The sequence below is a fragment of the Rana temporaria genome, chromosome 4 (genome assembly GCF_905171775.1).
Source record: "Rana temporaria chromosome 4, aRanTem1.1, whole genome shotgun sequence".
In the NCBI taxonomy this organism is placed as follows: domain Eukaryota; kingdom Metazoa; phylum Chordata; class Amphibia; order Anura; family Ranidae; genus Rana; species Rana temporaria.
This window is the reverse complement of record NC_053492.1, coordinates 468097933-468219828: the sequence shown is the minus strand read 5'-3', so window position 1 is coordinate 468219828 and position 121896 is coordinate 468097933. Positions and strand designations below refer to the sequence as shown.

At 46.8% G+C, this 121896-nt stretch overlaps 3 protein-coding genes across 7 annotated transcripts in view; 1 reads left to right on the top strand and 2 right to left on the bottom strand.

The window, feature by feature from the left end:
* Positions 1–2207: 2207 nt before the first annotated feature.
* XPO5 (exportin 5) lies at positions 2208–66333 on the bottom strand. 2 transcript variants are annotated; one of them, XM_040351754.1, is made up of 32 exons: positions 66130–66333; positions 63336–63457; positions 59403–59475; positions 54329–54466; positions 54028–54210; positions 53892–53918; positions 51980–52165; positions 51468–51544; positions 46392–46494; positions 46217–46300; positions 46000–46125; positions 44435–44525; positions 42504–42632; positions 42248–42363; positions 38486–38641; positions 38255–38290; positions 35118–35207; positions 34667–34863; positions 34483–34582; positions 31572–31753; positions 28344–28444; positions 28167–28263; positions 27953–28089; positions 26588–26685; positions 25434–25459; positions 23169–23263; positions 20817–20909; positions 12217–12296; positions 11766–11873; positions 10300–10437; positions 8434–8595; positions 2208–3026 (listed from the first exon to the last, which is right to left on the bottom strand). In XM_040351754.1, the coding sequence occupies exons 1-32, from the start codon at positions 66304–66306 to the stop codon at positions 2886–2888; spliced, it is 3669 nt and encodes a 1222-aa protein (XP_040207688.1). In that variant the 5' UTR covers positions 66307–66333; the 3' UTR covers positions 2208–2885. The 2 variants fall into 2 exon arrangements, with proteins under 2 accessions (XP_040207688.1, XP_040207687.1); XM_040351753.1 differs by having other exon boundaries at positions 12217–12299; positions 66130–66332.
* A 74-nt stretch (positions 66334–66407) lies between these two features.
* POLH (DNA polymerase eta) lies at positions 66408–101878 on the top strand. Of its 2 annotated transcripts, none has more exons than XM_040351756.1 (11): positions 66408–66482; positions 73859–74054; positions 80257–80391; positions 80472–80689; positions 82438–82607; positions 86498–86601; positions 88271–88390; positions 91916–92039; positions 93705–93770; positions 97883–98055; positions 100311–101878. In XM_040351756.1, exons 2-11 carry the CDS (start codon positions 73918–73920, stop codon positions 101068–101070), a joined length of 2007 nt encoding a protein of 668 aa, XP_040207690.1. In that variant the 5' UTR covers positions 66408–66482; positions 73859–73917; the 3' UTR covers positions 101071–101878. The 2 variants fall into 2 exon arrangements, with proteins under 2 accessions (XP_040207690.1, XP_040207689.1); XM_040351755.1 differs by having other exon boundaries at positions 66416–66565.
* Positions 101879–106605: 4727 nt separating this feature from the next.
* LOC120938070 (chordin-like) overlaps positions 106606–121896 on the bottom strand; it is a 15649-nt gene continuing 358 nt past the window's right edge. Inside the window, exons 2-5 of one of the 3 annotated variants that reach the window (XM_040351752.1) lie at positions 121889–121896; positions 116422–116576; positions 108651–108750; positions 106606–108578 (exon numbers count right to left, since the gene is read on the bottom strand). The exon at positions 121889–121896 is cut by the window's right edge and continues 95 nt beyond it. In XM_040351752.1, coding sequence (XP_040207686.1) covers positions 108523–108578; positions 108651–108750; positions 116422–116576; positions 121889–121896 — 319 coding nt within the window. In that variant the 3' untranslated portion in view covers positions 106606–108522. Of the gene's footprint in view, positions 108579–108650; positions 109009–116421; positions 116621–121888 lie in introns of those variants that run through there. The other 2 variants (XM_040351751.1, XM_040351750.1) reach the window with 2 other exon arrangements.

Here is a 121896-nt window from a genome sequence, read left to right as displayed (position 1 = left end):
TCTATTTGTGTAAAAAAAAAAAAATAGTTTGGATACAACGTTGCATGACCTCGCAATTGTCAGTCAAAGCGTGACAGCGCTGAAACCTGAAAATTGCCCTGGGCAGGAAGGGAGGTGAAAGTGTCCGGTATTGAAGTGGTTAAGTAATCCTGTCCCTTGAACTCTGTGCGAGATGCACTCCTGACCCCTGCACTCTGTGTTACTTCTGATGTCTGCACCCCTCCCACCGTTTCGCAATTTAGTTAACCCGTCATTCATTATGCCTCTCCCTGTTCAGAAGGTATCATGATTCGTGTGTCAGGAGGAGGCCACAAACGTACATTTGCATATTAAGAGGTTTGCGGTCTGGATGTAAAGTGTCAATTTGGCCATCAAGTGGCGCATTTGCGATGTATGAGGAGTTACATCGGTAGACATAGCGATGTTCTCCAAAGTAGAACGCACTGCGTGCCCCTGACGCATGGCTGCACTTGGAGGCTTTACAGCCAGATGGTGGTCCCTCCTGGTTTGGGCACCGAGGGGATTACCTGCCATCTTTCCATCACAAGGAAAGCTTTCACCATCGGTTTTCCTTGTATAAAACACACCTGTTACCCCCCTTTCAGACTGGGGCGGGGGTGGCGGTAAAGCGATGCTATCTTTACCACCAATTTCGCAGCACTATTCGGTATCTAGCGGAGCGGTTTTACCCCCGCTAGCGGCTGAGAAAGGGTTAAAAAAAAACACTGCAGAGGGGCATTGCCAGCGGTACAGCCGTGGTGTCCCATTGACTTAAATGGGCAGGAGCGGTATTACACACACTGCTCCTTCACAGCTCCAAAGATGCGGCTAGCAGGACTTTTTTTTACCACCCTGCTAGCGCACCGCTCCATATGAAAGTACTTGGGGCTTTCACACTGGAGACACAGCAGCGGCTGTTTAGGGTCAGTTTGTAGGCACTATTTTTAGCGCCAGTGTGAAAGGGGTCTTAAGGAGAGGGGGATTTCCTTTGCCCGATTTTGATCTGGTGTCCCTTACGAATGGCTGATATCTTGGACGGTGGAGGCAGGTGATCTCCTTTTTTTTAACCACTTGACCTCCGGCAAATGTTCCCCACCCCTTACATGAACTAGGCCATTTTTTGCTTTTCAGCACTGCGCTATTTTAACTGGTAATTGTGCGGTCGAGCAACGCTGTTACCTAAATTACATTTATATAATTTTTCCCCACACAAAAAGTTTTTTTTTGGTGATATTAAATCACCACTGGGATTTTTTTTTTGTTTTGAAATATTACGAAAAAAAGCCTGAATATTTATAAAAAAAAAAAAAAAAGATACTTTGCTATAAAACATAATTTATTTTTTTTACCAAATTTCTTCATAAATGTAGACCAAAATGTACTACTTTGTAGGGCTGCAACTAGTGATTATTTTCATAATCGATTAGTTGGCCAATTATTGTTTCGATTAATCGGATAATGGCCTTAAAAAAAAAAATGTGCTTTTTTTTTGGGCCAATATGTTGTTGGGCAGATTACAAAACACAACTTGCCAAAAAAAACAAAAAACATTCCATGCTTTTCAGCAGCTTCTCCATTGAAGTATATTGAACCAATAAAAAACAAAATAGCACTGTTTTGTGATAACTCCTTGCCCTTTCCAAATACGCAGCAGCTGAAAAAAAATCATGGATGTGAACGTGTCCCATATGAAAACATGTAAATGAACTGTAGTGTGTTTCTGCAAAAAGCACCAAAAAGCACAGAGGTGTGACCCCGGCCTGAGATGTTTAGTAACATAATGGAGTTAAAAAAACAAAAAAAAGTACAAAAAGAGCAAATAATCGCTACATTTTTTTTTTTACTGTGGGACAGTGAAAGTAATATTTACAGTAGCGATTTGCTTTTTTGTACTATAAAGGGCTAATTTTAGTTTTTTAACCCCATTATGTTACTGGCCGATTAAACGATTATGAAAATTGTAATCGATGAAATTAATCGATTAGTTGTCGATTAATCGATTAGTTGTTTCGGCCCTACTACTTTGGTCCGACTTTGTGTAAACTCGAGGTCTATGGACTTCAACTCGCATCAAGCATTCCCTGAAATCGCAGCCGTAAAAATTGCGCGACTTTCAAGACGTGGCAATGTGAAAGGGGGTCTTAGTGCGGTGGGCGGTCCTGAAGTGGTTATACCAGATACAGAATACAAAAGAAAAACGAACACCGTGTACCAAACAGCCATTTATTTTCATCCAAATATAAGAGGGTGGTTTCGGGGCTTCTGCTCATAATTACTTTAAAAAGATGAACTATCCACAAGAAAATAAATAGAACGGTCATGATTGGGGATGCCGGAGTGACTCCACGAGAATTAAAAAACTTCAAATGCTAAAGTCTGCCTGCTGCCCAAGTGATGCCAGGTCAACAAAAAAGGATCATGGAAACCATAATTAGCAATGGTAGAAATGTCAGCTCCTGTAAATGAATAATAAAAAAAAAAGTTTGGTCGTGAAATAAATAGCTCTTCCCATCGTAGGACGCTGAACCCCAGAGGTGTTTTGGTTGGTAGTAGCAGAGATATTGTCTTCATTAACACTCGTCGTTTCTAAAAACACAAACACAAGACGCTGCTGGCATCACATAGTCTCAGCCCCGACGGGTTCTCCCACATCGGTCTGTCCTCGCTGGATGTCTCAGATGAGGGGGAACGGACTAGCAGCGGGCAGGGAATGTCTATAACAGTTCATTATACATCAGACCCCCATAGGGGGAGAAGAGATGACGAAGCTGCAGGCGGGTCAGGAGGACCAGCGTGCTCTTCTCTGTAGTGACCCCGTGTCCATAGACGCAGGAATGTGGTCGGAAGAATCCCTCCAGCAGGTCCAAAAGGAGAGCCAGAGATCATCATTGTTGAAATAGTGCCGGCAGAGCTTCTGGACAGCCTCCGAGAATGGAGTCTTCCAAGACCTGGCGAGGTTTCTTCTGGAATAAGGAGGGAAGGTTCCGGATGTGAACTTCTTTCCGAAATTGCTCGCCAAGAGGTTTCTAAAATGAGAAGAGGAACGCTACAATTACACAAAGGGACAGGGGAACCGCGGGGGTGGAGACATCTATTCAATCAGTAGCACAATGAGTGGAGATATCAATTAACAGAAGCTTATTAAGGTAGAAATCCAGCCTAAACTTCTGCCACAGGTGAGTCAGACCACGTGACCGGACCCAACTAAAATTTGGTATATAGATAGATAGATAGATAGATAGATAGATAGATAGATAGATAGATAGATAGATATAGATATAGATATATATATCTATATCTCATTTATTTATTTCACACAGTGCCTTGCGAAAGTATTCGGCCCCCTTGAACTTTGCAACCTTTTGCCACATTTCAGGCTTCAAACATAAAGATATAAAACTGTAATTTTTTTTTGAAGAACTAACAACAAGTGGGACACAATCATGAAGTGGAACGAAATTTATTGGATATTTCAAACTTTAACAAATAAAAAACTGAAAAATTGGGCGTGCAAAATTATTCAGCCCCCTTAAGTTAATACTTTGTAGCGCCACCTTTTGCTGCGATTACAGCTGTAAGTCGCTTGGGCTATGTCTCTATCAGTTTTGCACATCGAGAGAAATTTTTGCCCATTCCTCCTTGCAAAACAGCTCGAGCTCAGTGAGGTTGGATGGAGAGCGTTTGTGAACAGCAGTTTTCAGTTCTTTCCACAGATTCTCGATTGGATTCAGGTCTGGACTTTGACTTGGCCATTCTAACACCTGGATATGTTTATTTGTGAACCATTCCATTGTAGATTTTGCTTTATGTTTTGGGTCATTGTCTTGTTGGAAGACAAATCTCCGTCCCAGTCTCAGGTCTTTTGCAGACTCCATCAGGTTTTCTTCCAGCATGGTCCTGTATTTGGCTCCATCCATCTTCCCATCAATTTTAACCATCTTCCCTGTCCCTGCTGAAGAAAAGCAGGCCCAAACCATGATGCTGCCACCACCATGTTTCACAGTGGGGATGGTGTGTTCAGGGTGATGAGCTGTGTTGCTTTTACGCCAAACATAACGTTTTGCATTGTTGCCAAAAAGTTCGATTTTGGTTTCATCTGACCAGAGCACCTTCTTCCACATGTTTGGTGCGTCTCCCAGGTGGCTTGTGGCAAACTTTACACAACACTTTTTATAGATATCTTTAAGAAATGGCTTTCTTCTTGCCACTCTTCCATAAAGGCCAGATGTGTGCAGTATACAGGGACTGATTGTTGTCCTATGGACAGAGTCTCCCACCTCAGCTGTAGATCTCTGCAGTTCATCCAGAGTGATCATGGGCCTCTTGGCTGCATCTCTGATCAGTCTTCTCCTTGTATGAGCTGAAAGTTTAGAGGGACGGCCAGGTCTTCGTAGATTTGCACTGGTCTGATACTCCTTCCATTTCAATATGATCGCTTGCACAGCTCCTTGGGATGTTTAAAGCTTGGGAAATCTTTTTGTATCCAAATCCGGCTTTAAACTTCTCCACAACAGTATCTCGGACCTTCCTGGTGTGTTCCTTGTTCTTCATGATGCTCTCTGCGCTTTAAACGGACCTCTGAGACTATCACAGTGCAGGTGCATTTATACGGAGACTTGATTACACACAGGTGGATTCTATTTATCATCATTGGTCATTTAGATCAACATTGGATCATTCAGAGATCCTCACTGAACTTCTGGAGAGAGTTTGCTGCACTGAAAGTAAAGGGGCTGAATCATTTTGCACGCCCAATTTTTCAGTTTTTTATTTGTTAAAAAAGTTTGAAATATCCAATAAATTTCGTTCCACTTCATGATTGTGTCCCACTTGTTGTTGATTCTTCAAAAAAAATGTTTTATATCTTTATGTTTGAAGCCTGAAATGTGGCAAAAGGTCGCAAAGTTGAACTGTGTGGATGGAAGAATCTCCCAGTGGCCCAAGCTTCCATATCTTGCTAGTGGGCCCCGCTGGCTCTCAACCTAAACAATGCCTGCACCCAATCAGAATGATCAGGTATTGTGAGAGCCAGCGGGGCCGACTAGCAAGATATGGAAGCTTGGGCCAGTGGGAGATTCTTCCATCCACACAGTTCAGTGTAGATGGAGGAATCTGTTCCACTTTTTCCATCTAACTATAGAAAATCTGCAGATAATCTATAGGTGTATGGTCAGCATTAGTCTTAAAATTGTTCCATCCTAACACTTATGCTAGCCAACCTATGTAAGAAAGATGTATTGTATATGTGTATTATATTTTTGCAAATAAACCAGCCTATACAAATGACTATGTGGTTGCCATCATCCCTTGTAAATTTATAATGCGAAAACCTCCAGGGTTGGGATTATGTAGGCAACGAAAAAAATATATATCCAAAAAGTATAAAAAATATATTTTAATACATATATGTAGAGGAGGTACAAAATTACATTACAATACAAAATATAGTGCAAAAAGCATTTAATGTTTAATTTATATTTTTTATACTTTTTGAATATATATTTTTTTCGTTTCCTACATAATCCCAGAGGTTTTCGCATTATTGTGCATTATATTTTTTATATATATATATATATATATATATATATATATATATATATATATATATATATATATATACACACACACACACATACATACATATATATATACATACACACACACACACACATACATACATACACACATACACACACAGTCCCGTGATGGACTCACCTGTGGCAGCCAGTGGCAGCAGCAGGGGATAGGAGGGGGCACCAATAGCTAGACATGGGAACATATGGGTGACTACACCGTTCCTGGAATTATTAGCCATAATTGGGCACGCCGTTCTCTCCCCTGCAGCTTTCCCAGGGGATCACGTGACCGGACTGGAGCAGGCTGAAAATCGTTTAGTATATACACATCACAGCAACCTGCCTCAGATATATGAAAGAACACACGCTCGGTTATCCCTTTAGACTTGTGCAATTAGTTCAGTTCCAAATTCATTTAACCAATTTAAACAAAAATGTGTTCATTCGGAAATATTCAAAATTTCGGAAATTCGAAAATCCAAAAAAGAATGAAAAAAGAAAATTCAAAAACACAAAATTCGAAATTCTTAAAAAACCAACCATTAAATTCTAGGTATTGCAATTTCCTTTCAAATTTGGCTGTTTGTGCACGCAACCAATACGAATTTATCAAAGTATCCATAACAAATGGAACGGAAAAAGAATATTAAAAAAATACGTATTTATTATTATGTTACGTTCCATTCATTTAGATACGGCATTCGTTATTACGGCCAATTCATATCTAAACTAATGGAACGTAACAAAATAATAAACATATTTTTATTAAATATTTAAATTTTGTTCCCTGTGTTTAGATGCGGCATTCGTTATTTCGGATAATTCGTAACTTCAGATACATTTGTATTTGTTACGTTCATCAACAGCCAAATTTGAAAGGAAATTACAATAACTAAAATTCAATAGTTTTTTTTTTTAAATTAAAAAAATTCTAAATCACAACAAAAAAAAACAAACAAATGAAACAAAACACATTTCTTGCCAGTGGACATGTCTAGTGTGCCACCCTGCTAGCCACTGGGTCCTGCAGATGCACATAATGCTAAAGAACAGTACAGTGACTGGCATAGTGTTAGTTCACTTTCTGTAAAAGAAAGGTTAACTAACCCTCCCTTTCTCGGCGAGATTGACCACCTACGAGCCCCATCGCGGGAGCCAGCGACGAGCTGGCTTGCCGCGATGGAGACAAAGCCGTCATAGAAGCGACGGGGATCCGACTTGGATTCTCGCCAATTCTAGCTGCGGCATTTGGTATGAATCCTGAGAGGGAACTCCACGCCAAATTTTAAATAAAAAACTGGCATGGCCCCCCCCCCCCCCAGGGGCATACCAGGCCCTTAGGTGTGGTATGGGTTGTAAGGAGACCCCCCCTACGCCGAAAAACCGGCGTGGGGGTCCCCCCACAATCCATACCAGACCCGTATCCAAAGAACGCTGCCCGGCCGGTCAGGAAAGGAGTGGGGACGAGCGAGCGCCCCCCCTCCTGAGCCATACCAGGCCACATGCCCTCAACATAGGGGAGTTGGGTGCTCTGGGGCAGGGGGGCGCCCTGTGGCCCCCCCTCCCCATAGCACCCTGTCCCCATGTTGATAAGGACAGGGCCTCTTCCGACAACCCTGGCCGTTGGTTGTTGGGGTCTGCGGGCGGCTTATCAGAATCTGGGAGCCCCCTTTAATACGGGGGTCCCAAATACCGGCCCCGCACCCTAAATGAATGAATATGGGGTAAAAGAAAATAAAACACACGACACAGGGTTTTTAAAGTAATTTATTAGTCAGCACCGGGGGCCCCCCCTCTCTTCTTTAGCTCTTTTACCAGGGGGGCCTTCTTCTTTGGCAGGGGGGGGGGGGGGGGCGATCTTCACCGCCGCCTGGTTCTCTTCCGCTCTCCGGGGGTCTTCTCCGCTGTTGTCTCTGCGCTCCCCGGTTTTTCTCCCGCTCGCTCTCCGGTGCCTTCTCCTTCAGGGCTGGCCGCCACCATCTTCATGTTAGCTCAATTACTAGCGGCGGCCAGCCCGCTCTTCTTCTGATGTTGACACAACGCTTCTTCCCGCTGTAATGCCTGGTGCGCGGTTCGCACCGATTTATATAGGCCTCTTATGTCACAGTCCCATCATGCTCCAGTACCTACCCACGTGGTACCTACCCATGTGGGTAGGTACCGGGAGCATGATGGGACTGTGACATCATAAGAGGCCTATATAAAATCGGTGCGAACCACGCACCCGGCATTAAAGCGGGAAGAAGCTTCATGTCAACATCGGAAGAAGAGAAGAAGGCAGAAGAAGAGCGGGCTGGCCGCCACTAGTAATTGAGCCAACACGAAGATAGCGGCAGCCAGCCCTGAAGAAGGCACTTAGAGAGAGCGGGAGAAGAACCGGGGAGCGCCAAGATGACAGCGGAGAAGATGGGAGAAGACCCCCGGAGAGTGGAGAAGACCCCCGGAGAGTGGAGAAGACCCCCGGAGAGTGGAGAAGACCCCCGGAGAGCAGAAGAGAACCAGACGGCGGTGAAGACCGACACACCCCCAACCATTTTCATATCAGCTGTTCAGTCGCTTGACCTTTCTTAGCAGCAACGGGAGGGGATGTCTCCCCTCCCGCCGCCCTCCAGTGCTTCTCCGGGCTCTCCCGTGCGATCGGGGATCCTGAGAATAAATCGCCTGGCACCGAAAAAGAGGCATAGAGATTTCCGAGGGACAGATGGGCCCAAGCAATCTCTATGATCCTCAGAGGCCCAGGCGCGATGAATGGTGTAGAGGGCATAAAATGTTAGTTCACCTTTACCAATCTTTGATGCTTACTTATACCAAAGGTATCCCATATTCCCACCCCAGAAGATTCCTCATCTCTGCTTACCCCTATACACCCAGAGATGAGTCGGCGGAATTGATCCTTCCTCTTCTTCTCTGAAGCTTTCTGTCCCGAGGACAGAAGTTTGGTATCAAACTGATGCAAGGAGTCCAGTTGAACCTCTGGGACTTGTTCCATCACCAGCCGCAGCTCCGCAAACCGTGGGCGCTAGTAAAAAAAAAAAAAAAAAAGTCTTGGTAAGTAATTACATATGACATGTAATAATTATATCTATACAGTGGTACCTTAGATTACGAGAATAATTCGTTCCAGAAGAATGCTTGTAATCCAAAGCACTCGCATATCAAAGCGTGTTTCCCATAGGAATCAATGGAAACTCAGATCATTTCTTCCAGTGTCACTTCTAGTGTATGCAGTACCGTATATGAGGCCAGAGGTTTGGGGGGGCGCTGGAGACAATCAGGAACCGAGCGTCTCCGGCGCCCCCCACCTCTGGCCACATGCGGTACTGCACACCCCAGAGGCTTGAATCCCGCTCGTCTTGCGAAACAACGCTCACAAATCGAGTCAGATTTATTTATTTATTTTTAAACAGCTCGTATTGCGAGGTTTTGCTGTATTTATAACACCCATCTCCCCACCCTAACCCTCTCCCCCTTACACCCCCTTTCCCCCCCCCCCCTTTTTTTCCCCTCTCTCTCTCTTTTCTCTCCCCCCCCTTCCCCCCCCCCCTCCCTCGCCTGCCCCCCCTCTTATCATGATAGATGGGAGAGTAAACTAAGATGTACATGTTGGGTAGATGAATACTTTATCTCTAGGAGGTTTGTCAATAACAAGATAGGTTGAATAGGAAACAAAAGGTGCTTAGATTTAATATACCGTATTTTTCGCTGTATAAGACGCACTTCTTCTTCCCCAAAACTGGGGGGGAAAAGTTGGTGCGTCTTATACGGCGAATACGCGGTTTCGCCTGACCGCGCACCGCCGCCGCGGCCTTAGGAAAGACTGCGGCTTTGGCCTAGCTCCGGAGCGGTCGGCCATCTTAGTACACCCGGCACGCTGACGTCATCACTGCTCTGCTCGTGAATCTGTTTATTCCTACCAGAGCGCGCGCCGTGATTTTGCCATGCATCTGCAACAACAGTGAGTTGTGGGGGCAATGTTACTGGCTATTATTACTATGTGGGGGCAATGTTACTGGCTGATATTACAAATGTGGGGGCAATGTTACTGGCTGCTATTACTAATGTGGGGGCAATGTTACTGGCTGTTATTACTATGTAGGGGCAATGTTACTGGCTGTTATTACTATGTGGGGGCAATGTTACTGGCTATTATTACTATGTGGGGGCAATGTTACTGGCTATTATTACTATGTGGGGGCAATGTTACTGGCTATTACTAATGTGGGGGCAATGTTACTGGCTATTACTAATGTGGGGGTGGTGTGATGGTGATGACAAGTGGGGGGCAAATATTTTACTACAGTATTTGGTTCAGAATCTTTTTTTTCTAGATTTTCCTCCTTTAAAATTGGGTGCGTCTTATATGCCGGAGCGTCTTATACGGCGAAAAATACGGTAAGCCCCATATAAAAAATAAAAATCTAGGACTATAAAGATGGATCTAACTGTGTACCCACACAAATATTTTATGTATGTATTATGTTGTATGTATATGTTAAAGTATATGTTTTTATGTATGAAGAATCTATGAATTATATATGAGATGTTGATTTCTTTTAAAAAAAGTTTATAAAGATTTTTCCTATGAGAAAAGAATAAAAACAATTTAAATATAACACCCATCTCCATGATTAGAATTTACAATTTCAATATTATGCCAGCATATTACACGACTTCCTTGGCGGTTCCTGGCAGTCGGATGCGGAGGAGCCGGTGCGATTCTTACCAAAGCTTCATACACCTGGAACGCCAGGTTCACCAGGGAGGCATTACAGCCTTCGTGCTGACCGTGGGTCTGAAGACCGCGTAGAATATTCGTAAAGAAACAAAGAGCAGCTTCCGAGGACAGAGAACCGGAAATCACCTACAGGAGACAGTGATCAACATCAGCAACACATACCGTACTATGCAGCTAAGAGGAGCAAGAAGATAGATCTAGAGAAGAGGAAGAAAAGCACAATAAAGAGAGAGACTAAAGAGAGAGGAAGAAGAAAAAGGATGAGAGATGGAGACCGCAATATCTTTATAATGAGCAAGATACAAAGGAAGAACCCCAAGGACCGTACAAACTTGTGGGGGGGGGGGGGGGGCCGCCGAGTCACATTTTCACCGCCCTCTGCCCCTCCCCCCAGTGTAAGCTGTAAAAAAAAAAAAAAAATATCAGCCAGAGGTGGTGTTGATGCTCCGTTTCGTGGACATGGCAGGAATTATAACCCATGTCACATTTGGTCAGTACCACAGTGGGCTGAATACCACCCATGCAAGTAAATAGAGCTACATTGCCCCATAACCGTGCCATTCTGCCAACGTAAATGTACAGGAACCAGTCGGCAAGCGGTTAAATGCAGGATGTTTTTATCTTGATGTATTCTATGCATGAGGATAAAAAGCATTCTGTGTGCAGCAGTTGCCACCCCCCCCCCCCCCAATCCTTACGTGAGCCCCATCTAGATCCAGCGATGTTGCAAGAGTCTCTCAGCTGCCTGGGCACCCCAATGGCGCCACGCTGCTGTCAAAGTCAGTCAGCCAGCCAATGAGGAGAGAAAAGGGGGCGGGCGGGCCGGGACCAGGGTGAAGCCGCGAGTTTTAAAAAACGGACGCCCGCAGTGCAGTCTGTCAAGAATTTTAGGTACGCTGTAATGGCCACAGCGAGGCGTGCAATGGGCCACAGCGAGGCGTGCAAGGGGCCACACAGTGGGGCCACAGCGAGGCGTGCAAGGGGTCACACAGTGGGGCCACAGCGAGGCGTGCAAGGGGTCACACAGTGGGGCCACAGCGAGGCGTGCAGTGGGCCACAGCGAGGCGTGCAAATGGGCCACAGCGAGGCGTGCAGTGGGCCACAGCGAGGCGTGCAGTGGGCCACAGCGAGGCGTGCAGTGGGCCACAGCGAGGCGTGCAGTGGGCCACAGCGAGGCGTGCAAATGGGCATTGTTGACCCTCTTTTCCCACTTACAATGGCTGCTGCATTCTCACCCTAGGCTTATACTCGAGTCATTAAGTTCTCCCATTTTTTTGTGGTAAAATTAGGTGCCTAGGCTTATACTCGAGTATATACGGTATAACAGTTTTTTTAATTAAAAATAAGAGAAAAAAAACAATGACTTCAGTATCAGGAAGAGAGGAGTGTCAGAATCCAGTAAATAAGCCGCAACTTGGGAACAAGTCTCAAGGATCCTGGGGGGCTCTCCATACCTGTTTTAGCAGGGGCCAGCACAGCTGATTAGCGGCTTTCTGACAGGCGGGTGTGTCCATCCAAACAAGCGGACTGAAGGCACTGATCAGTAAAGAGGACGACACCTCCTGGAAAAAAATAAATAAAATTCAACACAATTCATGAATGACATTTTGCTCCAGTTCCTAGACCCAACCTTACATTTTACATCCTACTCTCCTGCCAACTTGAACAACAATCTCCTCAATATTCATCATTACCACCACCCAAAAGCAAAGCACCTCTTCCAACGTCATCCAATCAGAGCACCCTCTGACATTGCCACACATCCAATCATCATCCGGTGACCCTGTACACCCATGTACGCTGACCTGTTGTCACCCGGAACTTTTGTCCTATTGGACTAACAGATTCAGCTCGGGGGGTACCCAGAAATTAAACTGCCATCTGCCCACCTGGATCAGCACTCACCTCACTGGACATCAGAAACTTCCCAAGTTCGGTCAACTCCAGAGACCCCGGTAATGGCGCTTCCACGCTCATCATCTCATCTGCTAGAGAGCATAGAATACAATATAAAAATTAAACACTGTATAAGGAAAATACAAGCTCAGGACATTGCTATAGTTTGCACCCCCCCCCCCTCAGGGCCACTTTTGTTGGATAGATTGGTTGACATGTGAAATAAGAAGCAGGGATTCTTATACTAAATCTATATACTGCAATTTACATCTACAGTACTTCAAGCGGAGTTCCAGCCACAATTTTACTTTTTAAATAAAAATACCCCTGTATGACTTCCTGGATTTCAGCCTTGCAGATCTTGCACATGCTCAGTGCTGCACAAGCAGTGTAATATCAGGTTTCAGCACCTGTACTGTCCAAGTCACACGATTCTTCGAGACTGGGAAGTGCACAGACTCCTGGAAAAGTTACACCCACTACATTCCCAGGAGTCTGTGCGGTGTAGGTTAGGAAGCTTAAAGCGGGGGTTCACCCGCACATGACACATTTTCCCCTTAGATGGATGCTCGTTTTGTCTAGGGGAATCGGCTAGTTGTTTTAAAATATGAGCTGTACTACCCGTTTACGAGATGCATCTTCTCCACCGCTTCCGGGTATGGGCTGCGGGAATGGGCGTTCCTATTTTGATTGACAGTCTTCCGAGAGGCTTCCGACGGTCGCATCCATCGCGTCACGATTTTCCGAAAGAAGCCGAACGTCGGTGCGCAGGCGCAGTATAGAGCCGCACCGACGTTCGGCTTCTTTCGGCTACTAGTGACGCGATGGATGCGACCGTCGGAAGCCTCTCGGAAGACTGTCAATCAAGAAGGAACGCCCGCTCCCGAAACCCATACCCGGAAGCGACGGAGAAGATGCATCTCGAAAACGGTAAGTACTGCTCGGATTTTAAAACAACTAGCCGATTCCCCTAGACAAAACGAGCATGAAGCTAAGGGGATTGTTTGAAAAAAAGAGATTTTTAATACAGCTTACCTGTAAAATCTTTTTCTTGAAGTACATCACGGGACACAGAGCGGCATTCATTACTATATGGGTTATATGGAGTACCTTCAGGTGATGGACACTGGCAATCTCAAACAGGAAGTGCCCCTCCCTATATAACCCCCTCCCATAGGAGTACCTCAGTTTTGTAGCAAGCAGTATGCCTCCCAAAATGGTCCTCAAAAGAGGGGTGGGAGCTCTGTGTCCCGTGATGTACTCCAAGAAAAAGATTTTACAGGTAAGCTGTATTAAAAATCTCTTTTTCTTTATAGTTACATCACGGGACACAGAGCGGCATTCATTACTATATGGGATGTCCCAAAGCAATGCTTACAATGAGGGGAGGGAGAACATCTCCAAGACAAAAGGATTTAATTTAGAGAATACTCAAATCATAATAAATCCAACTTAGTTGAGAAAAATAATCTTAAATTTTAAATTTAACTAAAAAAAAAAGAGGAGCCCCCGGAATCCGAGGGTCTCAAACTGCAGCCTGCAGCACTGCCTGCCCAAAGGCTGTATCAGAATTCCTTCTTACGTCCAACTGGTAGAATTTTGTAAACGTGTGGACAGAAGACCAGGTTGCCGCCTTGCAAACTTGAGCCATAGAGATCTGGTGGTGTGCTGCCCAGGAGGCGCCCATGGCCCTAGTAGAATGAGCCTTTAATGATACTGGAGGAGGCAACCCTTTCAAGCCGTAGGCCTGAGTGATTAATTGCTTAATCCACCTAGAAATGGTGGACTTTGCAGCTGCCTGCCCCTTCTTGGGCCCATCCGGTAAAATGAATAACACATCTGTTTTCCGGATCTTCTTTGTAGCTTTAAGATAGGCCTTCATGGCCCTGACGATATCCAAGGTATGCAGCAACCCTTCCTTTCTGGAAGTAGGTTTAGGGAAGAAGGATGGTAATACCAAATCCTGGTTCAAATGAAAACTGGATATAACCTTCGGTAGGAAGGAAGGATGAGGGCGGAGAACGACCCTGTCCTTATGAAAAATAAGATATGGTTCCTTACAGGATAAGGCCGCCAGTTCCGATACTCTTCTTGCGGAAACTATGGCGACCAAAAATACTAACTTCCTTGTCAGTAAAACCAAAGGAATTTCAGCCAACGGCTCAAACGGTTGTTTCTGTAAAGTTGACAGAACAAGGTTTAAATCCCACGGGCAAAGCGGGGATTTAACTGGAGGTTTAATACGTAAGACCCCTTGAAGGAAGGTCTTAACCAGCGAGTGGGTGGCCAGCGGCCGCTGAAACCACACTGACAGAGCAGAAATCTGTCCTTTGATTGTGCTTAATGCCAATCCTTTATCCACTCCTAGCTGGAGAAAACTTAAAACTCTATCAATGGTGAATTTGCGAGGAAGCCATAGCTTGGACTCACACCAGCCTACATAGGCCTTCCAGACCCTGTGATAAATCACCCTAGAGACCGGTTTCCTGGCTCTGATTAGGGTAGAGATTACTTTCTGAGACAGACCTCTACCCCTGAGAATCAGGGATTCAGCTTCCAGGCCGTCAAATTTAGATGCCGTAAGGCAGGGTGGAGGATCGGACCTTGCGATAGCAGGTCTGGCCGTAGAGGAAGAGTCCAAGGGTCTCCCACTACCATCCTTAAGATTAGTGAGTACCATGCCCTTCTGGGCCATGCTGGAGCTACCAGGATAACTGGTATGTGCTCCACCCTGATCCTGCGCAGCAGGCGGGGTAGTAACTGAAGCGGGGGAAACGCATAAAGAAGTTTGAACTGATGCCAAGGGCAAACCAGCGCATCGGTTCCGCAGGCCATCGGATCCCTTGAGCGGGACATGAACCTGTCTAGCTTCTTGTTGAGTCTCGATGCCATGACATCCACGTCCGGCACTCCCCATCTTTGGCAGAGTGCTTGAAAGATTTGTGGATGCAGAGACCATTCCCCCGGCCATAGAGTCTGGCGGCTTAAGAAGTCCGCCTGAAAGTTGTCCACTCCGGGAATGAATATTGCCGATATGCAGGGCACATGAGCCTCTGCCCATAGGAGAATCAAGCTTACCTCTCTCTGAGCGGCTTGACTCCTGGTTCCCCCTTGGTGATTTATGTATGCCACGGCCGTGGCATTGTCTGATTGAATTCTCACCGGGAACCCCTGCAATTTTGACGTCCAAGCCCTGAGGGCTAGTCGAGCAGCTCTGAGCTCCAAGATGTTGATGGGCAACTGCTCCTCTAGCTTTGCCCAAGTACCTTGGCGAGTGCAACCATCCAAAATTGCTCCCCAGCCTGTCAGGCTGGCGTCTGTGGTCACTATCTTCCAAGCCACTGGGCTGAAAGATCTCCCCTTCAGTAGGTTCTGAGGATCTAACCACCAACACAGACTTTGTCGGACTCTTGATGAGAGCGGCAACGGGATATCCAAGGCCTGTGGCCTTCTGCTCCATGCTGACAGGATGGCTGCCTGCAGGATGCGAGTGTGACTCTGGGCGTATGGTACCGCCTCGAATGTGGCCACCATCTTGCCTAGTAACCTCATACATAGGCGAATAGTCGGTTCCTTTTTGCTTAGAACCAGTAGGATTAATTCCTTGATGGCTTTGACCTTCCTCAGAGGTAGAAACACTCTTTGTTGTTCTGTGTCTAATCTCATGCCGAGATATTCCAACTGCCTTGTGGGCAGGAAAGCTGACTTTTCTCGATTTAGGACCCAGCCGAACTTCGAGGTATTGGCCCGTGAGGGCCACTGCTCGCTCCAAGCCGGGAGACGAGTGATCTATGACTAGGAGGTCGTCCAGGTATGCTAGGATCGTGACCCCTTGGATCCTTAGTTTGGCTAGGATTGGAGCTAGGACCTTCGTGAACACCCGGGGGGCCGTAGCCAACCCGAAGGGAAGCGCCACGAATTGGAAGTGACGCGAAGCCACCATGAAGCGTAGATATTTTTGATGTGGCTGATAAATTGGAACATGAAGGTAGGCATCCTTTATGTCTATGGACGCCATGAAGTCGTCCTTTTGGAGTGTGGCAGCTGCTGACCGCACGGATTCCATCCGAAATGAGCGGATCTTTAGGTATGCATTTACCATCTTTAGGTCCAAAATTGGCCTGACATCTCCATTGGACTTCGGGATGATGAATAGGTTGGAGTAGAAACCTAGTCCCTGTTCCAGGACTGGTACCTCTACTATTACTTCCTGGGAAAGTAGATGATTTAATGCCGACATTAATGCGGCTCCCTTCTCCGGATCGTTTGGAATCCTCGACTCCTGGAAATGAGGAGGAGGAAACTTTAGGAAATCTAATTTGTAGCCCGTGGCCACGGAAGACCGTACCCACTCGTCGGGAATGCTGGCTTCCCAAACCTCTGAAAAGAGTCGCAGCCTTCCCCCCACCTTCGTGGGTGGGGGCGCCCCTTCATAAGGGCTTGGGGGCTGGTTTTGCTGGTTTGCGAAACCACTGCTTTCTGCCTCTAGCAGCCTGTCCTTGAGACTTGCTGTTGAAGCCGAAGTTTGCTTTCGCAGGAGGCCGTCGATACTGTTTGGCATTAGAGGGCCCCTGCCCAGGGGAGTACTGTCGTTTAAAACGCAGGCCCCTGAAACTTCTTCTTAGTTGGCAAGAGAGTACTTTTGCCGTTTGAAATGGTCTGAATGTATTTATCTAGGTCTTCTCCGAAGAGTCGTTCTCCATAGAAGGGAAACCCTACCAGGAGCTTCTTGCATGGGGGCTCGGCCTCCCAGCTCTTTAACCATAAGAGTCTTCTCATATGGATAAGGGATAACGATAAACGTGACGCTTGCTGGATAGAATCCTTAATTGCGTCTACTGTAAAACATATGGCCCTAGGGACATCCGAAAATTCTTCTGCCTGCTGGGCAGGAATAAGTTTAAGCATCTGCTTAACTTGATCCGATAATGCTTGAGCAACCCCAATCGCAGCCACCGCTGGCTGTACTACTGCCCCTGCCGTAGTGAAGGAGTTCTTAAGTAGTGCTTCCAAGCGTTTATCAACTGGATCCTTGAATACCTGTATGTTTTCTACAGGGCATGTTAACGACTTGTTAACACATGAGATGGCTGCGTCCACTGCAGGAGTAGCCCATTTCTTGGAAAATGTATCTTCCATAGGATATAGGGCAGAGAATCTTTTAGGTGGTAAGAAGATTTTATCTGGCTTGTTCCAATCTTGGAACAAAACTCCCTCTAATAGAGGGTGGATCGGAAACACTGCATTGCTTTGAGGCGCCCTCAGTGAGCCCAAAGCTGAAACCGTCGATACCTGGAGATCTGGTACTGGCAAGTTGAATGCATTATGGACCAAGTCCGTTAAGGCTTGAATCCACCAGCCCTCCCCTTGGGAGACTGCTCCAGACTCCTCTGTATCCGGATCTTCGATCCCTGAACCTACTTGGTCCTTGTCCAAGAGATCGTCCAATTCCCCTGAGGAAAGGACCTCCTCTTCTCAGGGTCCGCGCTCGGGCGACGGAGATCTAATCCGTTTACTGCCCCGCATAGCTGTGGCTATCATTTTTCCCATTCTTTTCTCCATCTCTCTTAAAGAGGTGAGTAATACCTCGTCCGTGACCATCTTAGGGTTGGACTGACCCGCGCCAGCTCCAGCCCCAGATCCCGATGGCCCCAAGGCTCCCTCTGGGGAAAGCAGCGGCATAGCTTTGTCCGAGACCTCAGACTCTCTGGGGGAATCCCCACCTCTTGTACCCTCTGACCCGGATGCCATGGTACAATACCGAGGTACACCAGCTACCTATTGGTACTTGGAACTATAAAAGTTAATTGCCCAAACACCTGTTTGGGGGATAAAAAATGCTTCCTCTCCCCTAGATGACCTTTTTTTTTTTTTTTTTTTTTTGTTTTTTGTTTCAAATCCAGGAAAGAAAAATCATTCTGTCCCCCTGAGTAGTATTGCAAGAAAAACTATGAGATAGAAGAAACAGCCTATTTCTAGGCTTGAAAACAGTCTTCTGAAGACTGCAATATTCTTTTTGGCCACTGTGTGTCCTGGGCGCCCCGTGCTGCCGCTCCGGTCTTTCCTCCCCAGTTCCAATGTATCGAATGCTGTTTGGAACGAAAAGGAAGGGCCGCCCCTTCCTTAAACCACTGACCCGCCCTTCCCCCCTCAGCTAAACGGCGCGAATTGCGCCTATAACACGTGAACGCGCGCGCGCCCGCCGATAGGGGGGGGGGTTGGGGGGAAGGGAGCCTCTCTGCTCCAGCTGGAACCACGAGGAGGTCAGCGTTTTGCCTGCTTTGCAGGCTCTGAGGAGGAAGACTGATGGAGCATCGCCTGGAGGCTTGCAGGTAAGCATAGCTCTCTGACACACACATACACTTTATATCACACAGGCCCCACTCAATGCTTTTCCAACACTACAAGGGAGGTCACTTCTTATGGGGAATAATACACATAGAGCCATCCTATCATTAAGATATGTGACTAGTTTGCCAGATGCAGCGCATAACTTTAGGCATGTCCCCTGTGACCCCCCAGAAAAAACCTGCTAAGAACCAAGTTCCGCAAGTTTTCCCCTCACTTACCTGCTCCATGCCGCAGGACTTTGCCAAGCAAGAGGCCCAATCTTCCCCCATCTCCGTGGGGATGTCTAGACCTTCAGGCCCTGGGTTCCTATGAAGGATCCACTGTCCTGGGCCCATATAGCACTCTGGCAACAGAAACATTAGGCACCCAAAGGTTTCTAAGTTCTGGGCCCAGGGTCCAGCTCTCTAAAAAGAAAAGCATTATGGGCTATACCCCAAGGGTTTGGGGTCCGGTTACTGACCACTTTAGCGCTGAGGCCTTTGGACAGAACCGGTTAGCTCACCTAATCCCAAGGATGCGGAGGCAAGCTAAACCATGACCAACACCTAAGACACTGGCGTAAAAACTGAGGTACTCCTCCTATGGGAGGGGGTTATATAGGGAGGGGCATTTCCTGTTTGAGATTGCCAGTGTCCATCACCTGAAGGTACTCCATATAACCCATATAGTAATGAATGCCGCTCTGTGTACCGTGATGTAACGATAAAGAAAACAGTTTAATGGGTGAACTCCCGCTTTAAGCACCGAGGTGCAGGAAGTGGGAAGATTAACTATTCTGCCTAGCAACAACACTTTGAAGGCATCTAAAAAAATATTTTTTTTTCTTAAAGGACTAATGACATTTTTTTTTAAAACTACTGATGTAATGTTATATTTATGGGTGGAACTCCACTTTAAATCTACAATGGTATCATCTATTATTTTCAATAAAGGCAAACTATAAAAAAAAGGAGGAAGAAGGGAGGAAACAAGAAGAACAAGGAGGTATCAATCACTCTTATCCACTCGCCGACCGCCGCACGAACATTTACGTCGACAGAATGGCACGCAAATGGGCGTACAGGTACGTCCCTTTAAATATGCCACCGACGGTGCACGCGACCCTGGACTTAATGTCCCGCGATCGGGTCACGGAGCTGAAGAACGGGGAGATGTCAGTGTAAACACAGCATCTCCCTGTTCTTCCTAGTGACATGTCACTGATCGTCCGTTCCCTCTCATCGGGAGAAGCGATCAGTGACGTGTCACTTGTACCAGCCAGCAGCACCAGAACCTTTAGGCTACTTTCACGCCAAGGTGTTTTTCAGGCGCTCCCCTGCAGCCCCAGTGCGAGAGCTTTCACACTGGGCTGGTGCGCTTGCAGGATGGGAAAAAAAAAGTCCTGCAAGTAGCATGTTTGGGGTGTTGCGGGAGTGCTGTATACAGCACTCCTAAAAACGCTCCTGCCATTGAAATCAATGGCAAGCGCTGCCGAAGCACCTGCAAAGCACTTTACGGGGCACTTTACACCCTTTTTCGGCTACTTGCGGGGGTTAAAAGCGCAGCTAAAACGACAGTAAAGCGCCGCTAAAACTAGCGGCACTTTACAGCCGACGCTCCACCCTAGTGTGAAAGTGCCCTTAGAAGAATGTGAGCTGTGAACGCCACACCCCCCAAAGGCTGAAGGGTGCAAAATGAAGAGACATTTAATGGAACACAGAAAGAAAACGGTTTTGGGTAAAAAAAAAATTAAATTACTCTTCCTTTTTCACACGTCTGATTTAAAAAAAAAAAAAAAAAAAAAACATCTAATATATGACAAGAGACTCCCGAAGCACTACGGGTAAGCTCAGCGTTTCTCAACACCAGTCCTCAAGACGCCCCAACAGGTCAGGTTTTCAGGCTTTCCATTATTTTGCACAGGTGATTTGATCACTGCCTTGCGTTATTACCAGAGCTGTCTCCTCTGAGGTAAACCCTGAAAACATGACCTGACCTTGAGGACTCGAGTAGAGAAACACCGGTTTGGCCAACGCAGCGACACTGCAGACACAAATTGCTATGAGGCTCCATTTGTCCGATGAAAATGTTGGACTGAGCCGCCTGATAAGAACGGAGTCACTGCTGGCTGGACTCATTTAGCCCCCCTATCAGCACAACTCAAACAGAATCATGGTAATGACATGAGGTGGTCCAATCATCATCTGCTGGCTAGATAAAACACAGTCACTATACAATCTCTTCAGAAATAAACGATGGTAATAATTCTGTGTTCTTACCCTCTGCTTCAGCCTGATTCGCACCACGCAGTCCGTCCACCTCCGCTTTGATTGTGCTTTGCTCACTGGTCTTCTTGGCCACACACCATGTAGCTGGAACCATACAGAAAGCAGGGGAAGAGAAACTTAAACAGTGTCATACAGAGAGAACTGGAGGAGTGACACTTTAACCCCTTAACGCCCGCCGCACGACTATATACGTCCGCAAAATGGCACGGACAGGCAGATGGGCGTATATATATATATATATATATATATATATATATATATATATATATATATATATATATATATATATATATATATATATATATATATACACATACACACACACACACACACACACACACACATACACACACACATACACGTCCCTGCCTTCTAGCGGGTGGGGGGGTCCGATCGAGACCCCCCCCCCCACTGCGTGCGGGTTCCCTCGGGGAGCGATCCGGGACGACGGCGCGGCTATTCGTTTATAGCCGCTCCGTCGCGATCGCTCCCCGGAGCTGAAGAACGGGGAGAGCCGTATGTAAACACGGCTTCACTGTGGCAGCGTATCGATCGAGTGATCCTTTTTATAAGGGAGACTCGAACGATGACATCAGACCTACAGCCACAACCCCCTACAGTTGTAAACACACACTAGGTGAACCCTAACTCCTACAGCGCCCCCCTGTGGTTAACTCCCAAACTGCAACTGTCATTTTCACAATAAACAATGCAATTTAAATGCATTTTTTGCTGTGAAAATGACAATGGTCCCAAAAATGTTTCAAAATTGTCCGAAGTGTCCGCCATAATGTCGCAGTCACGAAAAAAAATCGCTGATCGCCGCCAATAGTAGTAAAAAAAAAATTTTTTTTATAAAAATGCAATAAAACTATCCCCTATTTTGTAAACGCTATAAATTTTGCGCAAACCAATCGATAAACGCTTATTGCGATTTTTTTTACCAAAAATAGGTAGAAGAATACGTATCGGCCTAAACTGAGGATTTTTTTTTTTTTTTTATATATATGTTTTTGGGGGATATTTATTATAGCAAAAAGTAAAAAAATATTGATTTTTTTTTCAAAATTGTCGCTCTATTTTTGTTTATAGCGCAAAAAATAAAAACCGCAGAGGTGATCAAATACCACCAAAAGAAAGCTCTATTTGTGGGGAAAAAAAGGACGACAATTTTGTTTGGGAGCCACGTCACACGACCGCGCAATTGTCTGTTAAAACAACGCATTGCCGAATCGCAAAACCTGGCCTGGGCATTTAGCTGCAAAATGGTCCGGGGCTGAAGTGGTTAACCACTTTCCCCGGGAGCGCGCAGTGCCGCGATCGGCAGTGCTGTGTGTCGCTCTGACACACTGCATCTCCGATCGTGGTAAACAGCCTAGGACTTAGGCTCTTAACCTCCGTAATCAGCTGTGACCAATCACAGCTGATCACAACGGTAATCAGGAAGTGCCGGTACAAGGCTTGCCTCAGTTCGCGCTGACAGGGAGAAGAACGGTGGCTCTCCTGACAGAGGGAATCGGCACATTGATCATCAGCGCAGCCCCTATAGGACCTCATGTACACTGCTGCTGGTAAACAGATGTTTAGGAGCAGTTGGGCGTTTTTTTCAACTCTTCTCTATGTTATCTTATCAGTACATGTGCACAAGGTCATTTATAGTCGTTTCTAAACAGTTGCGTTTAGAGGCTTTTTCTGGAACCCCAAAAATGCATTCAGAAGCCATTTTTTCAAGGCATTTCAAGCGCCAAATGCGGCTAAACGCGCTAAATAGTGTTTAGCAGTGTTTCGTTTAGACGTTTCTCATTTTAACCCAAAAAAAAAAACGAAAAAAGATATTTTCAAACGCTTCTAGACGCAAACGCGGCTAAACGCCAGATTCTAGCTGTCAAGTTAGAGCGTTCAGGAGAGGTTGAACAACATCTCGTGTACATGAAACCTAAGAGGTGCCCACCAAAATGCCAATTAGTGCCAATCTGTGCCCATCAGTAACGCCTGTCAGTGCCATTCCCAGATGCCAATTAGTGCCTCCCGATCAGTGACGCCCCATCAGTTCCCAAAAATTATAACAGAAACCTGTCTTTTTTTAGTTCAATAAAAATTAAAAAACCACAGTGGTAAACAAATCCCACTAAAAGAAAGCTCTATTTGTTGTAAGAAAATTCTATAAATTTAGTTTGGGTACAGCATTGCATGACCGCCCAATTGTCATTCAAAGTGTGACAGCGCTGAAAGCTGAACATTTGCCTGGGCAGGAAGTGATGTCATACACACATGGAAAGAGAAAGAGATTTTAACAACTTTACTAGTTCTATTTCTATTATAGGCAAATATCTAAGAACTTACAAAGCAGATCCACCATCTCTCTGGTCAGCAGCCGTGTCAGCTCAATTTCCAGGATCTCTGATGATTCGGTGTTCACATCTCCATAATCTTCTCCACTAGAGACAAACCATCACACCTCAGCTAAATATGACGACTGCTTCAGATAACATGCCCACTGCAACAGTTCACGTCAGCCTAAGCCAAGAATCTAGCATTAGCCCTAGAGAGGACTCCAGAGTCCGAATATAAGCTTCTACAGTTAGAGAAGCGAACTGTAATACTGAGTCACCACCTCCCCTCCCCCCCATCAGTCTCCACCACCTCTTCTCCCCCCCATCAGTCTCCACCACCTCTTCTCCCCCCCCCCAGTCTCCACCACCTCTTCTCCCCCCCCCCCAGTCTCCACCACCTCTTCCCCCCCCCCCCAGTCTCCACCACCTCTTCTCCCCCCCCCCATCATCCCCCATCAGTCTCCACCCACCTCTTCTCCCCCCCCCCCCCATCATCCCCCATCAGTCCCCACCCACCTCTTCCCCCCCCCCCCCATCACCCCCCATCAGTCTCCACCACCTCTTCTCCCCCCCCCCAGTCTCCACCACCTCTTCTCCCCCCCCCAGTCTCCACCACCTCTTCTCCCCCCCCCATCATCCCCCATCAGTCTCCACCACCTCTTCTCCCCCCCCCATCAGTCTCCACCACCTCTTCTCCCCCCCATCAGTCTCCACCACCTCTTCTCCCCCCCCCACCCAATCAGTCTCCACCACCTCTTCTCCCCCCCCCCAGTCTCCACCACCTCTTCTCCCCCCCCCAGTCTCCACCACCTCTTCTCCCCCCCACCCAATCAGTCTCCACCACCTCTTCTCCCCCCCACCCAATCAGTCTCCACCACCTTTTCTCCCCCCCCCATCAGTGTCCACCACCTCTTCCCCCCCCCCCCATTAGTCGCCACCCCTCGCCATCACCCACCAGTCGCCACCCCTCGCCATCACCCACCAGTCGCCACCCCTCGCCATCACCCACCAGTCGCCACCCCTCGCCATCACCCACCAGTCGCCACCCCTCGCCATCACCCACCACCAGTCACCACCCCTCGCCATCACCCACCACCAGTCACCACCCGTCGCCATCGCCCACCACCCGTCGCCATCGCCCACCACCCGTCGCCATCGCCCACCACCCGTCGCCATCGCCCACCACCCGTCGCCATCGCCCACCACCCGTCGCCATCGCCCACCACCCGTCGCTATCGCCCACCACAATAAAAAGTAGATGAAAGATGGATAGCCGCACTCCAAAAAAACGTCCAGGTTGTCTTTTATTTAAATAAACAGCAAATACATCACAAAAACAGGAACAGGGGAACAGCCGACGTTTCGCACAAGATCAGTGCTTAATCAATGCTGTTTATTTGAATAAAAGACAACCCGGACGTTTTTTTGGAGTGCGGCTATCCATCTTTCATCTACTTTTTATGCTTGCCTAGTGCACTGCCAGCACCCTTGGTATCCTGTCCTACACGTGTGACCATATAGTAGACCCACCTGGAGCGGTGACTCTCTTTCCCATCACCCACCACCCGCCACTAGTCGCCATCACCCACCACCCGTCGCCACCCCCCGTCGCCATCACCCACCACCCGTCGCCACCCCCCGTCGCCATCACCCACCACCCGTCGCCATCACCCACCACCCGTCGCCATCACCCAACGCCATCACCCACCAGTCGCCACCCCTCGCCATCACCCACCAGTCGCCACCACCCACCCGTCGCCATCACCCTCCAGCCATTTGTCTCCATCCTTTTTTTCAATTCCAACCTTTCTCTTTCCAACCCTCACCTCAGTCTGACTGTCTTTTCTTTCTATCCATCCTTCCATTATATTCCATAACCTGCCTTTCTCCTCCCTACCCATCTTTCCCCATCACCAGTCCATCAATCTTCCTCCTCCAACCTCCATCCTTTCTCTCTCTATCCATCTTGCTCCACACATCCATCCCTCTCACTGGATATATTCATCTCCCATCATCCACCCCTCCTATTTTCCCCCTCCATCATCCATCTCCTACATCAGGGATATGCAATTAGCGGACCTCCAGCTGTTGCGGAACTACAAGTCACATGAGGCCTAGCAAGACTCTAACAGCCACAAGCATGACACCCAAAGGCAGAGGCATGATGAGATTTGTAGTTTTGCAACAGCTGGAGGTCCGCTAATTGCATATCCCTGTCCTACATGGTTCTATTAATCCTCCTCCCCTGACCCATTTCCCTCCTATGTGTACTTACCTTGTCAACCATTTCTGTGACAATCTCTGGAAGAGACAAAAAAAAGAAGAAGATTAAAAACTAGGATGGGTTTTTTTTTTGTCAATAATTTACATTTTTCAAATTTACAGTTCATAAATCAATATTTTATATGAACTACATTATATTTATTGCAGAAAAAATCCAAGTCACCGTTTTCAAAGCATGCTGGACTTTTCTTGCTTCCCAATGAAAGCCCAAGGTGCCTGCGTAAGCTGCAAATCTCTGCAGTATTCATCACCACTAGTCACGCCAGCAGTTATCCAGCTCCTGTGCCGGGCGGATGCCCTTCTACATGTTAAAGGGGTGGTTCACCCTAAAAACTACTTTTTTATTACACTGCCCCCCCCCCCCCCCACATTACAATACGATTAAGGCTATTAATTTTTTTTATGCTGTACATACCTTTGTACAGCATATTCACCCGTGGCATCCGGCTTGCGAGTCCCGCGGGGGTGGGCGTTCCTAACATGTCTGTGATTGACGTTTGACCAAAAACGAGCTCCCCCTTATCGCGTAAGCCGCGTCACGATTGGCGAAAGGAGCCGAACAGCGATGCGCAGTATAGCGCCGACTCGCCGTTCGGCTCCTTTCGCCAACCGTGACGCGGCTTACGCGACGGGGGGGAGCTAGTTTTTGGTCAAACGTCAATCACAGACATGTTAGGAACGCCCACTCCCGCGGGACTCGCAAGCCGGGTGCCACGGGTGAATATGCTGTACAAAGGTATGTACAGCATAAAAAAAAAATTAATAGCCTTAATCGTATTGTAATGTGGGGGGGCAGTGTAATAAAAAAAAGTCGTTTTTAGGGTGAACCACCCCTTTAACCACAGTGGGTCGCTCTTTTGGCACCGCTTCTCCCTGTCCAATCAGGGAATGCCTTATATTCACAAAAAAACCCACAAGGCTCTCTCTGAATGGTGGCAGTGCTGAGCAAGTGACAACCCCTTAGTTACTATGCAGGAGGATGGCTGCTTGGCACAGGACCCCAGAAAACTGATGCCATCACTGTAGTAGCCGTGACTACTCCAGTGATTTGCAGCTTACCCAGGCATCCGTTCAGCAATTCTTCAGTGGTGTTGACATGCTGAAGAGGTCACACCGACAGGACAGAAACCAAGGGAGTTTTCTTACCTGGTGCAGGAAGGTCAGCAGTGGACCCATGATGGGACATAGAAGGCTCTCGTACCTCTCTGGAGGACAGGACAGGATAAACGGCTTCATAAACAGACGTGCAGAGAAGGACATTAAGGAAAGATAGGTGACCATATCGTGGCAAACAGCACGCCCCCAATACTAATGCTTCATTCAGAGTCTCCTCTCCCTACGCTGGCATTATTTTGCTGTGCCATCACCCCCCCCCCCCCATAGACCCCCCTCTCTCTTCTATGCTACCTATATTTAACCCTCCGTCTTCTACATCACCCCTCTATCATCGATATAACCCCTCTTAAATCCTTTTCACCCCTCTTGTACCATCTATATTACCCCTCTATATTCTGGACTTCCCTGGCACTGCTGACAGTGCAGAAGCTCATGGATTTTTGATGTCTTTGCAGGGGAGGCTTTTACATATAAATAACATGCATACAATATGGTAAACTGCACATATAATCTAATGGAAAGATCGTTGTTGAAATGAATGGTCCGATGACAGTCTTGACACTTGACCGCCGGGGGGGGGGGGGGGGCCCGCAAAGCTTGTGGATGGGAGAGCCCCAGCAAGTGCATCGAAAGGCAGCGGGGGGGGGGGGGGGGGGGGGGTTGGGAGACGACAACTCTCGCTGATGTTAGCTGCTAGGATTGCTTTTACAAAAGGGCAGACCACCACCTCTAGAGAAAAATGGTACCAGGGTGATGACGATATAGGGGTTATGGACTTTGCTTTGTGCACTGGTCCAAATCATTTGGTGGAGGGGGGGGGGGTTGGAGATTATGGTGTGGGGGGTTGTTTCTCAGGGGTTGGGTTTGGCCCCTTAGTTCCAGTGAATGGAACTCTTAAGGCGTCATCATACCAAGACATTGTGGACAATTTCATGCTCCTAACTTTGCGAGAACAGTTTGGGGACGACCTGTTCCAACATGACAGATGAGCGAGTTTGGGGTGGAGGAACTTGACTGGCCAGCAGTCCCTGACCTCAACCCAATAGAACAAAATTGGAGCAGAGATTGCGAGCCAGGCCCTCTCGACCAACATCTGTGCCTGACCTCACAAATGCCCTTCTGGAAGAATGGTCAAACATTCCCATAGACACACCCTTAAACCTTGTGGACGGCCTTCCCAGAAGAGTTGAAGCTACTATAGCTGCAAAGGGCGGGGCCAACTCAATATTGAACCCTACGGACTAAGACTGGAATGCCATTAAAGTTCATGTGCGTGTAAAGGCAGGTGTCCCAATACTTTTGGTTTTGCCAACGCCCACGTCCCTTCTTCCACCCTCACCTCCGTGCATCAGGACCAAAATCCCATCCCCCATTCTCCTCAACATTGAAGGATATGCAGCATGGGTCGCAGACGGTAGTCGGGAACATTGCTGAGATTGCAGAAGACCGAATTAACCAGGCGAGTGGCCAAGTCTGGAATAGAATAAAAGTCCTGCAACATGGCTGGTCCAAGGTTTCCCATCACCTGGCAACTAGAATGAGAGATTAAATGAGAACTCCGACGTTAGGAGGAACAGAAGATGTAAGCTTGGGGCAGAGCAGGACTCACCAGCTGTCATACATGCAGCAGAAGAAGCTCTGCATCCTCTCCTCTGCGCTCCGATACACGGGGACATCATACGTGTCCATGGAAGGCTGCATCAACCCTACAAGTGGAATACAACATCAGGGAGTGGAAAGGCACAAATAAATCTATGTATATAACCATCATAGGCTCAAAACTTACCCAAGATGCACTTCTTCTCCGCCTCCATCATGTCCAAACACTTGGCATAGATTTCACCCATCTTCTGTAAAACCTCTGGCAGGTACAGGTTGTTAAATGTCCTAAAGGAGTAGAAGGGCATACAGGGTCAGGGAATGACGCTGGTCAGAGGTGAGGGACACTTTGGGTAGAAAATGATTTACATGAGGGATGCACACGTATGAGTAATGGTCATTTAACCACTTACCGACCCATAGCACAGTCGTATAATTAAAGGGGTTGCACTGTCCGGCCCCCCCGTTTTACTTACCTGAGCCCCGAATTTCCGTGGGTGCGATCACGCGTCACTCCCCCCAAGACTAGTTGGCTCTTCTTTGGATATATTGAAAGCAGCGCAGCCATTGGCTCCCGCTGCTGTCAATCAAATCCAATGACACGGGGCAGAGTCATACACTCGGCGGCTAAGGATGCCGAGTGTATGACTCCGGAGCGCGCCCCCAAGGTATTCCCCTCGGGACAGAACTTCGCAGAGGGGGTTAGCTATTGCAAAACGAACTGCACAGTGGAAGTATGACGTTTAGAGATTATATATATATATATATATATTTTTTTTTAACCACTTCCTTACTGGGCACGTATACCCCTTCCTGACCAGGTGAAATTTCAGCTTCTGGCACTGCGTCGCTTTAACAATTGCGCGGTCGTGCGACGTGGCTGCCAAACAAAATTGGCGTCCTTTTTTCCCCACAAATAGAGCTTTCATTTGGTAGTATTTGATCATCTCTGCGGTTTTTATTTTTTGCGCTATAAACAAAAAAAGAGCGACAATTTTGAAAAAAAGTCAATATTTTTTACCTGTTACTATAATAGCCCATTTTTTTTTTTTTTTTTAAAACATTTTTTTTCTCAGTTTAGGTCGATACGTATTCTTTTACATATTTTTGGTAACAAAAAAAAAAAAAATCGCAATAAGCGACTGGTTTGCGCAAAAGTTATAGCGCTTACAAAATAGGGGACAGAATTCATTTTTATTATTATTTTTTTTTACTAGTAATGGCGGCGATCTGCGATTTTTATTGGGACTGCGACGTTATGGCGGACACATCGGACACTTTTGATGCCATTCACATTTATACTGTGATCAGTGCTATAAAAATGCACCGATTACTGTATAAATGTGACTGGCAGGGAAGGGGTTAACACTAGGGGGTGAGGAAGGGGTTAAATGTATTCCCTGGGTGTGTTCTAACTGTGGGGGGAGGGGGGTGACTGGGGGAGGTGACCGATGCTGTGTCCCTATGTACAAGAGACACAGATCGGTCTCCTCTCTCCCCTGACAGGACAAGGATCTCTGTGTTTACACACAGAGATCCATGTCCTTGTCCCTGTAACCGCTGATTGCGAGTGCCTGGCGGACATCGCAGCCGCCAGGCACGCGCATCGGTATCTCAGGAATGCGGCGGGCACGCGCCCTCTAGTGGCCTGGAAGAGCGGAGGACGCATATATGCGTCCTGTCAGATTTAGAACCACCCTGCGGCCGCACATATTCGTACGGCCGTTGAGAAGTGGTTAAACTGAACCTATAGTATCACTTTAAGGGAGGGCATACTACAACGTCCTTCCAGAATCATGCCTCTGCACGCCCCCAGGAATATCCATTACCAGTAAAGGGCCAATGACAGCTGCCCTTTACCATGTGATCAATCCGTCCATTGACGGAGACAGATGTGTTGTCAACAAGCCAGCGCATGCCTGGTCCAGCTCTTCCCCTCTATGTACTGATCGATACAGTGCAGCAGCGCTTTGGGCTCTATTGGACATGCCCACAACACTGATCTGTGCCAATTCCTGCCTCATCCATAACATATCGCTGTTCCTAAAACGATCTGTCTCCTCTCCCCTGTCAGAACAGGGATTTGGGCGTTTACACACAAAACCCTGTTCTGGCTCTCATGCCCAGGATCGCCGGTGGCTGTTGGCGATCTCGCCTGCTATGGCTCTTAACCACTTCCCGACCGCCGCATGTATATGTACGTCCACAGAATGGCACGTACAGGCAGATGGGCGTACATGTACGTCCCCGCCTTTCCGCGGGTCGGGGGTCTGAACGGGACACCCCCCCACGACATGCGGCGGTCGGATTCCCGCAGGGAGCGATCCGGGACGACGGCGCGGCTATAGCCGCCCTGTCGCGATCGCTCCCCGGCGCGGTTTATAGCCGCCCTGTCGCGATCGCTCCCCGGAGCTGAAGAACGGGGAGAGCCGTATGTAAACACGGCATCCCCGTGCTTCACTGTGGCGGCTGCATCGATCGAGTGATCCCTTTTATAGGGAGACTCGATCGATGACGTCAGACCTACAGCCACACCCCCCTACAGTTGTAAACACACACTAGGTGAACACTAACTCCTACAGCGCCACCTGTGGTTAACTCCCAAACTGCAACTGTCATTTTCACAATAAACAATGCAATTTAAATGCATTTTTTGCTGTGAAAATGACAATGGTCCCAAAAATGTGTAAAAATTGTCTGAAGTGTCCGCCATAATGTCGCAGTCACGAAAAAAAAAAAATCGCTGATCGCTGGCCATTAGTAGTAAAAAAAATAAAAAAAAAAAAGAATAAAAATGCAATAAAACTATCCCCTATTTTGTAAACCCTATACATTTTGCGCAAACCAAATCGATAAACGCTTATTGCGATTTTTTTTACCAAAAATAGGTAGAAGAATACGTATTGCCCTAAACTGAGAAAAAAAAAAAATGTTATGTTTTTGGGGGATATTTATTATAGCAAAAAGTTAAAAATATTGCATTTTTTTCAAAATTGTTGCTCTATTTTTGTTTATAGCGCAAAAAATAAAAACCGCAGAGGTGATCAAATACCACCAAAAGAAAGCTTGATTTGTGGGGAAAAAAGGACGCCAATTTTGTTTGGGAGCCACGTCGCACGAACGCGCAATTGTCTGTTAAAGCGACGCAGTGCCGAATCGCAAAACCTGGCCTGGGCATTTAGCTGCCTAAAGGTCCGGGGCTTAAGTGGTTAAAGGGGCCAACGAACTGGTACGTTGTTTTGCTGTAACAAGACACTTTGCCGACGTAAATGTGCGTAAGCCGGTCGGGCAAGTGGTTAAAATGTTCAAACTCCAGGTTGCCATGCTTATCCTCGCTTCATTGCCATAGAACAAAGCATGCAAGGAGGACGTCCCTGGCGGTGTATACAGCATGGAAGAATGGGAGCAGACTTACCGCACCAAGGAGAAGATGCTGTCCAGAAATTTGAGCGCTAGCTCGCGGCAGGGGTTGCGGTAAATGGGGTTTCCATCCGGGGTGTAACCAACAACAAATCCGCCAGCTTTTGCCACCTCTAGGTCACTGGGCCATCGGGCTCTTCGCAGCACCCCTTCCACCGCATACAAGCTCAAATTCAGCTGTCAAAACAAAATACGCACACAGATAGCAGATGTGAGATTAGCACCGAGGGACATTATCAAGTTTGAGTGCCGAGTCATCATAAGCCCATCATTCTGAGCAGAAATCAGGGAGAGGTCAGTCCAGGAGGTGGATAACAAGGGTGGAGGGGGATCAGGGCGTGGTGCACAGAATCTAGAGGTGGAACGCAAGGGCGGCGCCTACCATGGATTGAGGAAATATACTGCAAAGGAAAATAGGATTTTTATACTTATATGCAATTCAAAGGTCATTATTAGTTTGGGGTGCTTTTTGGGGACATGATAATACTCCGTGCCGAGGTGGGTACCCACACAGGGTCCAATGGTTGAAGCAAAAATTACAGATTGCTATCCCCACAGACTGAGGTCCAGGTACAGCTCCCAAGATCACACCATTCCGGATGCACTGCTCTTATTTGTATAGTAGAAGGCAATGAAGAGTAGATTGAAGTAATAAAATAAGCTGGGTAAAGTGATACGAAAGGTTGTATTTTTTTTATTTTATTTTAACATGTGTCCTGTGCGGTATAATTAAGATGAACTGCAATTTATACTTCAATGCAACTCAAACCAGCTATTAGTTTAGGGTGCTTTTTGTGGACAAAAATAAAATAAAAAATATCCATTTTAAAAATCAGCCTATAAAATTGCCCTCATGCTGATCATACAAAGTGTAAATAGACAGTAACGGTAGTAGTAAAACACTGGGCATTAACCAAGCAGTGGGTCATAGTGGTCAGTGGGCATCATTTTGGCAGTATATCACAATAAACACTGGGCATCAACCAGGCAGTGGGTCAAAGTGGTCATCAACCTGGCAGCATCTCACAATGGACACTGGGCATTAACCAGGCAATGGGTCAGTGATGAGTGGGCAACAATCTGGCTGCATGTCACAAGGGACATTAACCAGGCAGTGGGTCATAGTGATCAGTGGGCATCAACCTGGCAGCATGTCACAAGGGACACTGGGCATTAACCTGGCAGTGGGTCATAGTGGTCAGTGGGCATCAACCTGGCAGCATGTCACAAGGGACACTGGGCATTAACCTGGCAGTGGGTCATAGTGATGAGTGGGCATCAACCTGGCAGCATCTCACAATGAACACTGGGTCATAGTGGTCACTGGGCATCAACCTGGCTGCATGTCACAATGGGCATTACCAGGCAGTGGGCATCATTCTGGCAGCATCTCACAATGGACACTGGGCATTAACCAGGCAGTGGGTCATAGTGATCAGTGGGCATCAACCTGGCAGCATGTCACAAGGGACACTGGGCATTAACCAGGCAGTGGGCCATAGTGGTCAGTGGGCATCAACCTGGCAGCATCTCACAATGGATACTGGGTCCTAGTGGTCAGTGGGCATCAACCTGGCTGCATGTCACAATTGACAATGGGCATTAACCAGGCAGTGGGCATCATTCTGGCAGCATATCACAATGAACACTGGGCATTAACCCGATAGTGGGTCAAAGTGGTCAGTGGGCATCAACCTGGCAGCATCTCACAATGGACACTGGGCATGAACCTGGCAGTGGGTCATAGTGGTCATCAATCTGGCTGCATGTCACAAGGGACACTGGGCATTAACCAGGCAGTGGGTCATAGTGTGTGAGTGCAGCGCAATAAAAGTCCATATAAAAGTAACTGAAGATGACAACCAGTCATACAGCGAAAACTTTTCAAACGAAAGTGATGTAATCTCCACCAACAAGAGAAATTCTTCCTTACCAGATGGGATGGACCATTTGCGTTAACTGGTCAAAACAGCTTGGTCTCAGCATTTACCAGTTGGTAATGCTAATGGCCCATCCCATCTGATTACTTACCACTCTGCTGGATCCATCCGTGTCTTCTCTCCTATGCTGAGACCAAGCTATTTTGACCAGTTGGTAACGCAAATGGTCCGTCCCATCTGGTAACGCAAATGGTCCGTCCCATCTGGTAACGCAAATGGTCCGTCCCATCTGGTAACGCAAATGGTCCGTCCCATCTGGTAACGCAAATGGTCCGTCCCATCTGGTAACGCAAATGGTCCGTCCCATCTGGTAACGCAAATGGTCCGTCCCATCTGGTAACGCAAATGGTCCGTCCCATCTGGTAACGCAAATGGTCCGTCCCATCTGGTAACGCAAATGGTCCGTCCCATCTGGTAACGCAAATGGTCCGTCCCATCTGGTAACGCAAATGGTCCGTCCCATCTGGTAACGCAAATGGTCCGTCCCATCTGGTAACGCAAATGGTCCGTCCCATCTGGTAACGCAAATGGTCCGTCCCATCTGGCAACGCAAATGGTCCGTCCCATCTGGCAACGCAAATGGTCCATCCCATCTGGCAACGCAAATGGTCCATCCCATCTGGTAAGGAAGCATTTCTCTTGTTGGTGGAGATTACATCACTTTCGTTTGAAGAGTTTTCGCTGTATCACTGGGCGTTATCTTCAGTTACTTTTATATGGACTTTTATTGCGCCGCACTCACATATTTTTTTCATTTGCTATATTTGAGGTCGTGATTATCTTTTTTTGTGTTCAGCTTGCAATATTTTTTAGTTTAACCGTGTTATTTGTGCGCTGATTGTTGCGTTTATGGTTTAGTGGGTCATAGTGGTCATCAATCTGGCTGCATGTCACAAGGGACACTGGGTCATAGTGGTCAGTGGGCTTCCACATGGCAGCGGGTCATAGCAGACAGCATGCACTCACCTGAAAGCGGTTTGCCTGGCAAGGACTCTCCCCTTCCTCCAGTCCTTTCAGGACTTCAGCTCCCAGATAAGAAATTAATTCATCTGGAGAGGAGATGGCTCTGTGAGGACAGAATTTTAAATTAGGACCTTCCACCATATATATTATATAAAGAACTTTGTTTTTGTACGCAGAATTCTCTCACCTTTGTGTTTCCTGGGATGACCAGACAGAGGTGGCCGGACCCAGAAGCTGCGCCAGGAATTCTTGCTGCTTCTCGTAGCTGTTGAAGTGGTTGCTGATCATCACCTGGACTTCCAGCATGGAATATTTCTCCATCTGAGTGAGATGCTCATCCATAAACAGGAGCATGGCGTGTGATCTCAGGAGGTTAAAGTGAGGCTGAAGGATGACAATACGGGGAAGTTTAGCAGAAAATGTCGTGAGCCCATAACACGCCACACCAGAAATGGGCCACTAGGGGTTCCATCATATGATAAACCATGATACATGCCCATGCCACCCCTCTCAACATCGAGACTTATCAGAGCTAGGCTGCTGAACAGGTTCTTGTCACGTGCCAATAAAGGTACATGGCTTACAAAGCAGCGCCAACCACCCCCCATACCCAGTCCACATGAATCACACCAACTTACCAGAACCAGTTCAGGGGTATCACGGCAAATCCTGATAATGGAAGAGCAGGCATGGCGGCGTACGGCCTTAACTGCGCGGGTCCGGGGGCCCTAGGAGAGGCAAGAAGAGTTAAATGGACTACATGGTGAAGATTACAGAGACAAGAGTACTTCAAATTCAGATTCATTTGATATTTTCTATATTGCCCTCTTGCAGCCCTGATGAACAGGGGGGCCCTCAAACACCCAAAATGCTTCTGTTAAATAAACTTAAAGTGGTTGTAAACCTCAGACATGAAATATGAACAAAGCACATCCTTCTATAGCCATTGGTTGCCGCTGCTGTCAATCACAGACAGTGAGCCAATGAGAAGACGGGGGGGTGGGGCCGAGTCGGGGGCTCCGTGTCTGTATGGACACACAGAGAAGCGGCTCAGCAGCAAGCCTCCTGGGGTGCCCCCAACAATGCCAGCAGGAGAGAGGAGGATCTGGTCTGCTCTTTGCAAAACCATTACACAGAGCAGGCAAGTACAACAAAAAAAAAACTTGCCTTTAAAGTGGTGGTTCACCCTCCATAACAACATTTTAGCATAAAATTAGGCATAGTAGCGCGAGCTACAGTATGCCTGTATTTATTTTTTTAGCCCCGTACTCACTGTGCAATCGTATATTGAAGATTCCGACTCCCCGCGGGGAATGGGCGTTCCTATCCAGAGGGAAGGTGATTGACGGCCGGCTCTCACACGTCACGCTTCCCGAAGACAGCCGGAGTAGGTCTCGGCTCTTCACCGCGCTATACGGCGCCTGCGCACAGACTATGCGCAGGCGCCGTTAAGAGCCAAGTCCTATTTCGGCTATTTCCGGAGAAGCGTGACGTGTGAGAGCCGGCCGTCAATCACCTTCCCTCTGGATAGGAACGCCCATTCCCCGCGGGGAGTCGGAATCTTCAATATACGATTGCACAGTGAGTACGGGGCTAAAAAAAAAAAAAATACAGGCATACTGTAGCTCGCGCTACTATGCCTAATTTTATGCTAGAGGAAAAACATTTTTTTTTTATAGGGTGAACCCCCGCTTTAATAATCGCTTTAACCCTGCCAGGATTGACTAAAGCTTCTGAGACTAAACCAAACCAGGACTAAAATAAAAACGAAAGCAAATGTATTTATTTTTTTAAAACAGTTTAAAAAGAAATAAAATGAAAAAAAAAAAATATATATATATATATATTATTTTACTTCAAGTGCCCCGCCTCGACGAGCTTGTGCGCAGAAGCGAATGCATACGCGAGCAGTGCCCTCATACGAAGACGGTGTTCAAACCACACATGTGAGGTATCGCCACAAAACGTTCTCCTCCAACGCAAAACATGCAACCTGTAGAATTTGTTACAACGTCGTCTATGGAGATTTTTAAGGGTAAAAGTTTGTTGCCATTCCACGAGCGGCCGCAATTTTGAAGCGTGACATGTTGGGTATTTACATTATCTTTCCAATATAAACCAAAAAAAAAAAAAAAATAGGCTAATTTTTCTTTTTTTTTTAACCACTTGCTTACTGGGCACATATACCCCCCTCCTGCCCAGGTGAAATTTCAGCTTTCGGCACTGCATCGCTTTAACTAACAATTGCGCGGTCGTGCGACGTGGCTCCCAAACAAAATTGACGTCCTTTTTTCCCCACAAGTAGAGCTTTCTTTTGGTGGTATTTGATCGCCTGTGCGGTTTTTATTTTTTGCGCTATAAACAAAAAAGTGAGACAATTTTGAAAAAAATACAATATTTTTTACTTCTTGCTATAATAAATATCCCAATTTAAAAAAAAAATAACATTTTTTTTTCTCAGTTTAGGCCGATACGTATTCTTCTACATATTTTTGGTAAAAAAAAAAAAAAAAATCGCAATAAGCGACTGGTTTGCGCAAAAGTTATAGCGCTTACAAAATAGGGGACAGAATTATTTTTTTTTAATTATTTTTTTTACTAGAAATGGCGGCGATCTGCGATTTTTAATGGACTGCGACGTTATGGCGGACACATCGGACACATTTTTGGCGCCATTCACATTTATACTGCGATCAGTGCTATAAATATGCACTAATTACAGTATAAATGTGACTGGCATTGAAGGGGTTAACACTAGGGGGTGAGGAAGGGGTTAAATGTATCCCTGCTTAGTGTTCTAACTGTAGGTGGAGGGGGGGGGTGACCGATCTGTGTCTCTATGTACAAGAGACACAGATCCGTCTCCTCTCCAGAGACAGCACCGCTGTCTCTGTGTAAAACGGCAATGAGAGATGATCTCATATGTTTACATATGAGATCCTCTCTCATTGGCCGCACAGATCGCCTCGCGAACGGCCACTCTGATTGGCCGTTCGCGGCGATCTGTAATTGGCTGTGTCCGAGGGACACGGCCAACACAGATTTTCCCCGCAGCGCGCTCTGGAGCGCGCGCGGGGACCGCCCTAAGGGGCGGCCGTCAATTGACGGCGGTTTGGAAATTGGGATCCGCACTGTAGCCGTCAATTGACGGCAGGCGGATCCCAAGTGGTTAAATAAAAAATAAGACAACACTGTAGTTTTTCCAAAAAAGTGCGCTTGCAAGACCGTTGCGCAAATCCGGTGTGAAAAAGTATTTCAATGACGGCCCTTTTATTCTCTAGGGCAGGGATGCTCAAACTACGGCCCTCCAGCTGTTGTAGAACTACACATCCCACAAGGCATTGTAACACACTGACATTCACAGACATGAATAGGCATGATGGAAATTGTAGTTCCTGAACAACTGGAGGGCCGTAGTTTGAAGACCCCTGCTCTAGAGTTTTAGAACCCGCAAATATTACACAATTTATTTTACTTTCTAAGTAATTTTCTAGCAAAAAAAAAAAAAAATTGTTTAAACTTGTAAACACATCTAAAAAATAAAAAAGACACTCGGTCCTTAAGTGGTTAAAGGGAGATCGGGAGCAGCAGTATTTTTAGAGCAAATAATAATAATAATAATAATAATATCTGGCAATGCAGACAAGACCCTCGTTTCTCGCAAAGTTTAAATTTTAAATAAAAGGTCCACTGAAATCTGACCTGTACATCTCTATCTGCAGACTGTATATAATATCAGAGCACAATATAAATCAGAATTTTACATGATCATTACCTTATTATTCAGGTCAAAGGTGACGGCAGAGAAAAGCTGTGAACATGAGAGAGGACGGGGTTAACCACAAGAATTTTAAAAAGAAATCCTTCCATTGATGAAGCTTGATCTGCTTATATGTGTGTGTATTATGAATACAGAGGATGCGGGTGAATGATAACACTGGTGTGGGGGAGGGTAAATCACAGTTCAGAATAGATGGGGAGAGTCATGTGACAAGAATGCACTCACCTTGGTCAGAACGTTAGGCATCAAACCGTTCATATAGCGCACAAAGGGTAAGAGTGCGGAGAGGTTGGTGAGGAGGCAGGTCAGGATCAGAGGGTCCTTGGTCTGATAGTTGAGCACAATTTGGAGAAGCTCCATACCCAGAGTGACAGGCAGATCCTGGGTGAAAAGATGGAAGAGGGGAGAGAAAAGTCAAAAGAAAGTCAGAGCTTCGGCTTTTTTGCTAGTTACCTCCCAGCCTCAGAATCCCTGGGGCACCCAAACCCGGGGGGGCCAGCATTGGCTGTGCCCCCAAGCTGCACACCCTATAACACCACAATCCCATCCATAGTTCACAACTCCATAATGAACAGAGATCGGTAGACAACTCATACTGGCCCTGCCTTCAAGCTCAAGGGTCAGCATTGCCCGTGCCCCCAAGCCAGAGGGCCAGCATTGCCCGTGCCCCCAAGCCAGAGGGCCAGCATTGGGCGAGTGCCCCCAAGCCAGAGGGCCAGCATTGGGCGAGTGCCCCCAAGCTGCACACCCTATAACACCACATTCCCATCCATAGTTCACAAGTCCATAATGAACAGATCGGTAGACAGCTCATACTGGCCGTGCCCTCAAGCCAGAGGGCCAGCATTGGGCCCGTGCCCCCCCCCCCTCCCCCCAAGCCAGAGGGCCAGCATTGGGCCCTTGCCCCCAAGCTGCACAACTTATAACACCACAAACCCATCCATAGTTCACGACTCCATAATGAACAGAGATCTGTAGACAGCTCATACTGGCCCTGCCCCCAAGCCCAAGGGGCCAGCATTAGCCGTGGCCCCAAGCCCGAGGGGCCAGCATCGGCCCTGCCCCCAAGCTGCACACCCTATAACACCACAATCCCATCCATAGTTCACAACTCCATAATGAACAGAGATCTGTAGACAGCTCATACTGGATCAAAAGATTTTGACCCTGCTAACCTTCTGTCAGTCAACTGAATTACTATAGAGAGGCGCCACAAGTTTGTTGCAGCGCATAAAATTCTCAGCATCATAGTATCGCCAGGATAAAATATACTGCTGCGATTAGAAAAATGCCACCCAGGTAGGCACTGCAATGCCCCATTGGGCACCTTACGCTGCCAACATATCAAGGGATGCGACCTTTGACATACAGGGACAAGAATACCCAGCATTCCCCTGGATAGCTCTATTGACTTTTCCATCTGAACACTATGCAACGGAGGTTCTTCATGTACCCAAAAATGGACATGCGTGCAAACATCTGCAATTAATATTTTGCCATCATGCTGGCATGAGGGTTTCGAAATCTGTCTGCAGCCAGAAGGGCCACATGATGACAAAACAAATTCCAGCTGTCTACAAGCATGTCCCACCTTCAACCACAGTTCTTTGGGGGCAGCCAACATACAGCTGGATCCATTACAGACCAATGCACATATTCACCAGCACACCATGGATCATCAAATGTTGTCCAAAGCTTTTCTTGCAGAAAGATCACATCAAAAGGTCCAAGTGCAATGTTTTGGAGCTGCACAGGACTCCATCAGGCATGTGATGAGGAATGTGTGCATCGGTCTGTGATGATTCCAGCTTCCGGCTGGTATAGTTGCTGCAGCACCCGCTACCGTGGAGCCCATTTACAGGAACGTCCTATGCCATTAAAGGTGATAAAAAAAAAAAAACTATCACTGACCAGCCCCCAGTATTACTCACCTGAGCCGCGCTCACCCTCCCTGCCCGTTGTCTCGGCTCTTGATTGGATAGATTGATAGCAGCGCAGCCATTGGCTCCTGTTGCTGTCAATCAAGTCCAATGACGTGGGCGCCAAGGCCGTGTCCGGGAATTCTGTGTCTATGGATGCAAATACTGGACTCAGGAGCGCGCACGCACAATAACCCCCAGGGAGAGTGCTTCTCCTAGGTGGTTTCCTGATGCGGGGTGGCGCCGTTGGGGGACAACAGAAGACGTGCAAAACACAGTGGAGGCAAGTAAGATTTTTTTTTTTTAAACCCTTTAACTAGTAGCCGACCAGCCACCGTCATTATACGGCGGCAGGTCGGCTCTCCTGGGCGAGAGCCCGTAGCTATACGTCCTATCGTATAGCCGCCACTAGGGGGCGCGTGCGCGCCGCCGGAGGCGCGCGCGCTCCCCGCTCGCCCCCGACTCCCGTGCGTGTGCCCGGCGGGCGCGATCGCCGCCGGGCACACGCGATCGCTCGGTACAGAGCGGGGAACGGGAGCTGTGTGTGTAAACACACAGCTCTCGTTCCTGTCAGCAGGGGAAATGCTGATTTTCTGTTCATACAATGTATGAACAGAAAATCAGTGTTTCCCCTAGTGAGGCCACCCCCCCCCCCCACAGTAAGAACACACCCAGGCATACTTAACCCCTTCCCCGCCCCCTAGTGTTAACCCCTTCACTGCCAGTGGCATTTTTATAGTAATCTAATGCATTTTTATAGCACTGATCGCTATAAAAATGCCAATGGTCCCAAAAATGTGTCAAAAATGTCCGAAGTGTCCGCCATAATGTCGCAATACCGAAAAAAAAATCGCTGATCGCCGCCATTACTAGTAAAAAAAATATTAATAAAAATGCCATAAAAATACCCCCTATTTTGTAAACGCTATAACTTTTGCGCAAACCAATCAATAAACGCTTATTGCGATTTTTTTTACGAAAAATATGTAGAAGAATACGTATCGGCCTAAACTGAGGAAAAAAAATGTTTTTTTATATATTTTTGGGGGATATTTATTACAGCAAAAAGTAAAAAATATTCATTTTTTTCAAAATTGTCGCTCTATTTTTGTTTATAGCGCAAAAAATAAAAAACGCAGAGGTGATCAAATACCACCAAAAGAAAGCTCTATTTGTGGGAAAAAAAGGACGCCAATTTTGTTTGGGAGCCACGTCGCACGACCGCGCAATTGTCTGTTAAAGCGACGCAGTCCCGAATCGCAAAAAGTACTCTGGTCTTTAGGCAGCAATATGTTCCGGGGGGTAAGTGGTTAAGCAGCACTGATTGGCAATCGCTGGCCTGGCATAATAAAGAACATGAATCATTCATGCAATTTATCATATAGTATATACTGCGATGCCCATCTTGGCACACTTTGCACTCGGCCGCATGAAAGCAGCAGCAGAGCCCCGTGACCTTTGACCTCTGGGGGAGGTCCCTGTTCCAATTCTTGAGTCCTAGCCTTGATCTTCAATGGGAAACCCTAAGGCTGGAAAAAAGAAGATTGTTGTTGTTGTGCACTTTTCCTTCCCTCCCTCCTCCCATCTTCTCCAAAAAAAAAAAAAAACTTACTGCGGCCGAGCTCAGGGTGTAACAAGATGGCAGTCAGGATGTTCAACCTCTGACGGAGACGCAGAACATCACTTCATTTACCAAATGTGACGTCTCCGGTCACCGATTCTGATGGAATATGCGGATGTGCCCTCTCCGCCTGCCCCAGCCAGCTTAACCCCAAGTTCCAATGCTACCAACCTGTTGAGGACTCGCTCTCCGCTCTTTCCGCCTGCCGATTTTCAGTTGCGAGCAACGCAGCCTCATTCCCAGCTATTGGATTAGGCATCGGGAGCCCAAGTAGTCGCGCAAATGCTAGGTATCGGGACAACCCTAACTAGTATGAATTATTTTTACAATAGTCGGTAAAAGATTTGAAGATACGCCACTAGCCAAAAACCAGCCACACCGCGGGCAACACCCTGAGCAGGATTGAGAGACATACTCCATGAACTAAGGACCCGACAGTAATCTCACCTCCTTCTGGAGCACACGCATAACCTGGTTGATGACACACTCGCTGAAAAACGTCATGGCTTCCCACTGAATGTATGAGGGCGAGAAGAGGGTGCACAGTCCTTCTCCAGCCTTGGCTACAATACAAAAAAAAAATAAAAAAATTCACCATCCACAGCTGATGAGATGTAAGGGATCACAGAGTACATTGCTGGTCACTCTGTGAGCCATGTGTGGCTCCAAACAACACACCACACCTCCGGTGTTTACTACTTACAGGTATTTGGTCCCAGGTCCAGCGGAGCGGAGAGCAGGAACTTAAGCCATTCGGCAGCCATCTGAAAGCTGGCGTGAGGATTCAAACGACTCGCCTGTCTCGTCATATCGCCCACCATTGCTTTGAAATCTGAGTCACAAAACAGGGAAAACTAGAGCTAAATCCAACAAAGGGGACAAGAAACTTTATGAACTATGGAAATACCCCCCCCCCCCAATTAATATCCCCAACTCACTCAATTACCAGCTACTATTACCCCCTCTACTAACTTGAGCAGAAAGGACAATTCATTTCCCCCACCCTTCTTCTACGGGGCAGAATGTATACCCACTAGACCACCTGCCACTGAGAAGAGGAGTATCCCTGTATCCCCCTTTTACTGACTGGGGCAGAAAGAACACCCACTACCCCTCCACAAAATCCTACTATTTCCACTCCTTCACCCACTATGTTTCTCCTAATGATGGGGGAGGCCATCTCCTCTCTACAAGCTTGGAGTTGCGATATACCCTCCATTGACAGGAGCAAAAAGCACACACCTCACTAACCCACCTTTACTGACAGGAGAAGGAAGGACACCCCACTAACCCATCTTTACCGACAGGAGCAGAAAGGACACCCCCACTAACCCACCTTTGTGGACTGAAGCAGAAAGGACACCCCCACTAACCCACCTTTGTGGACTGAAGCAGAAAGGACACCCCCACTAACCCACCTTTGCTGACGGAAGGAGAAAGGACACCCCCACTAACCCACCTTTATTGACTGAAGCAGAAAGGAAACCCCGACTAACCCACCTTTGATGACTGAAGCAGAAAGGACACCCCTACTAACCCACCTTTGCGGACGGGAGCAGAAAGGACACCCCCACTAACCCACCTTTGCTGACTGAAGCAGAAAGGACACCCCCACTAACCCACCTTTGCGGACTGAAGCAGAAAGGACACCCCCACTAACCCACCTTTGCGGACTGAAGCAGAAAGGACACCCCCACTAACCCACCTTTACTGACAGGAGAAGGAAGGACACCCCACTAACCCATCTTTACCGACAGGAGCAGAAAGGACACCCCCACTAACCCACCTTTGTGGACTGAAGCAGAAAGGACACCCCCACTAACCCACCTTTGCTGACGGGAGCAGAAAGGACACCCCCACTAACCCACCTTTGCTGACGGGAGCAGAAAGGACACCCCCACTAACCCACCTTTGTGGACTGAAGCAGAAAGGACACCCCCACTAACCCACCTTTGCTGACAGGAGCAGAAAGGACACCCCCACTAACCCACCTTTGCGGACTGAAGCAGAAAGGACACCCCCACTAACCCACCTTTGTGGACTGAAGCAGAAAGGACACCCCCACTAACCCACCTTTGCTGACGGGAGCAGAAAGGACACCCCCACTAACCCACCTTTGCTGACTGGAGCAGAAAGGACACCCCCACTAACCCACCTTTGCTGACGGGAGCAGAAAGGACACCCCCACTAACCCACCTTTGCTGACGGGAGCAGAAAGGACACCCCCACTAACCCACCTTTGCTGACGGGAGCAGAAAGGACACCCCCACTAACCCACCTTTGCGGACTGAAGCAGAAAGGACACCCCCACTAACCCACCTTTGCTGACGGGAGCAGAAAGGACACCCCCACTAACCCACCTTTGCTGACGGGAGCAGAAAGGACACCCCCACTAACCCACCTTTGCTGACAGGAGCAGAAAGGACACCCCCACTAACCCACCTTTGCGGACTGAAGCAGAAAGGACACCCCCACTAACCCACCTTTGTGGACTGAAGCAGAAAGGACACCCCCACTAACCCACCTTTGCTGACGGGAGCAGAAAGGACACCCCCACTAACCCACCTTTGCTGACAGGAGCAGAAAGGACACCCCCACTAACCCAAAACAGAGTGGTAAACAGATTTCACTCACAGGTGAAGAAAGTCACAAAGTCCTCATCGCTATCAAAGTCAAGTCGGGAATATTCACAGCTGGGACTGTCGCTCCTGGAAGGGAATCCCACCTAAAAAAAAGGAGAGTGGAGATTGGGGGCTGTTAGAAAACACACAAAGGAGGTTCTTCCTAACCTTCACAACTGAAACACACGGGAGGAACTGCTGAAAAACCAAAATGTGTATGGAGGACAATAGAATGCTAAAATCCGACTTTGGGTCAAAGGAGATCGAAAGTAAGGGTTCTCTTGGGATCCAAAGTCAGATTATAGAAGGCTATAGCACGGATGAGAGCAGAAGACAGCTGTGCCCATCTGTCCCCATTTCCAAGCCCAGCACTCCAGTGAGCATGTAAGGAGCAGGGATGAGTGCTGACCGACAGTCACTGCTCTCCAATTCGAGTGGACTGAGCGATTGGCGATACAGCTTTCTGCACCGTGCCAGTTACGGAAGTCCAGGAAGATCAACAGCACCCTCTCACTAAAAACTACAGGCTGCTGCAATAGCAGACGGTAATTGCAATCTAATGACGCGGCCGTGTGGGTGGAGCCTTGCATGGTTGCACTGGGCCATATTCTCAGTAGAGTTACGACGGAGTATCTCAGGAAACTCCGTCGTATCTCTCTTTTTTGACCCGCGTATCTATGCGAGTGATTCCTAGAATCATTTTCGCATAGATACGCTGAAGATCCGACATGTGTAAGTCACTTACACTGTCGGATCTTAAATGTAATTCGCCGTCGGCCGCTAGGTGGCGTTTACGTTCAGGTCTCATTTGTTTATGCAAATGAGCCCGATACACTGATTCACGAACGAAATTGCGTTGCGTAACCGTCGTTAGCGTAAGGTTACCCCTGCTATATGAGGGGTAACCTTACGCCAGTCCCACGTACGCCATGTTAAGTATGGCGTCGGGTCCGCGTCGTCTTTTCCCGTCGGGTACGTCGTTTTCCTAAGTCGTTCTTGAATACGACTTTTCGCCAATGACGCACACGTCGGCGTCATTGACGTTTTCCGCCGAGAACTGGGGCATGCGCACTGGGCTATTTTTAGCCCGGCGCATGCGCAGTTCGATCGAAACGGGGGCGCGCTTAAATTAAATATAAGCCGCCCCCTTTGTAATACGCGGCGATACGCTGGGCCTTTTACACTACGCCTCCGCAAACTACGGAGCAAATGCTTGAGGAATACGGCACTTGCTCCAGTAAGTTGCGGCGGCGTAGTGTAAATGGCTTACGCGATGCCGCCGCAGAAAGTACGAGAATATGGCCCACTGTATTTAAATTGGGACAGTGTGTGCAGGGAGAGGATCCCCCACCTGCTGTCACAATGGGCAAATGGGTCGGGGTGCCGGCAGGTGCTTTAGTAAAATGTTACACCCTGAATATGGGGTGTGATATTAAACATGTTACTAAAGGTGAACATATCCTTTAAAATTTAAAGATTCGGCTCCCCCATACCAAAAAAAAAACACAACACACACACACACACACCATTGAGTGACATACAGATTTTAGAGGAAGAACGTTCCCGTCCAAAACTCACCCTGACTATGTTGCTCATGGAAAGTCGCAGCAATTCTGGGACCATGGCCAGGAGAGTGTGGTCCTTCGATAGTACATCGTGTCTAAGGAGAGACCCCCACGTCACAATGGTGGAAGATTTCAGAAACTAAAAAAAAATACATAAAAAAAGAATTACCACCAGAGCCTTTCCAAATTGTGCGCAGTTGAGACATTTGGCTAGAGCGGCGTTTGCTCACCTGGCTGGGATGCGAAGTGAAATCCAGTAAAGATTTCAGGTATTTGTCGAAAGTCGTCGGTATCTTGATCTTATTCTCAGGAGACTGGAAGGAAGGAAGAGGAGGTGGAGGATTAGGAGATCTGGGTTCAATAAGTGAAAAAAGTCACAAAAAAAGACAAATATGCGATTCTTACCGCCGTCAGGGCGCCCAACTGACCGCCCAGTGCGCAAACCACTTGACAAAGCCTCTTCAGGAAAACGTAGCGCTTCTCCTGTAAGCCCTCCCCGTGGGCCTTCCTGGTGGAGGAGACAGAGAAGGACACATGTCAGAGGAAAGGGGTGTGGCCTATTAATTTGATTGAGACTTTACCCTTCCTTGACTCCTCCTCCCCCTCTTAAAACAATTTTTTTTGAATAAAACCCTGTTTTCATTAACCACTTCAGCTCCAGAAGATTCACCCCCCCCTTCATGACCAGGCCATTATTTGCGATACAGCACTGCGTTATTTTAACTGACAATTGCGCGGTCGTGCGATGCTGTAACCAAATAAAATCAATGTCCTTTTTTTCCCCCACAAATAGAGACTTCTTTTGGTGGTATTTGATCACCTCTGCGGTTATTTTTTGTGCCATAAACTAAAAAAGAGCGACAATTTTGGAAAAAATAAAAATAAAATTTACTTTCTGCTTTAAAAAAATATAAAACAAAAAAAAAAAAAAAGTAAATGTCTTCATCAATTTAGGCCAATATGTATTCTGCTACATGTTTTTGGTAAAAAAAAAAAATCCCAATAAGTGTATATTGATTGGTTTGCACAAAACTATGGGATAGATTTAAGGAATTTAATATTTAAAAAAAAAAAATATTTAAACTAGTAAAGACGATCAGTGATTTTTTTAGACACTTTTTTTTACACTAAAGCGGAAGTAAACTCATCTGTAAAACAGTTACGTGCTGGAAATGTAACACTCCTATTGGTTGTGCTCTCAACCAAACTGTTAAACCATCCAATGGCTGGCGTCATAACTGATCACGTGTGCAGCATCATGGCAGTTGTAGATTCAACAAAAAGGCAAAGATGACAGTTTCCGTGGCTAAAAACGATAGGGGGGGTTTTACTTACACTTAAAGGGGTTGTAAAGGTACAATTTTTTCCCCCCTAAATAGCTTCCTTTACCTTAGTGCCGTCCTCCTTCACTTACCTCATCCTTCCATTTTGCTTTTAAACGTCCTTATTTCTTCTGAGAAATCCTCACTTCCTGTTCTTCTATCTAACTCCACACAGTAATGCGAGGCTTTCTCCCTGGTGTGGAGTGTCGCGCTCGCCTCCTCCCTTGGGCTACAGGAGAGTCAGGACGCTCTCTACGTTGCAGTTAGAGAAAGGAGCTGTGTGTTAGTGGGCGTCCTGACTCTCCCATAGTCCGAAGGGAGGGGGCGAGCACGACACTCCACACCAGGGAGAAAGCCTCGCATTACTGTGTGGAGTTACAGACAGAAGAACAGGAAGTGAGGATTTCTCAGAAGAAATAAGGACATTTAAAAGCAAAATGGAAGGATGAGGTAAGTGAAGGAGGACTGCACTGAGGTAAAGGAAGCTATTTAGGAAAAAAATAAAAATAAAACACACTTAAGACCCGGACCTTTAGGCAGCTAAAGGACTCGGCAAGTTTTTGCGATTCGGCACTGCGTCGCTTTAACTGACAATTGCGCGGTCGTGCGACGTGGCTCACAAACAAAATTGGTGTCCTTTCCCCCCCCCACAAATAGAGCTTTCTTTTGGTGGTATTTGGTGACCTCTGCGGTTTTTATCTTTTGCGATATAAACAAAAATAGAGCGACAATTTTGAAAAAAAAAAAAAAAAAAATCGATATTTTTTACTTTCTATAATAAATATCCCCCAAAAATATATAAAAAACATTTTTTTCCTCAGTTTAGGCCGATACGTATTCTTCTACATATTTTTGTTAAAAAAAAAAAAAAAAAAAAAAAAAAAAAAATCGCAATAATCGTTTGGTTTGCGCAAAATTTATAGCGTTTACAAAAAAGGGGATAGTTTTATTGCATTTTTATTATTTATTTTTTTTACACTACTAATAGCGGCGATCAGCGATTATTTTCGTGACTGCGACATTATGGCGGACACTTCGGACAATTTTGACACATTTTTGGGACCATTGTCATTTTCACAGCAAAAAATGCATTAATAATGCATTGTTTACTGTGAAAATGACAATTGCAGTTTGGGAGTTAACCACAAGGGGGCGCTGAAGGGGTTATGTGTGACCTCATATGTGTTTCTAACTGTAGGTGGGTGTGGCTGTAGGTGTGACGTCATCGATTGTGGTTCCCTATAAAAGGGATCACTCGATCGATGACGCCGCCACAGTGAAGAACGGGGAAGGTGTGTTTACACACGGCTCTTCCCGTTCTTCAGCTCCGGGGAGCGATCGCGGGACTCCATCGGCGATCAGGGCCACGGAGCTTCGGACCGGGTCGCGTGCCCGCGATCCCACGGCTGGGCTTAAAAAGCCACGTACGTGGATGTGGAAAGCCGTGCCATTCTGCCGACGTATATCGGCGTGAATGGGTTAAGTGACACTTTTTCTGGACCAGTTCTTAAAAAAAAATGCACTGCCACCGTATAAATGATCAAAGGGTTAAATGTGTCCCTAGAGGGTGCTTTTTAATGGCACATCCATCAGTCCTTCCCCACATGCCGGGTTGCTAGGGGTAACCTTAGACTCTGAACTGTTCTTTCAGGCCCACATCCATTCCCTGTCCCTAGTCTCCGCCCCTATAACCAATGACACCACCAAGCTTCTAATTCACTCCCTGGTCATCTCTCGCCTCGACTACTGCAACTCCCCCTCATTGGATTACCTTTATATAGGACTAAAATCTTCAGTCCCTCGGGCTTTCACACAGACTGCAGGGGAGACGTTTTTTTCAGGTGCTATTTTTAGCCCAAAATTGCCTGAAAAAGGTCCCAGTGTGAAAGGGGTCCAACTCGGCCCCCCAGCTACATCACTAACCTAGTCTCAAAATACCAACCAAGCCGCTCTCTTCGAACCTCCCAAGACCTCCTGCGTAGTGCGCGTGTACGTAGTAGTAGTAGTGTAGTACGTGCAGGGTTTGACAAATTTCCTTGGAATCTAGGAGCCAGCTAAAAAAAAAAAAAGTTAGGAGCCAGAAAACGCGCCCCCGTCCCGACGAGCTTGCGCGCAGAAGCGAACACATACGTGAGCGGCGCCCGCATATGTAAAACGGTGTTCAAACCACACGTGAGATATCGCCGCGATTGGTAGAGCGAGAGCAATAATTCTAGCCCTAGTCCTCCTCTGTAACTCAAAACATGCAACCTGTAGATTTTTTTAAACGTCGCCTATGGAGATTTTAAAGGGTAAACGTTTGTCGCCATTCCACGAGCGGACGCAATTTTGAAGCATGACATGTTGGGTATCAATTTACTCGGCGTAACATTATCTTTCATAATATTAAAAAAAAAAATGGGGATAACTTTACTGTTTTTTTTTTTTTTCTCTTCCACTTCAGACTCTACCTCATAGTGTGCATTGTATGCTCATGTTCTGCGTGCCAGCCCATTGCATCTCTATTTTGGTTTCGCATCATTAGTGTTGCTTCTTATGCGGATTGTTTTTTTTGTTTTTTTTATTATATTTATTATTGTTATTCCAATGTTGTCTTATTTTTTAATTAACCCCTTAACGCCCGCCGCACGACTATTTACGTCCGCAAAATGGCACGGACAGGCAGATGGGCGTATATATACGTCCTTGCCTTCTAGCGGGTGGGGGGTCCGATAGCGACCCCCTCCGCTGCGTGCGGCGGGCGGATTCCCTCGGGGAGCGATCCGGGACGACGGCGCGGCTATTCGTTTATAGCCGCTCCGTCGCGATCGCTCCCCGGAGCTGAAGAACGGGGAGAGCCGTATGTAAACACGGCTTCCCCGTGCTTCACTGTGGCGGCGAATCGATCGAGTGATCCTTTTTATAAGGGAGACTCGATCGATGACGTCAGACCTACAGCCACACCCCCCTACAGTTGTAAACACACACTAGGTGAACCCTAACCCCTACAGCGCCCCCTGTGGTTAACTCCCAAACTGCAACTGTCATTTTCACAATAAACAATGCAATTTAAATGCATTTTTTGCTGTGAAAATGACAATGGTCCCAAAAATAAGTCAAAATTGTCCGAAGTGTCCGCCATAATGTCGCAGTCACGGAAAAAAAAAAAAATCGCTGATCGCCGCCAATAGTAGTAAAAAAAAAAAAAAAATTTATAAAAATGCAATAAAACTATCCCCTATTTTGTAAACGCTATAAATTTTGCGCAAACCAATCGATAAACGCTTATTGTGATTTTTTTTACCAAAAATAGGTAGAAGAATACGTATCGGCCTAAACTGAGGAAAAATGTTTTTTTTATATATTTTTGGGGGATATTTATTATAGCAAAAAGTAAAAAATATTGAATTTTTTTCAAAATTGTCGCTCTATTTTTGTTTATAGCGCAAAAAATAAAAACCGCAGAGGTGATCAAATACCACCAAAAGAAAGCTCTATTTGTGGGGAAAAAAGGACGCCAATTTTGTTTGGGAGCCACGTCGCAAGACCGCGCAATTGTCTGTTAAAGCGACGCAGTGCCGAATCGCAAAACCTGGCCTGGGCATTTAGCTGCAAAATGGTCCGGGGCTTTTTAACCGGTGGTTAAAAAAAAGTGTAATTTTTTCCCAAAAAAGTGTGCTTGCAAGACCGCTGCGCAAATACGGCGTGACAGAAAGTATTGCAACGATCGCCATTTTATTGAATGAATGAATGAATGAATGAAAACCTATATAGCGCAACACATGCAAACTTAATCGCCTCTGGGGTGTTAGGATAACAAATATATATATAATGTTCGGGGGTTCTAATTAGAGGGAAGAAGATGGCAGTGAAAATAGTGAAAAATTACATTAGAATTGCTGTTTATTTTGTAATGCTTAACTTGTAATACCAACGGCCACCACCAGATGGCACCAGCTAACATATGGTGGTAATAACTTGTAATACCAACGGCTCACCACCAGATGGTGCCAGCTCACAAAAAAAAAAAAACACACACACACAACAATTTTTTTTGCCCACCTTCCAAGCCAAGTCGCCAGGACACCACTTCTAGTCGCCATGGCGACCTGGTGCCCGGGATTTGTCGAGCCCTGAGAACGTGTATGTATATAGTAGTAGCGATTGAGTTGATACTTACTGGGCAGCCGTCATGATATAGTGCATGGGACTGTCTGCGAACAGGTTGAGAAGAGGTGCTCGGTCCTCCAACTTGCCCTGTGTAAAGAAAACTCATTTTACCTTATAATTCTTTATTCACAATAAATTAAAGCTCCGCAGCACCAACTTGACAGTCACTGGAAATCCAGTAGCCACATTTTTTAACTTTACCAACTTTTCCCTTTGGGAAGCAGAATACCTTGGGACCCCCTCAGACTCTCTTCATGCTGTATAATGGAATATCTGCACTTACTGTAAAGCAGTGGTCATCAACCCTGTCCTCGGGGCCCACTAACAGGCCAGGTTTTTATGTATTACCTATGCAGACTAGAATACTGCAATCACTGAGCAGAAAATGATATCACCTGTCATGTATTTCAGTTATCTTGCAAACCTGGCCTGTTAATGGGCCCTGAGGACAGGTTTGATGACCACTGCTGTAAAAGGGATAGGTGGTACAGAGTCCGTAGCGGGCATGGAACATCCTCTTACCCTTCTGCCGACAGCGATGAGCAGACACTCTGCCGCCTCCACCTGCAGATCCTCCTCATCCAGCAGCAGGCACAACATCTGTAGAAGCTTACAGTCCTGTGCGGTAATATGACCGATTGACACCCAATCAATGTATCCTGCCAGCGTGTTCAGAGTCGCCAACGCCACCCGGCACAGCCCCTGGCACTGAAACAACATTGGACACATAAGAACAGCAATAGGGGAGGGATAGCAGCAATAACAAATGGGAGCAACTCAGAAAAAAAAAAAAAGGGGGGGGTTTAGAGCTAGTAGGGAAGGAAAACAGGTGATGAATGGACACAGTAGACCACAAGCTTTTATTGACTCGGCTAGCTGAAGTAGCCAAAGTCGCAGAAGGCGATTTATCTTGGTTCTCCTCTTTTTTGGAAAACCGATCGCAAATAGTGAAGTTAGGACCTTTCACTTCTGAGAAACGCACATTATCGTGCGGAGTCCCTCAAGGATCACCTCTGTCGCCGGTGTTATTCAACATCTATCTTCGCCCTCTTTTTGAGATTATTAGCAGTCAAAAACTGCTCTACCACTCATATGAGGACGACGCGCAACTCTATTTCCACATTTGCAATAAAAAAGATCATCACCTCAATCTAGAGACATGCCTCTCTCTGATAGAGGACTGGATGACAAAGAGTTATCTTAAACTCAACGGAGAGAAAACAGAACTTCTCCTGTTTCACGCCAAGCGTATGAATCAACCTGCAACAACTTGGACCCCCCCGCCCATTCTGGGCAAAACCATCACCCCTAATGCCAAAGTCAAAAGTCTCGGGGTCATCTTCGACTCCGACATGACATTGGACGCACAAATAGGGTCAGTGGTCAGCGGATCTCACCATCTGCTGCGCCTACTACGCAGACTTACTCCTTTTATTCCCAAAGAAGACATAGCAGTCGTGGTGGGAGCTATTGTAAACTCAAGATTGGACTATGCAAATGCCCTTTACCTCGGACTCCCCAAGTACCAAATCGCTCGTCTACAAGTCGTTCAAAATACGGCCGCTAGACTTGTGACTGGGAAAAAACCCTGGGAATCAATCTCACCTTCCCTGAGAACCCTTCACTGGTTACCAGTAAAAGACAGAATCACTTTTAAAGCACTCTGTCTAACGCATAGATGTATCCATGGGAATGCTCCCCATTATCTATGCGAAAAAATAAAAGCTCATAATCCCAATCGCGTTCTGCGATCCACCAATCAAAATTTCCTCCAGATACCCAAAGCCAGATACAAGTCCAAAGGAGAAAGGAGATTCGCGGTCCAAGGGCCTAGACTATGGAACGCTTTACCAACCAGCATTCGGTTGGAGGAGAACCACTTGACGTTCAGGAGAAAGATCAAGACTCATCTCTTTTGATACCAAAGGAGACAGGAACAACAAGCGCCCAGAGGCGATTAAGTTTGCATGTGCTGCGCTATATAATTTTTTTTTTTTTTTTAATGAAAAAAAGAGCTGAAAGGAGAGGGGGGGGGGGGTGACGGACAAGGAGCTGAAAGGAGAGGGGGGGGGGGCGGACGGACAAGGAGCTGAAAGAAGAGGGAGGGGGGACACACACAAGGAGCTGAAAGGGAGGGGGGGGGCACAAGGCAACGAAAGGAGAGGGAGGTGGGGGGGGGAACAAGGCAATGAAAGGAGAGGGAGGGGGGACGACAAGGCAATGAAAGGAGGGGGGGGGAAGTTAAGAGATGGGGGCCAGTGATAGAAGGAAGGGGGCCAGTAATAGAAGGAACGTAGAAGGGCAGGCGATAGACGAGGGAGGGTCCAGCCAGAGGATAGGAAGGGAGGGAGGGAAGGGAGACATCTGCATGAAGTGAATCGGCTTGGATGGGCACACAGGTGTTGGTATCCTTTGCTATGCCGCCTGTCCTCACCTTGTCCTTCTGTGTGGGGTCTCCTTTCTGCAATAAAACACGCAGAACATGAGAGACGAGGAAGAAATCTCATATTTTTATCTGAAATGTTTAGTTTTCAGGTAAATCCTCCAATATAAATATGATTTGCACATACCAGCTGCTGATAGTGGCTCACGCTGTCTGCCAGGATTCCCAGCATGAAGGTGAAGAGCTTGTCCATGTTTTGGGTCATAGTCGTCTGGATGTCCCTCCGCCGCTGGATCGGAAGAGTCTGAAAGGTCACCACGTCTTCTGCCAGTCGCAAGAGGATGAACATGACCAGCTCTGCTTGCCCTTCCTGCAGAAATAAGATGGGGGTGTCACACACAAAGGCCCACGTTTTCCAATGGACAGAACTATGAGCACAGGTTAGGTATACAGAAGGAAGGGACTGAAGACACATTTAGGCTCCTTACCCCATTCTTGGTGAGAGTGTCCAGCTCGCTCAGCATGTTCGGCCAGTGCTGAGGCCATTCCCGCTTTATCATCTCCACCACAATCCTGGCCAACACATCCTTGATGTGGCCTTCTTCTTCCAGGATGGGGCGAATGCCCTGCAGATGATATAAAAAGTGTTAAGCTCAGACAAACTGCTTTACCCGATACAAGAAAGGACCCTGTGCAGGCCAAGTCACGTTCCTCCACCCCAAACTCGCTCATCCACATCTTTACGGACCTTGCTTTGTGCTCTGGTATGCAGTCATGTTGGAACAGGAAGGGGCCGTCCCCCAAACTGTTCCCACAAAGTTAGGAGCATGAAATTGTTCAAAATTATCTTGGTATGCCGACGCCCTAAGTTACCTTCACTGGAACTAAGGGGTCGCGCCCAACCCCTGAAAAACAACCGCACACCCAAATCATTTAGTGGAGGGGGGATTTGAACAGTGCACAAAGCAAAGTCCATAAAGACATGGATGAGCACGTTTTGGGGTGGAGGAACATAACTGGGCTGCACAGAGTCCTGACCTCAACCGGATGGAACACCGTTGGGATGACATAAAGCCAGAGGCGGCTCTAGGCTTTGTGAGGCCTTAGGCAAAACTTGACATGGGGCCCCACTCACGCCCATGATGGGAAAAATAGGATTTTTGTAAAATCCATTTCTCTGAGTTCATGGACGGACACAGCAGCAATTGACCTTAGGGTATTATCCTCCCTTTTAGGAGATTGACTAGGCAGAAAAAAACAGAGAAGCACGACCTGCCCGATCCACCTCGAAATGGTGGCCGACAAGACCGCCAGACCCTTCTTAGGACCATTCACCGACACGAACAGTGAATCCGACCTCCGAAACGGAGCCGTAGCAGATAGGTACACCCGTAAGGCTCGAACCACGTCCAAGGAATGCAACGCGGCCTCTTTTGGGTTCGCCAGCCGAGGACACAAGGATAAAAGAACAATGTCCTCATTAATGTGAAAGGCCGAAACAACCTTAGGAAGGAATGACGGCTGCGGACGCAGCAACACCTTATCCCTGTGGATGACCAAATAGGGAGCCTTGCAAGACAAGGCCACCAATTCAGACACCCGTCTGACCGATGTAATTGCCACCAGAAAAAAAAAAATGGGAAAGAGTCAATAAAGGGATTTTTCCCTAATGCCCTCAAACAGAGGCTTTTGAAGCACCGAGAGGACTAAATTCAAATCCCACGGAGGCAGTGGAGGACGCACAGGAGGGGCCACATGCCAAACGCCCTGCACAAACGTACGCACCAGAGAGTGCGCCGCCAAGGGTCGCTGAAAGAAAACAGCCAAGGCCGAAATCTGCCCCTTAATCTTACTCAAGGCGAGAGCCTGATCCACCTCCACACTGTAAGAACAGCAGAATCCGGAACATCACGTATGTACGGGGGTGCCAATTCATCTCCTCACACAGAGACGTAAGCCTTCCACATACAATGGTAAATCTTCCGGGAAGTAGACTTCCGCGCCCGCAGCATGGTAGAGATTACTGAATCCGACAGACCTCGGTCCCTCAGCACCTGGCTCTCAATAGCCACGCCGTTAAAGCCAACGACTATAAAGCAGGATGAAAGATAGGACCCTGCGACAGAAGATCCTCTCGCAGTGGCAGGCGACACGGAACATCTGCCACCAGACGCATCAGATCGGTGTACCAGGGACGGCGAGGCCAATCCGGAGCAATCTGGATTGTTGGTATCCCCTCAGCTTCCACTCTGCGTAGCAGACGAGGAAGAAGCTTCAGAGGAGGGAAGGCGTAGATTTCACTATAGTGACCCCACGGTGCCACCAACGCGCCTGCCCACGGGTCTCTTAACCTGGCCACGAACCGTGACACCTTTCGATTGAGTCAGGACGCCAGAAGATCCACGTCTGGAGTGCCCCATTTCAGAGACAGACTCTGAAACACATCCGGGCGTAGCGACCATTCTCCTTGGTCTAGCGTTTGGCGACTTAGGTAGTCCGCCTGCCAGTTCTTCACGCCCGGAATGTAAACGGCCGAAAGAGCCGGAACGTTCTTTTCGGCCCACCGGAGGATGTAAGCGACTTCCGCCGCTGCAGCCGAGCTCAGGGGGGTCCACTGACGGAGGAGAGGTCAACTTTTTCAGGAAGTCCTCCTCAAAAGGATAACGGACCGCAAAGCATTATGGAACAGCAAAAACCTTTTGCGGCTGATCCCATTCCTTGTCCAAAAAAAATTCCAGATAAGGAACACAAGGAAACACTTCTGCAGTGCGGGCCGGCTTGCGAAATCCAAAGGGGACCGACATCTCTGATGTCTCCGCCGAATCCTCAATTTTCTGAATATCCCGCACCGCAGTGATAAGAGCTACCACTAGCACCCTATCATGCGCTGACCCTGAATCAGAGTCATCCTGACTGTCCGTGTGGACTAAGCCTGCATCCTCTGACACCTCGGAACCAGGGCCGGGAGCAGTAGCTGGGCCCAATTCCGTGTGCGAGACATCCCCAGAAGAAGGTGGGGGCGCTTTTTACCCCCCCTCTGGCCACGCGCCACTTCAATCCTGGCAACAAACGCCTCTAGGACTGCCGGCATAGCATCCACAGCGGGCGCAGGTACAGGGGCACCAAGGGTTAACTTGCATGTCTGGGGGAGAAGCATCCGGTTCGGACGCCATGCTGACCCACCCTTGGAGTGCAAGGCAAGACCCACAGGCCACGCTCCCGGCCGCAGCAGAGAACAGGGGATCCCCCAGAGGACTCACCACCCGACCAGGCCTGTATGCTGCTGTCTGCCCCAGAGCACTGCTCCGTGCTGTGCCGTCCCTCAGGTAGTGTGCTGAAGCCGTTTGCGCCGTTATTCTAGCCACCAGAGGAAAAAACCCCTTCCAAAATGGCTGCCAACATGCAAAAAGAGCAAGTCGGCTACAAGAAATGGCCGCTGAACTCTAATAAAGGTGACCGGCGCCGCCAAAATGGCGGCCGCGATTGCACAGTAAAAACACACATACAGTGACACAGTGAAAAACACCCGGGACCCCCGGGCAAGACCCCCCCGCACACACGGCAGCACCCCCGATAGACACAGCCCCCCAGCCACAGGATTGAGCCCCCCAGGCGGACCCCCCACCTCACGGCTGACCACCCAGAACGCAGGGAAGGAGGGAGAGGAAGGGAGAGAGGAAAGCAGGGCGGACCCCCGATCGACCTCCCCAGGAATGCACCAGCTGCACCACCCTGCCAAAGCAAGGGGACTGCTACTTGCCCATCCTGCGACCACCAGCTGGAGGCAGAACCAACATCCGCGCAGTTATGGCATGGCTGTCGGCCCGGCACACTGTGACACGGACATGGAGCCCGGTCATATGTGTGTCCTGGAGCAACAGGGCATGTCGTGGACGGCCCAGCATGTAGCCAAAGGCCGGGAACGCGCTCGATGGCCTAACTTGGGGGGACTACAAGGATCGAGGATCCAGCCTGTCACCCAGTCGGCAGTTGATTGTAGATCTCAGGATCCAAAAATGCAGGAAAAAACAAAAGAAAAGCAAGAAAATTGCAAAAAAAGCCTCAGAACACATGGGCTCAGAGGAGCCATGTCATTCTCCTTGCTAGGCAGAAAAAAACTGGGGCTGCAGAGCAGAGGGTGGGGGATGTACCCGGGGGAAACCACCCCCTGGGAGGTACTGTACTGTGTGGAGTGTTTAACACTTAACATGCTGTATTTTCTGCTTAGTCAATCTCCTAAAAGGGAGGATAATACCCTAAGGTCAATTGCTGCTGTGTCCATCCATGAACGGAAGAGAAAATAATTCAAGGACAAGAGCCTCTTCCCCACAACCCTGGCCGGTGGTTGTGGGGGTCTGTGGGCAGAGGGCTTGATTCATAAAAGGACACTTTGTGGAGAATTTTTGCATATTGCACTTAAATCAGGGCTCGACAAATCCCGGGCACAAGGTCGCCATGGCGACTAGAAATAGGGTCCTGGCGACTTGGCTTGGAAGGGGGCTCTATCTGGTGGTGAGCCGTTGGTATTACAAGTTATTACCACCAGATGTGTAAGCTGGCGCCATCTGGTGGTGGCCGTTGGTATTACAAGTTAAGCATTACAAGTTAAACAGCAATTCTAATGTAATTTTTCACTATTTTCACTGCCATCTTCTTCCCTCTAATTAGAACCCCCAAACATTATATTTTTATCCTAACACCCTAGAGAATAAAATGGCGATCGTTGCAATACTTTGTCACGCCGTATTTGCGCAGCAGTCTTACAAGCGCACTTTTTTGGGAAAAAATGACACTTTTTTTTTATTAAAAAAATAAAACAGTAAAGTTATCCCCATTTTTTTTAATATTATGAAAGATAATGTTACGCCGAGTAAATTGATACCCAACATGTCACGCTTTAAAATTGCGTCCGCTCGTGGAATGCCGACAAACTTTTACCCTTTAAAATCGCCATAGGCGTGGTTTAAAAAAATCTACAGGTTGCATGTTTTGAGTTACAGAGGAGGTTTGGGCTAGAATTATTGCTCTCGCTCTACCAATCGCGGCGATACCTCACGTGTGGTTTGAACACCGTTTACATATGCGGGCGCTGCTCACGTATGTGTTCGCTTCTGCGCGCACGCTCGTCGGGACAGGGTGCGTTTTCTGGCTCCTAACTTTTTTAGCTGGCCCCTAGATTCCAAGCAAATTTGTCAAACCCTGACTTAAATGTATAATTGATTATACCCTAATTGGATATTCTTATGTTCTATTCAGCACTTATATTGATCAACTCAATACTGAACCCTACGGACTAAGACGCCATTACATTTTGTGTGCGTGTACAGGCTGGTGTCCCAATACTTTTGGCAATACCGTGTAAGACACCCCAAATGCCTACTCTATGGGCGTGGAGACCCTGGTGGACAATTGTGGCAAGGGCCCGGTAGTCCTACAACCAAGTCCATAACATGACAACAAACATATACGAGAACCTAAGATGCGTCACACTGAGGGCTGTTTGAGGTCCACACTTCTCTAGTCACTGGCTGTATTTGGCAGTAAACAGTGGAGAAGACTTACACCAGCGATGAGGCCCATCACACTGTCCTTCAGACACACCTTCTCCTCTCGCTCCATGTCATTCCAGCGGAACCTGCAGTGGAAGAAGACACACAGTCATGAAGATTTCTGTGCTCCCTGGGTAGGGGAGAATATAAGAAGGTCATATAACAGGACACACCATTATAAATTCACCATACAGCAGGAGGAGGGAAAATAGAACAAAATGCAACGTACCCTCTAATGACGCATTTATCTTATGTGCTTCCTTTTGGTCTGTCAAATATCCCATTGGAAGCAATTTGTTTTATCCGTTTGAAAAAGTAAAAATAAATACCCGTTGATCCCGCCAGACATTTTTTTGGCTGCGATTGTCACGTGGCAAATCACAACGCTTGACACTGTCGCCCAAAAGAAGCTTGTGTTGCTTTTTGAGCGACGATTCACCGCATGACAATCGTGGCAAAATTGTGAAGCGATTGGGGTGCCATTAGGAAGTAACAGCGCCGCGCCGTTTCCGCCCGCAATCAGATGTGAATGGAGCCTTAAAGGGTTAATAAAGGAATTTTTTTTTTCTCCTTTAAAATAACAAACATGTCATACTTGCCTTCACTGTGCAGTTCGTTTTGCACAGAGTGGCCCCGATCCTCATCTTCTGGGGTCCCTCGGCGGCTGTCTCTGGTCCTCCCCGCAAGTACTGACCACAGTCATGCGAGAGAGCTTGCATGGTGGTGAGTAATTGCGGGCGCGCTCCTGTGATACAGCGAGTGGCCATAGCCGCTCACTATCACTCGGCCCCGCCCCTCGGCGCGCCGCATCACTGGATGTGATTGACAGCAGCGCCAGCCAATGGCTGCGCTGCTCTCAATCTATCAGCTCTAGCCAATCAGCGGCCAGGCTGAGCGGCGAAGAGGATCTCGGGACCGCGCAGGACTTTCGAGGGGTCAGGTAAGTATAACGGGGGCTCGGGGGGGGCGGCAGCATCAGATGTTTTTTCATCTTAATGCATAGATTGCATTAAGGTGAACAAAAAAAATCTTTACAATTCCTTTTAGCTCACCTTTGATTTGCAGAAAACAAATGAAACAGAAGAGAATCAATTTCCCTTCTGAACTTTGCATCTCTCTCCCTCTGATCAATGTTACTTTGTATCTTTCTAGATCAGTCTGGTTAAGGTTTATAAACAATGTTACTTTGTATCTCTCTCCCTCTGATCAATGTTAAAGGGGTTGTAAAGGTACAATTTTTTTACTAAATATCTTCCTTTACCTTAGTGCAGTCCTCCTTCACTTACCTCATCCTTCCATTTTGCTTTTAAATGTCCTCATTTCTTCTGAGAAATCCTCACTTCCTGTTCTTCTGTCTAACTCCACACAGTAATGCGAGGCTTTCTCCCTGGTGTGGAGTGTCGTGCTCGCGCCCCCTCCCTTGGACTACAGGAGAGTCAGGACGCTCTCTACGTTGCAGATAGAGAAAGGCGCTGTGTGTTAGTGGGCGTCCTGACTCTCCCATAGTCCCAAGGGAGGGGGCGAGCACGACACTCCACACCAGGGAGAAAGCCTTGCATTACTGTGTGGAGTTACAGACAGAAGAACAGGAAGTGAGGATTTCTCAGAAGAAATAAGGACATTTAAAAGCAAAATGGAAGGATGAGGTAAGTGAAGGAGGACTGCACTAAGGTAAAGGAAGACATTTAGGGGGAAAAAAAAATTGTGCCTTTACAATCCCTTTAATTGACAATGTTACTTTGTATCTTTCTACATCTGTCTGATTAATTTTATAAACAATGTTACTTTGTATCTCTCTATTGCCTGTCTGTTCAGAGGGGGAGAGAGAGATACAAAGTAACACTGTTTCTAAACATTGTTCAGACAAGAGATGGCTAGATCAAAACAGGCAATAGAGAGAAAAGGTACCATTTTTATAAACCTTGTTCAGGCTAGAAATAGAGATACAAAGTAACATGGTTTTTACGTGTTGATACTTATGTGATTTAACGCTTAAAGGAGTTGTAAAGGAAAACACTTTTTTTGCCTAAAATTCATGTCTGCAAGGTAGACAGACAGAATAGTGTAATGATTGTTAAAAAACAAGTAAATACCTATTAAATTCCTTCATCTATATCACCTCTGGCGTTCTAGTTTCTGTTCTCTCATTCGCTTCCTGGTTTGCGGCGCTCGTTCATGTAAGAACTACATTTCCCAGTATGCATTGCGGCACGCCCAGCAATTCACACCTCCTTGAAGTCTCTAACACGTAGAGAGCGTCCTGCCGCACAGATGTAGTTCCCAGGAGGGGGTGAGCACGTCACTGACCACCGCAGTAAAGCCTCCCATCACGGTGGTCAGTAACAATCAGACAAGCAGGAAGTGAACAGAACAGAGAAGAAATAGAGCAACTTCTGAGCAAAAACTAACAATGAAGAAGTGAAAAGAGGAATGTCTGCCGGTAAAGGATGCTTATTATGAAAAAAATAAAAATAAAAAATTCCTTTACAACCCCTTTAACCACTTCCGGACCGCCGCATGTATATGTACGTCGGCAGAATGGCACATTGGCGTACCTGTACGTCCCTGCCTAGACGTGGGTCAGATCGGGACCCCCCCCACCCCCGTACATGCGGCGGTTCCCGTGGCTTCAGGAGCGATATGGAATGAGGGCGCGGATATTCGTTTCTAGCCGTCCCCTCGCGATCGCTCCCCGGAGCTGAAGAACGGGAAGAGTCGTATGTAAACACGGCTTACACGTTCTTCACTGTGGCGGCGTATCGATCGAGTGATCCCTTTTATAGGGAGACTCGATCGATGACGTCACTCCTACAGCCACACCCCCCTACAGTTGTAAACACACACTAGGTGAACCCTAACTCCTACAGCGCCCCCTGTGGTTAACTCCCAAACTGCAACTGTCATTTTCACAATAAAGAATGCAATTTAAATGCATTTTTTGCTGTGAAAATTACAATGGTCCCAAAAATGTGTCAAAATTGTCCCCCATAATGTCGCAGTCACGAAAAAAAATCGCTGATCGCCGCCATTAGTAAAAAAAAAAAAAAAATAATAATAAAACTATCCCCTATTTTGTAAACGCTATAAATTTTGCGCAAACCAATCGATAAACGCTTATTGCGATTTTTTTTACCAAAAATAGGTAGACGAATACGTTATCGGCCTAAACTGAGGGGGGAAAAAAAAGTGTATATGTTTTTGGGGGATATTTATTACAGCAAAAAGTAAAAAATATAGCATTTTTTTCAAAATTGTCGCTCTATTTTGGTTTATAGCGCAAAAAATAAAAACCGCAGAGGTGATCAAATACCACCAAAAGAAAGCTCTATTTGTGGGGAAAAAAAAACGCCAATTTTGTTTGGGAGCCACGTCGCACGACCGCGCAATTGTCTGTTAAAGCGACGCAGTGCCGAATTGTAAAAACCCCTTGGGTCATTTAGCAGCATATTGGTCCGGTCCTTAAGTGGTTAACAAAAATATCCAATAATAATATTAATAATAATATTTTATACTTCTATAAACATCAGAAATGTAACGCCAATGACATGGCGACTGTATGTACAGCATCCCATCTATCTCTTTTCTGTTCTAACAAAAAAAAATAAAAAATAAAAATATAAAAATTATAAAACAAAAGAAAAACCCCACCAGCCAAAACGTAAGAGAAACCCCTTAGGAAGACGAGATGCGGGTTTCCTGGGCGAGTCGCCCAGCCATGAATGACAGGATTAGCAGCACTGATGCCAACCGCAGACTCAGTGCCGTCTATTACACCCGCTCTGCAACGCTCCGCCGCTCATGCAGAACCCCGAGGTGAACGCAAAGCAGGTGCACAACCCAAATCCTCAACAGCATAACACCGGCTGTACACAGAACCGTACAGAACCCTGGAGGTCATCACAACAACAAACAACTGACCCAACCCAATGCAGGAGATGCTCCTTACTTGACTACATGCTCCAAAACCTGCAGACCAAAGTGCCTGACGACGGGCGGCTGGGTCTTCTCTGCCAGGTGCAGACCGCAGGGCACACACACGGGGCACGTTTCCTTGAAATCCTCACAGAACTGTACAGAGAAATACAAAAGATCTGGATGAGATTTCTACCCCTGATTCACTTCCCCCGCTGCTCCACACCATCAACTGAACCTCTGCGCATAATATTCCAGACTCCGCCCTCTGCGACCTCAACGTGTATCCCTAGAATCCCCTTCTTTATATACTATGCCCCCAGTATACCCCCCTCCAGATTCTGCATCCCCATTACCCTCCCCCCTCCACACACTGTATTCCCAATATCCTCCTCCCCCTCCACACTCTGTACTCCTCAGCTCCTGGTATCCCACCCCCCATTGTCCACACTCCTGGTCCCCCCCCCCCTCATCTCTCCACACTCTGTACTCCCCAGGGATCCCTCCTCCACACTCTGTACTCCCGGGGTTTCCCTCCATCCCTCCTCCACACTCTGTACTCCCCTGGGATCCCTCCTCCACACTCTGTACTCCCCTGGGATCCCTCCTCCACACTCTGTACTCCCCTGGGATCCCTCCTCCACACTCTGTACTCCCCAGGGATCCCTCCTCCACACTCTGTACTCCCGGGGTTTCCCTCCATCCCTCCTCCACACTCTGTACTCCCCTGGGATCCCTCCTCCACACTCTGTACTCCCCTGGGATCCCTCCTCCACACTCTGTACTCCCCTGGGATCCCTCCCTCCTCCACACTCTGTACTCCCCTGGGATCCCTCCTCCACACTCTGTACTCCCCTGGGATCCCTCCTCCACACTCTGTACTCCCCTGGGATCCCTCCTCCACACTCTGTACTCCCCTGGGATCCCTCCTCCACACTCTGTACTCCCCTGGGATCCCTCCCTCCTCCACACTCTCTACTCCCAGTATCCCCCCCCCCATCCTCCACACTCTCCTCCCAGTATCCCCCCCCATCCTCCACACTCTCTACTCCCAGTATCCCCCCCCATCCTCCACACTCTGTACTCCCAGTATCCCCCCCCCATCCTCCACACTCTGTACTCCCAGTATCCCCCCCCCCATCCTCCACACTCTGTACTCCCAGTATCCCCCCCCCATCCTCCACACTCTGTACTCCCAGTATCCCCCCCCCCATCCTCCACACTCTGTACTCCCAGTATCCCCCCCCATCCTCCACACTCTGTACTCCCAGTATCCCCCCCCCATCCTCCACACTCTGTACTCCCAGTATCCCCCCCCCATCCTCCACACTCTGTACTCCCAGTATCCCCCCCCCATCCTCCACACTCTCCTCCCAGTATCCCCCCCCATCCTCCACACTCTCCTCCCAGTATCCCCCCCCCCATCCTCCACACTCTCTACTCCCCTGGGATCCCTCCTCCACACTCTGTACTCCCAGTATCCCCCCCCCATCCTCCACACTCTGTACTCCCTGTATCCCCCCCCCCTCCTCCACACTCTCTACTCCCAGTATCCCCCCCTCCTCCACACTCTCTACTCCCGGTATCCCCCCCCTCCTCCACACTCTGTACTCCCTGTATCCCCCCCTCCTCCACACTCTGTACTCCCAGTATCCCCCCTCCTCCACACTCTGTACTCCCTGTATCCCCCCCTCCTCCACACTCTCTACTCCCTGTATCCCCCCTCTCCTCCACACTCTCTACTCCCTGTATCCCCCCCCTCCTCCACACTCCCAGTATCCCCCCCTCCTCCACACTCTCTACTCCCTGTATCCCCCCTCTCCTCCACACTCTCTACTCCCTGTATCCCCCCTCCTCCACACTCTCTACTCCCTGTATCCCCCCTCCTCCACACTCTGTACTCCCTGTATCCCCCCCTCCTCCACACTCTCTACTCCCTGTATCCCCCCTCTCCTCCACACTCTCTACTCCCTGTATCCCCCCCCTCCTCCACACTCCCAGTATCCCCCCCTCCTCCACACTCTCTACTCCCTGTATCCCCCCTCTCCTCCACACTCTCTACTCCCTGTATCCCCCCCCTCCTCCACACTCTCTACTCCCTGTATCCCCCCCTCCTCCACACTCTCTACTCCCTGTATCCCCCCCTCCTCCACACTCTCTACTCCCTGTATCCCCCCCTCCTCCACACTCTCTACTCCCTGTATCCCCCCCTCCTCCACACTCTCTACTCCCTGTATCCCCCCCTCCTCCACACTCTCTACTCCCTGTATCCCCCCTCCTCCACACTCTGTACTCCCTGTATCCCCCCTCCTCCACACTCTGTACTCCCTGTATCCCCCCTCCTCCACACTCTGTACTCCCTGTATCCCCCCTCCTCCACACTCTGTACTCCCTGTATCCCCCCTCCTCCACACTCTCTACTCCCTGTATCCCCCCTCCTCCACACTCTGTACTCCCTGTATCCCCCCTCCTCCACACTCTGTACTCCCTGCATCCCCCCCTCCTCCACACTCTGTACTCCCAGTATCCCCCCCCCCTCCTCCACACTCTCTACTCCCAGTATCCCCCCCTCCTCCACACTCTCTACTCCCTGTATCCCCCCTCCTCCACACTCTCTACTCCCTGTATCCCCTCCTCCTCCACACTCTGTACTCCCAGTATCCCCCCCTCCTCCACACTCTGTACTCCCAGTATCCCCTCCTCCTCCACACTCTGTACTCCCTGTATCCCCCCTCCTCCACACTCTGTACTCCCTGTATCCCCCCTCCTCCACACTCTGTACTCCCTGTATCCCCCCTCCTCCACACTCTGTACTCCCGGCATCTCACCCTCAGGGCCTCCAGTCGGTGTTCCTGGGTGGAGCCGGGCTCCATGATGATGGTGACAGCCCTCACAAGCTGCTCGCACAAACTCTGCACCTGCTCCGCCATCTTCCCGGGGGTCTCTTCACCGACAATCCAACGAGAAGAAGATCGACTAGCCGCGCATGTGCTGAACACCGGCATGGGATACACCGAGCATGCGCACTGCGGCACCGGACCCTCTGCGCCTGCGCACCGACACGCTACAGCTGGAGGCGACTACGCATGCGCACACTCCTCCCCAACTTGCTCAGTAATGTCTCCGCCCACTCGTGTGGTGTCACCGACGGGGGCAGTGGCGGGATTGTGAGGAGACTGAGGTGAGAGTCCACCTACCGAACTACTAACCTACCTGAGGAGAGAAAGAGAGAGGGGGGGTTCACCTACTTACCTTGTATGTGAGGTGAGAGAGAGAGTGTCTAACTACCTAACTCTTCTTGGTGAGATTACAACTATCTTCCAACCTGCTAACTACTTACCTGATCCCCTTCCATCTGAGAGGAGGTGTGAGAGTGTCAGCCAACCTACCTACCTACCTACCTTCAGGCCATGAGAGAACCTACTGACCATCTGCTTACCTCCCTCACATCTGAGGAGAGGTGACAGAATGCTCACCTACCTACCAACTTACTACCTACCTGACCTCCCTCACATCTGAGGAGAGGTGACAGAATGCTCACCTACCTACCAACTTACTACCTACCTGACCTCCCTCACATCTGAGGAGAGGTGACAGAATGCTCACCTACCTACCAACTTACTACCTACCTGACCTCCCTCACATCTGAGGAGAGGTGACAGAATGCTCACCTACCTACCAACTTACTACCTACCTGACCTCCCTCACATCTGAGGAGAGGTGACAGAATGCTCACCTACCTACCAACTTACCACCTACCTGATCTCCCTCACATCTGAGGAGAGGTGACAGAATGCTCACCTACCAACTTACTACCTACCTGACCTCCCTCACATCTGAGGAGAGGTGACAGAATGCTCACCTACCTACCAACTTACTACCTACCTGAACTCCCTCACACCTGAGGAGAGGTGACAGAATGCTCACCTACCTACCAACTTACTACCTACCTGACCTCCCTCACATCTGAGGAGAGGTGACAGAATGCTCACCTACCTACCAACTTACTACCTACCTGACCCCCCTCACATCTGAGGAGAGGTGACAGAATGCTCACCTACCTACCAACTTACTACCTACCTGACCCCCCTCACATCTGAGGAGAGGTGACAGAATGCTCACCTACCTACCAACTTACTACCTACCTGACCCCCCTCACATCTGAGGAGAGGTGACAGAATGCTCACCTACCTACCAACTTACTACCTACCTGACCTCCCTCACACCTGAGAGGTGACCGAATGCTCACCTACCTACCAACTTACCACCTACCTGACCTCCCTCACATCTGAGGAGAGGTGACAGAATGCTCACCTACCTACCAACTTACTACCTACCTGACCTCCCTTCTATCCATTTAACCACTTAAGCCCCGGACCAATATGCTGCTAAATGACCCAAAGGCGTTTTTACAATTCGGCACTGCGTCGCTTTAACAGACAATTGCGCGGTCGTGCGACGTGGCTCCCAAACAAAATTGGCGTCCTTTTTTTCCCCACAAATAGAGCTTTCTTTTGGTGGTATTTGATCACCTCTGCGGTTTTTATTTTTTGCGCTATAAACAAAAATAGAGCGACAATTTTGAAAAAAATGCAATATTTTTTACTTTTTGCTGTAATAAATATCCCCCAAAAATATATATATAACATTTTTTTTTCCTCAGTTTAGGCCGATACGTATTCTTCTACCTATTTTTGGTAAAAAAAAATCGCAATAAGCGTTTATCGATTGGTTTGCGCAAAATTGATAGCGTTTACAAAATAGGGGATAGTTTTATTGCATTTTTATTATTTTTTTTTTTTTTACTACTAATGGCGGCGATCAGCGATTTTTTTCGTGACTGTGACATTATGGCGGACACTTCGGACAATTCTGACACATTTTTGGGACCATTGTCATTTTCACCGCAAAAAATGCATTTAAATTGCATTGTTTATTGTGAAAATGACAGTTGCAGTTTGGGAGTTAACCACAGGGGGCGCTGAAGGAGTTAGGGTTCACCTAGTGTGTGTTTACAACTGTAGGGGGGTGTGGCTGTAGGAATGACGTCATCGATCGAGTCTCCCTATAAAAGGGATCACACGATCGATGCAGCCGCCACAGTGAAGCTGTGTTTACATATGGCTCTCCCCGTTCTTCAGCTCCGGGGAGCGATTGCGACGGGGCGGCTAGAAACGAATAGCTGCGCCGTCGTCTCGGATCGCTCCCCACGGGAATCCGACTGCCGCATGTAGCGGGGGGGGTCCCGATCGGACCCCCCCCCCCGCTAGAAGGCAAGGACGTACCTGTACGCCCATCTGCCTGTCCGTGCCATTCTGTGGATGTACATATACATGCGGCGGTCGGGAAGTGGTTAATGAGAGGTGAGAGAGCGCCTTCCAACCATCTACCTACCTGACCTCCCTTCACCAGAGGCGACGGTAAGTCCACCTACCTACCAAACCCCTCATATTCGTGAGGGAACGCCTATCTACCAGTCGGCTTACTACCTACCTGATCCCCCTTCCGCCGTAGGAGCGTCCAGAGGCCACCTTCTGACCAACTACCTACATACTTGGCCCCTTTACCTTTTGGTAAGAGAGTACCTACCTGGCCACCCTTCCTTGCATCTGAGGTGAGAGAGTGCCCACCTACCTGATCAACTACATATCTACTTGCCAACTACTACCTGATCGCCCCCTCCATCCATGTGGGGAGTTGTCAGAGCACCTACCTACCTGACCTCCCTTGCATATGAGGTGAGAGAGTGCCCACCTACCGATCAACTGACTACATACTGTATCTACTTGCTGTCTTTTCACTTATCTACCAGCCAACTATCTACCTGATCGCCACTCCATCTATGTTGAGTACCTACCTGACCTCCCTTAGATCTGAGCTGAGAGAGCATCCACATACTGTACCTACCTAACTCGCCCTTCTTGATCAGAGAGCGCCTACCTACCGACCTTTTAACCTCTTACCTGAACCTCTTTCCATCTGAGGGGGAGGTGTGAGTGTCAACCCACTTAACCTACCTACCTTCTATCCCGTTCAGGCCATGAGAGAACCTACTGACCATCTGCTCACTTGCCCTCTCTCACATCTGAGGAGAGGTGACAGAATGCTCACCTACCTACCAACTTACCACCTACCTGATCTCTCTTCTATCCAATTAATAAGAGGTGAGAGAGCGCCTTCCAACCATCTACCTACCTGACCCCCCCCCTTCACCAGAGGTGACAGAACATCCACCTACCTACCAAACCCCCTCATATTCGTGAGGGAACGCCTATCTTCCAATCGGCTTACTACCGACCCGATCCCCCTTCCGCCATAGGAGCGTCCAGAGACCACCTTCTGACCAACTACTTACCCACTTGCCCCCTTTACATTTGGCAAGAGGGTACCTACCTGACCACCCTTCCTTGCATCTGAGGTGAGAGAGTGCCCACCTACCGATCAACTACATATCTACTTGCCGCCTTTTCACCGGCCAACTGCTAACTAATCGCCCCCTCCATCCATGTGGGGAGATGCCAGAGCACCTACCTGACCTCCCTTGCACCTGAGGTGAGAGTGCCCACCTACCGATCAACGAACTACATACTGTATCTACTTACCGTTTTTCGCTTATCTACTGGCCAACTACCTGATCGCCACTTTATCTATGTGGGGAGATGTGAGAGAGCACCTACCAACCTACCTGACCTCCCTTACATCTGAGGTGAGAGTGTGTCCACATACTGTACCTACCTAACTCTCTCTTCTTGATGAGAGAGCGCCTACCTACCGACCTGCTAACCTCCTTACCTGGTCCCCCTTCCATCTGAGGGGGAGGTGTGAGTGTCAACCCACTTAACCTACCTACCTTCTATCCCGTTCAGGCCATGAGAGAACCTACTGACCATCTGCTTACTTGCCCTCCCTCACATCTGAGGAGAGGTGACAGAATGCTCACCTACCTACCAGCTTACTCCCTACCTGACCTCCCTTCTATTAATTTAATGAGAGGTGAGAGAGCGCCTTCCAACCATCTACCTACCTGAGCCCCCTTCACCAGAGGCGACGGTGAGTCCACCTACCTACCAAACGCCTCATATTTGTGAGGGAATCCGGTTACTACCTACCTGATCCCCCTTCCATTGTAGGAGCGTCCAGAAACCACCTTCTGACCAACTACCTACTTGCCCCCTTTACATTTGGCAATAGAGTACCTACCTGACCACCTTTCCTGGCATCTAAGGTGAGAGTGTGCCCACCTACCTGATCAACTACATATCTACTTACCAACTACTACCTGATCACCCCCTCCATCCATGTGGGGAGTTGCATCTGAGGTGAGAGATTACCCACCTTCCCGATCAACTAACTACATACTGTATCTACTTACCGTATTTTCACTCCTCAATTTTTTTTTTGGGGGGGGGTGCAAACAAACTGAAAAAATAAATTGCAGCCACGTACCCATCAATTTCCGCTGCTGTACCCATCAAATGCTGCCAGTGTGCCCCATCAAATGCTGCCAGTGTGCATCGCCCGGCACTTACCTGTCTCGCAGCGGGCCAGCGGTGGTGTCCTGCACGCTTCAGGCTCAATGGCCCGGATTCAGGTAGGACTTGCGCATTATTTGCGGAGGCACAGGGCAACGATTTTGCCCTACGCCCCCGCAAATAATTTGCGCTGCCCTCGATTCACGGAGCAGTAGCTCCGTAAATTGCGAGGGCGCGCCGGCAAAATTGCCCGGCGTAAGCGCGCGCAATGTAAATGATCCCGCCGGGGGCGGGAATCATTTAAATTAGGCGCGCCGAGCGTACAGCGCATGCTCCGTCGGGAAACTTTCCCGACGTGCATTACGCAAACGACGTAAAATTCGAACGTCGCGACGCGGGAACGCCGGGTATCCTTTAGCATTGGCTGCCCCTGCTTTTAGCATGGGCAGCCTTACGCTAAAGACGCCGTACGCAACCTACGTAACTTGCGTACGCAGGGCCCGCGCAACATTGTGAATCAGGGTAAGTATGCAATTTGCATACTATACGCTGACCACAATGGGAGCGCCCCCTAGCGGTCAACGCAAGAATGCAGCCTAAAATCTGCGTGGCATAAGAGCCTTATGCCACGCAGATTTTAGGCTGCAGTCGGCGTAACGAGTTCTCTGAATCAGGAGAACTCGTTACGCCGGCGCAAGTCAGCAATTGCGCTGCGTAACTATGGTTACGCAGGCGCAATTGCTACCTGAATCTGGGCCAATGTCTTCTTCCTTACTTTCTATCAGGCATCCAATCGCAGCGCCTGACGTTTCAGCCAATCAGGTAACAGACCCAAGCGCCTGATTGGCTGAGAGGCGGTTCGGTGTTAGCAAAGCGAATTCCTTTGCTTTGCTAACGCAACGCTGAGTAGACATGGCGTCCGCTGTTCATTTTAACCACTTGGGATCCACGCTATGGACGAAAGACGTCCACAGCGCGGCTCTCAAGTGGACATCTTTGGACATCCTATTGTTGTCATTCCCCGTGCGCGCCGCTGGGGGCGCGCAGCGGGGAAACAACGTGCCCGGGGCATCGCTCGGGAGCCGATGCGTGTGCCTGGTGGCTGCGATGTCCGCCAGGTACCCGCGATCGGCGGTGACAGCAGAGACGTGGAGCTCTGTGTGTAATGATGAGGTGTAAACACAGAGCTCCATGTGCTGTCAGGGAGAGAGGAGACCGATCTGTGTCCCTTGTACATAGGCACACAGCATCGGTCACCTCCCCCAGTCAGTCCCCTCCCCCCACACAGTAAGAACACACCCAGGGAATACATTTAACCCCTTCCTCACCCCCTAGTGTTATCCCCTTCCCTGCCAGTCACATTTATACAGCAATTGGTGCATTTTTATAGCACTGATCGCTGTATAAATGTGAATGGTCCCAAAATTGTGTCAAAAGTGTCCGATACGTCCGCCGCAATATCGCAGGCCTGACAAAAAAATTCGCTGATCGCCGCCATTACTAATAAAAAAAAAAAAAAACATAAATCTATCCCCTATTTTGTAGGAGCTATAACTTTTGCGCAAACCAATCAATATACGCTTATTGCGATTTTTTTTTTTTTTTTTTTTTTTTAACAAAAATATGTAGAAGAATACGTATCGCCCTAAACCGAGGGAAAATTTTATTTAAAAAAAAAAAAAAATTGGGATATTATTATAACAAATAGTAAAAAATATTGTGTTTTTTTTTTTTTTATTTTTTTTTTCATTTTTTTTTATGTTTATAGCGCAAAAAATAAAAATCGCAGAGGGGATCAAATACCACCAAAAAAAAGCTCTGTTTGTGGGAAAAAAATGATAAAAACATAATTTGGGTACAGTGTTGTATGACCGCGCAATTGTCATTCAAAATGCGTCGGCGCTGAAAATTGGTCTGGGCACGAAGGGGGTTCAAGTGCCCAGTAATGAAGTGGTTAATCGGATGCTTCCAAAAAAAAAAAACCCACGCCGCTGTAATTCATGCGCCCGGCGCCCAAAAAGGGTCCGGACACCTAATTAGGGGTTGTCAGCGGCGACCATAGATAGATTCATGCAATGCATTGCCGCTCACTAAGCCTCAGACCTTTGCAAACCCACGCCCTATATTGCTCTGCACAAACCTGGAAGAAGAAAAGGGTCCTGGACGGCCGCACACCCTAGAAGGCATCTTTATTAAAGCGGAGTTCCACCCAAAAATGGAACTTCCACTTTTTGGAAGGCCTATCCTGTATTCAGGTAACAACCAAATCTTCTACTCCCCTGATGAGTTCATCTCTCACAGTCCATACCTTTTTCTGTTTCTTCGGCACCTCCCTCCTTAGATTGTAAGCTTGCAGGATCAGGGCTCCTCTAACCCTCTTGTTATGAATCGTACTGTTGGTGTAGTGCAGGGCTCGACAAATCCCGGTCGCCATGGCGACTAGAAATAGGGTCCTGGCGACTTGGCTTGGAGAGCCGGCCCCATCTGGTGGTGAGCCGTTGGTATTACAAGTTAAGCATTACAAGTTAAAGCGGGAGTTCACCCAATTCTTTTTTTTTTTTCTCTCTTCTCCCCTTAGATTCCTGCTCGTTCGGTCTAGGGGAATCGGCTATTTGTTTTAAAATATGAGCAGTACTTACCCGTTTTCGAGATGCATCCTCTCCGTCGCTTCCGGGTATGGGTCTTCGGGAGCGGGCGTTCCTTCTTGACTGACAGTCTTCCGAGAGGCTTCCGACGGTCGCATCCATCGCGTCACTCGTAGCCGAAAGAAGCCGAACGTCGGTGTGGCTCTATACTGCGCCTGCGCACCGACGTTCGGCTTCTTTCGGAAAATCGTGACGCGATGGATGCGACCGTCTGAAGCCTCTCGGAAGACTGTCAATCAAGAAGGAACGCCCTTTTCCGCAGCCCATACCCGGAAGCGGCGGAGAAGATGCATCTCGAAAACGGGTAAGTACGGATCATATTTTAAAACAAATTGTCAACCCCTGGTGTAGTGTCTTCCTGCATTGTAAAGCGCTGCGCAAACTGTTGGTGCTATATAAATACTGTATAATAATTGTGATATGGTGTTCTCTCCCCCCAGACAATTGTGTGGATAGATCTCATCTGGAAAACCGGCCTTCTCGTTCCCCCGACAGCCCTATGGATTCTGGTCAGGAGCGCGTGGTCGCTCTCGTAGACATGGATTGTTTCTACGTCCAGGTGGAGCAGAGGTTGCGCCCGGAGCTAAAGAATAAGCCGGTGGTTGTGGTGCAGTACAAGACCTGGAAAGGAGGAGGGTAAGAGGTGGTCGCGTTCTGTTCTATGGGAGCAGATCGCAATGTGTGTGTTTTTGTCCGTCAGTAACAGCCCCTGAGAGCTCCTTGGTTTTCCCGATGGAGCTCTGCCCGCTGCCAAACTTCTTGGGGGGAGTATTTTGGGTCTTCGTATAATACTGCCAACAGCCTTGTGGTCAGAATCGCTGCCATACATGTCTCCAGCAGAAAAGCTTCTAACGTGGAGATGAATTGGAATGTCCCGCCTCTGAGGATCATTGTCGCGCAAATACCGCGTGGCATAAAAAGTTGCAACGACCGCCATTTTATTGCCTAGGGTGTCTGCTAAAAAACACATATGTTTGGGGGTTCTGAGTAATGTTCTAGCAAAAATATTAGGATTTTTATATGTAGGAGAGGAGTGCCAAAATAGACCTGGTATGGCAGTGGTTAACCACTTCCCGACCGCCGCATGTATATGTACGTCCACAGAATGGCACGTACAGGCAAATGGGCGTACAGGTACGTCCTTGCCTTTCTGCGGGTCGGGGGTCCGATCGGGACCACCCCCCCCCCCCCCCCGCTACATGCGGCAGTCGGATTCCCGCGGGCAGCGATTCGGGGCTATTCGTTTATAGCCGCTCCGTCGCGATCGCTCCCCGGAGCTGAAGAACGGGGAGAGCCGTATGTAAACATGACTTCCCCGTGCTTCACTGTGGCGGCGCATCGATCGTGTGATCCCTTTTTTAGGGAGACACGATCGATGATGTCATTCCTACAGCCACACCCCCCTACAGTTGTAAACACACACTAGGTGAACCCTAACTCCTTCCGCGCCCCCTGTGGTTAACTCCCAAACTGCAACTGTCATTTTCACAATAAACAATGCAATTTAAATGCATTTTTTTCTGTGAAAATGACAATGGTCCCAAAAATGTGTCAAAATTGTCCGAAGTGTCCGCCATAATGTCGCAGTCACGAAAAAAATCGCTGATCGCCGCCAATAGTAGTAAAAAAAATTTTTTTTTTATAAAAATGCACTTTAGGGTGGAGAACCGCTTTAAAATGCATTGTTTACTGTGAAAATGACAGTTGCAGTTTGGGAGTTAACCACAAGGGGGCGTTGATGGGGTTATGTGTGACCTCATCTGTGTTTCTAACTGTAGGGGGGTGTGGCTGTAGGTGTGACGTCATCGATTGTGATTCCCTATATCAGGGAACACACGATCGATGACGGCGCCACAGTGAAGAACAGCTCTCCCCGTTCTTCAGCTCCGGGGACCGATCGCGGGACTCCAGCGGCGATCGGGTCCGCGAGTCCCGCGGTCACGGAGCTTCGGACCAGGTCGCAACCCCACAGTTGGGCTTAAAGGGCAACGTACAGGTACGTTGATGTGCCCAGCCGTGCCATTCTGCCGACGTATATCGGCGTGAAGGGGTCCTTAAGTGGTTAAAGTGGTAGTAAACGCTGCATTTTTTTTTACCTATGGGTAAGCATCTAATAAAGCTTACCCGTAGGTAAATGAATATCTCCTAAACGTGCACCGTTTAGGACATATTCCAGTGAGCCGCAGCCGGTGACGTCACTGGTGCATGCGCTCTGAATGAGCGGCATTCCAGGGCTGTTCCTTAAAGCGGAGCTCCATCCAAAACGGGATACTCTGCATGTTTGCTTCCTCCTCTTCCCCCTTCAAAAGGTGCTGAATATGGCAGTCGGGGGGGGGGTACCTGCTTTTGACAGCTACCCGTCCCCACTTCTGGGACACCTTGCGGCAGGAATTTTGCCCCCCCTCCTTCTTTTTCCCGCCTCCAGGCCATTCATGCTTGGCAGTGGGCAACCCTCTTACAAGGAATGGCAGTGGCAGCAACCCAAGAGCAGATGGAAAAATGGGTTGGGGTGTCTTCATCGTAGGACCCCTGGACAGGTAAGTGTTGTTATATTAAAAGTCAGCAGCTACAGTATTTGTAGCTGCTGGCTTTTCTTTATTTTTTTCGGGGGGGGGGGGGGCTGGAGCTCCACTTTAAGAGCTTTGGGCCGTGGTTCATGTGCCTGGGAGTGACGTCATCGCTGCGTTCCCATTCAAGGGACCAAGGCTCGCAAACACGGAAGGAAGACCAGGTGCAGATAGAAGCCTCTGCAGCAGTGACAGCGAGCCACTTTGTTTCAAGGCGAGTCTTTCATAATGTGCTAGCATGCAGCGCATACTAGCACATTATGCTTTTACCTTGCAGGGCAAAAGGTGTTTGTTTTGTTTTTTATTGGCAGTATTGGAGTTTCACTACCGCTTTAACAGATACACAGGGCTGCCATTTTATTCCCATCTGAAAACGCAATGGGTTCCTGCTCGGCTCTGAAGCGTTGCACTCTTCTGTTTGTGGTGTGATCGTACTTCAATAAAAAAAAAAAACGTTTAGACTCTCTTAGGCCTAGTACACACGAGAGGATTTATCTCACCATAGGATCGAAATCCGCGCCGAAATCCCCTCGCGATGACGTGTCGCCGCGATGATGACACGGCGACGAGCGCGACGCTGTCATATAAGGAATTCCACGCATGCGTCGAATCATTACGACGCATGCGGGGGATCCCTTCGGACGGATTGATTCGGTGAGTCTGTACAGACCACCGGATCAATCCATTGGGATCGATTCAAGCGGATAGATTTGTAGACATGTCTACAAATTTTTATCTGCTGGAATCGTGAAATTCCCGCGGATAAATATCCGCAGGAATGTCCACACCATAGAATCTATCCGCTGAAACCGATCCGCTGAGATTTTTCAGCGGATGGATTCCATGGTGTGTACGGGGCCTTAGAGATCTGTGTTGTGCTGGCAATTTTTTTACACAGTTCTGGTACAGGAAACTACATGGTGAAAAAGTATTGTGCAATTTTTCTTATTTTTTATTTTTCATGGCCATTCCACATTTTACCTGTAATAATAAAAAAATAAAAAAAACACTTGATAAATTAACCAGTTAACAACCGCCCTATATAAACGAAATATGTCTACAAGGCGGTTGCTTAACTCTGGGAGGACGTCCATGGACGTCCTCCCAGAATCGCGCTCCCGCGCGCCCTCTGGGGCGCGCACACGGGAATGTCCGTGACCGCCGGTTCCTCCGGACCTGGCGGATCACGGTAAATCGCCACTGATATCATGTGATAACGCCGGTTCCTCCCTCCCCTCTCTGTACCGAACGGTACAGTGTGAGAGAGGAGAGGGGAGAGAGCGGATGCAGCAGCAGCTGCTGTGGGCTGGATCTGTCAAATGCAGTCACAGATCCAGCCATCCATCCCTCCCTGTGCAATACTCTGCAATACCCCAAAATACTCTGCAATACCCCACAATACTCTGAAATACCCCACACTACTCTGCAATACCCCACAATACCCTGCAACGTCGCCTATGGGGATTTTTAAGTAGCAAAGTTTGTCGCCATTCCACGAGCGTGTGCAATTTTGAAGGGTGACATGTTGGGTATCTATTTACTCGGCGTAACTTCATCTTTCACATTTATGCAAAAGAATGAAGAAAAAATACTACATTTGCTAAATTTTATAACGGAAACAAAGAAATTTTTTTTTTTTTTACAGAATTTTCAGTCTTTTTTCTCTTATAGCGCAAAAAATAAAAAACCCAACGGTGATTAAATACCACCAAAAGAAAGCTCTATTTGTGTGAAAAAAAGGACGAAAATTTCATTTGGGTACAATGTTGTATGACTGAGTAATTGTCATTCAAATTGTGAGAGCACCGAAAGCTGAAAATTGGTCTGGTTATTAAGTAGGTTTACGTGCCCAGTGGTCAAGTGGTTAAAAGAAAAAAAAACGATAGAAACAGATGCAGATCAAAACCATTGTTCAACTGTGAGCTTTGGACAACTCCATAATATATGGAATATGTCTCCTCTGACTGAAGTTGGGCAACGTCTCCAACAAGCTGCAGGGGTTTGGGGGTCAAATTTAGACACTATTACCGGAGTAAGGTACCAACGCAAAGTGATTTTGATAGATAACTCCCACAAGGAGGTGCAACGAGTGGCAGATTGATTGGCCTTACAGGCCAAGCGCCATTGGTCATTCGTGAAAGAGCATTTAAGATCTTTTTCCCAAAGAAGATGGGAGGCAGATTTATTAAAAACTCGTTTTTGTTGCATTAATTGATAAAATAAAGAAATGCCCTTATTTTGTCGTATTGGCGAAGAAAAATAGGTCCAAGCTGAAGCATTAACTTGTTTGGAAATATTGCCAAGTTTATATAGACAATGCATTAATTGAGTATATTGAAACTCGTTGGTGTGAGGGAGGTCATATTCCGATTGGATAGAAGAAAAGGTCTTGATGTATCCATTCGAATAAAAGTCGTCCAGATACCTAATACCTTTCTGGTTCCAAAAGGAAATCGGCATCCTGTTAGTAACAAAGTATAATGTTTGGATGGGAATTCTAACTTCGACTCCGGGCCCTGCTAGACCAGTGGAGCTTATAAATTTTTGCCAAGTTCGTATGGATGCAAGCATCGTAGGAGGTAAGTGTATTGGGGTCTTAACACCCAATAGAGAACCAAACAACCAGAGGTTGGTAGAACCATACGTACAGTAACTAGCCTCTATCAGCCCCCATTGAGTAGTAGGAGTATGATAGAACCACTCCTTCAGTTGGGACAAGATGGAGGAATGATAATAGTCCTGCAAATCAATATATCCAGTTCCACCGCTCATTCTATGTTTAATTAACCTATCATGAGTACACCTGGATTTCTTCCCATTCCAGACAAATTTAGACAAGAGAGATTGCATGGACTTAAAAAACATAACAGGAACAGGAATGGGCAAAGTCCTGAAAAAATATAAAACTTGTGGAAGATGTACCATTTTGAAGGCTGATAATCTACCCCACCAAGAAAATTCGAATTTGCTCAAAATCTGAAGGTCAGTTTGTAGTTTACTTCTAAGGGCAAGGTAGTTGTGTTCATATAATTTTTCGGTGGTCCTTGTGAGATGAACACCCAAATATGGGATGGTGGAATCCGCCCAAACATAGGGGAATTGATGTTGCAACAAATTTTTATTAACAGCATCAACTCCAATCTATTGGGCAGGAATCTTCAATATAATATCTGACCTGACTCAAACACGAGTGGCTCCTGATCCAGCATTGGCTATTTTATCATTAGGAATAGACAGGTTTTCATTTAATCTTCGTAGAACGATAACCCATCTACTCTTGGCAGCTAGATTGTCGATTACAAGAAAGTGGAAAGATCCCGATCCGCCTTCCCCTGATGACGCTATTGACCTCTTGGATTTACATAATTCCTATGAAAGGATTTTAGCGTCATCCTTGGGCTCTCTTCATAAATACTCAATCCAATGGGACCTCTGGAACGTCTGGTTCAAAAACAGGACATAATTCTGTTTACCTTATTTCCTCCGTCACGTTGTTTACTATTCAGATAGGAAATATGAGAGGAGATAGCTCTCGAACACTATGATTCCCATATGGGGTGTTCGGGAAAGCTAGTTCCTTTATTTTATTTGTTTGCTAATGTATTTCTTTCTTTTTCCTTTGATATTGTGATTTGATCTCTTATTGACTTGATACTATTGAGAAAATATTCTACAGAAAATACTCTACATTTTTTCTTATGATTGGTAGTATTATATTGCTTAGCCAACACATATCTGTATGTTAGATAATGAGTATTACTTTGTCTCCTACTGTCACGATGCATTGTGTACTATATGCTATTGTAATGCATTATTTTGTTTGATTGAAAAATATCAATAAAAAACTATTGAAATAAAAAAAAAAAAAAAAAAAAAAACCTTTGTTCAACCCCTTAGGTTCAATTTGAGATTATGATCTTCATCTGTTTCTATAGTTTTTTTTCTTTTAATTTATCAAGTGTTTTTTTTTTTTTTTTATTAAAAGACAAAAAAAAAAAAAACACTTAAAGAATTAGAAGGAAGAAAAAAAAACTCTAGAAACAGATGAAGATCATAATCTAAAATTGAACCTAAGGGGTTGAACAAAGTTTTTGATCTGCATCTGTTTCTATAGTTGTTTTTTTTTTTTTTTTTTATTTCAATTATATTTTTATTATTATTACAGGTAAAGGATTGGCCAGTAATATTTCAATTCTGTTTATGTTGCTCTTTACCAATATGAGCGTTTTGTTATCTGCTGATGTTGCTGACGCTGTGATTTGTCTGCCCAGGATTATAGCGGTCAGTTATGAAGCCCGGGCTTTTGGGGTGACCCGAAACATGTTTGCCAACGACGCCAAGAAGCTTTGCGCTGACCTGCAGCTTGCCCGTGTCAGAGAGACTCATGGGAAAGCCGATCTGACAAAGTGAGTATATATGGGGGGGGGAATGTGGTGTTGGGATGATGTCGGAATGTGAGCGCAGTCACATGTCGCCTTCCTCACAGGTATCGGGAGGCCAGTGTAGAAGTGATGGAGATCATGTCTCGGTTTGCCGTGGTTGAACGAGCGAGCATTGATGAGGCTTACATAGACCTGACTGAAGCTGTGCAAAAACGATTAAAGGACATGGAGGGTCAACCTGTATCGGAGGATATGCTGAGATGCACCTATGTTCAGGGCTATCCTCGGCTGAACCCAACGTCAGAGGAGAGTCTCACCAAAGGTGACTGTTCTTTGGTCTATATATCCTGATTTTTTCCATCCCCATGAGGCGGAGTGAAACACATTGGGGGCGTGGCCTGTTGGAGGTCTAGGCTGAGAATGCCTCTTGTTCATACACAGCGAGTCCTGTTCTGATTTGCATCTCCTGGGACTTTCAGCTCTCGTCTATATGTATCTTGATTCCTAGTAAAGTAATGGTCTTTTATTTTATATATATATATATATATATAAAATATAAAATGTGTTGTTTTTTTTTTTTTTTTTTTATATATATATATATATATATATATATAATATATATATATATATATATATATATATATATATATATTCAGTACAGACCAAAAGTTTGGACACACCTTCTCATTCAAAGAGTTTTCTTTATTTTCATGACTATGAAAATTGTAGATTCACACTGCATTTGTTTATATGTTTGTAAAACTGAAAACTTTTCAAGAAAAATTTAATTGGGAAAAAAAACCCCAAAAGAAAGTTCTATTTGTGGGGAAAAAAAGACGTAAATTATGTTTGGGAGCCACGTCGCACGACCTCAGTTAAAGCTTCAAAGTGCCGAATCGAAAAAAGTGGCCTTGTCTTTGAGCACCAAAATAGTCCGGGGCAGAAGCGGTTAAAGCAGATGTCCCACCCAAAAGTAGAACCTTTAAGGACTCCTGACATGCCACATTTGGCATGTCATTTTTTTGGGGGGGTGGGGGAGTGGGTACCTAGTTTTGACAGGTACCCAGCTACTTCTGCTCAGCCTCCTAGGCGGTGACTAGTGGGTACCTAGTTTTGACAGGTACCCAGCTACTTCTGCTCAGCCTCCTAGGCGGTAACTCTCCCCCTCCCCCTCCTTTCCTGCAATCTTCTGTCCCAGAAGATTGCCCGGCCAGTCCTCACCCGGCTGTGAAGATGTAAGCTGTCTCAGCCGAGTGCCCACACTTCCAATGCCGGCTCTGTGGACAGGAGGGGGAGAGAAGTGAGGCTTCGGGCGGCCGCATCGCTGGACCATGGGACAGGTGTGTTTATTAAAGCGGGGGTTCACCCTATAAAAAATTTCTAACGCTACATCCAGCCCAGTTCTGCAAATAAAATTACACTGACCTTTTTTTATTTTTTGCCGTAGATAGTGTTTATCGTTAGAATTCACCGCGGCTTCCGCGTAGGGAATCCCGCGGGAGTGGGCGTTCCTATTGACATGCCAATTGATTGACATGCTAAACAATGGCGCACACAGCGCGTCACGACTTCCCGAAAGAAGCTCGGCTCTATTCGGCACCGGCGCCGAATAGAGCCGACCCGAGCTTCTTTCGGGAAGTCGTGACGCGCTGTGTGCGCCGTTGTTTAGCATGTCAATAGGAACGCCCACTCCCGCGGGATTCCCTACCCGGAAGCCGCGGTGAATTCTAACGATAAACGCTATATACGGCAAAAAAAAAAAAAAAGGTCAGTGTAATTTTATTTGCAGGGCTGGATGTAGCGTTAGAAATTTTTTATAGGGTGAACCCCCGCTTTAAAAGTCATCGGCTACTGACTTTATTTTTCCTTCCTTGCATCTGATTGGGTATTCTTTACAAAGTGAAGCTTTACCTAATTTACATTTATTAAGGGAAAATTAATGCAATTGCACTTGCAAAGTGCATGGTCTATTTGCCTCTAGTAAATCCACCTCTGTATGACCAGAGCGGGTAGAATAGAAAAAAAAAAAATATGCCGTGGTTTTGCTAATTGACTGTGTTGCCTTTTCAGAGGAGCTGCGCTGTCTGGGAATGAAGCAGTGGCTGGAGTCCCTCCCCCAGGGAGCCCCTCATAGTCCTGAGCTGAATCTGACTGTTGCAGCCATCATTGTAGAGGAGATGAGGGCGGCAGTTGAGGAAGAGACGACCTTTCAGTGCTCTGCCGGGATTTCTTACAACAAGGTGACCATCAGAAGGGCCACACTAACTTTTTGTACTGAATTTTTGTCATTACTTGTACATTAAAAGTCAGACACTCCTCACTTAACCGCTTAACGACCGCCGCATGTACATATACGTCCACAGAATGGCACGTACAGGCAGATGGGCGTACATGTACGTCCCTGCCTTTCCGCGGGTCGGGGGTCCGATCGGGACCCCCCCCCCCCCCGGTACATGCGGCGGTCTGTTCTTTCGTGGGAGCGATCCGGGACGAGGGCGTGGCTATTCGTTTATAGCCGCCCCCTCGCGATCGCTCCTCGGAGCTGAAGAACGGGGAGAGCCGTATGTAAACACGGCTTCCCCGTGCTTCACTGTGGCGGCGCATCGATCGTGTGATCCCTTTTATAGGGAGACTCGATCGATGACGTCAGACCTACAGCCACACCCCCCTACAGTTGTAAACACACACTAGGTGAAACATAACTCCTTCAGCGCCCCTTGTGGTTAACTCCCGAACTGCAACTGTCATTTTCACAGTTAACAATGCAATTTAAATGCATTTTTTGCTGTGAAAATGACAATGGTCCCAAAAATGTGTCAAAATTGTCCGAAGTGTCCGCCATAATGTCGCAGTCACGAAAAATTAGTAGAAAAAAATAAAATAAAAATGCAATAAAACTATCCCCTATTTTGTAAACGCTATAAATTTTGCGCAAACCAATCGATAAACGCTTATTGCGATTTTTTTTTTTCTCCAAAAATAGGTAGAAGAATACGTATCGGCCTAAACTGAGGAAAAAAAATTGTTTAATATGTTTTTGGGGGATATTTATTATAGCAAAAAGTAAAAAATATTGCATTTTTTTTTCAAAATTGTCGCTCTATTTTTGTTTATAGCGCAAAAAATAAAAACCGCAGAGGTGATCAAATACCACCAAAAGAAAGCTCTATTTGTGGCGAAAAAAGGACACCAATTTGGTTTGGGAGCCTCGTCGCACGACCGCGCAATTGTCTGTTAAAGCGGCGCAGTGCCGAATCGCAAAACCTGGCCTGGGCATTTAGCTGCCTAAAGGTCCGGGGCTTAAGTGGTTAATGAGTTCCATTCCCAGGACTAGGTCATTCAAGTGGTTGCAAACCTCTGACAAAATATGAACAAAGTATATCCCACTATAGTGTGTACTTGCCGACCAGCTCACGCCGATATACGTCGGGAAAGTGGCACAGGTGCGCAAAACGACGTACCCATGCGTCACTCCGTCATTGGCGGATAGCGGGACTCGAAGTCCGCCAGGGGGACAGCGATCGTGTCACAAAGAGGCAGAACGGGGAGATGCCTATGTAAACAAGACATTTCCCTGTTCTGCCTAGCAACATGACGGGGATCTACTGATCCCAGTGATCGGGAGCAGTGATCTGTCGTGTTCTAGTGAGCCCATCCCCCCTACAGTTAAAGCACACTTAACCCCTTGATCGCCCCCTAGTGTTAACCCCTTCCCTGCCAGTGTAATTTACACAGTAATAAGTGCATTTTTATAGCACTGATCGCTGTATAGATGTCAATGGTCCCAAAATAGTGTCCGTCGCAGTCACGATAATGTGATGTCTACACACACAGCGCCCGGTTCTCGCTCTGTAACGAGCGATCGCGGGTGCCCGGCGGTGATCGCGCCCGCCAGGCACGCGCGTCGGCGCCAGGGGCAAGCAGGGGGTCGTGCGCTGTACCGAAATACAAATTATGGGCCCCCCCCACAAATAGATATTTATTTTGGTGGTATTTGCCCACCTTCTGTTTTTTTTTATTTATTTTTTTTTTTTTTTTGTGTGCTATAAACTAAAGACCTTTTTTTACTTTCTGCTATAAATTTATCCAATAAAAAATAAGACAAATTACTTCATTCAATTTAGGCCAATATGTATTCTGCTACATATTTTTGGTAAAAAAAAAAAATCCCCAATAAGCATATATTGGTTTGTGCAAAAGTTGTTGCATCTCCAAAACTATGGGATATTATTATTCATTATTATTATTATTATTATTATTACGTGTGTGTATATATTTATTAAAGCGGAGGTTCACCCTAAAAACATTTTTCTAACATTACATTCTTCCAACATTTACAGTATGCTGATTGTTTTTTAATTTTTTTTGCTGTACATACCGTCTTATAGCTATTTTCCACCCGGCTTCCGGTGCATTGCCACGAAATGAGATTTGCCATGGAATGAGATGGTCCGCCTCCATCACATCCTATTGGCTCACTCCTGTCACGTGACATATTTAAACGTCAAGTATCGACGCAAACATCAGTCTCAGCTAGGCTATCATAGGGAGAGGATCTCCTCTTCCTGTGATAGCTGAAGCTGCACGGAGCTGGTGCACGGAACTCGCTGTCATGCCTCCCCGCGAGCGCGATAGATCCACAGCGCTATCGGGATCCCAATGCCCGATAGCGCTGTCAGCTTGCCTCCTGCCAGCGCTAACTACACCCCGCGCCCGCACCTCTACTCCCTGTCCCCCGTTAAGGCTCAGGGAACGGGGAAAAGAAAAAAATAGCGCTGTGGATCTATCGCGCTCGCGGGGAGGCATGACAGCGAGTTCCGTGCACCAGCTCCGTGCAGCTTCAGCTATCGCAGGAAGAAGAGATCCTCTCCCTATGATGGCCTAGCTGAGACTGATGTTTGCGTCGATACTTGACGTTTAAATATGTCACGTGACAGGAGTGAGCCAATAGGATGTGATGGAGGCGGACCATCTCATTCCATGGCAAATCTCATTTTGTGTCAATGCACTGGGTTCTCGCTCCCGCGGGAGTAGGCGTTCCTATGAAGAGGCGTAGTGTCATGTGGGACTTCGCCCAGATGATTGACGTCTTGACAAAACCTTCCCCCCCGGCGGAATAAGGCACGTCGCGAGTTTCCGAAAGATGCCGAACTGCGAGTCGGCTTTATACGGCGCCTGTGCAGTCAGCTCTACACGGCTCCTAGTCGGTGCGCAAGCGTCGTATAGAGCCGACTCGCAGTTCGGCTTCTTTCTGGAGCTCGTGACGCGCCTTATCCGCCAGGGGGGGAAGGTTTTGTCAAGACGTCAATCATCTGGGCGAAGTCCCACATGACACTACGCCTCTTCATAGGAACGCCTACTCCCGCTGGAGTGAGCACCCGGAAGCCGGGTGGAAAATAGCTATAAGACGGTATGTACAGCAAAAAAAAAAAAATCTGCATACTGTAAATGTTGGAAGTATGCACAATGAAATGTTAGAAAAATGTTTTTAGGGTGAACCTCCGCTTTAATAATCATAATAATAATATTATTATTATTATTATTTTTTACTAGCTGGCAATCGGCAACTTATAACTTATAGTGTGGCTGCAATATTGCGGCAGATAGTCGAGTCGTACACTGACATTTTGGCCCTTTTTGGGAACCAGTGACACTAATACATAGATATTTATAAATGTTTATACTGTAGATTTTGCTGCTGATGTATATAATAGGCCAGGCTTTGGTGTTGTCTATTAGGTGGATTCAGAAAGACCGCCGAATCTTTGCGGCGGCGTAGCGTATCCTATTTACACTACGCCGCCGTAAGTTAGCAAGGAAAGTACTGTATTCACAAAGTACTTGCCTGCTAAGTTACGGCGGTGTAGCGTAAATGGGGCCGGCGTAAGCGTGCCTAATTTAAATGAGGATGTGGGGGGCGTGTTTTATGTAAATTAACTTTGACCTGACGTGATTGACGTTTTTTACGAGGCCTCGGTGAGGACGGAGTGGTTGTAATGTGTGGCTATATTGCTCTGTTTGCAGTGGTGGGATGGACGATCTGCTGGGGGCTTCGAGTCTTTTGTGTCCGGATAACATTTGCTGTTTTTTTTTTTGTTTTTGTTTTTTTCTCTCTCCTGACCTTGTCTAGGTTCTGGCAAAGTTGGCTTGCGGATTTAATAAACCGAACCGCCAAACTATCGTTTCTCAGAGCTCTGTGCCGGAACTATTCAATCGGCTGCCTATTGAAAAGATGTAAGTGTGGGGTGGAAATTTCATAGAAATCAGAACCTGTAACTGTAAAACCACAACCTCTGCCTGCTAGCCGTTTACAAATACAACGGCAAACCGTGATATCCTGACACAGCAATCGTAGAGGCCAGCCCTACAAAACCAGCCTTTTTTTTTCTTTTTTTTTTAAGGTTTCAAGGAACCCCTGTTAAAATCAATTCATCAGTCAGTGTGGCAAAGGTCCCTTTTTTTTTTACAGTGGGGAAAAATACCCCTCCACAGCGGTGGTCAAAATACTATCCTTCCAAAACGGCTAAAAAGATCTCTGGTGTGGCATTGGACCCAGAAACCTGCAGGCACAATCGGATTGGTGCCCCTAGTAACCTATGGAGGAACTCTGGTTGTGAAAAGGCTGTAGAATCTGTGGTTTTGGGGCGATTATACTCATGTGGCAGATGCGTTTTCCAATGAGTTATGCCGGTCCAAGCTGCATTTTAGGGTGTGACAGACCACTTTTATTTAAACAGAACTGTTCAAAACTCTTCTGCAATATATATATATTTTTTTTTTAGCGGGACTGCGACATTGTGGCGGACAAATCTGACCCCAAGTGACACTTTTTGGGGACCAGTGACTCCAATACAGTGATCAATGCTATAAAAATGCACTGTTACTGTATAAATGACACTGGCAGGGAAGGGGTTAACACTAGAGGGCGATTAAAGGGTTAAGCCTGTCCTAGGGAGGTGTTTCTAACTGTGGGGGGTGGGACTGGCTGGAAGTACAAAGAAATCGCTGTTCCTGATCACTAGGAACATAATATCTCTCTGTACTCTCCTGTCAGAACGGGGATCCGCCTTGTTTGTATGGGCAGATCTCTCTGTGGAGCAATCGCTGGTGGCCGGCGGCCACTCACTGTGGAAGCGTGCGCACACTGTATCTATTACATGAATCGCCATACTGGTGCGGTGATTCACGCAATAGAGCTGCCCTGCCACAGTATATCTGCAGTGGGCAGTTGTTAAAGCGGAGCTCCACCCTAAAGTGGAACTTTCCCTCATCTAATCCCCCCCCCCCCCTCCGCTGCCACAATTGGCACCTTTCGGGGGGAGAGGGGGGACAGAATACCTTCCGTTTCCAGGGAGCCGGCCGCGGCTGTGACGTCACCGATGGGCTCCCTCCTCCTCCTCCTCCTCCTCCCCTGGCCGCCGGGCTAATAGGAGAGAGGAGCGGGGCCTTGCGCATGCTCAGTAGGGTTCCCGGTGTGATCCCGAAATGCTACTCTGCCGGGTTCCCTTACCCACAATGGCGGCGGCAGTGTAGCCTTTCAGCTTGATGCCGGGAACCCTACTGCCGATATCGAGGGACAGCAGGACCGGTAAATGTCCATTTTATTAAAAGCCAGCAGCTGCAGTATGTGTAGCTGCTAGCTTTTAATTCTTTATTTGTTCTCCTCTTTTTTAAGTGGATAAAATAAATTTGATAAAAATCCCAAAAATCGGATTTAAATAAAGTTAATATTTTTTTTTTTTATCATAATTTATACACCCTGCCAAGGCATACATACACAATTTTTGCAGAATGGTAAATGGTTACACGTACAAAACGAGACAGCGGTGGTGTATCCATGGGTTCCTTCTCCTGAGTTCTGATCGGTTTGTCACTCTGCACCTAATTTTTACTCTCTTATCAGACGCCATCTTGGAGGTAAACTTGGGACATCTATCAAAGAGGTTCTAGGCGTAGAGTACATGGGTCAGCTGACCCAGTTCAGTGAATCACATCTCCAGAACCACTTTAGTGATAAAACCGGGTAAGTGGGATTGTAAGTGCTTTTGGTCCCCTTTTTTTATTTTTATGTTTATTTTTATGAAGCAAAACTAGATGTGCACTAAATAGAAATTTTGGTACCGAAAATGCATGATGCCGTAAATTGGTTATTTAAAAAATATTTATATTTGTATTTTTATATTGGACTTAATTTTAATATTAATTTAAATGAATATAAATTTATTATGAGCACTTTTTAGTGCAAGTATTTTTTTTTTTTATATCCCTTTTAAATTGTGGCTGGGTTCACACTGGTGCGAGCACAGACCTCGCATTGGGTTCGCACAGGATTGCTGTGCAGATCACATGCGATGTTTGCGATGCAAATTCAGCCATAGAGTTTGGCTGAATTTGCATCGCATTTGGACCAAAATGGTACAGAATCCACCCTCCTTCTTCCCTTTTTTTTCACCCCATGCAATCCGATTCCTATACCATTTCACAGTTCACACTGTGAACCGATCTTGGGTCGTCAATCATTAAAGGATCACTAAAGGAATTTTTTTTACGCTAAATAGCTTCCTTTACCTTACTGCAGTACTGGTTTCATGTCCTTATTGTTCGTTTTTGCTTTGAAGTTGCTGTAATTCTGCTGTGATCTCCACACTTCCTGGTTGCCTGTTTCCTTATAACCATCGTACTGGGAGCTTTTCACTGTGGTCTAAGCTGTCATTACTGTGTGTCTAAAACTTGACAGAACCAATCAGATTCATTTTAAAAACAAAACACTGCCCTGGATTTGTTTGTTTTTGTTCTGTGTGTCTCTCTAGTTCACAGGAATATGAAACCAGTTTAAAAGTGGAACTAACCTGCAGGCACATTATAGGATTGATTTTTATCTATTTGTAATCATTTTTAAAAGGAATCGGTTAACTTTTATGTCTCTATACCCTGTAAACAGTCATTTCAGCAAAAAAATGTTTTTCCTTTAGTGACCCTTTAACCCCCCTGGCGGTATTCCCGATTCTGGCTCGGGGTGGAATTTCAGAACCAAGAGCGGTAACCCCGACCCAGACTCGGGATCGCCTCGCAGCATCCACAGGCATGGTTTACTTACCTTGTCCCCGGATCCTGCGATGCCTCTCCGCTGTGTGATTGAGCGGTGTCCTCGCTCGATTCACACAGTGCTTGTGTGCCGCCGAGTTCCGTTCCCTGCTACGTTACGACGCACGGGGGCGGAGAACGGCGCCAAATTCAAAAAAGTAAATAAACACAGTACATACAATATACTGTAATATTATAGATTACAGTACTGTTTGTAAAAAATACACACCCCCCTTTGTCCCTAGTGGGCTGCCCGGTGTCCTGCATGTACTTTTATATAATAAAAACTGTTCTTTCTGCCTGAAAACTGTAGATTGTCCATAGCAACCAAAAACTGTCCCTTTATGTCAAAAGTGGTTTTAGATCAGCTAGAAAACAGCGATAATAAATTATAATCGCTTGCAGAATTGAGCGATAGCGATTTGTGGGAAAATGCGTCCTAAAAAAATAAAAGTAATGACAGCCACAATTCTGCAACTGAGCACATTTCAGTGATTTTGATTTGATTACATTATTGAATAATTTTTATTATAATTATATTATTATTTGTTATAATTATTTATAGTTATTTATTATATTAGAATATATGATTTTGTTTTTCAAACTTTATCGTACCCGGGATTTCTACTAGACTCCTCCTTGTTTGCTTGTTTGCTTGTTTGACAGATTTAAGTGAGTTATTCCTAAGAATTACAGGCCTACAATGTAGGGCTGTCCCGATACCGATACTAGTATCGGTATCGGGACCGATACTGAGCATTTGCGCGAGTACTTGTACTCGCGCAAATGCTCCCGATGCTTCGCCCGATACTTTTTTTTTTTTCAGAGAGAGCGGGCGGCGAGGGGGCGGAGAGCAGTGCAGTCCTCAAAGAGAAAGCCAAGACCCCCCCCGCCGTCTAGTTGATAAGCGTGGGAAACAATACAGCTTTCATTTGAATAGCTGTGTGTTCCCCCGCCGCGCCTCGTCATATATAGCCCCTCCCCCTTGTCCGGACACTTTTATAGACAGATCACCCGTCCCAGGATTGGATGGGGGGAGGGGCTATATATGACGAGGCGCGGCGGGGAACACACAGCTATTCAAATGAAAGCTGTATTGTTCCCCGCGCTTATCAAGTAGGCGGCGGGGGGGGGGGGGTAGGGCTTGGCTTTCTCTTGGGGGACATGGCTGCATTTGCGGGGGACATGGCTGCATTTGGGGACACATTTAAAAAGAAGTATCGGCGAGTACATGAAAAAAAGTATCGGTACTTGTACTCGGTCCTAAAAAAGTGGTATCGAGAAAACCCTACTACAATGTAAAACGCCAAATTTCCTTACAAAATAATGGTACCGCTTTCAGCAGCTAAAATCTGAAATAATCATACCTCCAGGGAGGTCAACTTTACCTACACACCCGCAGTGGTTCACAGATGTTGGTGTGAACCATCTGCGATTCAGGTGCAATGCAGGAACCTGTATGTCCTGGCTCACACTGGTACGATTGCATAGGTGTGAACACCCATTAGAATCTGATTCCAGTGCGGACCAAAATGGGGTCCTGCACCATTTGTGTGCGAATGCGATGCGATTTCAGCCAGTTTGTATGGCTGAATTCGCATTGTACAGACAACGCATGCGATCTGCACAGAAATGCGGCGTGAATCACATGCGATGTCTGTGACCGCACAAGTGTGAACCCAGCCTCGTTCTTCACACTGGTCCGTTGCGCTTCCATTGTGGTGGTAAAAATCCCGCTTGCTGCAATTTTAGCCAGTTAAAAAACAAAAAAACACCAAAAATCGCACATCCCCGTTTAAAAGCATTAAAAACGCACCTGTGTTTCGTTTTTTGTTTTGGTGCGGTTTTTGAGTCACAGGACCTATAAAAAAAAAAAAACCTTAGGCACAGTAAAATGGCGGCCAGATTGCAAATCGTTGCAAAATTGCGTGCAACTTTTTCTCATATTGGCAAATCGCTGATAACTCTATTTCTGGCCCACATGTTTCAGCGGCCCAAATTTCTGTGCATTTCTAAGCAAGACACCTTTTTAGATGCAGACAATGAAAGTCGCTATCTTCAGCCTGCTGGGCCAGGCATATCGCTCACCTTAAGCCCAGGTTCACACGGACGGCAAGAATTTGAATCGTGCGAGTTCAGCATCTGTACATCTCGACATCTGTGCGGGGTGTCTATGGAAATCGCACCCCGAAAGTCGCCAAAAGTAGTAAAAAAAAAAATACGCAAATGCGGCGCCACACCGATTCGGACCGTGCCATTGCCGGTAATGGCTGCCGATTTGGAATGCGATTTCACATGTCAAATCACTGCAATGTGATCCAGGGCTAAAAGCTGCAAGGTTTGCTTTACTGAAACTTTGTGGCTGAGATGTTAGTTAGACCATGGTAGCTTCCAACGGTGGTTTCTCAGCTAGATGTTATGTTTCATGACCAATCCTGTTGTATTTCCTGTTCTGTTTTTTTAGATCGTGGCTCTATAACCTCTGCCGTGGAATTGAAGATGAGCCGGTGAAGCCCAGACAGCTACCCAAATCTATTGGCTGCAGCAAAACATTTCCTGGAAAGACGGCGCTGTGCACACGAGAGCAGGTGGAGTAACCTCAGAGTAACGACCCGGAAACCACAGCTCAGTAACTTCTACAGGCAAACTATGTGACCCCCCCCCCCCTTCCACCCCCATATTTGCCTGCATCTGTGCAGTTTTATTTAAAGTATCTTAATACTATGAACCCCAACAGCATGTTCATGTTAACCTCTTATTGACTGAGGGTGGAACAAATGTTAATATCTGAACACAATTTAGCAAATTTGACGTGCGTTGGTATAACTGTACATATCATTGCAACTACTTTGTGTATCCAGGTGGATTACACCTTGTGTTTTTTTAATAGAGCGCATTTTTTATTTTATTTTTTTATCCCACCTAAAGCGCACTAATGCCGCGTACACAAGCTCGGAATTTCCGACAACAAATGTTCGATTGTGAGCATTATGCTAACTGATACAAATTAAAAAAAAATGCTTTTTATGAAAAAAAAAATCATACCAAAATATACTAATCCTGACCTTGATCTTGGTGTTTTTTTTCTTTATTTTATTTATTTATTTTTATTTTTTTACACACTTTTTTGTTTGTTTTCACCCTTCTTCCCTGCAAGGAGAGAAAGATACAATGGCCCGGATTCACATACATCGGCGCATATTTATGCCGCCGCAGCGTATCTCCTTTACGCTACGCCGACGCAGCGCAGAGAGGCAAGCACTGGAAAGCCAGTGCTGCCAAATCTGCGCTGGGTTTCTTAGGCGTAAGTCGTCGTAAGTGGAAGTGGGCGTGAGCCATGCAAATGAGGCATGACCCCATGCAAATGATGGGCTGAGTCTCAGACAGATACGTATAATGAACGGCGCATGCGCCGTTCCGTGGACGCAACCCAGTGCGCATGCTCAGAATCACGTCGGAACTACTCCCAAAGATACGCCGGATCACTGCATACGGCGTGAACGTAACCTACGCCTAGTCATATTCACGTCCAACGTAAAATACGTCGGCTTGTGTTCCCTGGTGCAGCCATTTGCATGGATGCTGCTGACTTACACCTGCTTTATGGGGCATAACTTTATGCCGGACGTAGGACTTTACGCGCACTGCGTCGGACGGACGTGCGTTTGTGAATCTGCGTATTTCCCTCATTTGCATATGTGAATAGAAAATCAACGGGTGCGCCAAATACGTCCAGTGTAAATATGCGCCCACTCTACGCCGGCGTGGGAAAGTTACGTTGGTCGGATGAAGCCTATTTTCAGGCGTATCTTGGTTTCTGAGTCCGGCGCATAGATACAACGGCGCATATTTGCACTTACGCGGCGTATCTCGAGATACGACGGCGCAAGTGCTTTGTGAATCCGGGCCAATGTATCTTTCTCTTCATTCAAAAGAGAGAGAAAACATGGGTGAGGATATACAATGAATGAGCCAATCGGAGGCCATCAAAGCGATCAGGTGACCGACTGACAGTACTGGGTACCGATAGAGCCCAGTCTCTGTGCTGGGAGCGCAGACGGGTGCGCGCATATTTGTGGCCTTGCGAGTCAAGACCCACTTCTGTTGGCAGGAAATGGTTTAGCAACTGGTGTTCACGTAGCAACATTTTTAATTTTCCTTTTTTCTTCCATGACATAATGGAGAGAATTTTTTTTTATTTTCGACACTGTGATAAATGAGGCCCTGTGTGATGCGTTCTTGTTTTGTGGCAGGTGCAGCATTGGCTCTTACAGCTGGCTCTGGAGCTGGAGGACAGGCTGAAGAAGGACAAGGACACGGTGAGTATCTGCCAATGCCATAGGTGTGTGTCCTATCGGTGTGTGAGAAGTATTTTCCTTTCTTTGTAGATACATTTTCAGAATTGCATTACGCAGTTGTCAGATATATCACAGGAGGGACAGTACTGTTTGTTGTGGAAATACAGGTATTTAAAGAGTTCACCCGAAAAATTTTTTTAACATTCGATTGATGCTCATTTTGTCAAGGGGAATCGGGTAGTTTTTTTTAAATCGAAGCCGTACTTACCGTTTTAGAGAGCGATCTTCTCCGCCGCTTCCGGGTATGGTCTTCGGGACTGGGCGTTCCTATTTGATTGACAGGCTTCCGACGGTCGCATCCATCGCATCACGAGTAGCCGAAAGAAGCCGAACGTCGGTGCGGCTTTTTACGGCGCCTGCGCACCGACGTTCGGCTACTTTCGGAAAATCGTGACGCGATGTATGCGACCGTCGGAAGCCTGTCAATCAAGTAGGAACGCCCAGTCCCGCAGCCCATACCCGGAAGCGGCGGAGAAGATCGCTCTCTAAAACGGTAAGTTCTGCTTCAATTGTAAAAAAAACACCCGATTCCCCTTCACAAAACGAGCCTCAATCTAATGTTAAAAAAAAAGGTTTTTGGGTGAACCTCCACCTTAAACGGATACAAAAAAAATCAAGCGTGCCAACCATGACTTCTATGGGTAGGCAGATGTCAGCGGAGATGTTTCCGCTGACATCTGCCTGCCATCCGATCCGACAAGATCTGCTCAAAACAGACGGATGCCGATACGTCCACCATCCATCGGATCAGATGAAAATAGACAGGCTGTCCGTTTTCATCCAATCTCCCCATAGAGAACAGAGCGGCTCTGACAGGTCCGTCCCTGCACATTGAGCGGATACGGACCTCTCATTCGCCTGCTCAGCGGGGATCAACGGAGCGATTTTCCCCCACTGAGCTAGCGGATCGGCCCCATCTGAAAAGGGGCCTTGGGGTTCTTTCACACTATACGTGCATGAAAACTTTTTGGCTAACCATGCAGAGATCTCAGTTTACATCATTTTTTATGCACTTTGACATCAGTTTTCATGCACGCCAGTTATGTGCCCTGTTCACACCACAGTGTTGATGTCCGTTTTTTTCCTCATGCAGAAAACTGCATACACTGCGCAAAAAAAATCTGCGCATGATGCCAGTGCTGTGGTGTGAGCAGGGCACATAGAAAAATGTTTTTGTTTTTTTGTGCCCTTGCAGAAAAACTGAAGTCTCTGCACCATGGTGTGAATGAGGCCTTAGAAAAACACCAACACGGTTGGTCCATGATTCTTGTGCATCTAGGCCAGGGGTCTTAAACTGGCGGCCCTCGAGCTGTTGTGAAACTACAAGTCCCATGATGCATTGCAAGGCTGATGGTTACAAGCATGATTCCCACAGACAGAGGCATGATGGAACTTCTAGTTCCACAACAGCTGTAGGGCCGCCAGTTTGAGGCCCCTGATCTAGGCACTCTGGCCTGTCCAAATGAGCCGGATAGAAATAATAAAACAAAAAAAAGGGGTGTGAGAGGGGGATGGCATCCCTCACCAGACTCACCAGTCTGCCCTGATGATGCGCTGACCAAGTCCCCCCCCACCCTGTCAAGAGAGCCAATATGGGCACTCCTCTACTCGTGCCTTGTCAGCGTGAGTAGAGGAAAAGCTGATAAACGGCACATCCTGGTTACCATGTGATGAGCTGTGATTGGACTACATCATAGGCTCTTTACCGGGATCAGAGATGCGGTTTGTCAGAGCGACACACTGCACTAACGATTCCCCTGGGGGCACACGCCATCGGCTTATCCTGCTGGATGTCATATGACGCCAAGTCAGGATAATACAACCACTTTCCGGACATCTTTCTGCTATATGGCGGATGGGAAGTGGTTAAAGCGGATCTTCCACGCCAAAAACGTTTTTTTGTGAATGGCTATTTAAAAGTTAAATTACCCTAACTTGCGCAACTCACGTGTCCTGTCTTCCCCGCCCGCTCCGCTGCTATACAGTCTGAAATAAAAAGTTATATTCCTCCTTCCGGTTTCTGCACCATTTTAACTGTGGGCATAAGCCCACAGCCCGGCACTTCCTTGTTGCGGTGGACGAGCAACGGGCACCAGTGGCTTTGGCGTCTGTGTTGCGCATCACAATCTCGCGTCACTTCCTTGAAATCGCGCGATATTTTGTCTAACGGGAGAATACGATATCCAGCTCCCAGAATATGATACAAGCTCCCAGAAGACACTACGCGGGACAGGAAACTAAGAGAAACCCGACAAAAACCCGAGGGAGGCAGACCGGAAGCCCATGCAGTTTAATGGTACTGTAAATACTATTTTAATTAAAAATATCGGTTTCAGCATTCTTTAGGAGAACTATTATTTATGCGATCATGTTTAATTTTGGGTGGAGATCCGCTTTAAGGTCATAACAGAGGACAAGGGGGCACTCCTTTTAGGTCTGGAGGAAAAGAGATTGAGGGCCAGATTCAGGTATGAGCTACGACGACGTATCTCCAGATACGCCGTCGTATCTCTGAGTGCGGGCCGTCGTATCTATGCGCCTGATTCTTAGAATCAGTTACGCATAGATTTGACTAAGATCCGACCGGCGTAAGTCTCTTACGCCGTCGTATCTTGGTTGAAATTTTACGCTGGCCGCTAGGTGGCGCTTCCGTATATTTACGCAAGGAATATGCAAATTAGGTAGATACGCCGATTCAGAAACGTACGTTCGCCCAGCGCATTTTTTATGTCGTTTACGTTAGGCTTTTTCCAGTGTAAAGTTACCCCTGCTATATGAGGCGTATCCTATGTTAAGTATGGATGTCGTTCCCGCATCGAATTTTGAAAATTTAACGTCGTTTGCGTAAGTCGTCCGTGAATGGGGCTGTGCGTAATTTACGTTCACGTCGAAAGCATTGGCTTTTTGCGGGTTAATTTGGAGCATGCGCACTGGGTTACTTTCATGGACGGCGCATGCGCCGTTAGTCAAAAACGTCATTTACGTGGGGTCATGTTTTATGTACATAAAACACCACGCCCACCTCTTCACAATTTGAATTAGGCACACTTACGCCGGCAGATTTACGATATGCCGCCGTAACTTAGGGCGCAGGTTCTTGGTGAATACAGAACCTGCCTCACTAAGTTACGGCGGCGTAGCGTATCTGAGATACGCTACGCCCGCACAAAAATAAGCCAATCTACCCCTTAATCTCCAATTACGGAAAGGTTTTTTCACAGTAAGAGCTGTGAAAATGTGGAATAGACTCCCTGCAGAGGTGGTTCTGGCCAGCTCATTGATTGCTTTAAAAAAGGCCTGGCTACTTTCCTAAATGTACAGAATATAACTGAGTACTGACATTTATAGGTAAAGTTGATCCGGGGAATATCCGATTGCCTCTCGGGGGATCAGGAAGGATTTTTTTTCCCTGCTGGAGCAAATTGGATCTCATGCTCTGAGGTTTTTCGCCTTCCTCTGGATCAACTGTGGTTATAGAATTGTGTATATGGGATTGTATGATTGTTTTTTTTTTTTTGTTTGTTTTAGTTTTTTTTTACCTGAATAACTATGTAATGGGTTTAGTTAAATTGTAATGCATTATTTAAGATTTTTTTCCAGAATTGCTAAACTCATTATATACTCCTGGAGTAAAGGTCTGAGTGTTTAACCCCTTCCATACCGGGCATTTTCACCCCCTTCCTGCCCAGACCAATTTTTAGTTTTCAGGGCTGTTGCACTTTGAATGACAATTGGGCGGTCATGCAACACTGTACCCAAATGAAATCTTTGTCCCCCCCCCCCCCCCCACAAATAGAGCTTTTGTTTGGTGGTATTTGATCATCTCTGCGGTTTTTATTTTCTGCGCTTTAAACAAAAAAAAGCGTCCTACCAGCGCACCGCTCCAGTGTGAAAGCCGCCGCTCTTTCTTTTATTTCTTTCCTTTATTTTTAGCGTTATAGCGCCTGCAAGTGTGAAAGGGGTCTTAGAGAATCTTTAGATCCTGAGAAAAAAAACATGTAAGGAGACGATGTCATAGTGTCAATCTAACCGTCTTGCTCCTCTGTTAACTTCCAAGCATTCCTCTTCTCTAGAATCAAAGAGTTGCCAAACAGCTGACAGTGGGCACCCACCGGCAGGGAGACCCTGGTTGGAGTAGTGTGTCCCGCTGCTGTGCCCTTACCCGCTATGAAGCACAGAAGATCAGCAGTGATGCCTTTGCGGTCCTGAAAACATTTAATGTGGCTGGAAACCACCAAGCTGCGTGGTGAGTGGATGCCTCTACATAACTGTGAACAATCATTTGGGGGGCACAGCAGTTATTGGCCCTCCTCTAAGATTATGGGCACTAAAGCTGGCCATACATGGATGTGGTGTTGTGTGTTGTGTGTGTGTTTTTTTCCTGCCAGTGGGGTGAGCAAAAAAAAAAGTCATGAAACGGATTCCCTCCTCCACACAAATGAGGTGGATGGAGGAATCCTTCCCACTGTGTTATTGTATTTTGACAGTGGGGACTCCTCAAATGTCAGAATACGATCATCATCGCTGCAGCCGATTGGCTGGAAGTGCTGATTGAACAACCATTTTCCAAAAGCCTTGTTGGAGAAGTCCATAGAACAGGGGTAGGCCACCTTTCAGAGGTTAAAGTGGAGGTTCACCCGGAAATGTAAATTTTTAACATTCGATTGATGCTCATTTTGTCTAGGGGAATCGGGTAGTATTTTTAAAATCGAAGCAGTACTTACCGTTTTAGAGATACATCTTCTCCGCCGCTTCCGGGTATGGGCTGCTTGACTGGGCGTTCCTATTTGATTGACAGTCTTCCGACGGTCGCATCTATCGCGTCACGATTTTCCGAAAGTAGCCGAACGTTGGTGCGCAGGCGCCGTATAGAGCCGCACCGACGTTCGGCTTCTTTCAGCTACTCGTGACGTGATAGATGCGACCGTCGGAAGACTGTCAATCAAATAAGAACGCCCAGTCCCGAAGACAATACCCGGAAGTGGTGGAGAAGATTGATCTCTAAAACGGTAAGTACGGCTTCGATTTTAAAAATACTACCCGATTCCCCTAGACAAAATGAGCATGAATCTCCCTGGGGAGGTGGTTTTCATCGCCCTTTAAAATAAATGAAAGCCTCCAATAAAACGTCACCCCCCCCCCCCAAACTGTAATGTCACCTGACCCCCACAGCAGTTTGCTCTGCCAAACACCCTGCTGGTTAACTAAAGCAGCTGTCATTCTTTTCGCCCTCCAATCCCGCGCTGTTTTGCCTCTCACTCCGCTCTGAAATGAGAGCGGCGCCGGCGGAGACTGGGGGAAGCATTGGCACAGCCCTGATAATGATCTACCTCTCAGCTTCCTGCAATCGACAGCTTGCTGATCCCGGACATAGACCATCCATGATTCAATCCATCTATGGCCAGCTTAAGAAGAAAGCAGAAGTGCAGGGTTCAATTGGCTGTCTTCCATACCCAGAAATGGCAACAGCGAGACGACCAGGAAGTGGACTAAGGTGAGTATCTCTTGCATCATAAGGCAAGTAAAAAAAAAAAACACAGAATGGCTAAGAGTACTGTGTGAGGGATGTTAAATATATTTAATATTATATATTTACCTTTTGGAGCATGTTACATGTTCCACCCGTTTTTAGGGTGGAACATCGAACACGTTCCAGCAGCTGCAGCCTCTCCCCTTCTCCCTGTGACAGCAGGCGAGGGAGCTTCTCCACACGCTCACTGTCACTATTTGAAAATCACGCATTTGTCAGCCCCATCATGCATTCGGTTTCCTGTAAATGAATGCCTACAAGTACCGTCAGCCTTTGTGGCTGACAGTTTGTAGTTCTCAATGTACTGCAAGGGAACTGGTGAGTGCTCCTGTAGTCCATGAGCTTCCTGGACTGCAACAAATGCTTGCCCATATTGGAGTTGCGCACAGATCGTGTACTGACAGTCTGCAAGGGCCTGACTTTGCACCCGTGATCTGCTGATCGCTGGTGCAATGATTTACAGTCTCCCAAGAAACAAAAAACAATGCAATTTTTTTTTTTTTTTTTTTTTTTTTTACCCTCTTCTCTTTCTTTCTTTCTTTCTTTCTTTCTTTCTTTCTTTCTTTCTTTCTTTCTTTCTTTCTTTCTTTCTTTCTTTTTAATTTTTTTCCTGGTGCAATGATTTACAGTCTCCCAAGAAACAAAAAAACAATGCAATTTTTTGATTTACAGTCTCCCAAGAAACAAAAAACAATGCAATTTTTTTTTTTTTTTTTTTTACCCTCTTCTCTTTCTTTCTTTCTTTCTTTCTTTCTTTCTTTCTTTCTTTCTTTCTTTCTTTCTTTCTTTCTTTCTTTCTTTCTTTCTTTCTTTCTTTCTTTCTTTCTTTCTATTTTTTTTTCTGAACTTATCCTTTTAATATTTTCCTGAGGACAAGCTTTACATCTGCATCTTGAGTCTTCCAAACAATGCTATTTAGTAGTTTTGCTGTTGTGTAGCACATAAAATGATTCACCCCTGTTTTCCTGCAGGTCTCCATCGCTCAATCTGCTATCACTCTCAGCGAGTAAGTTCACAGAGACCGCATCATGTGGAAGTGGAATCGCCAGCTTTCTCACCAAAGATCCAGCCAGCACCCAGAAGCCTCCCATCGGCCTCACACAGACGTCGCCGAGCAGCCCTAAGACTCCACAGAAAGAGCGCCAAGATTCAGAGATCGGAACTCCCAGTACCATCCAGCTGATGTTCCAAAAAGCAGCGGAGAAGAGGAAGAACATCCCAGAGGAGACCCCTTTTCCCAGTGTTTCCACCCAAAATCCAGATGATGAGAAAGACTGTGTGAATAGCACTGCGACTGTCCGAAGATCCTTCTTTGAGTCCAAATCTCGCCAACGGCTTACAATGGACCTGGAGCAATCTGAACCACTGAGCAGTGTCCAGGATGGAGGGGCCTCCTATGAGGATCATGTATCTGATAAATGTGTAAATTTCTCTTCCACGGACCCAGTAGAACAGAAACCAGCCCACCCTGAGGAAGACATGACAAGCTGTGAGAAGTGTCACCAGCAGATCCTGGTGTGGGACATCCCAGAACACATGGATTATCACTTTGCCCAAGAATTACAAGACTCTTTCTCCGTTCCTACTCCTAGCACCCCTCTACCTAGACCCACCATGACGCCTCAAGCCAGACCTAAAAACAAACCTAAGAACCATCCAACTCCCAATGCAAAACGTCCCCGCAGTGAAGGCAGCAGGACTTTGGATACCTTCTTCAAAAAAGCTCCTTAGCTCCTGTCTTTTGATGATGTACCACACTGTAATCTGCTGCATAGACTCTTCTGTTGGGAATAGACCCCTATGGAAAGCCTCTGTGACCATTAATATTTTTATATTTTATGAAGTTGTCGTATGCTATAACGTTTTAAAAGTGGACCTGAACTGTAGGAGATGTGCCGAAAAATGGCAAGCAGAGAGCTCAGTACTAGGCCACCCGTATTGCTTGGTAGAGAACAAAGTATTTGTCACCAGTAATGCATGTAGACTTGCTATGCCTTTTGCACAAAATCCCTATGTGGAGGTGGCCATCTTGATAGAGGGGCAGGGCTTTCTTATGTCAGAGCTGCCCCCAATGACTGGTGATCTAATAAGGAAGCACAGATCCACTGAGGGGGGATTAAGCAGGGAGATCCTTGCACTGCAGGTTTTCAGGTACAGCTTACTCTCCAGCAAGGAGAACAGTGAACAGCACAGGAGTGATATCGCCAAATCTCCCTCTAAATCTAGTGAGACTAACAGTCAGAGGCAGCAGTGCCTTGGATAATCATTCACACTGCAGATAAACAGCTATGAGGCTACAGAATAAAGTGCACTGCTATCATTCAGGAGGAATTCAGTACAAAAGGTAAATCTTTCCAGGGTACTGCTTTAGGCACAATTCTTTATTGATGTTCTCTATAGGGCAGCACGGTTTAGGCTGGGTTCACACATTGGCAAATTAGATGCATTGTGAACCGGCAGCCTTCTCTATAATGCCGGTTCACATATCTGCTGGCCAGCCACGGTTTGTTTTTAAAAAGAGTCCTGTGGGTTTTTTTTTTTTTTTATTATTCCACTTTCAAGTGCGATTTTAACCACTTGCCGGCCGCCGCATGTACATATACATCGGCAGAATGGCACGGCTGAGCAAAGAAAGGTACCTGTACGTTGCTTTGAATTTTCCACCGTGTGCGCACGCGCGCTCCGTGATCGTCTTATGCAGTGGTCATCAACCCTGTCCTGCAGGGCCCACTAACAGGCCAGGTTTTATGTATTACCTTGGGGAGATGCAGTCTAGAATACTGCAGTCACTGAGGAGCAAATTATATCAGCTGTGATGTATTTCAGTTATCTTGCAAACCTGGCCTGTTAGTGGGCCCTGCAGGACAGGGTTGATGACCACTGGTCTTATGGAAAGGCAGAACGGGGAGATGTAAACATGGCATTTCCCTGTTCTGCCTAGTGATAGGACAGAGATCTACTGCTCCCTGTGATCAGTCATGTGACTGGTAGCCCACCCCCCACAGTTAGAATCAATCCCTAGGACACACTTAACCCTTTCCCTGCCAGTGTCATTTACACAGTAATCGGTACATTTTTATAGCACTGATCGCTGTATTAATGACAATGGTCCCAAAATAGTGTCCGCCATAATGTCGCAGTCACAATAAAAATCGCAGATCACTGCCATTACTAGTAAAAAAAGAATAATAAAAATGTCATAAAACCATCCCCTTTTTTGTAAACGCTATAAATTGTGCGCAAACCAATCAATAAACGTTTATTGCGATTTTTTTTTTTTTTTTTTTTTTTACCAAAAATAGGTAGAAGAATACGTATCGGCCTAAACTGAGGGGGGAAATTTTTTTTTTATATATCTTTTGGGGATATTTATTACAGCAAAAAGTAAAAAATATTGCATTTTTTTCAAAATAGTCGCTCTATTTTTGTTTATAGCGCAAAAAATAAATACCACCAAAAGAAAGCTCTATTTGTGGGGGAAAAAAGGACGCCAATTTTGTTATAACTTGAGAAAACCAATCAATATACGCTTATTGGGATATTTTTTTGGGGGGAAAAAAAATGTATAATGCATATCGGCCTAAACTGAGGGGAAAAAAAAAATATATATATATATATATATATATATATATATATAATATATTTTAAATATTGTTTTTTGAAAAAAATGGGATATTTATTATAGCAAAAAGTAAAAGAGATTGTGTTGTTTATTCAAAATTGTCGCTCATTTTTTTTTGTTTAATAGCGCAAAAAATAAAAACCGCGGAGGTGATCAAATACCACCAAAATAAATCTCTATTTGTGGGGAAAAAAGGACATCAATTTTGTTTGGGTACAACACCGCGCAATTGTCAGTTAAAGCATCGCAGTGACGAATCGCAAGAAATGCTCTGGTCAGGAAGGGGGTAAATTCTACCGGGGCTGAAGTGGTTAATGGTCTGAGCAGAAAAAAATATAACACATTGGGGACCTTTTTGTCTCTTTATGTGGTTTATAATTAGTTTTAGTAAAAAAAAATAGAGACCAATAATTCTCTCCTGTTATTCATGGTTAATTCTAAATTAATGACCTGTAGGGGCTTTTAAAGCATCTCCTATGGAAAATATTCGGTAACGTAGTACATGGTCATTTTGCAGGTGCGTGCAAATTTAAAAGCTTGACATGTTGGGTATCTCATTACTCGCCGAAACTCATATTTTACATTTTACATACCCAGACTCTAAATTTAGTTTAATTTTACTGAAATGTTATGCTTGGTAAGGTGTTGCATTTAAAAAAATTATACTACTACCATTTTATGCTATATAATGTGTGGTGTTTTAACTAATCTTGAGGCCTAAAGTGATTGATTTATATAAAAAAAAAAATGTGTGCAAAAACAAAACAAATGGCAGAAAATCATTCAATAACATTTTTACATATCGGGGCTTTTCGATGTCCAGAATTTTCTAAAGCTTGTCTGAGCTGTAAGAAAGAAGAGGGGGCAGAGAGCTGTAATTACACTCTGCAGAGCTCATTGACCAGAGCTCTGAGAGCTGATTGGAGGGAAGAGGCACACCCCCTTCACACACTGGATCAGAGCTGAGGCTGTTAATCAGCTTGAGCTCCCTCCTCGTCACTATTTTTCTCTTGGTGTTTTTTTTTTACCAACACTGCAGCTGCTGACTTTTAATAAGGACACTTACCTGTCCTAGTCGCCCGCGATGTCGGTCCCCTGGCGGCGATCGCTCGGTCCTGGCGCCTCCATCCTCCCTAAGGGAAACAGGCAGTGAAGCCTTATGGCTTCACTGCCCGTTTCCTACTGTGCATGCGCGACTCGCGCTACGCTTTGTAAATGGGCAGCTGCCTCCTGGGATACACAGTTCCCAGAAGGCAGCGCGCCCCATTCACCAGAAGACACCGCGACGGAGGACGAGGCAGAAGATACACCGCAGTGGAGGAAGAGGCAGAAGTGCTACTTCTGGATAGCAACCGCCCTTTCAGGTAAGTATACATTTTTTATTTTATTTTTTTAGATTTTTGGGCAAAAAAAAAAATAAGGGTGGAACTCCACTTTAATGAACTCTAGACATGATTGGGTGAAGTGATCAGCTTTGTGCGTAGAAACTTTTCATTGTTGTATAAACCTTATTTTTAATGTGTGTTTTTTAATTTATATTTTGAGATGGATAATATGGTCGTATTTATTACTTATACAAGTCATGCTCAACCAATTAAGGACCGCCTCCTGCACATATACGTCGGCAGAATGGCACAGCTGTTCACAAGCACGTACAGGTACGTCCTCTTTAAGTGCGCGGGCCGGTCTGAAGCTCTGTGACCGCGCGACCCGCGGACCCGATCGCCGCTGAAGAACGGGGAGAGCTGTATGTAAACACAGCTTCCCTGTTCTTCACTGTGGCGCCGTCATTGATCGTGTGTTCCCTTTTATAGGAAAACACAATCAATGACGTCACACCTACAGCCCCGCCCCCCTACAGTTAGAAACACAGATGAGGTCACACTTAACCCCTTCAGCGCCCCCTTGTGGTTAACTGCCAAACTGCAATTGTCATTTTCACAGTAAACAATGCATTTTTATAGCATACTTTTCGCTGTGAAAATGACAGTGGTCCCAAAAATGTGTCAAAATTGTCCGATGTGTCCGCCATAATGTCGCAGTCATGAAAAAAATCGCTGATCGCCGCCATTGGTAGTAAAAAAAAAAATAATAAAAATGCAATAAAACTATCCCCTATTTTGTAAACGCTATAAATTTGGCGCAAACCAGTCGATAAACGCTTATTGCGATTTTTTTTTTTTTTTTTTTTTTTTACCAAAAATATGTAGAAGAATACGTATCGGCCTAAACTGAGGATGAAACATTTTTTTTATATATTTTTGGGGGATATTTATTATAGCAAAAAGTAAAAAATATTACATTTTTTTTCAAAATTGTTGCTCTATTTTTGTTTATAGCACAAAAAATAAAAACTGCAGAGGTGATCAAATACCACCAAAAGAAAGCTCTATTTGTGGGGAAAAAAAGGACGCCAATTGTGTTTGAGAGCCACGTCGCACGACCGCGCAATTGTCAGTTAAAGCGACGCAGTGCCGAATCGCAAAAACTGGTCAGGTCCTTTAGCTGCCTAAAGGTCCGGGTCTTAAGTGGTTAAGAGTGTTGCACATTCGCTGAATTTGTCAGCTGATTGAGAATTATTGGTATAGTATGTGGCAAAAAAATGTTTTATATCATCCCGGGAGCAGAAGGGATGCTGCTTATATTTTGGGATACACGGCTACTGGCGGGAGAATTTTTTATAATTTAGTAAACCACAGTAACCAGGAACAATGTGAACCTTGCATTTAATATGTGCGGTGGTAGGTAAAACATTTTTTTACAGCACATGAGCACAAATGAGTAGGAAGGTTAACGCGTTTCACGCACAGCAGTGCTTAATCATGTCTGTCGCACATTCCCTCCTCATCCAGCCCTGCACAGTCTTCCTCATCACATTGGTCATCACGCATACATCGTCTCCAATCTTTTCCAGAATCTCTCTTAAAGATGTGCTGCTTCCTTACATATCTTTGTTGGAGTCATTGGGGTAGATTCAGGTACCTGTTACGGCGGCGTATCTCCAGATACGCCACCGTAATTTCAAATCTGCGTCGGCGTTTCGTTACGCCGATTCACAAAGGCAGTTACGCTGAAAAAATAGGCTTCCTCCCCCGACGTAACTTGATTGCGGCGGCGTAGAATTGTGTGCAATATCACTTTGGCCGCTAGGGGCGCTTCCGTTGTTGTCAGCGTAGAATATGCTAATTTCCTAGATACATCGATTCACAAACGTACGTGCGCCCGGCGTTCGTTTTTTACGTCGTTTGCGTTAAGGCTTTTTCGGCGTAAGGCTGGTCCTGCTATTAGGAGGCGCAGCCAATGTTAAGTATGGACGTCGTTCCCGCTTCGAAATTTTTATTATTTACGTCGTTTGCATAAGTCGTTCGCGAATAGGGCTGGACGTAATTTACGTTCACGTCGAAAACAATACGTCGTTACGCCATACTTGGAAGCAATGCACACTGGGATATGTACACGGATGGCGTCAGGTCATCATACATTTACATAAAACACGCCACGCCCCCCCTTCCACATTTGAATTACGCACGCTTACGCCGGCTCCATTTACAATACGCCGCCGCAACTTACGGAGCAAGTGCTTCGTGAATACAGCACTTTCTCCTGTATGTTACGGCGGCGTAGCGTAAATACGATATGTATCATTGCGCACCCCTACGTGAATCCACCCCATTGATGGAGCTGCTCCTGTCACACGGATAATCTGATCATCTGTGAACAGAAGTGATTTTCAGCATCCCATTTATACTGTAAATGTTGCTTTGTGCATTGTTTGTCCTTGCAGTGATATTCCATGTTTATTATATCATAGTGTCATGGTTATCCTCAGCTGAAGTAGCCAAAGGCCTGTTTGACAGCACGGTCCTGCAGTTGTCTACTCTCAAAAACCATGACGGTAGGGTTGCCACCTGTCCGGGATTCACCTGGATAGTCTGGGTTTTGAATTGCGTGTCCGGGTTTCAGCCCCCCCCTGAAACTCGGACATAATATTCAGAATGGGCTGTGGTTCATCAAGTATCACAACCGCCAAGTGCATAGGTGTTCTCATGGGCCCGACCCCCATACATGGACAAGAGAGGAGAGAGGGCTTGATGTGCTCCTCCTCCCACCCCTCTGTGTGCTCACCCACACTCCGATCCCCGGCGTTCTGTGCCGCAGGAAAGGGATGTGTGGGATGGAAGTTTGAAGCTCTGCAACCGGCTGATACATTGTGGATGAAATATGTTGATGCCTGAACCTTCATCCTCAGGTGAGTGAGCTCACCGTCCACTGTCGGTGGTCCGGTGTTTGGGTTTGGCTTGAAGAAAATGTGGCAACCCTACCTGACAGTCCTGTCAATGGATTACAACTGAGCCATGTGCCAGTTATATACAGATCCTTGGGAACGATTTTCGAGTTCTGAAATTGTCTTGCGATGTTCTTTGGCTTATGTCACCACAGAGCGCTAAAGTTCTTCTAAAATGAAGGGTCCATTGAAAGGATATGACATTACAGAGCTCTGAATTTCTTCTAAAATGAAGCGTCCATTGAGAGGATATGACATCACAGAACCCTGAAGTTCTAAAATAAAGCGTCCATTGAAAGGATATGACCTCATAGAACCCTGAAGTTCTAAAATGAAGCGTCCATTGAGAGGATATGACATCACAGAACCCTGAAGTTCTTCTAAAGAGAAGTGTCCATTGAGAGGATGTGACATCACAGAGCCCTAAAGTTCTAAAATGAAGCGTCCATTGAAAGGATATGACATCACAGAACCCCGAAGTTCTAAAATGAAGCATCCATTGAGAGGATATGACATCACAGAACCCTGAAGTTCTAAAATGAAGCGTCCATTGAGAGGATATGACATCACAGAACCCTGAAGTTCTAAAATGAAGCGTCCATTGAGAGGATATGACATCACAGAACCCTGAAGTTCTAAAATGAAGTGTCCATTGAGAGGATATGTCATCACAGAACCCTGAAGTTCTAAAATGAAGCGTCCATTGAGAGGATATGACATCACAGAACCCTGAAGTTCTAAAATGAAGCGTCCATTGCGAGGATATGACATCACAGAACCCTGAAGTTCTAAAATGAAGCGTCCATTGAGAGCATGTGACATCACAGAGCCCTAAAGTTCTAAAATGAAGCGTCCATTGAAAGGATATGACATCACAGAACCCTGAAGTTCTAAAGTGAAGTGTCCGTTGAGAGGATATGACATCACAGAACCCTGAAGTTCTAAAATGAAGCGTCCATTGAGAGGATATGACATCACGGAGCCCTGAAGTTCTAAAATGAAGCGTCCATTGAGAGGATATGACATCACAGAACCCTGAAGTTCTAAAATGAAGCGTCCATTGAGAGGATATGACATCACAGAACCCTGAAGTTCTTCTAAAGTGAAGCGTCCATTGAGAGGATATGACATCACAGAACCCTGAAGTTCTTTTAAAATGAAGCGTCCATTAAGGAGATATGACACCAGAGAGTCCTGTGGTTGTCCTCCTGACCCAGTTTGCTGGAGATTGCCCAATATTTGGTCCATATAGTCCCTTTCAGGCTGTCTAATATCTTCATGTGCTTGTAGGTTCTTCAGGTCTGGACTTTTCATCTTCCTCTTGGACATGACCTGCACCAGACACAGGAGTATTAGAGGTGGTAGGGGCACTTTGTGAGCTAATGAACCAAATATGACACTCACCGAGGCATTCACTGCAGCAGATTCTGTCTGGCTTCCTGCTGGCACTACATTCGGGGTCACTGCATTTCCATTTCTGTTTGTCACACTGGGGGACGCCATCCTGTCGAGAGACACATAGAGATCATAGCTAGTTCTGTAGAGCCACGTCCTTCTCTCCCATGTCCAAGCCAGACAACAACATTTCATTCACATACGTATTCATCATAAAACAAGATCAATAAAATACATTCTAAATATGACATATGGGGCAAGTACCCAAATCTCACCTTTTATTGTCTTTCTGTGGATACACTATATAACCAAAAGTATTAGGACGCCTGCCTTTACACGCACATGAAATTGAATGGCCCCCCCAGTCTTAGGCCGTAGGGTTCAATATTGAGTTGGCCCCGCCCTTTGCAGCTATAACAGCTTCAACTCTTCTGGGAAGGCCGTCCATAAGGTTTAGGAGTGTGTCTATGGGAATGTTTGACCATTCTTCCAAAAGCACATTTGTGAGGTCAGGCACTGATGTGGATGAGAAGGTGTAACGGTCACCACCAATTACGATTTCCATTCCATCAACCACGACAGCTTATCCGACAATCCAGGAGACAGGACCCATTGGATTTTCCCCAGAAATAACGAGACAGACAGCTCTGTTACTGGTTCCAAAATGAATGAATCTTTAATGGTTAGCTCTCAGGTTTTTATACAGTTACAAGCATGCTTCAGTAAGCACAGGGACAATGAAACTCTCCACCCCCAAAACATCACACAATGGGGCTTCATACACATTCTTTTAGATAGTGACATTCAGATGAGTTAATTATCCCCCAGACGTCCTGACTCCGACAATAAGCTATTCACCTGCATAATACACATTCCTATGTCGGACGTTCTGTCTCCGACAATAAGCTATTCACACCTGATACACAATACACAGACGTCTGACCTTTAGAGGGTGCTCAGTCACATTCCACACCTTATCATCAATAGCCTTTTCACACCATACAGTGTCATTAGCATCCACAATGAAAGCCAGACTCAATTAACACCTCAAAGTTAGACATCTGACCTTTACAGACTTAATCAGTACAATAGACACAAAACAGTATTGGCATCACACAATGGACAATGGAATATCTTAGGAGCCCGACTCAATTAACACCTCAACAGTCTATTGACCTGTTCATAAGGAACAACTTGTAATATTCTAAGATATCCTGCAAAACATGAATTATCATTACTGTCCCATCTCATGTAATCCGAGATATCAGTTCTCAGTCATCCTATGCCCCTATTGGACATAGGATGACCCTAGACCCAAGAGTCATTGGTGAAGCTGGCACAGGAGTACCCCACATCCTTCAGAAGTCTCTGGGTGTCACAGGCCATTCCGTTACAGAAGGCCTGGCTCGCAGTCTACTCTAATTCATCCCAAAGGTGTCCTATCGGGTTGAGGTCAGGACTCTGCGCAGGCCAGTCAAGTTTCTCCACCCCAAACTCGCTCATCCATGTGTTTATGGACCTTGCTTTGTGCACTGGTGTGCAGTCATGTTGGAACTGGAAGGGGCCGTCCCCAAACTGTTCTCACAAAGTTGAGAGCGTGAAATCGTCCAAAATGTCTTGGTACATTGACGCCTTAAGAGTTTCCTTCACTGGAACTAAGGAGCCAAGCCCAACCCCTTGGAAAGTAACCCCACACCATAATCCCCCCTCCACTAAATGATTTGGACCAGTGCACAAATCAAGGTCCATAAAGAAATAGATGAGCGAGTTTGGGGTGAAGTAACTTGACTGGCCTGCACAGAGTCCTGACCTCAACCTGATGGAACACCTTTGGGATGAATTAGAGTGGAGTTTGCGAGCCAGGCCTTCTTATCCAACATCAGTGCCCGGCCTCACAAATTTGTTTCTGGAAGAATGGTCAAACATTCCCATAGACACCCTCCTAAACCTTGTGGACAGCCTTTCCAGAAAGGTTAAACCTGTTATAGCTGCAAAGGGTGGAGCCAATTCAATATTGAACCCTACGGACTAAGGGCCAGATTCTTAGAGGAGATACGACGGCGTATCTCTGCGTCCGGCCGATCATATCTATGCGCCTGATTCTTAGAATCAGTTACGCATAGATATCTATTAGATCAGACAGGCGTAAGTCTCTTACGCAGTCGGATCGTAACTGCATATTTACGCTGGCCGCTAGGGACGTGTACGCTGATTTACGCATCGAAATATGTAAATCCGCTAGATACGCAAATTCACGAACGTACGCCCTGCCGACGCAGTAAAGTTGCGCCGTTTACGTTAGGCTTTTCCCGGCGTATAGTTACCCCTGCTATATGGTGGCGTAAGTGCAGCGTACCAATGTTAATTATGGCCGTCGTTCCCGCGGCGAAATTTGAAAATTTTACGTCGTTTGCGTAACTCGTCCGTGAATGGGGCTGGACGTAATTTACGTTCACGTCAAAACCAATAGGTCCTTGCGGCGTACTTTGGAGCAAAGCACACTGGGATATGTACACGGACGGCGCATGCGCCGTTCGTAAAAAACGTCAATCACTTCGGGTCACCAATCATTTACATAAAACACGCCCCCCTCATCTGAATTGGGCACGCTTACGCCGGCCCCATTTACGCTACACCGCCGTAACTTTAGGAGGCAAGTGCTTTGTGAATACAGCACCTGCCTCTCTGACTTACGGCGGCATAGCGTAAATACGATACGCTACGCCGCCTGAAAGATGCGCCGCCCTACCTGAATCTAGCTATAAGACTTGGATGCCATTTCTTTAGTATGGTGGGAAAAAAATGTGGTCACCAACCCCTCTGTGCTGAGAGAATGAGAAGGCCAACAGAACATCTAGGTGACCCATGATAAGTGCTTAAAGTGGATGTAAAGCCACTCTCATTCTTTCTAAACTACTGCCATAGTGCTGAGCTATAAGGATATACAACCACCTGCATGTATCCTTACCTGTTAAATGTCTCCCCTCTGTCTGTTATAAGAACTGAAAAACTGCAGATTCGGTGGGTGGATCTGTTGCCTGGAGCTCGGTGGGTGGAGTTGTGATGTCAGTAGACTCCCCGCCCACCTCTACACTCCCCTTGTCAACATGCATTTTTTCCTGTGTATTCCTTACACTAAATTCTGCTATGATCACTAACATCCAGTCAAAATCCAGAAAAGTAACCACATGACTTCAGAAAAGGAGTGGGGGTGGGAATTTAAAAATGCCTGTCTCCAGGCTACTGCACGAGATATGTAAATGACCTGTCACTCACAGCAAGGGGGCCGAACGGACTAAGGCCCAGATTCTCAAAGGGCTTATGACGGCACAACGCAATGTGCGCCGTCGTAAGTCCTAATCTGGGCCGTCGTAGCTATGCGACTGATTCTTAGAATCAGTTACGCATAGATATCCATTAGATCCGACAGGCGTAAGGCTCTTACGCTGTCGGATCTTAAATGCAATTTTTTTTTTCGCCGCTAGGTGTCCCCTCCGTCGTTTTCCCGATCGAGTATGCAAATTAGCAAAATACGCGAATTCCCGAACGTACGCGCGGTTGACGCAGTGAAGATACGACGTTTACGTTAGATTTGCGACGCGTAAAGTTGCCCCTGCTATATGAGGGGCAACCAATGTTAACCACTTAAGGACCACCGCATGTACATATACGTCCACAATATGGCACGTACAGGCACATGGGCGTATAGGTACGTCCTCGCCTATTAGCGGGTGGGGGGTCCGATCGGGACCCCCCCCGCTACATGCGGTGGTCGGGTCCGCTCGGGGAGCGATCCGGGACCACGGCGCGGCTATTTGTTTATAGCCGCTCCGTCGCGATCGCTCCCCGGAGCTGAAGAACGAGGAGAGCCGTGTGTAAACACGGCTTCCCCGTCCTTCACTATGGCGGCGCATCGATCGCGTCATTCCCTTTATAGGGAAGACACGATCGATGACGTCATTCCTACAGCCACACCCCCAAACAGTTGTAAACACATACTAGGTGCACCCTAACTCCTACAGCGCCACCTGTGGTTAACTCCCAAACTGCAACTGTCATTTTCACAATAAAGAATGCAATTTAAATGCATTTTTTGCTGTGAAAATGACAATGGTCCCAAAAATGTGTCAAAATTGTCCGAAGTGTCCGCCATAATGTCGCAGTCACGAAAAAAATTGCTGATCGCCGCCATTAGTAGTAAAAAAAAAATAAAAAATAAAAATGCAATAAAACTATCCCCTATTTTGTAAACACTATAAATTTTGCGCAAACCAATCGATAAAGGCTTATTGCGATTTTTTTTACTAAAAATAGGTAGAAGAATACGTATCGGCCTAAACTGAGGAAAAAAAATGTTTTTATATATGTTTTTGGGGGATATTTATTACAGCAAAAAGTAAAAAATATTGCTTTTTTTTCAAAATTGTCGCTCTATTTTTGTTTATAGCGCAAAAACAAAAAACCGCAGATGTGATCAAATACCACCAAAAGAAAGCTCTATTTGTGGGGAAAAAAGGACGCCAATTTTGTTTGGGAGCCACGTCGCACGACCGCGCAATTGTCTGTTAAAGCGACGCAGTCCCGAACTGTAAAAACACCTTGGGTCTTTAGGCTGCATATTGGTCCGGGGCTTAAGTGGTTAAGTATGGCCGTCGTTCCCGCGTCGAAATTTAAAAATTTGTTTGCGTAAGTCGTCCGTGAAGGGGGCTGGACGCCATTTACGTTCAAGTCGAAACCAATGACGTCCTTGCGACGTCATTTAGCGCAATGCACGTCGGGAAATTTTAGGGAGGGCGCATGCGCGGGAACGCGCCTAATTTAAATGATCCACGCCCCCTACCCGGATCATTTGAATTAGGCGGGCTTGTGCTGGGGGATTTACGCTACGCCGCCGCAACTTTACAGGCAAGTGCTTTGTGAATCGAGCACTTGCCCGTAAAACTTGCGGCGTAACGTAAATGAGATACGTTACGGCCCCGCAGAGATGCGGCGATCTACAAGAATCTGCCCCTAAGTTTTTTTCTCTGTAAGTCCTTTTTTATTTCACTAAACAATAAAAGAGGATTGCTCAGAGCTGGATTAACTCTGTGTGGCAAGACTGGGCACAGATGATAGGAAATCTTATACTCTACATCAGGGGGCAGGGATGGACAGGCCATAGGGACTACAGGGAGTTTCCCGGTGGGCCGATGGCTCAGTGGGCCGTTTTAAAAAAAAACATTTTTTTTTAAACGGAGACTCTCTCAGACCCCCCCCTGTCTCTCAGACCCCCCCTGTCTCTCAGACCCCCCTGTCTCTCAGTCCCCCCTCTGTCTCTCAGTCCCCCCCCCCCCCCGTCTCTCAGTCCCCCCCTCTTTTAGCCCCCTCCACTATCTCTCAGATCCCCCTCTATCTCTCAGATCCCGCTCTATCTCTCAGACCCCCCTCTGTCTCTCTGACCCCTCTCTCTGACTGTCTCTCTGACCCCCCTCTATCTCTCAGACCCCCCTCTATCTCTCAGATCCCCCTCTATCTCTCAGATCCCCCTCTATCTCTCAGATCCCGCTCTATCTCTCAGACCCCCCTCTGTCTCTCTGACCCCCCCCTCTGTCTCTCAGCTCCCCTGTCTCTCAGCTCCCCCCTCTGTCTCTCAGCTTCCTCCTCTATCTCATTCACTCCCTAACACTTAGGCTGCTTTCACACTGGGTCGGGCATTGACGGTAAAACACTGCTAGTTTTAGCAGCACTTTACTGTCGTTTTAGCTGCACTATTCGGCGTCTAGCAGGTGCTTTTAACCCCCGTTAGCAGGCAAATTCAAGGTTAAATGCGCCCGTGTAGCGCTGCTGCCGAAGTGCTTTGCAGGCGCTTCAGCAGCAGTTGCCATTCATTTCAATGGGCAGGAGCGGTTTGTACGCTGCTCTTCCACTGCCCCAAAGATGCTGCTTGGAGGACGCCCTGGCAGCGCCCCAGTGTGAAAGCACCCAGGCTTTCACACTGGGACTGCAGCGGAGGCGTTTTTCAGGCGCTATTTTTATTGAACTAAAGTGGGCCGGTCTGGATGAAGTCCAGGGCCAAATTTTTGTCCCAGTCCAGCCCTGTCAGGGGGTCTCCAAACTGCGGCCCGAGGGCCAGATGTGGCCCTTTGCTAGCTTCTACCCGGACCTTGGGGCACTATTACTTCCACTGATATGAGGCACTATTTTTCCAACTGACCGCTACAATGGGGCACTCTTTCTTCCAGTGATACCAATGATGGGATACTATTCCTCCTATTAATAGGGGCACTACCCCTCCTATTGATCACCAATCCTGAGGCCATATTTATTCTCAATGATGCCAACATTTTTAGGAGTCCCTCCGGCCCTCCTAAAGTCTAAAGGACAATAAACTGGCCCTTTTGTTTAAAAAGTTTAGAGATCCCTGCTCTACATTGTGACATAAAAATAAATAAATTGGGGTTTACATTCACTTTAAGGGCCCCCCATTCAGGCCGTCAAGGTCCGATGAGTTGGATGCTGCTGACTAGTGAGGGTGCAGACTGAGGAAAGGGTCCGTCCAGACCCGAAGCAGAATGTAAGAAATAGGAAGAGATATCCAGACCGCTGCACACCTCACCCGGGCCAATTGGTTAGCAGGTAAAAGCAGCCTCAGCTTGATACATCCAGACCACGACACCAACATGTTTCGCCCTGCCCCTGGGGCTTAATCATGTAGGATCTACATGATTGAGCCCTGGGGACGGGGCGAAACATGTTGGAGTTGTGGTCTGGATGTATCAAGCTGAGGCTGCTTTTACCTGCTAAACCACTCTGCTCGGGCGAAGTGTGTGGCCGCCGGGCTATCCCTTCCTATTTCTGACAGAATTTCTAGGTATGGAGGAGCATGTAACACTCCTATTCTACCCGCGTCACAGGGTTGGTGCTTCCAGTGGCGTCACTAGGGTTGGTGTCACCCGGTGCGGTAAAACATGGTGTCACAGGGCAAGTTAGGGTGGCATTGGGCAGGTTGGGGTGGTATAGGGCAAGTTATGGTGGCATAGGGCAGATTGGGGTGGCACAGGGCAAGTTGGGGTGGCATGGGAAAGTTTTGGGTGGTACAGAGCAGGCTGTGGTGGCACAGGGCAGGCTGGGTGGTACAGGGCTGTTTGTGGGGGTACAGGGCAGGCTGGGGTGGCACAGGGCAGGCTGTGGTGGCACAGGGCTGTTTGTGGGGGTACAGGGCAGGCTGGGGTGGTATAGGGCTGTTTGGGGTGGTACAGGGCAGGCTGGGGTGGTATAGGGCTGTTTGGGGTGGCACAGGGCAGGCTGGGGTGGTACAGGGCAGGTTGGGGTGATACAGGGCAGGCTGGGGTGGCACAGAGCAGGCTGGGGTGGTACAGGGCAGGTTGGGGTGATACAGGGCAGGCTGGGGTGGCACAGAGCAGGCTGGGGTGTTACAGGGCAGGCTGGGATTGCACAGGGCAGGCTGGGCATGTCAGCTAAAAAAAAAAAAAACGGGATGGTGTCACCTCTCTAGCGGGTGTCACCCGGTGCGGACCGCACCCCCCTAGCAACGCCTCTGGGTGCTTCCTAATGGCCAGTCAGCACTCTCACCTCTGTGTAAGCTCTAAATGATGACTTTCGGCTTATAAAGTGTTACTTCTCTTTGCTTGTGGCCGAAGGGAGTGGCAGGGAAGCAAACGTAATGCGTCTTGGTACTGCTGAGGAGGGCAAGGAGTTGGGTGACTCCGTTCCTTAGCCCTTTATGGCAAAGTATCCTTATGTCTATCCATCTCCCACACGTCATGCTGTTTCTACTTACCAGGCAGATGCAGGTCACACACGGCACCATGCCATGTTTTTCGACCGCTGGATGCCAGCGCTCGTTGTTTGAATACAAGTGACCCATCACTTTGCATTTGCGCGGCTCATCAGACTGCATTGTGTCTGCCAGCTCTGCAGGGTTCTGCTCCTCCTCTGCATAGGAGAGGAAAGGATATTCGTGTTATGAAGAGGAGACATTAATATGGTTAGGGGTCAATTAGTGATTTTTTCCATTTTTATGTTTATACGTGTCAGGAAAACCGAGGTCATGCCCGTGGCTCAAAGAAATGCGCATGTACGCAGAATGGTCCACAGAACTCGGCACAGAATTGGGCCGCATCTACACGAGCGTGAGTGTGTGAGCATGAGCGCTGCTTGTGCTCATGAGGGTGAGCGTGCATGTTTGGATGGACTTTGGCGCCCAGTGGTCTATTTAACCGATTAACCCCCGGACCATGTTGCTGCCCAAAGACCAGAGCACTTTTTTGCGATTCGGCACTGCGTCGCTTTAACTGACAATTGCGCGGTCGTGCGACGTGGCTCCCAAACAAAATTGGCGTCCTTTTTTCCCCACAAATAGAGATTTCTTTTGGTGGTATTTGATCACCTCTGCGGTTTTTAGTTTTTGCGCTATAAACAAAAATAGAGTGACAATTTTGAAAAAAATGAATATTTTTTACTTTTTACCATAATGAAATATCGCCCAAAAATATCTAAAACATATTTTTTCCTCAGTTTAGGCCGATACGTATTCTTCTACATATTTTTCGTTAAAAAAAAATCACAATAAGGGTTTATTGATTGGTTTGCGCAAAAGTTATAGCGTTTACAAAATAGGGGTATTTTTATGGCATTTTTATTAATATTTATTTTTTTACTAGTAATGGCGGCAATCAACGTTTTTTTTTTCGGTACTGCAACATTATGGCGAACACTTCGGACACTTTTGACACATTTTTGGGACCATTGGCATTTTTATAGCAATCAGTGCTATAAAAATGCATTGGATTACTATAAAAATGCCACTGGCAGTGAAGGGGTTAACACTAAGGGGGCGGGGAAGGGGTTAAGTATGCCTGGGTGTGTTCTAACTGTAGGGGGGTGTGTCCTCACTAGGGGAAATGACTGATCTTCTGTTCATACATTGTATGAACAGAAGATCAGCATTTCTCCCCCTGACAGGTCCCCGCTCTGTAACGAGCGATCGTGTGTGCCCGGCGGCGATCACGCCCCCGCCGGGCATGGGAGTCGGGGGCGAGCGGGGGGCCTGCGAGAGAGCCAACGTTATATTACATGCTCTCGCGCAGGGGAGCCGACTTGCCGCCGTAAAACGACGGTCGGCAAGCAGTTAAAGCGCTACGTGGTCGTCAGTTCCTTCTGCCTGTAACCTGATCCTGTGTGTTTATATGCTTATTCTGACCTGCCATTTGTTGTCCCTGCTTGTTCCTGTACCCTTGTTGCTGATTCTGGCTTGTGATTTGACCTTGCCTCCTGCCTGCTGTTCCGGTGCCTCCTTTGCTCGCCCGATACTGACCTCGGCCCGGCTCTAACTCCACTTCTGGTTCCTGATTCTGTACTCCTGCTGCCCGGTTGTTGCCAACTACTTCCCAACTGGGCCAAGCCTGACATTTCTCTCCTACATGTACATTTTTTTATTAATTTTGCTAAAAAATCTTTTAGAATCCCCGCAACTTTATATGTATTTTTTTAGTAGGCAATTTAAAGTGTTACATAGTTAGGTTGAAAAAAGACAAGTCCATCTAGTTCAACAATAAAAAACAAAAAGAAAAAAAAAAATATCGTACAATTCCATATACCCAATTCTATAACCACAGTTGATCCAGAGGAAGGCAAAAAACAGCAGAGCATGTGATCCAATTTGCTACAGCAGGGAAAAAATTCCTTCCTGATCCCCCGAGAGGCAATCAGATTTTCCCCGAATCAACGTTACCTATAAATGTCAGTACTCAGTTATATTCTGTACATTTAGGAAAGTATCCAGACCTTCCCTAAAGCAATCTACTGATCTGGGCCAGAACCACCTCTGGAGGGAGTCTGTTCCACATTTTCACAGCTCTTACTGTGAAGAAACCTTTCCGTATTTGCAGGTGAAATCTCTTTTCCTCTCGACATAAAGAGTGCCCCCTTGTCTTTTGTGTTGACCGTAAAGTGAATAACTCAACACCAATTCATTATATGGACCCCTTATATATTTGTACATGTTGATCATATCCCCCCTTAACCACTTGAGACCCAGAGGACGTCCCAGGACATCCTCGGCTTTGTGCGGTGATATCTGAATGATGCCTGCAGCTGCAGGCATCATTCAGATATCTCTGTCTTCAGCCGGCGATTCTGTGCACCAGAAGAACGGTTCGGCCACTCGATCGTCCTTCTAGGCAGCGGGAGGGGACGTCCCCCTCCCGCCGCGATCCGGTGCTTCTCCGGGCTCTCCCGTGCCATCGGGGGCCCAGAGAGCGAATCGGCCGGCGCTCATGGTTAGGAAGCATAGAGATGACTGGTCACCTGACGGTCACAGTCATCTCCATGACCGTCGGAGGACCGGGCGCGACGTTATGACGTCACGCCCGGTACCCGAAAGTAAACAAAGCCGCTGTCGGCATGTAATCGGTGATTTTTTTTTCACCGATTTCATGCTTGTAAGCCTGTAGGAGAGATGTGGGGTCTTATTGACCCCACATCTCTCCATAAAGAGGACCTGTCACAGTGATTCATATTACAAGGGATGTTTACATTCCTTGTAATAGGAATAAAAGTGATCAAAATTTTTTTTTTTTTAAAAAAGTGTAAAAATAAAAAAATTAAGTAAAAAAATAATAAAATAAAATGATAAAAAAAAAAATTGAAAACGCCCCTGTCCCGGTCGCTCGCATGCAGAAGCGAACGCGCATGCAAGTCCCGCCCACATATGTAAACACCGTTCAAACCCCACATGTGAGGTATCATCGCGTGCGTTAGAGCGTGTGCAACAATTCTAGCACTAGACCTACTCTGTAACTCAAAAATAGTAACCTGTAAAAAAAATTAAAGCGTCGCCTATGGAGATTTTTAAGTTTGGCACCATTCCATGAGTGTGCGCAATTTTAAAGCGTGACATGTTGGGTATCTATTTACTCAGCGTAACATCATCTTTCACATTATACAAAAAAAAAAATTATTGTGCAAATACCGTGCAAGAAAAAAAGTTGCAATGACTGACATTTTATTCCCTAGGGTGTCTGCTAAAAAAAAAATATAATGTTTGGGGGTTCTGATTAATTTTCTAGCAAAAAAATTGTGATTTTTACATAAAGGAGAAAAGTGCCAAAATAGGCCCGGTAACAAAGTGGTTAATCTCTTCTCAAATTCAGTTCCTCTAATCTTTCCTCATAGCTGAGCTCCTCCATGCCTCTTATCGGTTTGGTTGCCCTTCTCTGCACTTTCTCCAGTTCCCCGATATCCTTTTTGAGAACTGGGGCCCAAAACTGAACTGCATATTCCAGATGAGGTCTTACTAATGATTTGTACAGGGGGGGGGGGGGCAAAATGATATCTCTCTCTCTCTGGAGTCCATAACTCTCTTATACAAGAAAGGACTTTGCTCTCTTTGGAAACTGCAGCTTGACATTGCATGTTATTATTGAGCTTATGATCTACCAAAACCCCCAGATCCTTCTCCACTACAGATCCCCCCAGTTGTACTCCCCCCTAGTCTGTATGATGCACAGTCAAGAAGTGGTTTAAATTATTATTTTTTTGTGTCTGCACACAATCACTTGAGCTGTGCACTTGTTTTTCAAGTAAACAATTGAATGCCACAGGATTCCCAGAGCACTCTGGGTTATCTAAGTAAACAGCATAGCACTAGTTCTCTTCCAGGCAGGATACGTCTGATAGAAATCTTGGACAAAGCTGAGGGGAGGGGGTTGAATCACTGCTCTAACTCATTGACCTGAGTGTGTATAGCTCAGTTTGAGCTGTTGAGCTCAGTAATGAATAGGAGATAAGCAGAGTTTTGAAAATATGTGAAAACTAGCTGAGAGCGGCGCCTGCTAGGTGGATAGAAGAATATAATCAGTGCCGGCCCAAGACATTGTGCTGCCTGGGACCAAGAATGAAATGCTGCCCCCCCCCCCCCCCAGAAAAAAAATCACGCCAACCAAAAGGCCCCCACATTCATTATTTTATATCATGATAACTAAAGGGGACCCGTCATGGCTCTATACATGTATAGGAGTATAAAGAGGACCTGTCATGGCTCTATACATGTATATAGAGGACCTGTCACGGCTCTATACATGTATAGGAGTATAAAGAGGACCTGTCATGGCTCTATACATGTATAGGAGTATAAAGAGGACCTGTCATGGCTCTATACATGTATATAGAGGACCTGTCACGGCTCTATACATGTATATAGAGGACCTGTCATTACTCTTTACATGTAAAGGAATATAAAGAGGACCTGTCATGGCTCTATAAATGTATATAGGACTATAAAGAGTACTTGACATGGCTCTATACATGTACAAAGGAGTATAACAAGGGCCTGTCATGGCTCTATAGATGTAGAAAGAGAACCTGTCATGGCTCTATACATGTATAAAGAAGTATAAAGAGGACCTGTCATGGCTCTATACATGTATACAGAGGACCTGTCGAGACTCTTTACATGTAAAGGAATATCAAGAGGACCTGTCATGGCTCTATAGATGTATAAAGAGGGCCTGTCATGGCTCTATACATGCATATAGGCATATGAAAAGCACCTGCCATGGCTTTATACATGTATCCAGGAGTATAAAGGGACCTGTGAATTGCCGGCGGCCACAATGTCTTTTGCGCAAACTAATCAATGTACGCTAATTGTGGTTTTTTTTTTTGTACCAAAAATATGTAGAAGAATACATATTGGCCTAAACTGAAGAAAATAGTTTATTTTTCTCAATTTTGGGGATATTTATTATAGCAAAAAGTTAAAAAAATATATATATTTATAGCACAAAAAATAAAAACCGCAGAGGTGATCAAATATCACCAAAAGAAAGCTCTATTTGTGGGAAAAAATGGACATCAATTTTATTTGGGTGGCGGAACGGGCTGGCGGGCATCAGTATGCTGCCCCCCTAAAAGTGCTGCCTGGTACCCATGGTACCACCCGGTCCCATCATAGGGCCGGCCCTGAATATAATGCTATACTGGACCTAGGCGAGTATTTAACACTCTGCCTCACTTTTAAACTGCCTTAGGGCCTGTGCGGATGGGCTTTTGTTTGGTCACCCCAGAACCACTTCTCTCCTTACACAGATCTATAGGATTGCATCGCAGCTTGATGCAGATCAGAAGGAGGCCAAATGCACCCGTCAATGAATTATGAATGAGCACAAAAGCATTTCAAGCCAATGTCACCAACGCACTGTATTTGCCACCAAGCAAAGTCCCTTTAAATTACTACTTCCTATCACCTGGACAT

Excerpts from the sequence above, each read along its gene's own strand:
- POLH (XM_040351756.1), top strand. The coding sequence starts at position 73,918 with ATGGATTCTGGTCAGGAGCGCGTGGTCGCTCTCGTAGACATGGATTGT. Across the intron at positions 82,608-86,497 it reads CCGGGATTTCTTACAACAAG|GTTCTGGCAAAGTTGGCTTG; the intron begins GTGACCATCAGA and ends GACCTTGTCTAG. Across the intron at positions 93,771-97,882 it reads TGAAGAAGGACAAGGACACG|AATCAAAGAGTTGCCAAACA; the intron begins GTGAGTATCTGC and ends CCTCTTCTCTAG.
- XPO5 (XM_040351753.1), bottom strand. The coding sequence starts at position 66,306 with ATGCCGGTGTTCAGCACATGCGCGGCTAGTCGATCTTCTTCTCGTTGG. Across the intron at positions 54,467-59,402 it reads TGATGGGCCTCATCGCTGGT|GGCATTCGCCCCATCCTGGA; the intron begins GTAAGTCTTCTC and ends TATCATCTGCAG. Across the intron at positions 38,642-42,247 it reads TGCGTGTGCTCCAGAAGGAG|GATCTGCCTGTCACTCTGGG; the intron begins GTGAGATTACTG and ends CTTTTCACCCAG.